The sequence below is a fragment of the Syzygium oleosum genome, unplaced genomic scaffold (genome assembly GCF_021117445.2).
Source record: "Syzygium oleosum isolate NSW1041296 unplaced genomic scaffold, Sole_v2.1 Sole_v2.01, whole genome shotgun sequence".
Lineage (NCBI taxonomy): Eukaryota > Viridiplantae > Streptophyta > Magnoliopsida > Myrtales > Myrtaceae > Syzygium > Syzygium oleosum.
In genome coordinates, this window is record NW_026607485.1 from 28,273,088 (window position 1) to 28,411,668 (window position 138,581).

Consider the following 138,581-nt stretch of genomic DNA (forward strand, 5'->3'; position numbering starts at 1 on the left):
CCTGCAAAGCTCCTTTTGTACTTCCTTCCAGCCTCATTAACCTCCTCTGCTCTTGTGCTTGCAGAGCACTTAGCAATTCTGCCAACTTGATCTGAGACAAATCCTTGGTATTCTCCAAAGAGGCAATGGTTGCCTCAAACCTTTCAGGCAATGAGACAAGAATCTTCTACACTAGCCTATTATCAGAGAGGTCAGTACCTAGAACTCTTGCCTGATTTGCAATGCTTATCAACTTATCAGAATACTCCTTAATTGTCTCAGACTCCTTCATCTGCAGTCTCTCGAATTCTGTGATCAGATTTAGCCCCTTCATGCTTCTGATCCTCTCATCTCCTTGATACTCAGCTTTGAGGAAGTTCCAGATAGCTTTGGCTGATTCACAAGCCATAATTCTGCTGAAAATGGCAAGTGAGACAGCAGCATATAAACAAGACTTTGCCTTTGCTTTCCTTGTTGTCCTCTCCGTGTGATACTTGATCTAATTAATGGTTGGATTGTCAGGAAGGGGAACAACTTCATAATCTTGTTCCACAACTTCCCAAAAATCACAACCCTCTAGATAGGCTCGCATTCTCACTGCCCAGGCTTGATAATTTTCTCCATCAAACACTGGTGGAGCCATTGCTGAAAAACCACTCGATTCTACCTCCATCTTGCCTTCGGCTTCTATTGATGCAGACACACCTCTCAATCAATCTCACAAGTCACTCACAGCCCCTTAAGATCAAGAAAGCTCTGATACCAATGTTGTTTTTCAAAGAATAGAAGGAGAATTGACAGCAAAAGCTGTATTTTTTGCAGCAAAATTGTATCATGCAACAAGACAGAATGTATTGGAAGGGAACTTCTCTTTTTATTCAGAAAACTAAAATTGCTTAAATACAAACTCAAGCTTATCCATAAACACACGTTGCCCACTAACTAACAGCTTGCTTGGTCCACAAAAACAGCAACAAACTAACAGAACAGTTAAAAAAAAACATGCAGCTAAACACTCCTACAAAATAGGACTGACCAAGTAAAACCACGACTAATTAACTCCTAGAAAACAGGACATCAGCAAACTGACTTAATAGAAAATAGATACTGCAGCCTTGATACAACAACAAAATTAGTCGTATTGGCAATGAAGTTGGGCCTTGTTTTGGCTCAGCACCAGAATCTTAGGGTGCGTTTATTGCGCAAAAATCATTTTTTATCCGATGCAAAAACCGAGATCAACCCAAGTCATCATAAACCCACATAGACGGATTAGTTTCCCAAGATCACCCGGAACTCGCACGGAACTAGCACGGAACTCACATAGAATCAGTTTTGGATTGTTTCGCCAAAACTTTCGCACGGAACTTGAGATGAACGCATCGACCATGTCCTATCATATCTCCACCATTACATAGCATAAGTCAACAAAAAGAGCCACCAGAGCTTATTAGGTAAGTCGATAACTTGCATTACCAGACGAAAAAAGAACTGCCTTTCTTCTAGTCGTGCATCAAGAAAAAGCACAAAATCTGGTTCGAGTTCGCAGTGAACAAGCACGCGCGCAACGCGAATGTGATTCGAGCTTCACCTGACAACTAGGAGGAAGAAGAAGAAAGAGAAACAAGTGAGGGAAATGGCGAGGGAAAGCGTCATTGCCGAGAGCGCTGACCGTTGGTTTCGAACTGAAACGCAGGAAAGAAAACAGAGAAGGCGTCAACTTTCGGCGTGTTCCTGAATTACGCATACAGTGACCAGTAGTAGCAGTTGATATGAAAATAGAATATTGACTTTCTAATGAAGAAGAAAATCCTCCCATTTTAGTAGGCTAATTAGAGATTGACGAAGGTCCTTGACGAAGTACGTGTGCCGAAAACCATAGATGATGGTTAATTGGAGGATTTTGTTGGGTCTATTTTGTTGAAGGATCATATTTCTTTTGCTGACTAAGATTTCCCAATTAACGATCCTACTCATATGAGAGCACCACACGTTTCCGTGAAGTGTCAGTGATACGATTTGACCTTGTCAAGGTCAAGCCTGTATCTACCCTTCTAGCCTCGAAGACCAAATTTTCTGCTAACTCTGGTGAGGTTCTCGCTTCTCCGATGTATCGACAGGTGATTGGTGCTCTATAGTATGTGTCCATGACCAAACCAGATATTAGTTTTGTCGTGAACTTGATTAGTCAATTCATGCATCAACCACGATTACGTCATCTCCAGGCTATCAAAAGTATATATGGATATTTAGCTAGCACATCCAACCATGGATTGCTCATTGAGCGCTGTTCTCCCACTTCATAGACTGCTTATGCGAATGCAGACTGGGTTGGATGCTTCGATACTCGACTGTCCACCTTCGATTTTTGTGTTTGTCTAGGCACCAAGCTTATTCATGAGAAGAATACGTTGGAACGAACAGGAAAAAAATGTGGGAAAATAAAGAGATGCCCTACTGCAAATTTAGAGGAGCAGGTTTTGTCCATCATGGATTCAAATAAGTCGTATTGACAATGAAGCTAGGCCTCGTTTTGGCTCAGCACCAGAATCGTTAAGCTGTGTTTATTTCGCAAAAACCATTCTAACAGAAAATATTTTCGTATTTTTCAACGTTTAAATTGTTTAAGAAAATAAGTTAATAAAAAAAATTTCATAATTAAGAAAAAATATATTCTTAAGTTCAAGAGAAGGATTTCCGCTTTTAAAAATTAGAATCATTTTTCAAAATACGACTAAACACCGACACTTACACCAAAGACCGGATCCCCAGCAGTTGGGCCAGGCTCCCAGAGGCTAAGCCCAAGACATCGGTGCCTGTGCCAGTATCCCTAGCGGCTATGCCCGAATACATGGCTCCCATGTCTAAGTCACTAGCGCTCGGGACCATTAAGGCTAGCCCAGTTTCTTGGCGGTTGAACCCAAGTCCACAAACGCTTGGCCAGTCCCTCAAAACTAGGCCCATGACCCCAATGCCCGTGGCTCAGTCTCCGGCGATCATAACCAAGGTACTCAACTTTTGCGCCCAAGTCAGAGGCGGGGATCAGACCCAGGTGCCCTTGCTCGGGTCCCCTGCAACCATGCTTGGGTTTGGAATCCAACTCTTGTGCCCAAGTCACCAACGTCCAAGCCTTGGGTCTACAAAAGCCGGGACCTGAACCTGAACCTCTAGATTAAACAAATTGAAAGTTTCGAGACTAAATTAAATATTTATGAATAGTTCAAGAATCATTGTCAAGGGGTCAATGATCTTTGGGGTAATGAAAATGACTTTGCAGTTCCCCAAAACTCTCCCAAACGCACCCGACAACCCTCCTCATGCCCAACAAATCTAGTGGGGTCATCCTCAGGAGTGGTTACCCTTGCATGTCCACTTACTCCCATGGGTTTTTTGACCCTTGCAATCTAGGCAAGAAGAGCACACCTTGGCTCGGATCGGTGATCATTACCTGACCTCTAACAAGATCCTCATCGGGGTGAAGTAGGGACGACCCGCTATCCCTCTTATCTCTTTCTTTTCTGGTTACACATGTCCAATCAGCATTTTTTGACGGTTTGCTTCACCTGTCACGCCAAGCAAGTATGCTTGATAGGATTGCTCCTGATAGATTGATTACCCAAGAATCCAAATTGCACAAGTCAAGCAAACTGCAGGAGGATGCGTTTACATTAGAAAGAATAATTAAGAATACTTAATCAGACATCTAACAAAAAATGAGTCTAACTTGATTGCTTGCCTTAGTGGCCACCTCTCTGCAGTCCAATAGTATCTGGCCAATCAATAGCCTCCCAACCTCCAACGTTTTGGCGACCAACCGTTCGTCTCTTTTCACGTGGAGAGACCACCTGGCTCTGTTCTGATATCAAGAGCTGACAAAGAGCTAAAAACAGCATAATGGCATCATTAAATATGTTAATCACGAGATGATAATATTTGCATTAACGGAAGAGCAAATAATTAAAAAAAGCAACGTCGGTATTTTCATCAGCCAAGTTAGACGGAATTAACGGAAGGACTTGATTATATCAATTTGATAAGTCTTAAGACCTAATAGTATTTTTTTGCAAATTTTAGGATTCAATTATATCTTCGTGATAAATTTTAAAACGTTCACTACATTTATCCCAGAAGTGGGAGGAGAAGCTCAAATACCCTATTTGGAAGTGCTATAGGAAAGACAGGTGAAGATTTGGAGGGTGAAAAAAAATCAATGATATGACCAGAGTGGCATCACTCTCGACTAGGATCAACAATTCATATTTGCTTGCTGTGTTAGTGTCGACCATTCGTATCATTTCAATGTGATTATAAGTAAAATCCTTAAATTGGATAGCTACAATCTTATCAATCAAAGATTGAAATAAAAATTCACATCAGAAAAATGGAGTGGCCAATATTTCATTGAAACATTAAGATTGTAAATATCAAAAAATAAGAAAGAACTAATTACTTAAAAGAAATAAATGGGTAATAAACAGGGGGGAGTGCAACCAACGCAACAAATTGTATTTCAAAAAAAAAATTTACAGTTTAAGCAAACTTCCATGATGCTAACTCACAATATTTCTCAATCTAATTAACAAAACCTCACTCAAGTTTCCCTATAACGCAAATCTTAAATCAACCTCCGAATACACCATCATATTTTAGGATACGTTTATTTCGTGAAAAACAAACGATTTGAATTATCATTTGCATCGTCTGAATATTATTAATCATTACAAAAAATTTCCATTATCGATAATAATTTATATATAAATATTTTCATGGACGATGAAATTATTTCTTTCTGACTCATTTTTGTAAGTGGTACAAGCAATCATTTTTTTAAAAACTTAGGTAGCCTTGAGTGAAACTTTCTGGCCTAATCATTAGAGAGTCAATGTTCTATTTTGCTATTGGTCCACACCCACCCACCCTCGTGAATGTGTGTGGATTAGAATAAGAAAGTTTCCACCTTCTCCTTCCTTCCTTCCTCCTTTGCTGCGTTCTTCCACCTCAAGACCGACCGACAGTTCATCACTCTCGGTGATGAAGCTCTCCCTCTCCACTTCCCTCCCTTCCTTCTCCTTCTTCCTCTTCTTGTTCCTGCTCGTTCTCAGGTGAAGCTCGAATCTCTTCCAATTGGGTTTTGACTTTTTCCTTCAATGCACGACTAGAAGGCAGGCAGTTCCGAACTTACGGGGACGAGGGTCGTTGTGTTTTTCGTTTTGTAACGCGAGTTAGGGACTTACCCAATAAGCTCCGGTAGCTCTTTTTGCTGATCTATAACTCTGTGATGGTGGAGATATGACGGGACGTGAGAATTGGAGGTCAACGCGTTTGTTGAGAGTCCCGTGCGAGAGTTTTGCAGAAACAGTCGCGGTGATTGTTGGAAACTGATTTGTTCGTGTGTCCGTTGGTTTATGAGGATTTGGGTTGGTCTCGGATTTTGCATTTTGAGTCTAGTGAGGGTAATTGTGAGACAGAGGATGGGCTAAATCAGATAACCGTCGGAGTCAACATACACCTTTCTTTTGTTTTTGGTAAATTTTTGGTTGTGAGTTGCTTTTTTTAGATTGCTCTGTGTCAATTTCTGTGCTTTTGATTCTGTTGTTACTATTTTGCTTGAATCACTGTGGCACTATCAAAAATGGTGTTTTGATGTATTTTGACAACATTGTAAAAGTTCATGTGTAAAACCTTTAACTTAAACTATAATGTGGGTTGGAATCTTTGTATGTATATGGGAATGTATTTCCTCAGATGTTCCGAAAAATTTTTGCGCGACATCTGAAGTATTCAGTAATTCTAATCAGGTGAAGCAATTGGTAAGACTAATTTCAATTTTTCAGTGTCTCATCTGAACCTTTGCGTCGAAAGGATGAAGAGCGTGCTAGCACCCCGCCAAGAGGTTGGAACTCTTATGATTCCTTTGGCTGGGCCGTCTCCGAGGAAGAGTTTCTGCAAAATGCGGAGATCCTTTCCCAGAAGCTACATGCTCAGGGATATGAGGTCATATCTGTACGACTGTCACATTATATTGATAGATTGTCAGTTTTTATCTAGAATAGCAAGCGATTCTTAGTGAAACTTAAAGCATTTTCTTCTCTCGTCCTCACTTTTGTCTCTTCCCTCAAAACTACGCAGTATGTAGTTGTCGACTACCTTTGGTACCGAAGAAAAGTGCCGGGCGCCTACGTTGATTCTCTGGGATTCGATGTGATTGATGAATGGGGAAGGATGATCCCTGACCCAATTCGATGGCCTTCGTCTAGAGGTGGGAAAGGGTTCACCGAAGTCGCAAATAAAGTCCATAGCATGGGTCTAAAGTTCGGGATACACATCATGAGAGGAATAAGCACGCAAGCTGTCAATGCCAAGACTCCTATCTTGGATACGACCACGGTTTGTTCATTTTACTCGTAGGCTTTCATCTGCTGATTTTCTCTGTGTTGCACAAAGCCTTCTTTTAGACAAGATTGATTATCATTGGTGTTAAAATTACTCATGAGAGTGAGTTCCTTTAAACTATTTATGTTTGCTGTTATCAAAATAGACTGGTCTGCTGCCATAGTCTTAGGAAAAGTATCAATCGTGACCCTTGATTTTCTCTGAAATAACTTCTTTACTTCTACTCTGTTTCCATACTAGGGAAGTGCATATCAAGAGTCCGGTCGGGTTTGGCATGCACAAGATATAGGGATGAAGGAAAAGGCTTGTGCTTGGATGCGACATGGATTCATGAGCGTAAATACTGACTTAGGAGCTGGAAAAGCCTTCTTGAGGTCGCTTTATCAGCAATATGCATCATGGGGCGTTGATTTCAGTGAGTTGATCAGGAGTTTTGTAAATTTTTGGGGCTGCCGATCACCTCTTAAATTCAACTGCTTCAATTAGTTTAAAACAATGATTTAACTAAATAATGACTGTTGATGAAATTAATTTATGAATGGTTTCAATCACTATCTTTAACACTAATTGTTTATCATTTTCATGCAGTAAAAAATGACTGTGTATTTGGCGATGATCTGAACATAAATGAGATCACGTACATCTCCGAGGTGCGATATGATGGCTCTTTATCTTTTATTCACCTATTCAACACTGTCCTTTCTATTACTGAGATCCTGCAAATGAAAACTGAGGCGGCTACACTGTCCGATGTGGCCTTGCACAGGTTCTAAAGGAGCTTGACCGTCCCATCCTGTATTCTCTGTCTCCTGGAACTAGTGTTACACCAGATATGGCAAAGCCTGTGAGTGGATTGAGCAACTCGTACAGAATTACTGCGGATGATTGGGATTCATGGGGAGATGTTGCATCACATTTTGATGTTGCGAGGTGATTTAACATGTGACAGTCGAGCTCAAAAGTCATGGACATACATCACCTATTTTTAATCTGATAATTTATTGTTCATCAGGGACTTCTCTGCTGCTAAAATGATTGGCACCAGTGGCTTGTTGGGGACATCATGGCCTGACCTTGATATGCTACCACTGGGATATCTTACTGATCCAGGTAATAACACTGGGCTTGTCTTATTCTGCGATTAGTTGAAGGTCTGTTGCTCCATACCCTTAAGGGATTGGCTGGACAAATAAGCGGGTATAGCGCTGTTTTAACGGCCTTAGCACTCCATCAAATTAATATTGCTTGCAAATGGGTCAGATTTCTGTTACATAAGGAGCCGAGAGATTACACCCAGTAGTGCAGGTCCTAGCAGATTGCTTTGGATTTTCAGAATAAAGTAATTAACATGCTAGTCATGTGATGTTGTAAAACCTAATGTGCATTGTGGAGCCAGAGAGAGGCTCTGACGTGATAGTAAGGCCCCAGCCTTGAAGGTTATGCCTCAAACGCTCCTTTGGGGTTTCAAGCATGCGGACTCTGTCTGGGTTGTTACACACATAGAGTGAATTCTCGCTGTAGCTTGTGCAAGCTAATGATAAAGCTTCACCTGCAATTTCAGAAGGTGGCAGATGGATAGTTTGAAACTTCACAATCGTGGTTATATGGCAGGCATCAGTAGACAGTGGATGTCAGAGCTCCTTCCTTATGTAATTTTTGCCGTTTGCAAATTATCTTGCATTCATGAACTCCTTGTCACTGTCTATGGAAAAGTAGATGAAGTGATGTATTGCTAAAGTGAAAACTCTCTCAACAATTAGGTTCAAATGAAGGCCCTCACAGGAGATGTAGGCTGAACCTAAAGGAGCAAAGAACACAGGTATGTGTTTAATAAGGATTTTTTGTGACTTTAATATTTTCACCAATCAGAAAATCATATTTCGAGCTAACAGATTATAGTTGTAGATGACTTTGTGGTCGATGGCCAAGTCTCCACTCATGTTTGGTGGAGATTTGAGGAACATTGATGATACAACTTTCAGTCTTATCACCAATCCCACTCTACTCGAGATAAATTCCTATAGCTCAAACAATGTGGAGGCATGTACTCTCTCTTAAGATTCAATAAAACAAACATTTCGAAGCATTTTAGGCTACTTATATGGATAAATTTACAGTTCCCATATATCCGTGGGTCATCAAGTCCAAGAGGTCGAAAACACGGAAGGTATGGAATGTACCCAACGCGTGTGGAAGAGTCAGAGGTAGAGGTTTTCGGTCTGACTAGTTGCAAAGATCCGAAAGCAAGCGGCTGGCTGGTCAAAGGGCTGGACCAAGATTTGGAACGGATTTGCTGGAAAGAGAACATGGAGGGTAGATATGGAGAACCTTTTTGCCTATACAAGAGAAATTCTTTAGTCGAATCGTAAAAATGCTCTCTCCTTTTTCTACTTTTTTCCATTTGCCGTTCTCTTTACTGTAATTTTTCATAGCACAAGTGTTGATATATGCTTGTGCTGGGTAACAGAGACGAAGAAATAATGTATGGGAGGCAATATCAGGGAGCACTTCACTTATTAGCTTCTGAAAATGCAAAGTACTGCTTAAATGCTTCTCCAAGACGCAAAATCACGTCTAGTGAGTTTACAAGAGGCTCATTTTCGCGCTGCACGTGGAATGCTAATCAGGTACGTGTTATTAATAGTTGAAGATCAGCACAGAAGACAAACTTGAGACCCAATTAGAAAAACTCCTATGCTTGTTACATTTTTGGCACCTGTTAATAATATCAAGTAAATGATGTTATTGCGACATTCCATACCACTCTATTTTTGTCTTCGAACTAGAATTCATCATTTGGGTTAGATTCATGCAGAAGATAACAAATGGAATGTTTAATTTTGACAGATGTGGGAGTTTCACGGTAATGGTACGCTGATAAGCAGCTATTCTGGACTGTGCGCTATAATGAAAAAAGTCAAAGGTTATAAGAAGAGATCCTGATCTCAAACACTACAAATCTAATTTTTTGTACGACTTATTCACAGCCAAATTGTTTGTGCAGCTAATGCTGGTGCTGCAGGAGCTCGCTCCTGGATCGCAACTGGAAGATCGGGTTGGATTTTTACCCCACTCCTCCTCTGGCATAATTTGGATGTAGACATTTTTTAATGCAGAACAAAATGCAACATAATCCAGTTTCAAATAAATGGTCAAAGGCCTAATCAGCATATCTTACTAGCTTTGCCAAACAATCTACTTGAGCAAGTATGAGCATTCTTAGACCTTTTTTTGGCTCAGCTAGTTTTGTTCTTATATTATGCAGGAGAAATATATCTGGCCTTTTTCAACCTGAATCCAGACAACATGGTGATAGCCGCAGAAGTCTCCGACCTGGCCAAGGCGCTTCCCGGTCAAAGCGTCACTTCTTGTGTAGGCAAAGAAATATGGAGCGGCACTGACCTTGGCCGCCCGACGAATGACACGATAGCAACAATGGTTGGATCACATGATTCCGCCCTATATGTCCTCAATTGTAATTGATTAGGACAAATAGGTGCGGATAGGTGTTGGTTTCATTTGCATCGTTGCGAAGAACAAATGTTGCTGAATCTGAGGATTACGAAGACCTGCCCTGCTGCAAATTTAGGGGAGCAGGTTTTGTCAATCATGGATTCAAATTATTCATATTGTCAATGAAGTCGGGCCTCCTTTGGCTCAGAATGAGAATCTTATCACTTGACTTTTTGTGCTCAGATAGAAACTTTTATCTTTGAATTTGATCTTAGTAAAATGCCTCGAGACAAGAAGAAGCAAGAAGACGGGATTTGTTATTCCGGTTTCAGCTGCTTCTTTCTTGCTGTTTGCTGTTGCTGTTGCTGTTGCTGTTGCCTCACCAGAATATGATCATATCAAAATATAAGCTTCTACGATGCAAGGAAAGGATCCAAGGGAAGGCCTTTTCTTGAATAATTTAAATGAGTACCGTTAGTTTTCCGCCGTGTGACCTTCATCTGACCGATCTAATGGTTGGCCGAGCGGCACAAGATTAGTTTGCAAACAGAATATCACAAGTTCGATTCCTCAATCTATTCTTTGGTCTTGGCAAAATCTTGATTACTCTATGCAAAAGACAGGTCAAAGCTTACATGTAATATTCTAACTCAGCGGGCAGTTGCTATGTCGTTGGAACCTTAAACTGAACATTTCGATAGTGGATAAGGTAGGTCTCAATTTCGTCCAAACTCCTTTTTTGTCCAAGCAAAGGGACTATCATCTATAGTAGCAGGTAATTTAGTACTACGGGTTTAGCCTACCATGGAGGTCACTTTGAAGAAACACGGGTAATATTACCTGAATCATAAGTTCTTTTACAAAAGTATTAATACCAACAAAAAAAAAATTAAGCTAGTACATTCATGCTACATTTATCCTAAACTAATTTACGTGTCATAGAAAATCTCAAACTGGTATTCGTATGCCACATTTACCCCAAACTAATTTTTCATGTCACAAAAAATCTCAAATTACCAAAATCTTAGATCGAGAAATTTTCTAAAATCTACTAATTTTCCGTAAATGCTCCCTCACGTTTCAAAAACCTGCCAAAATCCCTAATTTTGCCCGGGATAAATATGGCATGGATGTACTAGTTTGGAACCTTTTTCAAAGCGAAGAATAGTTTGAGGAAAAAGCGACGTGGGAGTACCCGTTTTCGAGATTTTTCGTGACATGAAAATTAGTTCGGAAAGATTGTAAAATGAGCGTATCAGTTTGCGATTTTTGGTTGCCCTAGTCTTTCAAAATGATGGGAAGACAAATACAGAGTCATTTTCATTCATTTTCAACAGTAGGAAAGAAAACTGAGAAAACACTTTGTTCAGAACCATACGCAAACAGTGGTTTTGCCTTCTCGTTTGAGTCAAATTGGACTCACACAAATTCGGACAAAAGTAGGCATCTCCATCCATGGATGACGGGGCAACCTTCTCTTTTGCTTTGTTGTTCCTTGATAAAATTTGACTTGTGGATGGGTTAATGATGATCTTTTTATACTATATTTTCACCAATAGTTGGTCGAGGCGGCGAAATTATTGGACATCTTAAATGGGGTTTATTATTATAATCTTTGTCCTCCAAAGATGTGGACACAATTCAAAGCGAAAAGAGAGGAGAGTAATTAACAAAAGAAAAGGAATTAAACAATTTTTGTTAATTTAATCATTCAAAATATGCACAATCTCGTAAAGATTACAGAATGTTGACATCACCATTCCTTTTTTTTTGTTATCCTTTTTTTAAAGAAAATCTGAGAGTTTAATTTTTAGAGTCATCAGCTCCGTTTGTTTCACAGAAAATGAATAGTTCAAAAAATATTTTCCTAAAAATAATCGCTTGTATCGCTTGAAATAATTAATTTACAAAAATTATTTCATTATCGAACACTTTCATAAACGATGAAAATATGTTCATTCATTTTTATAGATAATACAAGCGATCATTTTTAAAAAAATATTTTTTAAATCATTCATTTGTTCCTTTCACATATTTTCTCAGGTCTCGGACTCTAATGAACAAGAGCCCGAACAATCATGGTTATCTAGAAATATACTCATGGTGGAAATTAAAAAATTATAACTCCACATTCTTTTTTTTTGGCTTTTGGTGGTCTGTAGTGATGCAAAAAAGAAATGCAATAATAAAAACACCCCAAAAAAAAAAAAAACATCATCGTCATATCATGCCCACGCTAAAAAGCAAGGATTTGGATATTGTCTTAAGTCAAGACCTAAAATATGCTTTAGGGAGTGGTTGGACCACTTTGCAGTTGCACCCTCCCAATCATGCATCAATACAGTATATTCCATGTTGTGAGGGTAGCAAGTTCCATTATTTATTGGCTTTTCTTTTACGGATAATGACACAAATAATCCTCAAAATCTAACTTAAGATGTAATGGGATCCCTTTTAATTTGTTCGATGTGGTACATGAACTTTAACCCAATGTGCAATGTCGTTGTTAAACTTTTAATTTGTTTAATGTAGTTACTCGACTTTTGGTTCATATTTAAGTTAGTCTCTGGACTATATGAAAATGTTCAATATTAACCTTCCATTAAATCAAGTTCAGGGACAATATTAAACATTTTTATATAGTTCAGAAACTAGATTTAACATATATCAAAAGTTCAGAGACAACATCAAAGAAATTGAAAATTCAGGGATGACATTACACAGTAGGTTAAAGTTCAGGTACCACATTAAACAAAATAAAAACTTAAAGAACGAAGAAACAAAAGCTTGTTTTATTTTTACATTAAAAACTTAAATTATCGAAAAAAAATGGGCGATAATTTCACTCCTTAACACTCTCTCGCGTGTAAATCGATCCCTCACGCGTGCACGACTTGATTATGTATCGTGAAATGGGCACGGGTTTAATTTTGTATGAGTGACTTGTGTATCCAATAAATAGAAATTATTTGATAAGAAAGTGAAAGTAAAAGGATATTAAATTTTAAAATTTGAATGTTCGGTAGACTAAATAGGATTAATACCTCGAAAAACCCCAAACTGGTACACATGTTACAAATTTACCCCAAACTAATTTACTCACCACCAAAAACCCTAAACCGGTACACCTGTGATAAATTTACACTCCGTTAGTTTCCATTAAATTTTACCATCAAATTTCTAAGTTGGATGACACGTAACAGTTAATGGGTGTACCAGTTTAGGGTTTTACCCCTCAGTATGTACGGGTTTACCAAATTTTTTTATTTTTCATGGTATTAATCAAATTTTACAAAGGGTAAATTTGTCACAAGAGTATCAGTTTAGGGTCTTTGATTATCAAAAAATTAGTTTTGGATAAATTTGTCACAAAGGTATCAGTTTGGGGTTTTTGGTTGTCAAAAAATTAGTTCAAGGTAAATCTGTCATAGATATACCGGTTTGAGATTTTTCATGATATTAACCCGACTAAATAAAACCAAAAGAAAGGACAAAAACCCGGCCATCACATATATAAGTTTATCATAGATTGCATCCTACCTTTTGGTTTTGTGCAAGTTGTGGTTGTTCGAATCCATTTGATAATTGGTGGCGGCTGGGTTCCATGTTCCTCGGGCGCCCTTCATTTTGTCTTTTTTCAAGGTCAGATAACAACAATATTAGGTTCAAATAAATAATTTTTCTTACAAAAAAATAATTAATTAATTTTAAACAATAATTCTTGTCTTTTATCTTCAAAAGATTGGCGCATTTTTTGCATTGAATCACCCATTTTGACTACATATATAATTGCAAACATATGGGTTGAGATCCTATTCATTTAAAGGATAAATTAGATATGTCGATTTATTTATTTATTTACCTCGTTGAATGTCGATAATCGAAGATTGGAGGAAGCGGAGAGAGGTGGAGACAAAGAAGAGCGACAAATGTAGAATCTGATTTTGATACGATATCGGAATGTCCAACTTAAAAGGTTTAATTTATTAGGTGGATATAGACTATATATATATATATATATGGAGATCCATGAAAACCCTATGATTCAAAAACCAAAGGAAATGCTTTCCTATGAAAATTTTGAGTGACACTTTCAAGATCAACGTTTATGTTTGTTTAAAAATCTAAACGTTTTCAATCCGAAATATCAATATGATTTAAACTCCAAATGTTGAAGAAAAATCTAAAGAACAAAGAAACGAAATAATTTCGAACGCCTCGAGCAAATTGTGTTAGCATCTAATCATGCATAGATCATTAAGCTCATGGGATCGTGAAATTGTGTGAGCGCATATAATCACAGATCCTTATTAATATTAGATTCATTGTCGACATAAGTGTATTTTTACTAACATGTGTACTCGACAATAATTATATAATCGAACTTTTTCATGTGCCAATCATCTGACGGTGAATGCACATATATTCCTACACATCAGCAATAGACCGGATACAATCGTTTCAAAGATCTCAACACTAGGCTAAACTTCGATATCACCATAGGTTTAGTACTTAATTAAGCGGATTATTTATTCTAAGCATCGCAGCACGACCTTTTCTTTCCTCATTTCCACATAATAACTAAGTACAATGGTACCTAAGTTTTCTTCTATGTTTCAAATCCGTCGCCATTCCAATTATTAGGTTTTTCCCACTTTGCCCTCATCTTGGATTATATATACAGATGGACTGCTTTCGTCATTGCCGTCTTATATGGTGTAATCGCTTATGTCATTTTGCACCGTTGCGTCCGATGTTGGTAATTAAACTCCTTGTAACTTTATTATGTTATATATAGCGTGGTTGGCTGCGGTTCCCTCCGTATGTAACTTTTGCAGTTTCCAAATTATCTTCCATATGTGAACTCCTTGTCAATGTCTTTGGAAAAGTAGATGGAATGATGCATTGCTAAAGTGAAAACTCTCTCAACAACTAGGTTCAAGTGAAGGCCCTCATAGGACATGTAGGCTTACCATAAAGGAGCAAAGAACTCAGGTATGTGTTTAATGAGGATTTTTTTACTTCACTATTTGCACCAATCAGATAATCATTTGTCATGCTAACGGATTATAGTTGTAGGTGACTTTGTGGTCAATCGCCAAGTCTCCCCTCATGTTTGGTGGAGATTTGAGGAACATTGATGATACAACTTTCAGTCTTATCATGAATCCTACTCTGCTTGAGATAAATTCCTACAGCTCAAACAATGTGGAGGCATGTACCCTGTCTTAACATCTGATAAAAGCAAAACATTTCGAAGCACTTTTAGGGTACTTACGTGGATAAATTTACAGTTCCCATATATCAGTGGGGCAGGTCCAAGTGGTAGAAATTACGAGCGGTCTAGAATGTACCCGACAAGATTGGAAGAGTCAGTGGTAGAGGTTGTGGGTCTGACTAGTTGCAAAGATCCAAAAGCAAGCCGATGGCTGGTCGAAGGGCTGGACCAAGATTCGGAACGGATCTGCTGGAAAAAGAACATGGAGGGTAGACATGGGGAACCTTTTTGTCTATACAAGAGAAATTCTTCGGTCAAATCGTCAAAAAAGATCTCTCCTTCTTCTGCTCTTTTCCATTTGATGTTCTCTGTACTGTAATTGTTCATAGCAGAAAGTGTTGATATATGCTTGTGCTGTGTAACAGAGACAGAGAGATAACGTACGGGAGCCAATATCTGGGAACACTTCCCTCATTAGCTTCTGAAAATGCGGACTTCTGCTTAAATGCTTCTCCAAGACGTAAAATCACGTCTAGTGAGTTTACAAGAGTTTCATTTTTCGCGCTGCACAAGGAATGCTAATCAGGTATGTGTTTTTATTAGTTGAAGATCAGCACAGAAGACAAACTTGAGACCCAATTAGAAAAACTCCTCTGCTGCATTTTCGGAACCTGTTGATATTATCAAGTAAATGATGTTATTGCGATATTCCATACCACTATAATTTTTGTCTTCGAACTAGAATTCATCATTTGGCTTAGATTCATGCCGAAAATAACATAAGGAATGTTTAATTTTGACAGATGTGGGAGTTTCACAGTAATGGGACACTGATAAGCAGCTATTCTGGACAATGCGCGATAATGAAAAAAGTCGAAGGTTATAAAACGAGATCCCGATCTCATACACCAGAAATTAAATGTTTTGTACGACTTATTTACGACCGCCATGTTTATGCAGCTAATGATGCTGATGCAGGAATTCGCTCCTGGATCGCAACTGGAAGATCAGGTTTGATTTTTACCCCACTCCTCCACTTGCATAATTTGGATGTAGACACTTTTTAAGGCACAACGAAATGCAATGTAATCCAGTTTCAAACAAATGGTCCAAGGCCTAATCACAGCAGATCTTGATATCTTTGCCAAACAATCTACTTGAGCAAGTATGAGCATTTTTAGACCTTTTTTCTTGGCTCAGTTTTGTTCTTACGTCAATGCAGGAGAAATATATCTAGCCTTTTTCAACCTGGATCAAGTCGACATAGTGATAGCCGCGGATGTCTCCGACCTGGCCAGGGGTCTTCCCGGTTGGACCGTCACTTCTTGTACAGGCAAAGAAATATGGACGGACACCGAATACATCCAACCGATGAATGACCCAGTAGCAGCAATGGTGGAATCTCATGATTCCGCCCTATTTGTCCTCAACTGTAATTGATTAGGACGAACAGGTGCAAATAAGATTTTGGTTTCAAATTCCTTTTAACTTTATTCCTGTTTGCCTTCTTACCTTCATCGGCATCGTTGCAAAGAACACATTTTTCTGAATCTGAGAAGTATGCAGTGGAACGAGACGGGTAAAAATTGGGGAAAATAAAGAGTTGCCTTGCTGCAAATTTAGAGGATCAGGTTTTGTCAGATCATGGATTCAAATTAGTCGTATTGGCAATGAAGTTGGGCCTCGTTTTGGCTCGGCACCAGAATCTTAGGGTGCGTTTATTGCGCAAAAACCATTTTTTATCCAATGCAAAATCGAGACCAACCCAAGTCATCATAAACCAACAGAGACATGAACGGATCAGTTTCCCAAGATCACCCGGAACTCACACGGAACTCGCACAGAACTCACATGAATCAGTTTCGGATTGTTTCGCCAAAACTTTCGCACGGAACTTGCGATGAACGCGTCGACCACGTCCTATCATATCTCCACCATTACATAGCATAAGTCAACAAAAAGAGCCACCAGAGCTTATTAGGTAAGTTGGTAACTTGCATTACCAGACGAAAAAAGAACTGCCTTTCTTCTAGTCGTGCATCAAGAAAAAGCACAAAATCTGGTTCCAGTTCGCAGTGAACAAGCAGGCGCGGAACGCGAATGTGATTCGAGCTTCACCTGACAACTAGGAGGAAGAAGAAGAAAGAGAAACAAGTGAGGGAAATGGCGAGGGAGAGCTTCATTGCCGAGAGCGCTGACAGTTGGTTTCGAACTGAAACGCAGGAAAGAAAAGAGAGAAGGCGTCAACTTTCGGCTTGTTTCGGAATTACGCATACAGTGACCAGTCGTAGCAGTTGATATGAAAATAGAACATTGACTTTCTAATGAAGAAGAAAAACCTCCAATTATAGTAGGCTAATTAGAGAATGACAAGGTCCTTAACGAAGTACGTGTGCCGGAAACCATAGATGATGGTCAATGGGAGGAATTTGTTGGGTCCATTTTGTTGAAGGATCATATTTCTTTTGCTGACGAAGATTTCCCAATGAACGATCATACTCATATGAGAGCACTACACATTTTCGTCAAGTGTCAGTGATATGATTGACCTTGTTGAGGTCAAGCCTATATCTATCCTTCTAGGCTCGAAGACTCAATTTTCTGCTAACCATGGTGAGGTTCTCGCTTCTCCGATGTATCGACAGGTGATTGGTGCTCTATAGTATGTATCTATGACCAAACCAGATATTAGTTTTGTCGTGAACTTGATTAGTCAATTCATGCATCAATCAAGATTACGTCATCTTCAGGCTGTCAAACGTATATACCGATATTTAGCTGGCACATCCATCCATGGATTGCTCATCAAGCGGTGTTCTCCCACTTCATTGACTGCTTATGCGAATGCAGACTGGGTTGGATGCTTCAATACTCGACTATCCACCTCTGATTTTTCTGTTTTTCTAGGCACCAAGCTTATTCATGAGAAGTATGCGTTGGAACAAACAAGAAAAAATGTGGGAAAATAAAGAGATGCCCTGCTGCAAATTTAGAGCAGCAGGTTTTGTCCATCAAGGATTCAAATAAGTAGTATTGGCAATGAAGCTAGGCCTCGTTTTGGCTCAGCACCAGAATCTTTAAGCTGTGTTTGTTTCGTAAAAACCATTCTAACGGAAAATATTTTCCTATTTTTTAACGGTTAGATTGTTTAAGAAAATAAGTTAATAGAAAAAATTTTCATAATTAAGAAAAAATATATTCTTAAGTTCAAGAGAAGGATTTTCACTTTTAAAAATTAGAATCATTTTTCAAAATACAACTAAGCATCGACGTTTAGACCAGAGACCGGATCCCTAGCTGTTGGGCCAGGCTCCCAGAGGCTGGGCCCAAGACATCAGTGCCCGTGCCTGTATCCCTAGCGGCTGTGCCCGGATACATGGCTCCCATGTCTAAGTCACTAGCGCTTCGGCCTAGGACCATTAAGGCTAGCCCAATTTCTTGGCAGCCGAACCCAAGTCCACAAACGCTTGGCCAGTCCCTCGAAACTAGGCCCATGACCCCAATGCCCATGGCTAAGTCTCCGGCGATCATAACCAAGTTACTCAACTTTTGCACCCAAGTCAAAGGCGGGGATCAAACCCAAGTACCCTTGCTCGGGTCCCTTGCAACCATGCTTGGGTTCGGAATCCAACTCTTGCGCCCAAGTCACCAACGTCCAAGCCTTGTGTCTACAAAAGCCAGGAACTGAACCTGAACCTCTAGATTAAACAAATTAAAAGTTTCGAGACTAAATTAAATATTTAGGAATAGTTCAAGAATCATTATCGAGGGGTCAATGATCTTTGGGGTAATGAAAATAACTTTGCAGTTCCCCAAAACTCTCCCAAACGCACCCGACAACCCTCCTCACGCCCAACAAATCTACGTGGGGTCATCCTCGGCAGCGGTTACCCTTGCATGTCCACTTACTCCCAAGGGTTTATTGACCCTTGCAATCTAGGCAAGAGCACACCTTGGCTCGGATCGGTGATCATTACCCGACCTCTAACAAGATCCTCATCGGGGTGAAGTAGGGACGACCCGCTATCCCTATTATCTCTTTCTTTTCTGGTTACGCATGTCCAATCAACATTTTTTGACAGTTTGCTTCACCTGTAACGCCAAGCAAGTATACTTGATAGGATTGCTCCTGATAGATTGATTATCCAAGAATCCAATTGCACAAGTCAAGCAAACTGCAGGAGGATGCGTTTACATTAGAAAGAAGAACTAAGAATACTTAGACATCTAACAAAAAATGAGTCTAACTTGATTCCTTGCCTTAGCGGTCACCTCTCTGCAGTCCAATAGTATCTGGCCAATCAAGAGCCTCCCAACCTCCCACGTTTTAGCGACCACCCGTCTGTCTCTTTTCACGTGGAGAGACCACCTGGCTCTGTTATGATATCAAGAGCTGACAAAGAGCTAAAAACAGCATAATGGCATCATTAAATATGTTAATCACGAGATGGATTGGACCACCATAATATTTGCATTTACGGAAGAGCAAATAATTAAAAAAAAAAGCCACGTCGGTATTTTCACCAGCCAAGTTAAACGGAATTAACGAAAAGGCTTGATTATACCAATTTGATAAGTTTTAAGATCTGATTGTACTTTTTTACAAGTTTTAGGTTTCAACTATACCTTCGAAATAAATTTTAAAACTTTCACTACATTTATCCCAAAAGTGGGAGGAGAAGTTCAAATACCCTATTTGGAAGTGCTATAGGAAAGACAGGTGAAGATTTGGAGGGTGAAAAAAAATCAATGGTATGACCAGAGTGGCATCACTCTCAATGAGGATCAATAATTCATATTTGCTTGTTGTGTTGGTGTTGACCATTGGTATCATTTCAACGTAATTATAAGCAAAATCCATAAAATTGGATAGCTGTAATCTTATCGATCAAACATTGAAATAAAAATTCACGTCATAAAAATGGAGTGACCAATATTTCATTGAAACATTAAGATTGTAAATATCAAAAAATAAGAAAGAACTAATTACTTAAAAGGAATAAATGGGTAATAAACCGGAGGGAGTGCAACCAACTCAACAAATTGGATTTCAAAGAAAATTTTATAGTTTAAGCAAACTTCCATAATGCTAACTCCCAATATTTCTCAATCTAATTAACAAAACCCCACTCAAGTTTCCATATAAGTTAAATCTTAAATCAGCCTCCGAATACACCATCCTATTTTAAGATCCGTTTGTTTCGCGAAAAACAAACGATTTGAATTATCGTTTACTTCGCCTGAATATCATCAATTATCGCAAGAAATTATCATTATCGATAATAATTTATATATAAATATTTTTATGGACGGCGAAATTATTTCTCTCTGAGTTTTAAATATTTTGTAAGTGATATAAGCAATCATTTTTTAAAAAACATACTAAGCCTTAAGTAAAATTTTCTTGCCTAATCATAAGAGAGTCAATGTTCTATTTTGCTATTGGTCCCCTCCACCCCCGCCCGCCCGCCCACCCCTCCTCTCTCTCTCGTGAATGTGTGTGGATGAGGATAAGGAAGCATTTAATTATGCTTGGCTTTAACTTTAACCCAAGTATATAAATATGCACGTACTCCTGTCCCTCCGTATGAGTTATTCGAAACACGTAGAAAGTTACCGCCTTCTCCTCCTTCCTTCCTTCCTCCTTTGCTGCGCTCTTCCACCTCAAGACCGACCGACAGTTCATCACTCTCGGCGATGGAGCTCTCCCTCTCCACTTCCCTCCCTTCCTTCTCCTTCTTCCTCTTCTTCTTCCTGCTCGTTCTCAGGTGAAGCTCGAATCTCTTCCAATTGGGTTTTTGACATTTTCCTTCAATGCACGACTAGAAGGCAGGCAGTTCCGAACTTACGGGGAGGTGGGTCGTTATGTTTCTCGTTTTGTAACGCGAGTTAGGGACTTACCCAATAAGCTCCGGTAGCTCTTTTTGCTGATCTATAACTATGTAATGGTGGAGATATGACGGGACGTGAGAATGGGAGGTCTTGAGAGTCCCGTGCGAAAGTTTTGCAGAAACAGTCGCGGTGATTGTTGGAAACTGATTTGTTCGTGTGTCCATTGGTTTATGAGGAGTTGGGTTGGTCTCGGATTTTGCTTTTTGAGTCTAGTGAGGGTAATTGTGAGACAGAGGATGGGCTAAATCAGATAACTGTCGGAGTCAGCATACACATTTCTTTTGTTTTTGGTAAATTTTTGGTTGTGAGTTGCTTTTTTGAGATTGCTCTGTGTCAATTTCTGTGCTTTTGATTCTGTTGTTGCTATTTTGCTTGAATAACTGTGGCACTAGCAAAAATGGTGCTTTGATGTATTTTGACAACATTGTAAAAGTTCATGTGTAAAATCTTTAACTTAAACTATAATGTGGGTTGGAATCTTTGTATGGATATGGGAGTGGGAATGTATTTCCTCAGATGTTCCGAAAAATTTTTGCTCGACATCTGAAGTATTCAGTAATTCTAATCAGGTGAAGCAATTGGTAAGACTAATTTCAATTTTTCAGTGTCTCATCTGAAGCTTCGCGTCGAAAGGATGAAGAGCGTGCTAGCACCCCGCCAAGAGGTTGGAACTCTTATGATTCCTTTTGCTGGACCGTCTCCGAAGAAGAGTTTCTGCAAAATGCGGAGATCCTTTCCCAGAAGCTACATGCTCAGGGATATGAGGTCATATCTGTACTACTGTCACATTATATTGATAGATTGTCAGTTTTTATCTAGAATAGAAAGCGATTCTTAGTGAAACTTAAAGCATTTTCTTCTCTCATCCTCACTTTTGTCTCTTCCCTCCAAACTATGCAGTATGTAGTTGTCGACTACCTTTGGTACCGAAGAAAAGTGCCGGGCGCCTATGTTGATTCTCTGGGATTCGATGTGATTGATGAATGGGGAAGGATGATCCCTGACCCAGTTCGATGGCCCTCATCTAGAGGTGGGAAAGGGTTCACCGAAGTCGCAAATAAAGTCCATAGCATGGGTCTAAAGTTCGGGATACACACTATGAGAGGAATAAGCACGCAAGCTGTCAATGCCAAGACTCCTATCTTGGATACGACCACGGTTTGTTCATTTTACTCGTAGGCTTTCATCTGCTGATTTTCTCTTTGTTGCACAAAGCCTTCTTTTAGACAAGATTGATTATCATTGGTGTTAAAATTACTGATGAGAGTGAGTTCCTTTAAACTATTTATGTTTGCTGTTATCAAAATAGACTGATCTGCTGCCATAGTCTTAGGAAAAGTATCAATCGTGACCCTTGATTTTCTCTGAAATAACTTCTTTGCTTCTACTCTGTTTCCATACTAGGGAAGTGCGTATCAAGAGTCCGGTCGGGTTTGGCATGCACAAGATATAGGGATGAAGGAAAAGGTTTGTGCTTGGATGCAACATGGATTCATGAGTGTAAATACTGACTTAGGAGCTGGAAAAGCCTTCTTGAGGTCGCTTTATCAGCAATATGCATCATGGGGCGTTGATTTCAGTGAGTTGATCAGGAGTTTTGTAAATTTTTGGGCTGCCGATCACCTCTTAAATTCAACTGCTTCAATTAGTTTAAAACAATGATTTAACTAAATAATGACTGTTGATGAAATTAATTTATGAATCATTTCAATCACTATCTTTAACACTAATTGTTTATCATTTTCATGCAGTAAAAAATGACTGTGTATTTGGCGATGATCTGAATATAAATGAGATCACGTACATCTCCGAGGTGCAATATGATGGCTCTTTATCTTTTATTCACCTATTCAACAATGTCCTTTCTGTTACTGGGATCCTGCAAATGAAAACTGAGGCGGCTACAATGTCTGATGTGGCCTTGCACAGGTTCTAAAGGAGCTTGACCGTCCCATCCTGTATTCTCTGTCTCCTGGAACTAGTGTGACACCAGATATGGCAAAGGCTGTGAGTGGATTGAGCAACTTGTACAGAATTACTGCGGATGATTGGGATTCATGGGGAGATGTTGCATCACATTTTGATGTTGCGAGGTGATTAACATGCGACAGTCGAGCTCAAAAGTCATGGCCTTAGATCACCTATTTTTAATCTGATAATTTATTGTTCATCAGGGACTTCTCTGCTGCTAAAATGATTGGCGCCAGTGGCTTGTTGGGGAAATCATGGCCTGACCTTGATATGCTACCACTGGGATATCTTACTGATCCAGGTAATAACACTGGGCTTGTCTTATTCTGCGATTAGTTGAAGGTCTGTTGCTCCATCTTACCCTTAAGCGATTGGCTGGACTAATAAGTGGGTATAGAGCTGTTTTAACGGCCTTAGCACTCCGTCAAATTAATATTGCTTGCAAATGGGTTAGATTTCTGTTACATAAGGAGCCGAGAGATTACACCCAGTAGTGCAGGCCCTAGCAGATTGCTTTGGATTTTCAGAATAAAGTAATTAACATGCTAGTCATGTGATGTTGTAAAACCTAATGTGCATTGTGGAGCCAGAGAGAGGCTCTGAAGTGATAGTAAGGCCCCAGCCTTGAAGGTTATGCCTTAAATGCTCCTTTGCGGTTTCGAGCTTGCGGACTCTGTCCGGGTTGTTACACACATAGAGTGAATTCTCGCTGTAGCTTGTGCAAGCTAATTTCATGTGCCCTAGCATAAAATTACAGCTCGTGATAAAGCTTCACCTGCAATTTCAGAAGGTGGCAGATGGATAGTTTGAAACTTCACAATCGTGGTTATATGGCAGACATCAGTAGACAGTGGATGTCAGGGCTCCTTCCTTATGTAATTTTTGCCGTTTGCAAATTATCTTGCATTCATGAACTCCTTGTCACTGTCTATGGAAAAGTAGATGAAGTGATGTATTGCTAAAGTGAAAACTCTCTCAACAATTAGGTTCAAATGAAGGCCCTCATAGGAGAAGTAGGCTGAACCTAAAGGAGCAAAGAACACAGGTATGTGTTTAATAAGGATTTTTTGTGACTTTAATATTTTCACCAATCAGAAAATCATATTTCGAGCTAACGGATTATAGTTGTAGATGACTTTGTGGTCGATGGCCAAGTCTCCACTCATGTTTGGTGGAGATTTGAGGAGCATTGATGATACAACTTTCAGTCTTATCACCAATCCCACTCTACTCGAGATAAATTCCTATAGCTCAAACAATGTGGAGGCATGTACTCTCTCTTAAGATTCAATAAAACAAACATTTCGAAGCACTTTAGGCTACTTATACGAATAAATTTACAGTTCCCATATATCCGTGGGTCATCAAGTCCAAGAGGTAGAAAACACAGGCGGTCTGGAATGTACCCAACGCGTGTGGAAGAGTCAGAGGTAGAGGTTTTGGGTCTGACTAGTTGCAAAGATCCGAAAGCAAGCGGATGGCTGGTCAAAGAGCTGGACCAAGATTTGGAACAGATCTGCTGGAAAGAGAACATGGAGGGTAGATATGGAGAACCTTTTTGCCTATACAAGAGAAATACTTTAGTCGAATCGTAAAAATGCTCTCTCCTTTGTCTACTTTTTTCCATTTGTTGTTCTCTCTACTGTAATTTTTCATAGCACAAGTGTTGATATATGCTTGTGCTGGGTAACAGAGACGAAGAAATAATGTATGGGAGCCAATATCAGGGAGCACTTCACTTATTAGCTTCTGAAAATGCAAAGTACTGCTTAAATGCTTCTCCAAGACGCAAAATCACGTCTAGGGAGTTTACAAGAGGCTCATTTTCACACTGCACGTGGAATGCTAATCAGGTATGTGTTATTATTAGTTGAAGATCAGCACAGAAGACAAACTTGAGACCCAATTAGAAAAACTCCTATACTTGTTACATTTTTGGCACCTGTTAATATATCAAGTAAATGATGTTATTGCGACATTCCATACCACTCTATTTTTGTCTTCGAACTAGAATTCATCATTTGGGTTAGATTCATGCAGAAGATAACAAATGGAATGTTTAATTTTGACAGATGTGGGAGTTTCACGGTAATGGTACGCTGATAAGCAGCTATTCTGGACTGTGCGCTATAATGAAAAAAGTCAAAGGTTATAAGAAGAGATCCTGATCTCAAACACTACAAATCTAATTTTTTGTACGACTTATTCACGGCCAAATTGTTTGTGCAGCTAATGCTGGTGCTGCAGGAGCTCGCTCCTGGATCGCAACTGGAAGATCGGGTTGGATTTTTACCCCACTCCTCCTCTGGCATAATTTGGATGTAGACATTTTTTAATGCAGAACAAAATGCAACATAATCCAGTTTCAAATAAATGGTCAAAGGCCCAATCAGCATATCTTACTAGCTTTGCCAAACAATCTACTTGAGCAAGTATGAGCATTCTTAGACCTTTTTTGGCTCAGCTAGTTTTGTTCTTATATTATGCAGGAGAAATATATCTGGCCTTTTTCAACCTGAATCCAGACAACATGGTGATAGCCGCAGAAGTCTCCGACCTGGCCAAGGCGCTTCCCGGTCAAAGCGTCACTTCTTGTGTAGGCAAAGAAATATGGAGCGGCAGTGACCTTGGCCGCCCGACGAATGACACGATAGCAACAATGGTTGGATCACATGATTCCGCCTTATATGTCCTCAAATGTAATTGATTAGGACAAATAGGTGTGGATGTTGGTTTCATTTGCATTGTTGCGAAGAACAAATGTTGCTGAATCTGAGGATTACGAAGACCTGCCCTGCTGCAAATTTAGAGGAGCAGGTTTTCTCAATCATGGATTCAAATTATTCATATTGTCAATGAAGTCGGGCCTCGTTTGGCTCAGAATGAGAATCTCATCACTTGGCTTTTTATGCTCAGATAGAAACTTCTATCTTTGAATTTGATCTTAGTAAAATGCCTGGAGACGAGAAGCAGCGACAAGACGGGTTTTGTTAATCTGGTCTCAGCTGCTTCTTTCTTGCTGGTTGCTGTTGCGTCACTGGCATATGATCATCATCTACGATGCAAGGGAAGGCCTTTTCCTGATTACTTAAAATGAGTACCGGTAGTTTTCCGCCATGCGACTTTCATCTAACCAATCTAATGATTGCCGAGGGGTGCAAGATTAGTTCGCAAACCGAACATCACAAGTTCGATTCCTCGATCTATTCTTTGGTCTTGGCAAAATCTTGATTACTCTATGCAAAAGACAGGTCAAAGCTTACGTGTAATATTCTAACTAAGTGGGCTGTTGCAATGTCCTTGGAACCTTAAACTTAACATTTCGATAATGGATAAGGTAGTCTCAATCTCGTCCATACTCCTTTTTTGTCCAAGCAAAAAGACTGTCATCTATAGTAGCAGGTAATTTAGTACAAGTTTGGCCTACCATGGAGGTCACTTTGAAGGAACATGGGTAATATTACCTGAATCATAAGTTCTTTTACAAAAGGATTAATACCCAAAAAAAAATATTAAGCTAGTACATTCATGCTACATTTATCGTAAACTAATTTACGTGTCATAGAAAATCTCAAACTGGTACTCGTATGCCACATTTGTTCCAAACTAATTTTTCATGTCACAAAAAATCCCAAATTATCAAAATCTTAGATCGAGAAATTTGCTAAAATCTACTAATTTTCCCTAAATTCTCCCTCACGTTTCGAAAACCTAATTTTGCCCTGGATAAATATGGCATAGATGTACTAATTTGGAACGTTTTTCCAAGCGAAGAATAGTTTGGGAAAAATGCGGAGTGGGAGTACCGGTTTTTGAGATTTTTCGTGACATGAAAATTAGTTCGGAAAGATTGTAAAATGGGCGTATCAGTTTGCGATTTTTGGTTGCTCTAGTCTTTCAAAACGATGGGAAGACGAGTACGGAGTCGTTTTCGTTCATTTTCAACAGTAGGAAAGAAAACTGAGAAAACACTTTGTTCAAAGCCATACGCAAACAGTGGTTTTGCCTTCTCGTTTGAGTCAAATTGGACTCACACAAATTCGGACAAAAGTAGGCATCTCCATCCATGGATGACGGGGTAACCTTCTCTTTTGCTTTGTTGTTCCTTGATAAAAATTTGACTTGTGGATGGATTAATGATGATCTTTTTTACTATATTTTCACCAATAGTTGGTCGAGGCGGCGAAATTATTGGACATCTTAAATGGGGTTTATTATTATAATCTTTGTCCTCCAAAGATGTGGACACAATTCAAAGCGAAAAGAGAGGAGAGTAATTAACAAAAGAAAAGGAATTAAACAATTTTTGTTAATTTAATCATTCAAAATATGCACAATCTCGTAAAGATTACAGAACGTGGACATCACCGTTCCTTTTTTCATATTATCCTTTTTTTAAAGAAAATCTGAGAGTTTAATTTTTAGAGTCGTCGGCTCCGTTTGTTTCACAGAAAATAAATAATTTGAAAAATATTTACCTAAAAATGATCGCTTTTATCGCTTGAAATAATTTATCTACAAAAAATTATTTCATTATCGAACACTTTGATGGACGATGAAAATATGTTCATTCATTTTTATAGGCGATACAAGCGATCATTTTTTTAAAAAGTGTTTTCTAAATCAATCATTTGCTCCTTTCACATGTTTTCTTGGGTCTCGGACTCTAATGAACAAGAGCTCGAACAACCATGGTTACCTAGAAATATACTCATGGTGGAAATTAAAAAATTATAACTCCACATTCCTTTTTTTTTTGGCTTTTGGTGGTCTGTAGTGATGCAAAAAGGAAATGCAATAATAAAAACACCAAAAAAAAAAAATCATCACCATATCATGCCCACGCTAAAAAGCAAGGATTTGGATATTGTCTTAAGTCAAGACCTAAAATATGCTTTAGGGAGTGGTTGGACCCCTTTGCAGGTGCACCCTCCCAATCATGCATCAATATAGTATATTCCATGTTGTGCGAGGAAGCAAGGTCCATCATTTATTGGCTTTTCTTTTACGGATAATAACACAAATAGTCCTCAAACTCTGACTTAAGATGCAATGTGATCCCTGAACTTTTAATTTGTTCGATGTGTTACATAAACTTTAGCCAAATGTGTAATATCGTTTTTGAATTTTTAATTTGTTTAATGTGATCACTCGACTTTTGGTTCATGTTCAAGTTATTCTCTAGACTATATGAAAATATTCACTATTATCCTTCCATTAAATCAAGTTCAGGGACAACATTGAATATTTTCATATAGTTCAGGAACTAGATTGAACATGTATCAAAAGTTCAGAGACAACATCAAACAAATTGAAACTTCAGGGATGACATTGCACAGTGGGCTAAAGTTCAAGTACCGCATTAAACAAATTAAAAACTTAAAGATCGAAGAAACAAAAGCTTGTTTTTTTTTTTACATTAAGACTTAAATTATCGAAAAAAAACTGGGCGATAATTTCATTCCTTAACACTCTCTCGCGTGTAAATCGGTCCATCACGCATGCACGACTTGATTATGTATCATGAAATGGGCACAGGTTTAATTTTGTATGAAGGACTTGTGTATCCAATAAATAGAAATTATTTGATAGGAAAGTGAAAGTAAAAGGATATTAAATTTTAAAATTCGAATGTTCGGTAGACTAAATAGGATTAATACCATGAAAAACCCCAAACTGATACACATGTTACAAATTTATCCCAAACTAATTTATTCACCACCAAAAATCCCAAATCGGTACACATGTGATAAATTTACCCTCCGTTAGTTTCCGTTAAATTTTACCTTCAAATTGCTAAGTTTGATGACATGTAACAGTTGACGAGTTACCAATTTGGGGTTTTACCTCTTAGTTTGTCACGAGTTTACCAAATTTTTTTATTTTTCGTGGTATTAATTAAATTTTACAAATGGTAAATTTATCACAAAAATACTAGTTTAGGGTCTTTGGTGATCAAAAATTTAGTTTTGAGTAAATTTATCACAAGGGTATCAGTTTGGGGTTTTTTGTAGTCAAAAAATTAGTTCGGGGTAAATCTGTCACAGATGTATCGGTTTGGCATTTTTCATGATATTAACTAGACTAAATAAAACCAAAAGAAAGGACAAAAACTCGGCCATCACGGATATAAGTTTACCATAGATTGCATCTTACCTTTTGGTTTGTGCAAGTTGTGGTTGTTCCAATCCATTTGATAATTGGTGGCGGCTGGGTTCCATGTTCCTCGGCGCCCTTCATTTTGTCTTTTGAAAAGGTAAGATTAGTCCTGAGCATGACCTTAAAAGGCTCAAAGAGAAAACATGGGAAAGGGACTCTCCGGTATGGTGGAGGCTCGTTCCCATGTTCTTTCCGTATTCCCTCCTTCTAGGGAAGAAAAAGATTTGGAGGAAACATAAGGCCTCTTGAGTGGTGAAGGTAGACACTACGTTAACTTCGGTTGGCTATCTCTGGATAAACAGGTATAATAGCCTCCCGCACCTGGAATGACAAGATGGGAAGTCCCGGCTTCCTGCAGGTCTGTTTGTGCTTCGCATAAGTCTGTCAACCAACTGGCAGACCTGTACTCCGATTGTACCTGTTTGAGATTTTTCGTGATATTAATCCGACTAAATAAAACCAAAAGAAAGGACAAAAACTCGGCCATCACGGATACAACTTTACCATAGATTGCATCTACCTTTCGGTTTTGTGCAAGTTGTGGTTGTTCGAATCCATTTGATAATTGGTGGCGGGTGCCGGCTGGGTTCCATGTTCCTCGGGCGCCCTTCATTTTGTCTTTTGTAAAGGTGAGATAACAACAATATAAGGTTCAAACAAAACAATTTTTCTTACAAAAAAATTGTTTTAATTTTAAACTATGATTCTTGTCTTTTATCTTCAAACGATTGGCGCATTTTTTGCATTGAATCACCCATTTCAACTACATATATAATTGCAAACATATGGGTTGAGATCCTATTCATTTAAAGGATAAATTAGATATGTCGATTTATTTATTTATTTACCGCGTTGAATGTCGATAATTGGAGATTGGAGGAAGCGGAAAGAGGTGGAGACAAAGAAGAGCGACAAATGCAGAATCTGATTTTGATACGATACCGGAATGTCCAACTTAAAGGTTCGATTTATTAAGTGGATATAGACCCCACACACACACACACACACACACACACATACATACATATATATATATATATATATATATATATATGAAGATCCATGAAAACCCTATGATTCTAAAACCAAACGAAATGCGTTATTATCTTATAGAAACTCGTGGAAAATTTTGAGTGACACTTTCAAGATCAACGTTTATGTACTTTTAAAAATCTAAACGTTTTCAATCCGAAATATCAATATGATTTAAACTCCAATTGTTGAAGAAAAATCTAAAGAACAAAGAAAAGAAATAATTTCGAACGCCTTGAGCAAATTGCGTTAGCATCTAATCATGCATGGATCATTAAGCTCATGGGATCGTGAAAATTGTGTTAGCGCATATACTCACGGATCCTTATAATATTTGATTCATTGTCGACATAAGCATATTTTTACTGACATGTGTACTCGAAAATTTATATAATCGAACTTTTTCATGTGCTGATCATCTGACGGTGAATGCACAAATATTACTATACACCGGCAATAGACTAGATGCAATCGTTTCAAGGATCTCGACACCAAGCTAAACTTCGATATCGCCATAAGTTTAGTACTTAATTAAGCGAATTATGTATTCTAAGCATCGTAGCATGACCTTTTCTTTCCACGTATCCACATAATAACTTAGTACAATGGTACCTGAGTTTTCTTCTATATTTCAAATCCGTCGCCATTCCAATTATTAGGTTTTTCCCACTTTGCCCTCATCTTGGATTATATATACAGATCGACTGCTTCCATCATTGCCATCTTATATGGTGCAATCGCTTACGTCATTTTGCACCGTTGCATCCGATGTTATTAATTAAACAATGGATAACGTATCAGTAGTCCTAAAATGGCACTAAAATCTTAAAACTTTCAAAAAGTGTATTCAAATCCCAAAACTTGTCATGAAAGTGTAATTAAGTCCTGAAACTTTCGAAATGTGTAATCAAGTCCTAAAACTTATCAATTTGATGCAATTAAGTCTTTCCACTAACTCCGTCCAACTTAACGAACGGATAATGCTATTAAGTTCTGGGACTTGATATCACCAATTTGACAAGTTTTAGGACTTGATTGCACTTTTTTAAAGTTTTTAGGATTCGGTTGCACTTCCATAACAAGTTTTAGTACTTCTGCTATACTTGTTCCATTAAATAATTAAAGATACAAGAATCTTTCATCATACAACTAGTTAATAAAAAAAAATTAATTTCGATTTTGATTACGGGGTTGTTGGCGCGCTATTTCGTGGCAATCACTCATTTGCTTTTTCAAGCTCCTCTCTCAACCAAATTGAAGCGAAAACGATATGTGTTTTATGTAGATTAGTCTTAATAGACTAGCAAGGTTAAATTATAGTTTTAATTTGATTTACCAACTAACACACTTGTATGCGTTTATGTAGATCAATCCTAATAAACCTGACACGGTATTATAATAAAATTGATCGGTAAAATTTTGAATCATCAATACCATTGAAATCCCAAATTGGTACTCGCCAATATATTTACTCCAAATTAATTTTTTTTTCTCTTGAGAAATCTCAAACCGGTACCCATGACACATTTATCGATACCCTAACTCGAAAAATGTTTCAAATCGGTATACCCGAACCGAATCTACCAATCTTTAACAATTTGGCATATGACGCGGAGGGTGTGTTTGGGTTAGGGTACCGGTTTAGGGTTTCTCACGAGCAGAAATATTAGGTCCGAGTAAATTTGTCAAGAGATATTAAATCTGAGAATTTTTGTGAGACGGAAATTAATTTTTGGTAAATGTGTGACGAGGTTACCGATTTATGATTATTTTTTTTTATGGTAGTGAGCCATTTTTTTTTATGGTAGTTTTACTGGTAATAAGCAATTTATAAGAGCCCTTCTCTTCTCGTAATCACTACAGAAGGAGACGCTCGCGCTCTTTCGTCCCTTTTTGACCCGCTCGTAAGCTCCAACCAACCCTTTTCCCTCACTTCCTCGCCGGAATGCCACTTCGTTTTCTCTCCATCCAAACATGAACTCGACGTCTTCCGCTCCGGCCTCCGCCTCCTCCTCTCTCCGCTTTCCCTCGGCTCGGCCTCCCGGTCCCCGCCGGAGGTTCGCTGCCCCGCCGTCGAGTATAGAGAACATCAGATCCCGGGTCGCGGCGAGCTCTCTCGGCCTCGACGGCGACGCCCCCGGATCCCCTCGCCCCTCAAGGCCGCTCCCCGGCGCCGCCGCGGCTCCCGATCGGCTCCGGCGCCTGGCCTCGGAGTTCCGGTCCCTGGCGGAGCCGATCGACAGGGTGAAGCGGCTCCTGCACTACGCGGCGATCCTGCCTCCCTTCGACGAGTCCGCCCGGCTCGACGCGAACCGTGTCGCGGGCTGCGCGACCCGGGTGTGGCTCGACGTCGGGACGTACGGCGAGCCGCGCCACGGCGGCGGCAGGGGCGGGGGCGGGAGGATGAGGTTCAGGGCGGACAGCGACTCGGAGATCTCCAAGGGGTTCTGCTCGTGCCTGATCTGGGCGCTGGACGAGGCGGAGCCGGAGGAGGTGATCGCCGTGAGGGCGGAGGATCTGGCGGCGATCAACGTGGGCGTGGTGGCGCACTCGAGGGCGAACACGTGGCAGAACGTGCTGACGAGCATGCAGAAGAGGACCGAAGCTCTGATCAAGGAGAGATCGGCGGAGTCCGATTTGGAGCGGCCGGAGCCGGCGGAAGTCACAAGTCGGTTAGTCAGAAATCTCTCTCTCTCTCTCTCTGCTCTTAGCATGGCTATTTTTGGAACGAATGTAAGATGTACATATTTTTTTTTTCTTTTTTGTTGAATTAAAAAAAATGAATTGTTTATGGGAATCGGTGCATTATTTACACGATATTAAAATTTCGAATTTTTTTTAGATTTGAAAGGTCAAAATGCCTACAGCGCGCTCCCTCCCTAAAGTCATATCAAATGTTTTAATTTAGATTTTTATCCAACAAATTTTCTCTTTTTCTCTATCGGAGTTGACTTAGGATTATAAGGGATATATCGAAAGATCGATGAGTCATGGGCCACCTGTTGGTTTTAATTGTCACATGAATGAAGCGCAATTTGACATCCTAAAGAGAAGTTTTCACAATGAAAACAGATAGGACCGCCGTGTAGAAAGCCTTGCGTAGCTCATTCAACATCTCATGATGAAAGACTTATTCAAATTGACATATAAGGATCAATGACATGAGAGTGCCTCTTTTTTTCTACTTTGGACTGCTGGAAAGAGGCTTCTCAGTCCGTTCATGTCCATTTTTATCCTTTTTTTTCGTGTTGGCAGGTGCGATAGCCCCGATGGTACCAGGTGCCCATGCCAACAAGAAGCTTGAGCCTCACGAGGTGTAAATATAGTGGGTGTAATCGAATCGGGGTCGTTGTCCACAATACTTATCATCTGTGCCCGGCTTGACTCGACCGTTATACATAGCTCGAGGCTCGACCCGTGTTGGGTCCGGTCTTGGAAGGGAAGAACTTGTTCCTATATCTCAATTTTAATCCGAACATGGGTTTGACTGAACGAAACCACAGGAGCAACTAGATTGCATTCTTATATCCAATTTGAGTCAATTCGACTTAGATTCTATTTGTAAATGAATTTCAATCCGAATTGGGTCCTATCTCGAGCTCAAATTTGGAAATGCAAATGCTGAACTTATTATGATCAATTCACAAATACAATTGTCCCGGTGAACCATCACTACACGACTCGTTCCTTATTGGTTCTCACCAACCTGGCTGTTTCCTCCTCCTTGGTGTTGGTTAATTTAATTCGAGGATTGGCCACCTGTGAATTTCTAGGAAATTGCAAAGTCCACGTCACCCCAACTGAGGAGGAGGGGGAGGAGGGGTAGGGGATGTGGATGGTCAATTTGTTTGTTTATATTGACTGCGAGGTGGTAAAGTCCAACTTTACAAATTCCTCGAAATGCATGCCAATGAATAGGACGTGATAAGAAAATGTAAATGAACTAATCGATCGAATCCTCTCGACTTTTGGGGGTCCATTTGCCGAATGGGGCTTCGTCACCTTCTCCTCTTTTTCCATTCATATGTTATTTCTTTAAGAAAAAAAATTTCAAATAGTAGGGTTCTTTCCTAAAAAAATAACACATAATAAACCGTGTCTCAAATAAGAGAGTGAAGTGGCCAAGTTCGTTTTAAATGAAGGCCTAAGCTCGCATGTGTCTCTCACATGTCACTTTTCAAGCTATAACCGGGGGCATTTTCTTCCCGGCGCATTTTTTTCTTCTCTCTCTCTTCATCTTGGTTGATCTAGAGCTAAGAAAAATATGCACCTTGTGAGCTGGGGACAAAATGAGTCGGTGCCAAAAAAAGATGGTGGCCTCAACCCTCACGAAATGTGAGTCTCGGAATCCAAAGACAAAGTCCAAAACCTTTTGCCCAAATCTGGCAAATTTTCTATTGGTCTCCCCAGGAAAACAGAAGAAAAGACAAACGGAGACATATACCCCGCAACAGGAATCTACAGGATATGCTCCGAAAATGTTTCCTATGTACCATAATTCAAAGATTATTTTTCTTGACTTAAGATATTATGATTACTTCTAATAAAAATATAAGAACATCTGACACATTTTTGTCCTCGTCAATGATGCTTACTTCCTATAATCAATTGAAATCTTTTGCTATTTTTGTTTTTCCTGAGGAGGTATCACTTCCTGTAATGTGTACTTTTATTTTGAGGTTTGTAGACTTTTCAGGGCTTGATATTACTAATCTTTCCATGCCATGTCGATGGTTTTCCCACAGATGAGTTGCTTCCAACCTAAACCAAGAAGATAAACCCCTTACCATACTAACACCAACTTAATAAGCACAACAAAATCAGGCTTAACTATCTATTTTATAGAGAGAGAGATCAACTGTATTTCATTACTATAATGAGTGTCGGTAACCTCATGACTCCTGAACCGGTCGATTGATTCCCGAGTCCGAACAAAAGAATGAGCAGGGACCTGCCGTTGAGCTCGTCCTACACCATTGGCACGGTCAGCTCTGTTCCGTCAACAAGAAAAAACAAAAATTGCTCTCTTGCTTATCTCAAAGTTGCTTTACAGGAGATCACCTCACATGATCCGCTAGATATCTTCAAATGCTTGAGAAAGGCAATGCTAAAACTAGAAAACTATTCGATTGCGCTGACACCGGGTTTCTGCACTACGACATGGGCGAAGGCCGTATGTACGAGACCCTCTGCAATAATGTCGAAACCCGAGTCCTGCCGGTCAGTACTCAAAAAAATGAGCTCAAATCTAAGATCCAACCTTTTTCTGCCATGTCACAAACGTGTCGGGCTTACGGCACAAATTCTTCACATCTTGCACGGCGAATCAAGAGATTACTGCCCCATTTTCAGTGCACGCCTAAAAAGAACGCTTCGCCAGGCTAGTTCACAAGAAAATTCTGATTAGACATCCTCGTTTTAAGCTCTACACATGCAAGGAGTCAGAGGATTCTCCCATATATCGTAGTTAGGAAATGTCTCCTCAGGCAATCCAGTCCTTGTCTGGTGGATTACGACCACATCCTCAACAAATGTCGCCCATCCCATGTAGGGATCGCCGAAAGATTTAGACATGAGGCCCTTATCTGGTTTTATCGATTTAAGCCGGTGACCCATGTATCTCCGTGCCCCAATTATCAATTTAGCGAAATTGCCTCCATGGGTCATCACAAAAACATCGGACTTCAAGCATACCAGAAAATCGAGGGCTGCCAGGCTTGTCACGTGCTTTCTAAAACCATCAAGCTCCTCCTTCGTGGCCAGCTCCTCCTTTGTCACCTGTTATTTGGTGTGATATAAGTGAGGGTTTCAAAGTATCAGACTCGATGCTTACCCATGCTCATTTAGACTTTTGAAACTTCTTGGTGTGCATCTCACCATTGATAAGATAAAAAATATTACCAAGCAAAGAGCCCCAATGACAATCTTAACCGAATCTTCCATTAAACATCGCAGAGTTTCAAATGTTGCCTTTTTCTATCCGAAATAAAAAGACCATTCCAAATCTAAAACACTATATTCTCATCTGATTGTCCTTCCAACTTTCATACACTTCAGTATGCATAAAATTGTACTTGCGTGTTTTAGAAACAATGACATGCAAAAAGGTTCTGCTTAATAGTCCAAATAAGTGACGGAAGGAAGCAACCTCAAAGAAACTGCTTACGAAATCAATCTCCTTTGATTGTTAATCTTTGCCACTCGCAGCCTATGCACAGTTTCAAGCCTTGATATCATCCACTACTTAAGTATTCTTCAACATACTTCTTTTTTTTTTTTTTGGTCAGAATTCTTCGACATACTTCAAAAGGAAGCATTCCAGACCTCAGGCCTCTATCTACCTTGAATGTAATAATTTAATCTGGATGTGCCAAAACTAAAAAAGAATTATTTAGTAGCTAAACTGCAACTACATGAGAAAAATGGCAAAATTGTAGAATAATGGACAAGGAATATTATTCATGCTGGAAAGAAGATTAATGTGAGTTTCCCACTGCTCCTTGCAAGATTTAATAGAAACTAGCAAGTGGCCGCTCACCAACTTAATTAGAGATTTTAAATGGTACAGTACAAATAAATAAAGGTCTCACCAGATTGGGGAACATGTTCCTTAGCGGTGCCAATCGATTCTGACCACCATATACCTGCCCAGAGGCAACATAAATTTGAGTTTCCTTGGGATAACCCATTGCTCGCAGAATCACAGCAACTTCCCCTGGCTCAAGAGGACATCGTCCTTCCTTCCTCTTCTGCAGGGCCAGCTGCCAAAGATGAGAACCATTCTGCAGGCAAGAGCAACCAAACAAAGTGATGGAGTGCATGTTTCTTTTAATTCCCATTTAACATGAAGAGCCAAAACTTTTTCTCCCCAACTCACTTTATACCGCCGAGGCCATTCCTTTTGTCTGTATTCAGCCATTTTAGCTTTCTCCTCCCTTGTCCCCACAAAATCGCAAAAAGATAAGCCAACCATCCCTTTCTCAAACCTAAGATGAAGTGCCCTGTTTCAAAAAACAGTCAGGTCCATAAGGTATTAGAACCCAATAAATGATTTAGCAGATATTAGGTGATGCGTTGCATACATGTAGGGATTTTGACTGCCAGTGCGGTTTCTCATCCTTGATGCCAGTGAATTCGACATTTCTTCAATTTCAGGGAGAAACTTCAGAGCATGGTAATTCACCCTGCATCTAAGTCTGTTGATTTCTGGGGGAACATTATCATACCTAATCAAGAAAGGATCGATGATAAGAAAGGACATAAAAATACTTTGCGTTAGGACCTCAGAGTGACAGAATATCAATGTATATATGTAAAAAACTGACTTACCCTAGACGATCAACAAAAGGTTTAAGCGCCATTATCTTTTTCTCCTTGATGCGAGGTAGAACGTTGTCAATGTAAAATTGCGCAGGTGCATATTTTGGAATATTCTTCACTGTCCGTCTACGAGACAAATAAATATTCAAACCATTAATGCCAGATGCAACTCTAAATAAACCATCAACCATATCGTAATACTTGCAAATTGAACACAAGTTGAAAAACACAGCTTTTCATTGATATTGCCAGAAGCAGGTCACAGATGTGCTCCATTTAACTCGATGGTTCACAACTTAAACCAACAACTCCCATAAGACGGCCCTTCGTAGTTTTGGTTTATAAAGTAACCCGTTTTCCGAAGGTTAAATCAATCGGTGTAGAACATGCTTAATATTGTCATCAACATATTTTATTTCACTACCAATACGTTCTATCTAGTACTATTCAGTACATAAAATATATATGGTCTCAGAAACCATCAGCCAGAGGAAACCAAAATGATACTACCATCACATACTTCGTCCTCATAAAGTGCTTATCCAAATTAAGGACATGCTGATGAACCATCACTCTATTCACATCATAAGCCAAACTAATCATTTACTCAACAACTGTAAGACTAAATAAAAAGAGTCAGCACATGCATTTGTAGCAGTATAAAATACTACACAGCCACATTTTTATTAACTTGCTTAGCAAACTGAAAAAAAAAAAGGCATAGTTTTCAGAATTTATGATCTGTCATCTGCCAACTTTGCAACAAAAGTACCCTTTTTTACAATAAAACTTAGAAACAACCATAAAGCAGTCTCCATGTGTGCAATGTGTATGTCTGTGCGAGCATGTCCTATACACGCAGACAAAGGGAGACCAACATGCACCTTCACAAACAATTTATTTCCCCTGTATGCAATATGCTTTCTTCACCAATACAATATCAGGTAGGCAATTTGTTCTTTTGACCTCTAAAAGTCTACTTGATATTTAGCAAAGCCTATTTCTTGGCAATACTTCTTTGAATTAGCGAAAAACAAGTTGTAATTGGAAGAAATGATTCGGAAGCAGCAAAACATAGTCTCATCAGACCTAATGCTTGTAAACAGCTCTGACTTATCAGTAAACCACTTGGGGATATCGCGCACAATCCGAACATCGTCTTTCAGATAATCAATGAAATGATCCACATCGAAAATATCCTTAAATTTCCTGCATGGATACAAGAAGATCTATTGAGCACGCAATAAGTTACAAGATACCAGTTAAAGCAAATAAAAGTTCCTCCATAACTCCATCTTCTTTGTTGTCATCCGAATTTCTTCACAAGATGTCATCCTATCTAAGAACATGCAATTGACTAATGACATAACTGGCCAATGATGCATGACTAAGAAGATACATAGATAATTCTATATTGGGGGAGTTGAGCCATTTCCACTTATCAACTATCTGAAGTTTTATCTGAAAAAATTTTCCTAGTAGAGCCGAAGCCTGGAGCCAAGCTATTGAGATGTCTAACATACAGTAACTTAGATTAACTAGATGACTAAAGAAATGCTATTGTGTAAATACACTTTCAAAAGTTGGTAAGAGAAAATGCATAGAATAATTCAATGACTTCCCCTAAATGATGAACTCCACGTCATATCAGAAAAGCCTGAACCAAACCTTGTCGTGCAGCAAAGGTGTTGCAGTTTAGTTAATTAAGAAGAACAGGAAAAGGTGAAAGAAGAGAAGATATGAGTGCAGAGTCCAGACATCTTACGTTTGATCTTTCCAGATCTGATCCTGCTTCAATACTGGTAAAATAAGAGTAGCATTCAAAATTTTAGCAACAGCAACGGCATTGCATATCTGCATAGAGAAATATGAATAAGATAGATTCACATTAAGCCAGCTCTAGATCAAGAGATTAAATTAACATGCAGTATATTCCTGATGAGCGATGACAAACAGCACATCAAATAAATGTAATCTTTTTCCTAGCTAATACTTGTCTAAACAATGCAAACTGTCCATGCTGAATGCAATGCTAACAAGCATTGAATAGTAGGTCAAACTCATATGGGAACTGTGGCAATCAAGAAGCCCAAAACGTTTATTCAACTTTGCCACAAAGTACAGGGGCTGCATTTGTAGATTCTTTCTGCATAGATATCGTAATTGCATAATGAATAGCTCAAAGGACTAAAAATATTTCTTATTGAAATGCCTCACGCTTTACAATAGGTATCTGTGACAAAAGGATCCCCAGTAAAAAGAAAACAACTAAGCAAGATTATGAGTCTAGCAGTATTAACATGTAAAGCGAGAAATCTGAATTTGTTTGGGTCATAATTAACATAATCCCGCAAACATTTGAAAATCTATGAAAGAACCATCCATCAAAACCATCTATTAAAAGCATAAGGAAAAGTATGATGTAATTAAAGTATCCTAATAACAACTTGGCATTTCCTTCTACACAACCCATGAGGGTGAAATTATGCTGGCGTTGCTTGAATCTATTTTCAGTTTTCCTTAACAATCAAGAAAAGTAGAACGAGTGAGTAGTAACTACCCATCAATCCTCCAATTGTTTCCGCGTGAAAGTTCCACTCCCCTAAAATGATTCTATTTCTTCTTAGTTCAAAACGAGAGATGAAGGATAAAAAGCTGAGGTATCTTCTAAGCACATGCTAAGCATACTGAGCCTCAGAGACCACTAAATTTCACGTAGGAAGCAATTCCTTAAAATGAGAACTTCACAACAGTCACCAACTTTGAGGGGCAAAAACTTGGTTTGTGCACTCAACTAGCAAATATGCGAAAACCTAAAACCTTGTTTGGGCCCAAATAATGCAAAGTTCGTTGAACATAAGGATTTACTACAATCGCATATCAGCAAAAACATTCACATGCAAAGAGCCATGAATCTATTGTCCTGGAGTGAAAAGTATTGCCTGAAACCTACACTTGCTGTAGAGGCATGGATGATCAAGGACATCCACCCAAAAATGCCAACAAGCTGAGTTTTCTCATTCAGATTAAGAAATTGATAGAGCAGATACAATACCGCGATTCTTTGTTGATTCAAACCGCCCTCAGCATGGATGAATATGTAGCCATTTGTTTCATTCTCAGGAGGAACATCTGTACAGAGGATAAAAGAAAAGAATTATGCATCACTTTATGATGCTAAAAATTGCAGTTCAAATGGCACAATCATTCCATTCACACACAGAATTAAAAGCTTTCGAGACAATTATGACTTTGTAAGCGCAGCTTCTGTCCACAGTAATTGTATGAAACATTTCTCATCACCTACCCGCAAGATGCATCTAATGATCTAATGATGTCGCTATAACTGGATGTTCTTATCCATCATAGCTGGCCCTTGGGAATGAATTTACCATAAGTCAGTAAGAGATCTTAAAACCATGAAGGAAAGAAATATATTCCCACACAAACATGACAAAAGGGAAGAGAAAAATTTCCAGATGCAAACAAATGCACCTGAGCGGATCTTCACAGGTCAAGAACTATCTAAACAGCAACTAGGGGGAGGAGGACAGAAAGAATATTGTTTTTCCAGATATAGCTTATTAATAGACATCCATGGTACTAACAGAGGATTCAAGAATAGCATATCCCAAGTTCCCTTGCTAGACCAGTTTCTTTAATTCTTTTTAAACTAAAAATTTTCTCATTTTTCTTTGGGTATAGACATGAAAAGGACATATGAGTAATAATGACATAAATTTGCATATAAAGAGTTATAAAGTATTGATTTAAGCCTAGGCTAAGTAGGCCACATACTCGATATTCCACCATCAAGACGCTCTGCACAAGGCTTCCACGATGTGGTTGCGGAGTATGGATTTTCCCAAAGCGAAGTAGGCTCCTTGACCTAGCACAAGAATGCAGATTATTTAGCAACGGCCATTGTCACAGCACATACAGACAGCGGAAAAGGAGAAGCACAAACAAGATCCTCCAACAACTTACCCGGGGGCAATGAAGAACAATGCCATCTTTCCGGCAAAGGTATGGGGCATTCTGCGAGGTGTTCAAGGAGGAATTATTACAGTGCCGGTACAAGAATCATCTATCACTCCAGCTGACCACTACATGTGGCCTTCAATTCAGGAAGTACTTATCGACTAAGACATATGTTATCAATAAACTAACAGGGAGAACCACAATGTGATCTCATACGCTTGATGCCTTGCAAAGGCTTTTGGTTAGGACTTACATTGAATCTACAAAAGTGAACATGAACACGATACTTCAACTAAAAAGACCTATAGCAAAAAGGAAGCCCAAACGCCAAAGCCGCTCGACACCTAGGCGCAGAGCCACAGCTCTTCCATATTCTTCACAATGTAAAGACACAAGAGCAACATTCAGCAGCATTTCCCAGTTCTTCAGAAAGATCGGGTCATTTCATGGACTCCGATCGCGATCGGCCACCAAATTCAGTGTTCGTCCACACGAGCGCTAGAAATTCCAGCGGCCCAAGACGTAGCGAAGGGGACGAAATCCACTCACCAGGTGACGCACGATGGAGAAGATCGAGATCAGCCCGACGAGAGCGACGACGAGGAGCAGGAAGATCGCGATCCTGGAGCCGTGAGGGGCAACCCTGGGGTCGTCAGAGAAGTGAGGGGGCCAGAGGGAGTGGAGCTGCGACCAGAGCGGGCGGTCGCGATCCCGGGAGGAGGAATGGCGGCCGCCGCCGCCGTCGTCGTCGAAGGGGCGGGAATCGGGGACGAGCGGGGAGGAGTCGTCGTCGCGCTTCATCGGAGAGGAGGAGGCCCGGCTTCCGAGGGAGCTCGAGTGCCGGAGCTCTGCCATGGCTCGCCTCGGGCTGAAGGCCAGCTTCGCGACGGGTTCCCGGCCGATCGTCGGCGGCGGCGATGTGATCGGAGGGAGGGCGGTTTCGCGTTCGTGTTCGTGGGCAGTTTTATTACGAGACGGTACAGGTTGTTGGAGTCGGAGGAGAGAGAGAGAAAGAGAGAGAAGGGCTATGATGACCGTGCAGAGGTCCCACGTGACGAGTGACGAGACCGAGACCCGGCGCATTTTAGCAGATCCGGCATTAATTAAGCTTAAAGTGAGCAGGAATTTGCACCCCAAACAAGAGATAGTGTTGATAATACCACCACAAGAACTGTATGGACCGTGCAGAGTCCCATGTTGATAATCAATATTTTTATTTTATGTTTGATTACCATCTACATTGCTTAACTAAATGCCACGGAAATATGTCTAATGATCTGTATTTGAATAAATTATTCGTAATCATGATCTATATCAAATTAATTAATTAAATAAGTGCACCAACGTACGGTTAGCAAAGTTACAAATGACCAGGTTGATCAGATTTTCTTGTGTGGTGATATCTTTGTTTAGAGCAAGGCACCACAACTCATCGGCTCCATTTGAATCACCGGAAAATAAATGATTTTGAAAAATATTTTCTGAAAATCGATCGTTTGTATCGTCTGCAAAAATAAATAAATGAAAAACATATCATCGTCCACGAAACGATACTGAGAATATTATTCATTGACTAATCATTTCAAAAGATATAAATAATCATTTTTAGGAAAATATTTTCTTAATCATTTATTTTCTGCGAAACAAATGCACCCAATTCTTATATGCATCTCTCTTCCCCCAAAGAACTAGAGCGCTTCTATTGTCCTTATCAGTCTTTAAAGGGATAAGTATATTGGAAGTCCTAAAATTTAATTGAGTCCTAAAATTTTCAAAAAGTGTAATTAAGTTCTACAATTTGATGCGAAAGTGCAATTGAGTCCTAAAATTTTCAAAAAGTGCAATCAAGTTATAAAACTTATCATATTGGTATAATCAAGTTATTTCGTTGATTGCACTATTTGATAATTTTAAGACTCGATTGTACTTTCATGACAAGTTTTAGGACTTTTAATGCACTTATCCTGTCAAAAAAAAAATTTAATTGGGTCGCGCCACTGAACCGGTTGAGCCGGCCAGAACCGGAAAAGGAAGCCGGTCCCAAACCGCGAATCGGGCCGCTTCCGGATCGAACCGCTTGAACCGGCCGACCGCCCGGCTCTAACAGAGCGCTGCTGCCGTCGGAGCGACCGGTTCGGAACTTCAGAGAAGGCCCCACAAAAACCCCTCTAAGGTGATGGCGACGAGGGTTTAAGAAGCTCCGAAGATGGTCGCCGAGCGAGAAATCCTCCGTCGCCATTGATTCTTCCCCCCCTCCCCACACCTGCATGCGCGATGGACGGCGTCAGGGTCCGGCTGTCGTTCGAGGACCGCCGCCTCCTGAGCAAGCCGCACCGGAAAGAAGGGCTGAAGCGGAGCTGGGTCCTGCTGAAGCCGCACCACGAGACGATCTCGGACCTCGCCGCCCACGTCGTTCACGCATTCGGCCTCTGGGACTCCTGCCCCGACGGCGTCGTCCTGTCGGTGCGGGTTCTTGGGTTTTCTCTTTTTTTCTGATCTCCGAAACGCGCGCATTTCCTGCGGCGCGGTGGTTCTTGATTGACTGTGTTGCTAGTTGCACTGTGTGCTTGTCCGCAAGGTTCAAGGTTCTAGTGTTTTGTTATTGCCAACTGAAGGAGCGTGACTGGGTGTTTGAGAAGATTTTGGTTCCTCATTGCCCTGACTATGATGTTTCGTTGCTCGCTGACTACTGCCATTGTGCAGCATTGCTGTATGCCTAAATTTCCTTCCTTGGTTTCTTGTTCATTTTTAGATGGATGGTTATGTTCTACCGCCCTTTGAGTCGACTTCTATACTCAAGGACAAGGATATTGTCGGGTTAGTTAACGATACGCCTTGGCTCGGTACCAATTTTTCCGATCATTCTGAGGAAGGGGTGGTTAACTCCGTGTTCCTTTGCTACAGAGTGAAAAAGAAGCAGGGTACTTCAAGAGACACCGCTAAGCTGCGTGATGTGGAGAACGCCTTGGAAGAAATAGAGTTTGTGGAGAAGCAGCCCGTGCACACAGGTTTAAAGCTGATCGCAAATGAAGAGTTTGAGAAGGAGACTGGGGGTTATGAAAGTGAATCTGAAGAAGATGCATGTGGACAGTCACATGGCAGTTTGAACGAGGAAGATGCGTCCAATAGTAATGTTTCCAAGAAGAGAAAGGCATCAAAAAAGCTCGTGGGCTCAAAGTATGTTTTAAATCCCATATATGGAATTATTTTTAAAAATGTGTACTTTCTGTCATATAATCTTTTTCTGCATCCGGTAAAGGTACAGACTTTTGCTACTAGGTAATGAGTATTTTGTGGTGCATTTGTGCAATGAAGGGTAGGATATACTAAGAAGTGTCCATCATTATAGTAAGTGGCTATTGGAATAATGCAGGTTGAATGGTATCATCATCTTGTTACAATTTAACTTCCCTAGATAAAAAGAGAAGACTCGTGTCCCCCCTTAATCAGAAGCCATTACTTATATGGAACAGAAAAGTTCTGAAAGTTGAATTTTTTTTTTCCCCTTAAAATTTTGGTTGGAGGTGTTTGAGAATTGGCCTGTTAACTTGGTTGTAGGGACATAGTAACCTACATTCCAAGTTACAAAGCCCTTCTAAGCTTTATGTGTATAATTGCGCATGTCTGATCTTCTGCAAGTATTCTCTAAATGGAGCCTCATGCTTTAGGATACTGTTTTATTGTATGATGATGGGCTGATATTCACTAGAATCTGGCATGAGGTGGGAAGTTTGTTCAGCCTATTCAATGTCTGAAAACATTAATTAGTTCTTCCTTTTTCAGTAGGCATATTGTGAATGCATATCTTTCTTCCTTTCTGCTGCAAGCGCTGGCTAGTGTAAAGGTGAAAATCTCCACCAACTGCATACCCAGTGATGCATTCATGACAGCATGATTGGGGAGTACCTGCAAGGATAAATACACCTGCAATTATTCATCATTTTATCACTTCTTTTTTAGAGTATTTGTCATTCTTACTATGCTATTTCATGTCGATTTTAGCATATCTAGTGACACGTGGAACTTGACCTCTTCTTCATCCACCTCGCTCCTGTGGAATTCCCGTTCATGTAGTGCATTTAGGATCATAGGATCACTTCATTGGGTTTTCAACTTTTGTTTTATTGCATTTTACAGAAGGAAGAAAAGTAAATTGTCTGGTGTGGAGGAGTACCCAGAAGTCCCTGGATGTGTCATGGATGATACTCCTGTTGAGAAGGAAAGACTGCAAAAAGATGGAGCCACCATTGACGACAGCAAGTCCTCCTCTGGACAGGCTAAACCAGACAAATCGATAACCCCTGAAAATGATGTAACAATTACTCCAGCTGCTAAGAGGTGAGTATTGTTAGGTTAACGTTTTCTTTTATGCATGCTTGCGCGTACAGCACGAGGAGCTGTTTCCATTAAAAGGAGGCTGTAGCTTATGTAGAAGTTCTCTCACGCTCTTCTTCTTGCTAATGTCTGTGTTCTCTTTCCCTCTGTTGCAGTCAACAACAGGAAAATGATCAGGGAAGTGAAGGTGCAACTGACACACCTTCTCAACCAAAGGTAAGTGAATATTTATTGGATTCAAATTTTCTCGATTATATATTTAAACATATTGTGTCATTATGTAGTCCACTATTATCTGCATCAGTAACTCAACTATTGGATGCCATCACATTGTGCTTTTGGTTGAAGTGATCTTTATGTTCCTTTCGTAAGTTTCATGCTGTACTCATAGCTGAACCCTTGGTTACTTACCTAATAAAGCACTTCATAGATATGGATGTACTGAATGCCCAAAGTTCTGTATAGCTGATCTTAGGATGAACTTTTATGGTGGAGGTGGTCCTATTCTAGCCTGCATATTGGTAATTTGATGCAATTTCTGGGAGGAAGACTAATGCAAGATGGTAGGCAATGAAGGCATCACAAATTCCGAGTGCTTTGTCTTGGATGATAAGTGTGATGGAAGGATATTGAAATTCGACCATTACCTTCAGAGTTGAGATTATCAATAGATTATCTGTATTTGCTGATATGGTGCATGAGAACTGCGGTAAAGCAACTACATCTTTGATGTCAAGAATCTAGTTTTGTCCTGTCAAAACTTTCATTGGTTGCCAATGTAATTTTGCTGATCTTCCCAATAAGTCATTATGTTGTTATGGTTTTGCCTTTTGCAAGTTACCAAGTCGAAGTGCTCGCCGTAAAAAAGCAAAGCGAAGGTGGCTGAGGGAAATGCGCCAAATTGGAAAGAACGAGGTAATGCAATGTTCAAAGGCTTTGTAATTTGTATTTAGTTGTGTTCAACCCTTGGAAGTGATTAAACCGCCATGCCCCAAAGCTTGCTCATGCTCTAAACTGTGCAGGTTAGACTAGGTGCCTTGTGCTAATGTCTCTCTGTAGTTGCTTTTGGTTGCAAAATCCCTTCCCTGCCTTATCCCCTCCTTCCTCCTTGCCCTTTCTTTTGAAGATTGCATTCATTTTGCAGGTGGAAAAAGATGAATATCGGCAGCTGCCTGATAAAAAGCAATCACTTGGAAAAAAATATCGGCAGCTACCTGATAAAAAGCAATCACTTGGAAAAAAAAATCGGCAGCTACCTGATAAGAAGGATAGTGAGTTCTCTAAAGAACATGAGCAACAGTGTCAAAGTCAGACCTTCGCCCAAAACCACCAGCCACTGGATCATGTCAATGAAAATAATACAAATGAGGACATAGTTCCTATTGTAATTAGGCCTGGGCATATTCGCTTTGAGCCTCTGGAAAAAGGTATAGGTCAACAGCCAAAACCATATTCTTGTTTTATTTGTCAAGGAATATGTTCTATTTCCATGCTGATTCATAAACCTCTGCAGATGTAGATCAGGATGTCCAGAAAAGTCAAGTTTCGTTGGTAAGTATTGGCTTTTCATGCTTGCGTTACATTAATTTTTGTTTCTTAATTGATATAGCAGCATGCTTTGTTCAATTTTAGCAATCATTTGTTGAAAAATGTTAGTATATTGTTTTTAGAGCGAGGTGAATGTGTTAGGTATGTTTTTTATTTGAAGCGCAATGTTGCCCGCTTTCCCTTTTTAGAGCAGTTAGACAAGGTTCTTTGCGATTCATATCTTCATGTCTGAAGACCTATTGTTGTCAAAAGCTTCACTATTTACCGTTTGTGTTTTATGAATGAGCCCTATGGCTCAAGCTTTCTCAAGCAATGGATGGATAGCTCATTTACTTGTGTTGTTGCATCCTTTTCTTTCTCATTTGGGGCAACCAATGATTTTATGATGTACCAACTTATAATGCAAGTATCCATTATGTAACTAGTTGACTAAAAATTCTACGGAGCATGATACACAAATCCTAGTGGTGTCTGATTATTGTTACCGAACAACAGGTGTATAAACACATGCTTGATTCTTTGTCCAATGGAGCATTTCTTGAATCTAGTTTTGGGATTGTCTTGATAATTGAGCTTTGGGATATGCACATCTTTTGATTGCTGGCTGCATTGAGCTTGATCTACAGCTTTTGATGTTCATTTACACCTGTGTATTTTTATTTTTTTTTGGTTTTTTCTTTGCATCCCTCACCTTTTTCCTGCACTTATCGATGCAAGTATTATTCTTTCATGATAGTTGCAGACTTTTGAATGGAATGGGATCACAAGCAAGAAGAAAGGACAAAAATGGGGCAAAGAGAAAGCAGGATCCTGGCAGTGGACCGATAATGAAAATCTCAACCAAGAATCTTCTCTTGTGACAAATGTTGTAGCAGAGTTGCCTTTAACTGATCTTGGGGACTTCGATAAACTGCCACCTTATGGGTTGTCACCTCAGGTTTATATATTTGTTCAATTTTTGCTTTGTACGAATCTCAAGATCATGCAGTATGTGTGAAAGTTGTGCGGTGGTTTTAATAGTTTTTAGATACTGTAGAAGTGTTTTAAATATCTTTTCAAGCTTTAGATTACCTAGTTGAGATTTTCTTTTGTTCCCTACTGTCTTGGTGTCACTGTGGAAGTTCCTGCTGTTTCATCATAATGTTGTTTGGAAACGTGATATGTCATTCTATATTGCAGGAAGGTGATATCGTGGCATATCGTGTAATTGAGCTATCATCCTCCTGGTGCCCTGAACTCACTTCATTCAGGGTAAAACTTCTGATTTCTCTATTGCAGATGATTTTAACATGAAACATGGGGTCTTGAACATGGGTTGAGTTCATACATATTTCTTTTGTCTCATTGCTTCTGCAGGTCGGGAAAATATCATCGTACCATCAGCGATCTAATAAAATCTTGCTAGTCCCTGTGGCAGAATATGCACTTGACTTGGAGAATATAGACAAGTCCCTGTATAAAGAGGATGGCTCCCTAGAGGTACTGAAAGTGGCAGCTCCCTTATATCATGTATAAAGTTACCAAGCTGGTGAAATTGCTTCCAAATTGGCGGCCTCAATCATCTTTATAGCTTATAAAGCTATAAAGCTATAAGCTATAAAAAAAAATCATCTTTATAGCTTTTTGACCAAAAAAAAAAAAATCATCTTTATAGCTTGTTCGGCTAAGCAATTATCTTTATAGCTTGGGCTGAGTTCTGTTTGGCAAATAGTTAATTGTCCAAAGAATCTATTTACATTAGAGTTATAGAAAGACCAGTATTTTCAGCTTTGCAATATGAATCTCTCATGTTCAATGTCTCACCATTAAACAATGTTCCTGATGATGCCTTGGAGCTTTCAACTGACATATTTCTCAACTTTTCTATTATTGTACTTAATAAGGCATGATGAGAGAAGTCCTGTGCAGGTTGATTTTTCATCACTTATTGATGTCCGCATTGTCAAGTTTGGCAAATTGAATTCAGCAGAACAAGGCATTGGTGGTGGCAAAGTGGATGTTGATGCGGGAGATCAAAATGCCAAATCAAGTGGTTCAACTGACAATATTGGTGAAACGACGCCTGGTCCCACGAAAGGTATATATTCTCTCCATTCTGTTGATTTATATTCCATTAAATCTCAAACACATCTCCATTTTCTTATGTGTTTATTCCATCGGCTTTTTAGTAAATGGAAGGGTAGATGTGTGGGAAGAAATCAGCGAGGCTTTGAGTGCAAAGAAGGCACAGTTGTCTCAGCAAGATAATTGGACGATGAAACAAAGTTCAGGCAGAAGTTCCTGGTCGTACAAGGCCTTGAGAGGAAGTGCTTTAGGTCCGACGATGGCCCTTTTGAGAGCTCAAAATGGAGTGTAAACCATCAATTTTCACAAGTTAGTGAAATTGCCGTATGCGATGTTAAGCTTTAGTGTGCCATTGTGAGTCCAGTTTTGTGTGTGAGGGCTCGCTGATCTATATCGGGGTGATGTTATTATCAGTGCAAAAGATTGACTAGTGCCAAGAAAATTCTATCTATCTGCTTCGGAGCTGCGATTATGACCTTTTGTAATTTAGTGGTAGCGATGGACTTCTGTACATATGCATGATGCCGAAGCTGTGAACTGGCAAATGTCTTCTTGACCTACTTTAGTTCATGTTTGATGTGTACTGGTAATCATCATTTCCTAGTGTACTCTGGTTTTCTTTCTGTAGCACTTATTTTTAAAGGACAAATTTGACGCATGACTCCGTTGTTTTTTTATTTCAACATATGGGAACCCAAAAACATGTCATATTTCTCTCCCTCTGCCATTCCCTTTCAGCCTCATTCCCTCTCTTTATACCAAATGCCATTAGAGATAAGAATGATAAGCGTGTCATTTGATTGGAGCTCTACTGAGTTGTCTTCACAATTAAATGTCGAATTGTGTCGGTGTTTGTTTTGCTTATTTGAGGCTATTTGTGGTGATGTTGTTCGGTTTAGTCGCTATGTTTCAGCCCTTTCTTCTTACTTAGAAATGGGAATGAGCTGGTTCAGCCTACTTCTCTCTTTTATCTTCAGCGACATCAGACTTGCCAATCATCCGATATCATGTGCACGGACCCTTTGCCTCCCTCGCGTTCCTCCTCCGTCTTGCGGAAATGTCGCTTACCTGACTGTACTTACTCGCCGGCCATTTCCTTTGCCTCCCGAGATTGTTCTTCGGATGAAATTATGGACACTGGAGCAAGCTATGTTACCCGAAACTTGAATTAGAATCGATCTGAACTGATCAGGCTTGGGCTGGTTCCATTGGACATAACCTTGACAATACTAACTGATTGACATTGAATTTGCAGTAGCTTAAGAAAAAAGGAAAGGATTCAATAGTGTCCCCTTGCTCAAACCCATCCTTCAAGTCACCTTAGATTAGCTTCACTTTGGCTAACCTTCCTAGTGAAAACTCGGGTACACGCTTGGATATCATCTGTCATGGCCCGACACTCAGAGATCATCACGGTGCAATGCTTAGGACTCCACTCGACTCGCTCGGATTATAAAAAGAATCGGTCTTTGCATCTGGAATGGAGGAAAATATCTTTTAAAAAAAAGGCCTAATTCCGAAAAAAAAAACATCAACTTTAGGTTGAGGACAATTCTGGCCCAAACTTTTGTTTGTCCCATAAAAAAACATCAACTTTAAGTCGAGGGACAATTCTGGCCCGAACATTTTTTTTGTCCCATAAAAAAGCACCAACTTTACGTCGATGGAAAATTCTGGCCTAAACTTTTTTTTGTCCTATAAAAATGCACCAACTTTAGGTCGAGTGATAATTCTGGCCCCAAATTTTTTTTGTCTCATAAAAAATCACCAACTTTCACCATAATCTCAAATCTGGCCTCCCGTTGACTTTCTGTCTGAAGTTACCATTGTTTGAGAAAAAAGGTTATGATGGTGAGCTTGGCGAATCTCGTCCATGACGTCTGTTGACAGGCGATGGTCAGCTTCAGATTACGTCTGGCCAGAGAGATTCAATCTGGAGATATTTTTGACTTACCGGTGAAGTGAAGGAGACGAACAGTTTCACCGTTATTCTTCAAATTGTGGCTCAGAGAATAAGACAATGAATATTGCTTTAAATCCAATCAGCAAGCCACGTGGATTTATTACTAAGGTGGAATAGTCAATTTAGATAATCAACGGTTCTAAGTCAATGGGAGCCAGATTTGGGATTTACGTGAAATTTAATGCTTTTTAACGAGACAAAAAAAAAGTTGGGGCCAGAATTGTCACTTGACCTAAAGTTGGTGCTTTTTTACGAGACAAAAAAAAGTTCGGGCCAAAATTATCCCTCGACCTAAAATTAGTGCTTTTTTACGAGACAAAAAAAAAAAGTTCAGGCTAGAATTATCCCTCGACCTAAAATTAGTGCCTTTTTTTTGGAATTAACCCTTTAAAAAAATAAAAACAAAAAATTGGTGGGCCCTTCATAAGTTGGATCGAAAAGCCCATCCCACAAAGTCTACAATTCTCTTCTCATTTTGGGCCAGCCCGGAACCGTCCGCCACCTTCGCTTTCAGACACGCTCTTCCCTCCTCCTCCTCAACGTGCACCGTCTCCCTCTCTCTCTCTTCCTCTCCGAGTCTATAGCGGGGCACGAGCGCGCGTCGGCTCGCGCTATAGCAACCGGCCACCGTCACGCGCCGCCGCCGATAATGCGTTCGCCCTGACATGTGCCGTCGGCTGGGGGCGACCCGCCTGATATACCGCGCTCGCATTTCGAGCTACGTCAAGGCCGGCCTCGTCGACCGCGCCGTCCAGGTGTTCGACCAAATGTCCCGCTCCGACTGCCGCGTCTTCGCCGTCGACTACAACCGCTTCATCGGCGTCCTGGTCCGCCATACCCGGTTCGAGCTGGCCGAGAGCTACTACTACCAGATGACCCTCCGGGGCTTCTCGCTCACCTCGTTCACCTACTCTCGTTTCGTCTCCGGCCTCTGCCGGGCCAAGAACTTGGCTCTCGTCGATAAGCTCCTCCCCGACATGGGTAAGGTCGGATGCGTGCTGGATATCTGGGCTAGCAACATTTATTTGAATCTTCTGTGTGACGAAAATCGCGTGGAGCTGGCCGTGGAGGTGTTGGATAGGATGGTCGAGCTAGGTAGAGAGCCTGATGTTGTGACTTACACTATTCTCGTCGAAGGGTTGTGTAAAGCGGGGAGATTCGATGCTGCGGTCGAAATGTGGCATCGTATGATCGGTCGGGGACTCATCCCGGATAAGATCGCGTGCACGGCGCTTGTCGTCGGGCTCTGTGTTGGTGGAAAGGTTGAGTTGGCATATGACCTTATAATTGATGTGATGAAGGGTGGTCAAGCTGAGATCACTTGTTTAATTTATAACGCGTTAATTAGTGGGTTTTGTAAAGCCGGTAAGATTGACAAGGCGCTGGCGATTAAATCCTTTATGGGGAGGAATGGATGCAATCCCGATTTGGTTACGTATAATATCTTGTTGAATTATTGTTGCGACAAGGTTATGTTGGAGGAGGGAGAGAAATTGATGAAGAGGATGGAGAGGGATGGATTGCAACCTGACATTTATAGTCATAATCAATTTTTAAAGGGCCTTTGTAAAGCAAAGCAGCCTGATCGTGCTTACAGGCTGATGGTGAACGAGATGCGAGTAAAAGGGTTATGTGATGTTGTGTCATATAATACACTAATGGCAGCATTCTCCGAGGATCGTCGGACACGTAGGGCTTACAAGCTATTTGAAGAAATGTGTCGGAAGGGAATTGCACCAGATGTTGTTACATTCACGATTCTTATCAATGCTTATCTTAGAGATGGCAGTTCTGATATTGCAAAAGAACTTCTCGATCAGATGTCAGGGATGAATATATATCCTGATCGAATTTTGTATACTACTATTATTGATCATTTCTGTAAGTCCGGTAAAGTTACAATAGCTCAGAACATATTCAATGACATGGTGGAGAAAGGAATTTGGCCAGATGTGGTTTTGTACAACGCTATCATCAATGGACTTTGCAAGTCTTCTAAAGTAAAAGAAGCAATGCGTGTGTATGAGCAAATGCAAGCTAGGGGATGCTATGCTGATGAAATAACTTATAAGTTGATTATTAGTGGACTCATTCGTGAAAAGAAGCTGTCCATTGCTTGTAAAGTATGGGATGAAATGATGGAGAAAGGATTTACACTTGACAGCTCTATTTCTGAGACGCTCATCAGTGCAATCCATTTGGTAGGTTCTGCAGGATAAAAGGTTCGTGATAGTATGCATCCTTCTCTTCTCTAGTTTCAAAATCTCCTATGCTGTTGCATCTTTATGCATTCTTGATTTTGCTAGAGATCGTTTCAATTGATAGACTGTTATTACTGGTATAATAATTTTATTTCCATTAATTGTAGAGTTGCTGCATGCAAAGCCCTGGAATACCTCCAATGTTCATTAGCTATGTCTTTGTGGCTGGTCATTTGACTTTTTCATCCAGATTTTGTTAGATGACATGAAATATAAGGCCTACCAAGGTCATTCTGGGGCAAAATTATCTTTCTCAAATACTAATATTGCCATTGTGTACGTCGAACAGACAATCTTCTCTTTTTAGGATAACGGCTAATCGCTATAATATTGGTTTGCTGGACATGCCATTTTTATCGTTCTTTTTTTTGCGTCTTGTAATGCTTGGGAAATGGGACCTGGTCTTCAAGCATCTAGACCACTAAGCCTGAGTACAGGCCTAGCTTTGATTTATGGAGCATCTTCTATGCACTGCATGGTGCTGCAGAATCTTATTTTTAATTGTCATTCTAATTAGAGTTGATTATTCTATGATCCCCTTCATTCCAATGTAAGATGGCTAGGGACATATGTAGTCACATGCTACTAGATGGCGTTTGGCTACTCTTTACTGTAAGCATGGCTTGATATGATTTTTTATCTTTTCAGGTTTAAAACCTGCTGCATTTCCTTCTCTTTCCCTGGACAAAGACGTAATTTTGGCTTCCAGCCTTTTTCGTGACAATTATGTTGTTACAAGATGAGATAGCCCCCAGGTTTGAGGCTTTAAGCTGTTAGTTTTCTTTAGATATGATTTTATGAAATTAGAGCCATTCATTATGATATATTTCGCGATTGCAGTACTTATATGATTGGACTTGCTTGATTTGTCATGTCATTTTGCATAACATTGTCCCCAAAGCTTAACTAATTCCTGACCTAATCATGCAGTAGATGGAACTTCTGCTACATATATGGTGAACGGCTTCACTCTTGAGTTGTCTGCTCAGATTTAAGTGGCTTTTGTTCAGAATAAAGTGGATTCAAGGTGGTAAGTGAATTATTAGATCTTTGCTATTTACTCTACCAGATATCTCGATGACATTTAATAGTTGATACACAAGTGTAAGAGTGCGTCATCTCTTATAATCAAACATCTTGTCAGGTGCAAAGAGAGCAGATGATGCCACTCTTAAGTGGGAAAATCCACCCCAAGAAGGTCTGAGGCTCAATATTGATTTTTCAGATGATATTCCTGAAGCATTTCTTTTGCTTGCTTCCAGAGTTATATGCTTTACGGCAGTGGCTTGAAAAATTGGATGCTGGCGTGTTTCAGGAAGAACTTCTATGTTGTCCTTGCTTTCAGAGACAACCTTGAGGTATGGAGAGGGTTTGAACCAGACTTTTCAGCTGTTAATTATGATAGAGAAGGATTCTAAACGAACAATTGTGGAATTACCGTGCTAGCTCTCTGAAGCAGATTAGATGTTGAGTCCTTTCCGTTATCCTATTGGCATAATGTGCCTGAAGGAGTCTAATAATTCCATGAGGCTGCTGTAGCTACTTTAGAGCATCTAGACTGGTTATCGTTCGTAGAATATGGACCTGGAGCTTCCAGATGAAATAATTGGAATGACAACTCGAAGCTGATGAAAAGAAGTGGATGACCGACATGAAGCTAGCAGATCATTGAAGTTTCTGAGGACTTTCCCTTTACATGTTTAGGAAATGAGGAAAGAGGGAAGAAGGAGAAGACTTATGTGCTTCTGGACATATATCGACAAAAGAAAAAATTTGATTGACGCGCAAAGGTCTTATGAGATAGATTACTTGCATCATTTCTAAACCTTTCCCAGTTCATCAGAACCCCGAAGGAAGCCAGGGCACTTTTGATGGGTGGGCCAAGTGGAGCTCACAACTGATGTTGCAAGGAAAGTCACATAAATTTTGAATATGCTGCTGGCTGCTGTTTTCATAGGAATTGAAGGGGTCAAGCTGAAGTTGCTTGAAGCTGACGACAAGTAGAGTTGGAGAAAGAGACTCAGAATGCCCTCCTCAAGCAAACCAAGAGATCCTTGGCTTCCTTAGGGTATCTGATGGACAGGTAACGGTTTGGAAATCATGCACTCTCTCTTGCATTAGCCCAAAAAAAAGAATAAAGAAGAAAGAATCAAATCCTTTGTAACGAACCTGAAGGAGTTGATTCTTTTTTCTCAGCATCTGTTATCAGTCCACAAGAAGTGGTAATAATGTCGGGATTCGGAAAAGTTATTCCGAGGTAAGGAGATCAATATCTGGTGATCTTGCTATTTTTATTGCTGCCAAGGTCGCATGGGACACTTTGAAGGTTTCTATCACTGTTCTGCACTTAGATCATGCAGTATACTGCCGGGTCTTCATAATACTTTTTTGTTCTTCCTAAACCTTCTCCTTTCTGCTGGCTGCTATCAAAATTAAGTCCTACAGGAAAAATTGGGTAAACGATATGTACCAGCCATGTCTTCCTGCTAAGCATACATGTAAAGGAACGCTGATGTTTATGAGATGCTAAAAATCCTTTGATGATTTGAAATTTCTCTTTGTGCATTTCAATCATGTTTCTCAATAGTACCAATGACTGCGACAGTCAGTTTCTTTACTAATTCAATCCGCATGCCACAATTATCAGGGACCTCAGTTATGTGATATTCGTCTAGGTTATTCGATTCCATTCTCTCTTCTCTCGCTCGCTCTCATGTGGAGAAGGAAAATGGTGACCATGAAAAAGGCAACGTAGTTTTGCTTCTAGGCATAAGGGGGCAAAAAGTATTGTGCAAGCTCTTTAGTGGAAAGAGTACAGAAGATTACTTGCCTCCCCTTCTCACTCAGCTTATGCTTTGATTCTTTGCCTTTCCATGAATCCTCCTCCTCCTTTGAACTTATTATCAAATCATCCCTCCTTCCCCATGTCTCCAGCAACCAATCCTCATACCTTTCCTCCCTGTTCACACCAGCCATGTCCAACTCCCACCGCTCCGAAACCAACCCTTATTTTCGGCGGCAGCTCGGATCGCCTCCTCCCGGCCAACCTCACTGGCCACCATCCCCGGTAGCTCAAGTTTCACCACCACCAGGACAACTGCCGGCACGGCCACAAGTGCAACCCCTACCCCAGCTCCGCCAACCCCGTGTTCCTCAGCGAGTTTCGTCTTACCACCCTCACTACCCACTCCAACCACCTCAGCGAGTTTCGTCTTACCACCCTCACTACCCACTCCAACCAAGCGAGCAAACCGGATTTTCTCAGCCACCGAGTTCTCCGGTGCAGCCACCACTGCCCCAGCCAGGGAAAACTCGCCGACCCAAAGTTCAGGTAATTGAAACACCACAACAGGTACTTACTGCTCAAAGCTCACCGCCGTCACACGACGAACAAACTCAACCATTACATACCCGCACACAACTATCTCCTCCACCTGTTCAAGCACCTCCACCACATCCACCACAAGGTCATCGCCACGGACAGCCAAGCCTACAGCCAAGCCTCCTTGTCATTCCGACACGCAAAACCAGTTTCGTGCATTGGTTTCTCGCCGTCTTTTGCGCAATCTTCTGGGTCGTCATTATCGTTGGTGGCCTCATAGTCCTCATTGTATACCTCGTCTTCCGCCCTCATCTCCCAAAGTTTGACATCTCTAGCGCCACCCTCAATGCAGCATACCTGGACATGGACTACCTCTTAAATGCTGACCTGACCTTGCTCACAAACTTCACAAATCCGAACAGGAAGGTCAGAAACGACTTCAGCTATGTGATTCTTGATCTTTACTACGGGAGCAATGCGATTGCAACACAATACATCGAACCGTTCTCCACTGAGAGATTGGAGTCCCGGCTCGCAAATGTTCATATGATCAGTAGCCAGGTGAGGCTTCCGTCAAAAGACAGTGAGAAGCTCAAGAAGCAGCTTGAGAGTGATGGCTTGGTGGTGTTTGAAGTCAAGGGGTTCGTCCGTGTAAGATCGAAACTTGGGAGCTTTCTGAGATACTCCTACTGGCTTTACAGCTATTGCTCCATCGCTCTCACTGGACCTCCTTCTGGGGTTCTCAGAGCAAGCAAATGCAGGACAAAGCGTTGAGCGATCAGACATTTTGAAGTATTCATCATCAGATGTTTTTTTTTTCACAGATGGTCGACATTTTGTTGCTTGTTTCATTTACCTCGGCACTGGGAAATGCTCTTGTTTTCTTTTCTTTTGCCAAGTCTCTAAGTTTCTGTTGACATTGAACATATGATTATACGTATGATTTTCGCGTTAATTTCCATTCGTCCATGGGGCTTCCAGTGCCCTCTCTTGTCAAAGAAAAGGACATTGCTTAAGGTTTTTCAGGTACTACACCCGCAAGCTCAAAGTTTCTTTTTTGAATACCACATGCGTCACCTTGAGCTTCCAATAAAACGTTACTCAAACCTGCAGAATTAAACACAGAAGCCATACCGGTAACAAGAGCTTAACAATCAGGAAACAAACATTTATTTTACTCCAAATTTACAACATCTCCAGCTGAACTGCATTCCGATCTCATTTCCAAATTGTCATCTAGTAATGCAGCTCTGCTTTCATTTACGTTCGATGAATTGATGATCCTAAGTTTCTTATGAGCAGTGCGTGGAGGCAAAGCTCATCATCGAAAGCTGTAAGGGACAGAAAAAAAATCGATACAACATATTGTAAAGATACAAAACTTGCAATCTTGGTCAAGGATAAAGCTTCACTTGATAATGGGGTTATCTACAATAGCTCAATCAAGAAGCTCTGGGTGATGGTGGAATATTCTTCCTACTTTTTTTTCTCTTTCTTTTTTCTTTTTAAATTTTTTTCCTTCTTCATCCTTCACTTCCAACAGCAAATCAAGAACCAAATCGATCACTCTAATCTGTGGAGCAAATAGAATGACATAATGCTCCAGCAATACATCAGAGTGCCAGCAGAGCAAACCATATTTTCCTAAAACCTCCGGTAATGATCCCTGGAAAAGAAGGGATGTCTGAGGGCTTCATGGGCGGTCAGCCTTTCAGACGGTTCGTACCTAAGAAGACCCTGCACGAGGTCAATTAAGTCCCCAGCAGAGTGATCCACGTGCTGCATTATTAGGTTCTGCCAAGTAAAAAGATTGAAAAGAAAACAAGTAAATACAGAGTCGAAATTGAGAATAATGTTCCCACGATAGAAAGGTCAACTACTAGCTGTTTTGAATAGGACCTGGTTCAAATCTCACCATCTCAGCACAGAAAACATAGGCCAAACCAGATTGTATTAAATGCCACATGGCAGAGTTCAAATGGCAAATGCACCTGAATACACGAGTAGGGGACTACCTATTCTTTAGCTGATACAGTGATACCCACCTGAAGACGAGGTAACTTTAGAACAGCTCTAATGCTGTCCCGAGATGTCGCCCCTTCCGGCCAGTCCAGTCTTCCCCTTTTAACATACTTCTCAGCATGTCGACTAACCAAATAATACCATCAAAAGAGAAATTGGTGAGAAAGAACACTGATGATTCTCTTTTACAGTCACTAAAAGGAATATGGAAAAGCACGCACTCTGCTCTTTTCAATATATGCTGAGGCAATGGTCCCAAGACCCTCTCCATCATGGCCAAGTGCTCTAGATTTTCATGAGTCTGAAACAATGCTTCCCCCTGTCAACAATTGCCTCCGACATCAGAATTTATTTCCCTCTCGCAAACTGAAATTCCCAAGAATAGAGTTTAAAACAAACACGTACCGAGCACAGTTCCACCAGGATACAGCCAACACTCCATATATCACATGGATAACTCCATCCAAGCCCTGCAAAAATGTTATAAGCTTACATAACTGTCTTATATCAACGGGAATTGCCCTCTCAGACAAAATTAACAAGGCGATGACACCCAAGAACCGCCATTACCAAGAATAACTTCTGGTGCTCGGTAGTGCCTGGTTGATACAATATAGTTGTGACTTCTATGCCCATAAGCAGTGCTTCCAAAATCGATGACCTTAATAGCACTTGACTTTGGCAACCTCTTATAGTAATTTCCTTCTTTCGGTGATCGAGATGTAGCCTGCATAACAGATGAGATGCAATTTGAGCACAAATGATACCAGGAACGAAAGACCAAAAGGGAAGATCGTATACAATCCAGTATAAGGAACTAAGATGGCCCAAAGCTAATAAAGGAAGACATACCTTGTAGTCAGGTACTTTCACATACTCTGCCGATACAAATAGTATGTTCTCAGGCTTTAAATCTGTGTGAATGAGGCGCATATCATGCATAACTGCAACATTTACAAAACAACCAGAATAAGCAACTTTGGCAAATGTTTCCCTTGAAACGGAATTCTATTCCAACCAAATCCAAACAAGCCTCCGTAAATATGGCATCAACATATTATGATAAAGCTAAAAGCCTGTATTTTCTTAAAAAAAATTTGAGAATAACAAAGACAGAGATTCAAAGACCCATAACGAAAGAGATTTTGTGCAGCTAAATCTGGGAACTGTGGTGGAAGCTCCAACAATGACAATAGAGACTAAATAAGTAACAACCACAGACATGCTACACACTCCAAAAGCTGTCTGCCAAGTTCCCGGACAAGATCAACTGGAAATGGGCGATAACTGTTTTTCCGAAGAAAATCAAACAAGCTTGGTCCAAGCATTTCAAACACCTGTCAAGACCATTCAATCAGTTGTAAAGTTTTCACCCCATAGCACATAGATAATTCCAATCATCCAAGTCAAATACACAACTTACAATGCAGATATGATTACGATAGTCAAACCAGTCCCGTATTTGAACACAACTGCAAAGAATGAACAGCCACACTAGTTTCATGTCAACCAAAAACAGCATAAACAACAAATCAAGATAGCATATAAGGCACAATGGATTCACCGGCTGCCCGTTCTGTCATATCTCCCAAGCAACTGGAGCACATCTATTTCTATCATTGCTGCTTCGCGATACTTTTTAATGCTTCGCACAACTTTTATGGCAACCATTTCCTTAGCTTCTCTATCCCAGCACTCCAGAACCTGTCCGAAAGTGCCTGCATCCGAACAAGGTCCGTTAGAACATAAATCACTAATGCAAAAGCACCTAATATAAATGCAACAACTAACCTTCCCCAACTTTCCTGTTGATTTTATCTGCAGTTGCAGGGACAAGAGAGCATTCAGTATTGCAAGAACAATATGTATTGTATAGAAACCGTAATCTATAAACAACTTGAGAAAGAAAATAAAAATGAGAAAAGGATGAACAAGATTAAAGAATGAAACTTTTTAGCTGCACAACTGACATTGACAAGAGAGAAAGGGGGTTCAGGTGAGGGTGAGAGTGTAGAATGAAGATGTTTTGTCTTTGCTACTTCGAAGGACATGTTTCCAGTTGAACTTCCTTTTTAAGCATGAAGGTGTGACAGATAAAAAGGATCAAAATGGCAAAAATGTCCGTTAATCTCTGAAAATTGGGATTTCCAAGAACAATGGTTTTTCCCCCATGAAAAACTTCGACAAATTTAGTTCCAAATGTGATGTATAGAACTGACTGTTAGAAAATGAGAAGGAACGATCAATTGACTATCAAGCTGATATATATTCGATATGAAAAGGAGGAAACCCCAGTTTGAGTGTAATTACAGCGAGAAGTTAAATTATCTCCAACTGCAAACATGTAATGCCCATCCTTGTCATCATCTCGCCATGGGGGAGAGCCCTTTTGATCCAATCCCCTTACAAAAAGACTAGCATGGTCCTGGAGTACTCTGGGAGGTCCATAGCTTGTCACATTCCCAAGCTCTTGCCCACAAAAAACTCCTGACTGAGCCTACACACAGCCATCCATTCACACTCACACTAAACAAACATGGCACCGTAAACCCACCCTTCCCGAAAACATGACCCGTCAAGATATTGCACCATCAAAATATCATCAACAGGAAACATATACAATCAGTGAGACATACAAAAACATAAGTCATCTCTCCAACAGCCACATATTCCTATTTCCATTTTTCCAATCAAATCTATTCCGAAAAAACCAGAAATTGAACAACCCCAAGACCAGGCCTTCGATAATCCCACTGTAAATCTGAATTTGGTAATTTAGACAAACATGCACACCTACACATACACGCATTCAGAAATTCTTAACAAAGATAATTAATTTGACTCCTCTACACAATGAACTACCCTTTTTTCAAGGTAAAAATTCGAATTGAACTCCAAATCCTTCGGCAATATTTCGCCGAGCTCGTGAACCTCGCTTCACCACGACAAGATTCAGACTTCAAGGCACGAAATTCATTAGAATTCCAACCCATAATTCCCCCACGAACCTCCTATACACAAACTGCCATCAACCTCACACAAGCCCAAAACATCCACGCGCATCAAGATTCAGGTCTACCCACAGAAAATCCACACTCAAATATCCCACAAAAAGGAACACCCCACGAATCCGAATTCATTTTCATCGCCGCATCAAAGCTCCACCCAATTCATTTCTCAATACCCATCATGGGAAAAACCACCAAAAGAACGGCACCCACAAGCCAGAATCAAACGAGCAGCTCAAAATTCTCAACAAAAAAAAGAAAACATTCTATACCTTGGGAAGAGGTTCCCAAGCTAACCTCGGCCTCTTCCTGGGACGCCGATCCGTGTGGATGTGCGGGAATTCGGACACATAGTCCATTTCCATCTAAAGATCTTGCCCTCCCCAATCGTCTCGAACTCGACCGATCATGAGGGAGAACGGGAGACCCCCTACGCAGATCGGATCCCGCGGAAGCGGAGCGATTTTGAGCCCCCCACCCTGTTCTTTGCGCGTGCTCGAGCGCCGTCCGATCGGTTCCCCGGGGCGGCCGATCTCGTCCGTCGGCTCGGTGGATCTCACTTAACCATGGTTAAGGAACCGGGGTTAAGGGTGTGGTTGGGGGTTTGGTTAGCTAATTAGCATCATCCCGGACGGTCCTTTGCTTTTGGGAATATGCCCGTGCGAGAAGGGGCTGGTTCGTGAAATCGAGATGCTGCTGAGGGCAATCTTGTCATCTCGGGTGATCATGACGTCATCGCGCGCGGGGAATGAGGTCGTAAAGAAATGAGGATACGTTAAAAAAGCCTACGCTTGCCAAAGTTAAATGGATTTAAAAAAAAACGTAGCATGTTAAAAAAAATGTTAACTTCTTCACAAACTTATGGTTGTAAATTAGGAAAAAATTATCTTTAATTGAAATAAAAGAAAAAAAATTTATCAAATAATTGATGACATATCTGATTTACAATATTTAAATTAAACGAGATCCTTTTTTTTTGTCCGGTTTAATTGCTTAGTGTAATAAGTTATATTTTAGCTTATACTTACTTATTCTTTAGGTAACAAGAAATATTTCCAGTTTGCTCAATCCATCTATGTACAGCTAAGCTGCTTTTTTTTTTGTAATAATCCATTTTATCGTATTATCTGGATTCAATGAAATCTATGCTCTCTAATTAATATACCTCGATATTTGTCATTTGAGAGGGGCACGGGTAGTTTTGTCTTTTAGTAAAATTGAAACAAAGCAAAAAGAAGAGAAAAAAAGAGTAAAAAAATAATTTTCAATTAAGAATGGGACTCATAAGGGATAATGTAGTCAATTTAAGGTAGCAGAAAGTGTCGGAAGTCAAAAATGGAGTGGAAAAAGCACGAGTATTTTTTCTATGATATGCTCGTTTTAGCTGATTTTTAATAGTATATACTTGAGCCTACTTTTTCCCTCTTTTCTTCGGTGACTTTTCCCTTCAATGCCCAACAAATACCAAATAAAGCCCATCCTGCAACAAGTGCATCTATTACAAGCAAGATTTTATATTACTCTTGCAAATAAATTAAATTCACTATGTAAATATTTCAGTTCGAATAATCAGGAGAATAATCACGTGTAGAAATGTATACCGACATATGCTCTAGACATGAACTTGTACGTTGGGCGGAAATAAATGATAAAAACAGCTATTTTCCCTAAAACAGATAATTATCAATAAGAAAACGAGCATCGTAAAAAATTTGCACAGTCATTTGCTCCTCAATATAATGGCACATCGCGTGAGAAAATTTATATAGATAAATCTAATTAATTATAGTTAAAAGACAGGTCATTAAGGTGAATAGATCGTAATAATGCTTCACAGTGAGTTGTAAATATTCATCTCAAATCAGGATACAATAAATCCACATCATCAAATAACGATAACACTTTAACTCCCTAATTTTTTTTTTCCTTTTTTCTAAAGTAGATGGATAGAAAGATGAACATGTTGACTCGTCGTTTTTAAAAATATTCAACTCGGCATATGATAATCAACGTCATCAGATAACGTCGATCTATCGTTTGAGCGAAACGAAAAAGACCACATCGAACGTCTGCTAATAGTTCAAGGACCGTATTGAACAAATCAAAATGATAGGGGACGACATTGCACGTTGAATTAAAGTTCAAGACTATACGTGCCATTTCCACCACAAAAAATATATAGGCCCAATACAGAACTGAAAGCCCATCAAGGCCCAACTATAACACGTTGGGCCCAAAAGCCCACCGAGAAGAATCTCCGAAACCTGACCAGATAAGAATCAGCCACGCTTAGGTCAAACCGAAGAACGCAGAAGCCGAAAGGGTGGAGAGGCGATCGGGGGCGGAACCAGTAGATCGGCGACTTCGAGATCGACGAGCCACCGGAGTCGAGAGCAGCCGCCGCCGCCGACCGGCCGGCGAGACGGTGCTCCTTACCGGCGCCTTCAACGCTCGTCCGCGTCATCGATAGCCATCCGAGGGCAAGGTTTTCCAAAGGAAAGGTAAAAAGCCTTCGGTTCTTTGAGGAAAGCGGGTCTGATTCGTCGATTTGCACGCTTTGCAGGTGTCGAGAGACGCGGTTAATTTCGGATTCTCCTTCTCGTTTGTCGGTGTGCATGCCATGTGCGTGCGTGCTTTTTTTTGTGTGGTTTTTTCCGTCTATTGCGACGAGGGAGTAGCGGCGGCGACGCTCGCCGCGGAGTTGGTCACCGCCGTGAGATCTCGCCGCAACAGCATCCGATGGCGGCCGTGACTGCTGCGGCTGCTATTTTAGCACCTTGCGAGAGGCCAGCGAGTGAGGCGGGGCTGCGAGCAGTTAGGATTTGATCTGATGGATAGTTGAGCAGGCTAGGGTGTCTTTTGTTTTAAGCTTGATTTCCACATATGCCATCCTTGAAAATCTATGTGAAATCTGATCCCGAATAGGCTAGCTCTGTGTCGATTTTGAGTATATGATATTGTATCGCGTGAGGAATTGCCAGCCCTAGATGAAAGTTCCATGCTTTGATATGGGGCCTCTAATTGTCTTTTGACATGTGATTGAAGATGGAATTGCGATTCGCCTATACTGTTTTTTTTTCTTTTTTGTTCTCTGAGCTCTTTTCTATGTGATGATTTCCCTTAGGTAGGAATTTCGAGTGAGACATGTACAACGGAATAGGGTTACAGACCCCGAGAGGGTCTGGGACGAATGGGTACATCCAGACCAACAAGTTCTTTGTGAAGCCGAAGACTGGGAGGGTCGCTGAAAACACCAGGGGGTTCGAGGGAGATCAGGGCACAGCTGGTGTCTCCAAGAAGCCCAACAAGGAGATCCTCGAGCATGATCGCAAACGCCAGATAGAGCTTAAGCTTGTTGTGCTTGAGGACAAGCTCACTGATCAAGGATACACTGAAGCTGAGATTGCAGAGAAGCTGCAAGAGGCCAGGAGAACTCTGGAAGCTTCCTTTGCTTCTGAAGCTAGTGGAGGGCCTACTGCCATTGTGACTACTGAAAAGAAGTAGATGTTCTCTCTCTCTCTCTCTCTCTCTCTCTCTCTCTCTCTCTCTCTCTCTGTGGTTGTGGGCGGGGCGCGATGTGTGTGTGGACATGAAACGACTTTCTGAAAGTTTAATTCGCAAACAGCTGATACTAATGTGGAGGATGATCATTCTTTTGGGATGAGTCGGTGTTGGTTGGTGTGAAAAAACTTCCTGATGTTGAATTACAAAAACTAGCGAGAGGTTTCCCTCTCTTTGCTCCTTCTTAGGGCGGAGTTACATGACCGAAGATTGTTTAATGTACGCCGTATTGATCCATCTTTAACTCTGAATAATCTGGAACAATGCTGCATATGCTTGATTTAACATGTCCTTGTACAGTCGAACAGTCATTTGTTGTATGAGTGTCTCGTCTTATCTGTATTCGTTTGCACAGGACAGGCTGGTTTAGATTCAATCCGTATATTTCATATTTTTCAAAAGGTCTTGTCTCATCTGTATTCGTTTGCACAGGACAGGCTGGTTTGGATTCAATCCGTATATTTCATATTTTTCAAAAGGTCTTACTCAAGGAACCCTCAAGGAAGCGAGCTTGCCCATACTGTAGCTAAATGGATGTGCTAATAACTCATTTCTGGGCCTAGCTTCTCACCTTGCTTGAGTAACTAGTTGTGCTGGTTGCTCAACTCTACTGTCTAGAGAAGGGGGAAAAAAATATTTGCTTGAATTGAACTCTCCCGTGGCGTGGGATATTGTTTTAATTCCTAAGATATGTCTTGGACTACAATTGGCTTTTTCTTATCAAGGGACTTCTGAATTGATCACTACAATTTTTTCCAAATTATATTACTCTAGTTCATAGAATTGCTGATGCTTCTGTCGTCCAATTAACAAGCAAATTTCGTAATTTACCTTTTATCACAATGCAACAACTAACCTCTGGTATAATCGTGGCTTGATCAGGTTTTCTGATACACAAACACACCAAATTGCTGCTAGAAAAGAGAAGCAGATGGAAACATTCAGAGCTGCTTTGGGTATAGGGTTGACTAAGCAAAATTCTGAGGAAATTGATGATGAACCTAAAGTGGGGCAGAAGATTTTGGAGCAAGAGAGACCTGAACATGCTTTCCTGGATAGAGATTACAGTTCGAAAAAACAGGCAGAAGAAAAGTCGAAAGTTAAAATAGATGATAAGAGAAATAGTGCTAGGGATGTGAAGCATAAGAAAGACAATGGTGATGATTCTTCTGATTCAGATGATATTAGGAAACAGACAAGAGCAACTGAGAAGAAGCATCGCAAACATAGCCGGAGAAGTGACTCAGAAAATGATTCTGAGGTAGAAAATGTTGATAGGAAGCACAAGAAACAAAAGAGCAAGAGACGCAGGAAGTATAAGTCTGATGAATCTGACTATTCTTCTGACAGTGATGATGACAGTGATGATGTTGGCAAGATGCGGTCCGAACTGGAATCTCGGAAAAATAAGAAATCTCAGAAGTATGAGTCAAGCGAGGATGATACTTCTGATGAGGGCTTTTCAAAGCGTCAATCGGAGAAGGGAGAGCGTCATATCAGAACTGGCAAAGATGAGGACTCTGAGCACGAGTCTGATATTGATCGTAAGGTGAAAACAAGGACAGGTGAACCCGGAAAATTGAATGAGCGAAGTGGAGGTCGTAGAAGAAGTGGTTCTGATTCTGAGAATGCTAGAAAATTGGGTCATGACAGAAGAAGGAAAGGCGGCAGGAGGCATGATGAAGACAGTGATAGTGAATCTGATGTAGTCAATGTGGGAAAGCATAAAAAGTTTGGTGAAGTGAGGAAGCAGAGGAGGAATGATACTGATGATGATTCAGATTCTGGGAGAGAGAAGAAATTAGATAAAGCTCGGAGTCGGAGACACGACTCTGATGAGGGGGACTCTGATGGCAGTTTTGGTGGGAGAAGAAAACAAATGGCAAGGGCACCAGTTTCTTCAGCAGATGACAGTGTCAGTGATGATTCTAGTGAGAGTGGCAGTGATACTGCCTCTGGCAGTAGCACTGATGGTCACAAACGTGCAAAAGCTAGTGATGATACTGGCAAGAGTATACATCATGCTGATGTCAAGAACATGGCTGGCAATGTGCCTAATCGAGAAGGAAAAGGGTTGAGATCTGGAGATAAAAGTGATGACAGATCAAGGAAGGACATTTTTAATGGATCTTGGGATAAGACTGACAAAAGAAAGAGGGGCAACAGTTTGGATGGTAACACCAGGGATGACTTGCAAGAATCAAAATCTCGGGACATTTTGAGAGAGGGAGATCATGGCTTGGAACATAGGAAGGATAAAAAATCCGAGGCTGAAGTGAAGGCAAGAACAAATAAAGAGGAGAGAGATCAGTTTGTTGATTACTCTCGATCTCGTAGATCTGGAGGAAGGCATGAAGATTGGAATGACATGGGAGGTCGAAGTTATGAAAAAGAGGATCAGTTACAGACGAGTAGGAGGAAAGGCAATGATGACTATGAGGAAAAAGAAGGAAGATGGCGTGACAGAGATGAAAGGGAGGAAAGAGAAGGAAGGCGGCATGACAGATATGAGCGTGAAGGAAGAGGGCGTGACAGAGATGAAAGGGATCGTGAAGGAAGATGGCGTGACAGAGATGAAAGGGATCGTGAAGAAAAACGGCATGGCAGAGATGAGAGGGAACTTGAAGAAAGATGGCGTGGCGGAGATGAGAGGGCACGTGAAGAGAGATGGCATGACAGAGATGAAAGAGAACGTGCTGGAAGAAAGCACATGAGAGATGAAGAGGATAATTATTCTGCAAGGCATGATAGAGATGAGCAGCCTTTTAAAAGTAGGAGATATGATGTAAGGGAGGAGGAAGGACGAGAAAATGTAGCTTCTGGAGAAAATAATGAGAGGCAGGGAAAACATTCCGGGGAACAGAAGAACGCTTGGAGAGAGGATGAGCGACCTTCTAAAAGTAGGAGATATGATGCAAGGGAGGAGGAAGGGCGAGAAAATGTATCTTCTGGAAAAAATAGTGAAACGCAGGGAAAATATTCCGGGGAACAGAAGAACACCTGGAGAGAGGACGAGCGACTTTCTAAAAGTAGGAGAAATGACGCAAGGGAGGAGGAAGGGCGAGAAAATGTAGCTTCTGGAGAAAATAATGAAAGGCAGGGAAAACATTCTGGGGAACAAAAGAACACTCGGAGAGAGGATGAGCGACTTTCTAAAAGTAGGAGATACGATGCAAGGGAGGAGGAAGGGCGAGAAAATGTAGCTTCTGGAAAAAATAATGAAAGGCAGGGAAAACAGTCCGGGGAACAGAAGAACCCTCGGAGAGAGGATGAGCGACCTTCTAAAAAAGTAGGAGATATGATGCAAGGGAGGAGGAAGGGCGAGAAAATGTAGCTTCTGGAGAAAATAATGAAAGGCAGGGAAAACATTCCGGGGAACAGAAGAACCCTCGGAGAGAGGATGAGCGACCTTCTAAAAGTAGGAGATATGATGCAAGGGAGGAAGGGCGAGAAAATGTAGCTTCTGGAGAAAATTATGAAAGGTGGGGAAAACATTCTGGGGAACAGAAGAATACTCGGAGAGAGGATGAGCAGCAAGGATATAGAGATTACCATACAGACAGTAAAGTGGATGCCTCCAAGAGAGGTGGCCGATATGATGGTTCCAGGTCCAGTGGGAGGAGGTCGGAGAATGATAGGGGGAACACCGGAGCAGGCATTAGAACTTAAGATGTTTGCACCCGTGGTGAGTTGAATACGAGCCTTCCACCTCTCTCTCTCTCATGTTGTTTTTTGAATCCACCTCTCTCTCTATCTCTCATGTTGTTTTTGAATTATGCTGTTCTAGCAGAATCGAGAATTCACCATTTGAGAGCTGATTCGGACCTGGAATTGGAGAAAGGATCTGCTCACTGCCTATAATTGGAATTCCATCGCGTGGCAATGTTTTCTGTGTGATATCACTGTTAGTGTTTGTGTAGATGCTTTTATCGAATATGATCTTGCTTGGTAAAGCACTTTGGTAGGGGATCGAGCTTTGCGTCCTCGTACTCTTGCTGTTGTTGAGCTACAAGTATCTGAGTATTTGTATTGATAACATCGAATATTTCATATCCTAAGATGTAAGAATATGGTTATGTTTACTTCTTTTTTTCTACTACTGCCATTGTGTATGAAGATTTCGGCAAAGTCTTTGCCGTGAATGTTTCTATCATTATTATGCTTCTTTTCTCCATATAATGTAAGTAAGTAAGACGAGTCTAATTAACCGGGGAAGTTCCCTTTAGGGCTTGGTTGATGTTAGCCCTAGAGTTTCGTCGGTACTGGGGCTTGTGTGGCCTATCTGTAACTGGGCAGGCTCAACTCATGTGGTCTTTATTTTAATGTGTTGATGCTCGTACGCCCTAGTCCCCTCTGTTGAGTTAGAATCTCTTTCTTGCCCCGACCTTGGCAATATCCAAACTTATTTTTACATCTTGTGGTCCAGATGCGCTCTTTTAAGGACATACAGGGTTCGTATTCATGACGAATATAATAATGGAAGTTCTTCAATGGTTGATTTGAGCACATTTGGATGAAGGGACCAAAATCGTGAATTAAGTGCATGCCGTCTTATCCTCTTAACCTGCAACGTCTGTTCTCAAAAGAGCTAAAATGTACAGCCCCAAATTCTGGAGTTCACGCAGTCACTTTTTTCCGTAGACAATGGAAACTGTTCACTAGAGGATCAGCAAGCTAGATAGGTTGTCCATGTCCTACAGCAAAATTGTGCAGATCCTTTCGGATGTAGTTTTCGAGAAATTAGAGAAGAATACAGTCCACGGCATCCTTTCCAAAAAGAATCTGCCGAAAAAGAATCGAAGGAATGTCATGGGATTATTTCTAAGCAAATGAGGTTACCTCGGATGCAATCTACCGGGCTCTAGAATGATACAGGCACAATCAACGAGACTAAATGGATTTCTTGGGAGATCCTCGGGATTTTGGAGAGGCGTGTGAGAAATTTTATCTAAATAACACGTGTCAAAGTGACTCCAGTCATGACCCTAATTTGGATGTGCACCATGTACTCATCAATAAGTGAAGGAATCTTGATAGATTGTCAATTTGTGTGGGTTATGCTCTGTAATAATATGAAGGAATTTCCCACTTTATTGTATTAGTGTTACTTTATAATTGTCTACTTTATATAAGAGAATTTATTTCCATGATGTATCATTGAGAAATGGCCATGTGTACGGGCCACCTAAGGTCTTCTATAATTCCTAATGCCCTTGCCTTCGGTTATAAAAGGCGAGGAAGAATTTGAATAATATCGGCGTGAATTTTCCCAAGAAAATCTTCACATTCTCTCTGTCATTCGAAGGATAGGAATAAATCTTGGATAAGGTGATGCGTTTGCACTTGATGAAATAAGTACGCTCTCACACTTGCCACTTCAAATGGATCTTATGAATCAGGAAACTAAACTAATACTGAGACTTTTAAGTATCGAGACACTCATCTTGATAAGATTTGAAAACTATAAGATGATCCGAAGATAGGGCTTATGTGTATTCATTCAATCTTTCACTTTTGAATTTTGCTGGCTCATCAACATTTATGTTCCAATGTCTACTTGAACCATACGAGGAGTTGTCAAGGTCCAACTAGAGCTTTATGTAAATGAGTGTTCTGAGGTTACCCTGGTCTTCCCCTGTAGCGTCTTATGCAATTAAGCTTCGAAGGAAAGGTAAACTCATCCGGTCGAAATGAAAAGCATCTTCCGGTCCCGTTGCCTGCGCAAACCATCACCGATTATAGTAAATCCAATTTTCCATGTCCCAAGTCCAGATGAGGGAAAACAAACGGTCCTCTAATCTGTATTAGAATTTACAAGTAAGCAAAAGATGGAAAATGTCGTTACATTTGACAGCAAACCACAGCGGCCACGGGTTTCATTTCGTCGTCTGTCTTAGCTGATTTCGATTGGAAGAACTGATCCTTACGGGGAGCGCTGAGCTGGCGTCAGTGTCGCTAAAAAATTTGTCACTTGAAACCACTGCTTCGTGAACGTTTCGTTACTTTAAATCACCATAACTGTAGTTTTCAGAGTACTATAAAAAGGGTTCCGAAAGCTCCATCTCATTAGAGTTTTGCTCCAGTGTCTCAAATCTTTGAACACCCACTAAGTCGAACCCAAGCCACTGCCAAGGCCAACATACATATCTTGGTCCCCTGCGGTTCCTCCTTGCTTCTCCCTGCAGGTCGGACTCTTCAAGCTGACGGGTTAATTCCTCTACTCTATCTCTTAGTCTTGACGCCCTCAGATCCGCCAACCTCAGTGATTTCTCAGCTGCATCTCTCGCTGCCATGGCCGCCGCCGCCGTCTCTTCTTTGAATTTTAGCTTTTTCTCCAATTCCAACATGGCCTGCTTTGCCTCTTCAAGTTCTTGCTTGAGAGCAAACAACTGCAGGCATATAAACTCAGCCTGTTAAAACAGCGAACAAGAAATTTAACTAGAAAATAACAGGAAGTAACAGAAACCTAGTTGCATCTTCATCAAACATTTTGGAGGCTAAATTTTTCCCACAGTTCCCGAATCAGTTAGAGCTACTATATTCAGCGGACTTAGAAAGTCCCCTCAGGATCTTGAACTTGAAATGATAGAGAGCAAAAAGACGTAAATTCACTTAGTTGGCCTGTCTTCAAGACGTATAAGTGATTTGTTGGAGTTCAGCCAAAAAGGATAGCAAACAATTTGCGATTGGCCCTTGCTATATCCAGCCCATCACCTTCAATGCAGGTTTTCTGGTAATCACAGAGTAGAAAGTTCTACCAACATTTCTAAGGTTCAGGAGTATTTGATAGAATTAACTTCAATTGGCATAAGTAAGCAGAGATCTCTGACTACCATTCCCCTGCCCTACCTGTATTGACTTGAGTGTCTCATCCACGAATTTATCTTTTTTCCATCAATCACAATCACACCCCTCATCTATCCGGTCTTTCCCTTAAAAGTTAACTTTCACAAATAACCATCATCTCTCACAACACTGCCATAAGCCAAGAAGCACTAATGCTTCTTTTGTTTACAGAAGATCCTGGGACCTAAACTACATGAAAAAAATGCAAGAAACATCCACCGTGCTCAATACTCTGAAATAGAGCTCCGTCCATGGTTGATTAACTCATACAGTAGCAGCCCATGTGAAGGAGTTGTTACTTGCCCTAAGAAATTCCGAGGAAATTCGGTGCTCTTGATTTAAGTTTAGCATGTTAGCAAGCTAAGTATACTATACAACTTTCCCGATGATCCACGGTACTTCCTCTACACCTTAACCCTTGGACTTTAAGTCATACTTCGAAAGTTTCAAAACCACAACACTCAACTGCAGAACACATTCAAACGATGCGATTGTGACAAAAATTCTCGCTACAAAGATGTACTGCTTGTGCTCACGACTTAATAGTGAGAAACACATGCTGAGTATAACGCGGCCATCTTGAGAACAACGGAGAATGATGGAGACTTATCAAATATGGAAATTTGGAATGCTTAAATATAATTTAGGAGCGAGAAAATGTTGACTAAATTTTCTCAATGAAAGCCTTCATGCTGCAAACTTACGGTACTTAGTCATAATACCCATGGGCAAGATATAATACTTTAACTGTAGAACCTAACGTCAAATACGAAAGACCCACATCAGTGGCACAATTTGGCAGATTTATGCACTACTGTCCATCTATACCAGTGGGTGGCTTTGCTATAACATAAGGAGTTCCTGGCGTCAAGAAATTCAGCATCCACCTCTCTGAAATTTAATCCATGAAAATACTAATCTCAGGCCATCAATCTTGATTACATGCAAGACCATTATTTAGTTTCATCAACCCATAGACCTTGATTTTAAGACCCTAGCACCACTAATTATAGCTAGGATACTATATTGACTTGGCTACTGTGCTGTACGTATACTCCAGTCTTCCCGCTGGAAACATTTAACCATGTTCATATGAAAAAGCACATAATATACCTATTATAAACACTGACCACTCGAATTCACAAGAAAAGGGTGATCAACGTAGAAAGCAAACCTCTACAGTAAGCTCCTTCTCAACAGATTTTCCAGCATCAGCTTCTTGCTCTGCTGCAACTTTCCATCTAGCAATTTCTTCTTCAGCGGTAGCAATATCCATCATAAGCCCTTCAATCTATGGAAAAAAAAAATACAGTTATCAATCAAGAAAGTACCATTTTACTTATAACATTGCGTAAGATAAGAATGAGAAGTTCAGTAATAATATATGATCCCAAAGGACAGAATACATAAGTAGTGCCTCGAAGTAAAAATAAATAACTCACACTTTCATTTGCCAATCTCTCCTTCTCTTCAAGTTCCTCAATCTGATGCTTTCTAAGATTGAGCTCCTTTGCCTGTGCCTCAACATGCTCTTTAAGTAAACTCGACTCTGCCCTTCATCCAGCGAAGCAATACACAGAACAGAATAGTACCTGATTAGTACCTTGTGTCAAAAAAGTACCTCTCCTGCAATTCTATCACCCCCTCCCTTGTGTATCTGACCTACCTAGAAAGCTAAACGAATAGGAAGAACAACAATAGCATAGAGACCCCAAACTCAAGGACTGAACTAACATGCACGAGAACCAGTAAAACTCATAATCAAATTAAGTACTCTAGGTAAGAATGCACTGCCTGCACCACAATGAGGTACGGTAAATGAATGTACCTTAGTTCCTCCACAGAATGTCGAAGTTCCACTATCTCTAGCTGGGACTCCTTAACAATATTTTCCAAAGCACCAGCCTGTATAGTCCATCGCGAAAAACTTTCAGTCAAATCAAAAGGAAATACAATACCATCATAAAAAATAATTTGTGTATAAGATGAATAGATTCTAACCAAATTGTATATTTCATCCTCCTCTGTCTCCATCTCATCCACCTCATGACCACCAAGGCCTACAACTTTTTTATCCTCCGCGTGTTTGCTAAATTTGAAATCTATCCCTGCCTTTCTCAAACCATTTTCTGCAGCCTGAAACAAGTCGCTGGTTCTAGAAGATGAGTCTAATGACATCCTCTTTGACAAAGCGCTTCTGAGCAGTGACCCAATCTGCTCTTTCTCCTTCACCAATCTATCAACCGTTTCATTCAGACCCTTCACTTTGCGATTGTTCTCCTCTACCAAATCCTTCGTCTTCGAAATAACAATCCCCATTAAGTCATGAACGGATTTCATTCCCGCCAGCGAGGCATGTACGCTTTCTTCCACATCGGTATCTTGTGGTAAAAATAAAGACTCTGCCAAGTCGGATTGTTCAGAATTACCGGCATCTACAATCCTGATCGCATTACAAGTTCTCTGATGAATCTTCGAAACCTGATCCAATTGTTCGATCAGCAAAGGCCTCTGCGCCTCAATCCTCGATTCCAAGCTCTTCAACTTATCATCGAATTCAACTACTAAATCTCTTAACTCTGAATTCTCCTTTTCCAGCGAACTTACTTTCTCTGACATCTCCCTTTCGGAGCCCGCAACCTTCTCATCCTTCTCGTTCAATGCTCTCTGCAAACTATCCACGGCATTACTTTTCTTGGCAACCTCTTCCCTCAAGCTACTAATTGCCGCTTCAAGCTGCGAAACCTCAATGGCAATCTCATAGTTCCTCTGCTCCATCTGTTCTCTCGCTTCATTTCTGGATTTCGTAGTGGTATCAATCTGTCTGAGGAGCTCTTCAACTATCTCATTAGTCCTCTTAATCACTCCATACGCCACCGCAGGCAATCCCGAGTACTTGTGCGACCTCGGCAATCCTCCGGCGGCGAAATTGTTGAAGTTGCTGACTTTCCCCGATATCTTCTCGATGCCCGTCACGAGCATATGCGCAGAACTCTCGATCTCCGACCGCAGACCATCCTTCACTTTGAGCGCTTCATCCAATTGCTTCGTCACGTCGTCCTTCTGACTCAAAACCTCATCCTTCACCCGATTGGCCTCGGCCAGCTCCGCATCGGCCGCCTCCTTGGATCTCGAGACCTCTTCCTTCTCGCGCAGGGCGTCGTCCCTCTGCCTCCCCCACTCGTCTCGCTTCTTAATCGCCTCGTGCGCGAGCGCCTTCAGCCGATTGAACTGGCCCTGCAGCTCGGACTTCGACTTCTCCGCCTCCCCCCGCGCGTGCCTCTCGCGATCAAGCTCGGCCAGCACCCCGCGGAGCCGCTCCACCGACACGTCGTCCGGCGACGGCTCCTCGACGGCGGCGACCGACACCGGATCGTCCTCCTCCACGTCGCTGAGGACGGCGGCATCGGAGGCGGCGTCCTCGTCGTCGGCGCTCGCCATCGCAGGACCAGGGGGCCGGCGAATCCGACAAACAGGAAGAAGGAAAGAAAGCCTACTCGATCGGGTCAATTACCATGAGTAGCGACGATCGACGTTCGTAAAACGCGACCGGCGAGGCTACCTCCGGCGGCCTGGGGTTTCGGATTGACGAGATAAATTAGCGATTCGACCGGAAACTTCGCCGTGTGCTCGCGGCGGCGATCGGAAGTTCCTTCGCGAGATTGACGATGAATCGCGTCGTGCCGTGAAGAAGGAAAGAGGAAGCAAGAGGCTGCACCAACCGGTCATTGAAGTCTAAAATAATTGAAAACAATAGCGATCGTGTGGTGGCTGGTGCACTCTAAGTTTTATGTGGGCGGACCGTCTGATTTCCGCCACGTCATAGGTTGGGATTCAGGAGCCTGATCCAACGGATAGGTGAGAGGAGGCCCTCGGGGTCGGGGACATACATTAGGATTCGGGTTTTGGCTTTCGGATCCATGTCGATTGATGCTTTGGGGAATCGAGTTTGATCCGCCTAATGCCCGTCGGAGGCCCGGGCGAGCTCGAGCCGATCCGCCCAGCTCAACCAGGTTCGGACTTTGGTAACACGTTAGTCGTACTCTATATAGTCATTTTTTTTTTTTTACGATAAGTGCATTTTAAGACCTAAAACTTATCACGAAAGTACGATTGAGTTTTAAAACTTTCAAAAAGTGCAATTAAGCCCTAAAAATTGTCACAAAGTGTAATGAGTTTTAAAATTTTTAAAAGTGCAAACAAGTTCTAAAGTTTATCAAATTGGTCCAATCAAGTCCTTCTATTGATTGCATTTCTTGAAAGTTTTAGGACTTGGTTACATTTTCGTAACAACTTTTTAGGACTTGATTGCATTTTTTGGAAGTTCTAGGATTCGATTGAGTTTTCGCGTAAGTTTTAGGACTTCTAGTGTACTTATTCCAATTTTTTTTTAATCAAACGACTCAATCTATGTAGTTCAAAGGATATAGTTGCATAGTCTTTTTAGCTAATTTTGTCCAATTCAATTTCTTTTCGTCTGACCTAATCTAGAGGTGATCATTTGCTACTAACTAGAGGGGGTTTTTCAAAAAAAAAATAAAAACACCATTCACTTGATGGACGAATCTAGTTCTAACTTTCGAGTGTCACCAAATGGACCAACTTTCACCTTGTGGAGAAATATGACTCAAACTTTAGGGAGCACATAAAAAAGTACTAACTTTTACCCGAGAGATAATTTTAGCCACTGCTTAGACTTGGCAAATGACGAGTGCCATGTCATCACATGTTGCTACTATAACCAATCGAAACGACATCTTTCATGAGTCGAATGTTACGGCTTAAAATCAGATTGAGTAAGAGAAGGGGATACGCGAATTGGGGTTTGGGATTTTTCACAAAGTTAACGCACATCACCAAATGTATCCCCAGTTTCCCACTTTCAACCTTATTTTGTGAAGAACACTAACCCTAAATCTTAATTCGCATAGCGCGCGCTCCCACCCTCCCACATGAAACTCCTTTCATTGGCTCAAAGCCGCATTGTTTTCCTTTGTTTAGTGGGAATAATATCATTCATACGACTTTGGGTTATCCTCAATGATGTTGTTTCTATCATATGCGAAAGACGACGTCCTTTTGATTGTTTATGTAAGCCACTCAATTGACATGGCACTCCCCTTGTCATATAAATATCCATTTGTCACCTCATATGGCACGTCCACACATATCGATGGAAATTCCAATGATGGTCAAAATTGTCCCTCAAATCAAAGTTTTTGCCTTTTCAATAAGCCCTTGAAAGATTGAGTCGAAATTGTATCTCCGATGAAAGTTCGGGTCAAAATTATCTCCCTAGCAAAAGCCGATCCCTTTTCACGCGTCGCATACAAACTGGGGTAACTAATAACTATAGACCCCCGATATGAAAGTTAGTGCCTCTTTTTGTGAAGAACCCGTAGCAAGGAAGTTAAAGGCCGAACCTCATCCGGCATCAATGGGGGCTTGATCCCGGGCTTAATTCGTTTCCCTAACCCGCCCCAAGTCAATGCACATGGGATTTGCAAGTACTTATTGAAATGGACTGTTCATGATACTTGTCGTCTAAAATCTCAACTCATATTAGCACCTAATACTTATTGAATCTCAACGGGATGTGATATCAGGTTAGATGCGGTCAAATTTTCAAAAATCTTCGGTCAGACTACAAAACTACCTAAAAAGTCAATTGGAATGGACAAAAATATGATCGAATTCCTAATTTAGACGAAAGTAACTCCAAAAAAACTCGATGACAAGAGATAAGCTTCAGAATTGAAAAAGATATTGACAATATTATTCGCATAATCAAATAAATTTCAAATTTCACTTGACACGTGCGAAATTGCTCGTGTAAACGAAACATTGTATAGATTGCATACAAGATAAGAACCCTCAAATTGTATCCTAAAATTGAATCTAAACGAAATTGGGTATCGGGTTTGATACGGTTAAATTTTTAAAAATCTCAAGTCAGACTACAAAATTACGTAAAGGTCAATTCGAATGGACAAAAATATGATCAAATTCCTAATCTAGACGAAAGTAACTCTAAAGAAACTTGATGGCAAGAGATAAGCTTTGGAATTGAAAAAGATATTGGCAATATTATTCGTATAATAAGATAAATTTCGAATTACACTTGACACATGCAAAATTGCCCATGTAAACAAAACATTGTATAAATTGCATACAAGATAAGAACCCTCAAATTGTATCGTCAAATTGAATCTCAACGAGATTTGGTATCAAGTCATATACGGTCAAATTTTTAAATATCTTAAGTCATACTACAAAACTACCTAAATGGTCAATTCAAATGGACAAAAATATGATCAAAATCCTAATCCAGACGAAAGTAACTCTAAAGAAACTCAATGGCAAGAGATAAGCTCTAGAATTAAAAAAGATATTGACAATATTATTCGCATAATCAGATAAATTTCAAATTACACTCGACACATGCGAAATTGGCCGTGTAAACAAAACGTTGTATAGATTGCATACAAGACAAGAACCATCAGATTGTATCCTCAAATTGAATCTCAACGAGATTTGGTATCGGATCAGATATAGTCAAATTTGTAAAAATCTTAAGTTAGACTACAAAACTACCTAAAAGGTCAATTCGAATGGACAAAAATATGATCAAATTCCTAATATAGATGAAAGTAAGTCTAAAGAAACTCGATGGCAAGAGAAAAGCTCAAGAATTGAAAAAGATATTGACAATATTATTCGCATAATCAGATAGATTTCAAATTACACTTTACACATGCAAAATTGCCTGTGTAAATGAAACAATGTATAGATTGCATACAAGATAAGAACCTTCATATTGTATCCTCAAATTGAATCTCAACGAGATTTGGTATCAGGTCAGATACGGTAAAATTTTTAAAAATCTTAAATCAGACTACACAACTACGTAAAAGGTCAATTCGAATGGACAAAAATATGATCAAATTGCAAATCTAGACGAAAGTAACTTTAAAGAAACTCGATGGCAAGAGATAAGCTTTGAAATTGAAAAGGATATTGACAATATTATTCGCATAATCAGATACATTTCAAACTATACTCGAAACATGCGAAATTGGCCATGTAAACGAAACATTGTATAGATTGCATACAAGATAAGAACCCTCAAATTGTATCCTCAAATTGAATCTCAACGAGATTTGGTATCGGGACAGATACAGTCAAATTTTCATAAGGTCAATTGGCATGGACAAAAATATGATCAAATTCCTAATTTAGACGAAAGAAACTCTAAAGAAACTCGATGGCAAGAGATAAGCTCCAGAATTGAAAAAGATATTGACAATATCATTTGCATAATCAAATAAATTTCAAATTACACTCTACACATGCGAATTTGCCTGTGTAAACGAAACATTATACAGATTGCATACAAGATAAGAACCCTCATATTGTATCCTCAAATTGAATCTCAACGAGATTTGATATCAGGTCAGCTACGGTCAAATTTTGAAAAATCTTAAGTCCGTTTACAAAACTACCTATAGAAGGTCAATTCGAATGGACAAAAATATGATCAAATTCCTAATTTAGACGAAAGTAACTCTAAAAGAAACTCGATGGCAAGAGAGAAGCTCTAGCGTCGAAAAAGATATTGACAATATTATTTGCATAATCAGATAAATTTCAAATTACACTCGACACATGCGAAAAATCTTCAGTTAGACTACAAAACTACCTAAAAGGTCAATTCGAATGGACAAAAATATGATCAAATTCCTAATTTAGATGAAAATAACTCTAAAGAAACTCGATGGCAAGAGATAAGCTCCAGAATTGAAAAAGATATCGACAATGTTATTCGCATAATCAGATAAATTTCAAATTACTCCCGACTCATACAAAATTGCCCGTGTAAACGAAACATTATACGGTTTGCATACAAGATAAGAATCCTTGTTTTAAGTGGTATTTTAGGTGGCATGTTGTACCACGCTAACTGCTTTCTCTCGTGGATGCAATAATCTAATTGAAGCCTGTAATGCCGCTTGAGATTGAGGTGACTAAGCAGGCAAACGATAGGAAAATTTCTATTAGAGATAACGTCAATCGTGATGCCTTCACTCTTTTTTTTCCCCCTTCTCTCGAAAATGAAAACCGTCTCTACTGTTTCGAAAGTTCTCCATTCACGCTACAGATCTCAACACGTTTCAAGAGGCAACGGAGCCGTGAGAAAAGGGTTTGAACGCACACACATTTACGCGTTTCAAAAAGGCAAGAGGAGTCTGATAAAGCTGTCGAGAGGGTCAAAGACTCGATTGGATCCTCCTTTTTCTGTGTTGTAAAGCCAAACTGCTCTTCTGCTCTCCTCGTGTTCTACCAAGATCACACTGTTCACCTCTTGCAAATGCACTTCACCCTGCCTCGTAAGCTAACATCTTCAACCGGGTGTTGGCGATCAACAATGCAGTTTATTGCAGAAGTGAGTTAAAATCGCTAAGCAAGAACAGTACAGTCACTTCAACAATTCCACCAATTGGAACCGAACTTACATGGTATTTATGCAAAGGTAATAAATATAGACTCTTAACATTCGTCTCGCGCCTTGGGCAAGAAGGTTAGAAAGTAGCAGTGATGGGTTTTCTAGCGGACGAACTTATGGACACCGTGTCTATATTTATGCAAAGGTAATAAATACAGACTCTAACATTTGTATCGGGCCTTTGGCAAGAAGGTTAAAAAGTAGTAGTGATGGGTTTTCTAGCGGACGAACTTACGGACTCCGTGCATGTGCACTCGCAAAATCTAGACCTTTGGATCTCACGGCTCCATATGAGTCCCGCTTGACTCAAGGATCGAGATTTGGGTGTGAACATGCATCGCGTGCAATCCCGACTGATCATTCTTTAGTAAGTTAACACACATTTTAGGGAATTCCAGTTGATGGCCAAAAGAGAGAAAAATTGATTTCTCACGCTATTCGACTGCGGAGCGTACATTTTCAAATATAACAATTTTATTCAGGGTTAATATCACAAAAAACTTTAAACTGGTACATCTGTTAGGGGTGTGCATGGTCCGGATGGGCGGTTCCCACCCGGAACCATGGACCGCCGCTACGAGACCGGTTCCAAAATTGGAACCGAGAACCGCCGTCGGTTCCATGGACCGCTCGAGAACCGGACCCGGCCTGGTTCGGTTCTTGGGCGGGTCCATGGATCCGCTCTCAACAAGTTTTCCTAGATAAATAAATAAAAAATATATGGACAAACATCGGATCAATAGAACAAAAGGAAAAGAACATAACTTTTCATACAATTCCTACACTATGATCGATTATATTAATCACATCATCCATAAATCAAGTGGGTACCCATTAATTATTGGGAAAAATGACCAAGGTATCCCAACTACACAAGAGCTTGGACATGATAACAAATTTTCTTTCTTTTTTTTTTAATTTTTTTTTGTCGATTTTTTAATTAAAAATAAAAAAAATTATTATATTATATGTCCGGTCCGTCAGGCGGGCGGGTGGGCGGTTCCACACCGGGAACCGCCCAAAGCATGCGGTTCCAAAAATTGGAACCGGGAACCGGACAGTTCCCTTGGGAACCACCGGTTCCGGCCCGGTTCGCGGTTCCAGCGATCCCAGCGGGTCCGGTTCTTTTGCACACCCCTAACATACGTGACAAATTTATCCTAAACTAAATTTTTTATCACAAAAAAGCCAAACTGGTACATTTGTAATAATTTTACCCTCCGTTAGTTTTCGTTAAATTTTTTTATTTGGATGACACTATTTACCATCCGTTTGTTATATCAGTTTTATGATTTTTGGTGATATTAATTCAATTTAACATAGCGTAAATTTGTCACAAATATACCAGTTTAGGGTTTTTCGTGATAAAAAAATTAGTTTGGAATAAATTTGTTATCAATTTAGGGTTTTTCGTGGTATTATCCCTTTTATTTATTTCCTTATCTTTTTATCTTAGAAATTATGTTAGGATATTAGGTTATATGTTTCGATTTTGAGGTCTTACCCATTTAGATATTATAGATTTACTAGGTTAGATTTCCTTATTAGTTTATATAATTCCCATTTTAAAACTAGAATTTCTCTAGGTTCGCTTGAGTTTAGCTATTTCTACCGGTCGCAATTGCCGGAAATTCATTTCCGAGCATTGCAGATGGAGAAGAGAATGACGCGAGAGTCTGACAGGATCAGCCGGTTACCGGGCACATAGTAGGCGAAATCCCGTCGCGCTTGCATTTTGTCGAGAAAGTGGAGGCACAAGTGGTCCTCTATTCCACGACTCGTGTTTGATAACCAATGTACCGGCAGCAATGTTTATGGAGAACCTTCGCAAAACCTGGTGAAGATAATTGACAGGGTGCTAATGCTTCATAGTGGCCCAATAGAGACGTTCGTGCTCTCTAACGTGGGATTTTACACTCTCCGTGACATTGATCACTGGATTCTTCATCTATCCAAAGTCTCCATCAAACAGATCACACTCTCTATCCATACCTGGCAGAAATACCACATTCCCACATTCTTCTTCAATTGCCAGGACTTGATTCTTTTGAAGCTCTACGGTTGTTCGGCAAATACCCCATCTTCGTTTGAAGGATTCGAGAACTTGAGCACTCTGTATCTTCAGCGTGTTGAGCTGTCTCTCAATGGACTTGAGGCTCTAATATTTCGCTGCCCCCGACTAAAACATTTGACTTTGAAGGATCTAGAGGGGATTACACGAGTTGACATTGAAGCAGCTCGCAACCTTGAATCGCTTGACATTGGAGGAGCTTTTCTAAAGGTCACTTTTGGTGTTATGAACCCTTTGAAGTCGGTCACGGTACGGTTCAATGATAATAGTGAAAATAGACATGGACCTGGCAATTCCAACTCGAACTCGAGCCATTTGCATAAATTCTTCCGAGATGTTCACAATATTCAGATTCTCAAGATCGAAAATTACTCTTTGAAGGTACATATTAAGCGCATATATTCTGAACTTTGTTAGGATTTTATTGACTATTACTTTTGCAATGAATAACACCTGATTTTGGCTTAGTTGTGCAGTATTGGGCTCTAGGAGATGTTCCACAGACACCGCCTCATGCACTCGTTCATTTGAAGTTCCTCTCCATATGCATAGATTTCAATAGTAAAGAGCAGATTTTGACTGTTATGTGCCTAATTAGAAGCTCTCCTCAATTGAAAAATGAGAATGATCACCGAAGTGTTTAGCGAACTAATTTAGAATTTTGTTTTTGAAACTATCATCACAAATCTTATTTATTTAATGGGGTGATTTTCCCTCACATTTTTTTACTTGGCAACAAACATAATGAACCAAACGATCTATCACTTTAGACTAAGTAGATTTTACTTAGTAAGTTGTATTATATTTAGCGAAATTTTTTATCATTTAAAGAAAGATAAATAGGTATCAGTAAAGTGAAACTTTATCAAGTCCTAGAATATATTGCAAATTTAATTTTATTCGATTTGATTTTCGGTGATTACCATGTTACTTTTTTGCTACTTTATTCATTTTCGGAATGACTAACGGCATAGTATTTGGTATAGTATTCTGTTTCAGCCAAAAAAAAATATTGTATGTGCAATTTTTTATCAAATGACCAAATTAAGCTCTCTCCACGCATCTCTATATTAAAGTTGCCCTTTGATGGTTAAAGACACAGGATCATCCCAAGAATCAACAAATGACAATGGCCAAATTTTGGAAAGACCATCACCACTCGTATTGCCTGGAACAAGTACAACTCGTATCGATGAGAAATATATATGGCACTGAGCCAGAGCAGGAATTCATGAAGTTTCTGCTTACTAGTTTGCAGAACCTACAAACGATCATCATCCGGCTTCGCGTCGGGATTGTGGAAGGCAAGTTGCTCAGGGAGTTGCTGCGGTTCCGGCGAGCCTCGGTGCAAGCAGAGGTGATCTTTCTCTCACCCATTTCCGATGACACATGGGATTTATAGTCACTCACTGCAACCATCAGACAGTTTGATTTACAAGGATTTTCTCATTCCATATATGTTTTAACAGTTTGCAACTTTCATTATCACTTGGAAGCAAAAGGTTTGCTTTTCTTCTGGCTTTGATTGGCCCTCCGAACATTTGCACGGACCTTCATGGTATGAGTCTCCGCACTGAGCAATTGTCATGCATAGGTGGATTGGGTCACAACATATCCATCAACTACATCTTTCACGTTCTCAAATTTATAAAATGAAATTGGAAAGAAAGATGAGCCATGAAAACCAGTTTTCTTTTGGTCATCTGCCACTGGCACAACCTAAGCACAAACAATGAACCATTTTAAAAAGCACACGTCACAGGATGGGATTTAGGAGTTTGATTTAACGGATAGGTGGGAGGAAGCCCTAGGGACTTTTGGAACTATGGCAAATGATGTTTTGGGGAATTGAATCTGATCCGTCCAAAGCCCGTCCGGAGGCCCGGTTGGGCTTGAGCCAATCCCCCAACTCGATTAGGTTCTGACTTCGATAACACGTTAGGCCCGACCTATATGGTTCAAATGAATATACTTGCACGGTCCTTTTTAGCTAATTTTTTCAATTCAGTTCGATTTCATCCCAACTAAATGTAGAGGTGATCATTGGCTACTAACTAGAAGGGTTTTTCAACGGAAATAGGCACCGGCTTTCACTTGATGGACGAATTTAGTTCTAACTTTCAAGTGTCAAAGAATGCACTAACTTTCATCTCGGGGATAAATGTGGCTCAAACTTTCAAGAGCACATAAATGTACTAACTTTTACCCGAGAGACTATTTTAGCCACTGCTTAAATGGAAAACGAACATTGACTTAGCAAATGACGAGTGCCATGTCATCAAATATTGCTTCCATAACTAATTGAAACGACGTATTTTCTAAGCCAAATGTTAGGGCTTAAAATCAGATTGAGTGAGAAAGAGAGGGGGATACGCGAATTGGGTTTTGGGATTTCTCACAAAGTTAGTGCAAATTCACCAAATGTACCCTAGTTTCCCACCTCCAGTCTTACTTTGTGAAGGACACTAAACCTAAACCCTAATTTGCATAGCGAGTGCTCCCTTCCCTCCCTCTCATTTGAAACTCCAATAATTGGCTCAAAACGACATCGTTTTACTTTGTTTAGTGAGAATAATATCATTTCATATCACTCTAGGTTATCCTCAATTCAATTGGAAATGATATTGTTTTTTTATTATATGTGAAAGATGACGTCCTTTTAATTGTTTATGAAAGCCACTCAACTGACATGGCACTCACCTCACACATTTAAATGGAAATTCCAATGGTGGCCAAAATCGTCCCTCAAATAAAAGTTGGTGCCTTTTCACGAGGCCCTGAAAGTTTGAGTTGAAATGGTATCCCTCATCAAATTGGGTCAAAATGGTTTCCCCAGTAAAAATTGGTCTCTTTTCATCGATCGCATACAGATTAGGGTAACTATTGACCCCCCAGACGGAAGTTGGTGCTTCTTTTTGTGAAGAACCCGTAGCCAGGGAGTTAAAGGCTGAACCTCAACCGGCATCAACGAGAGCCTTAACCCCGGGCTTTTTTCGTTTCCTTAACCCGTCCATCATCCAATATTTCAGATCGAATCGGGCTCCATTAACTAAGGGAGTCTTTTCTCATATTTGCCAAAAAGTGCTCTTTGAACCCATCTGACTAGAGCGGGTGCAAATGACACATTTAATCACATACTCTTAAGCAATTTTGCCACATTCTTGCGTTTCTCTTCGCACGTTTGACAAGCTATGCGTATGATGCCCGTGTAGGATCCTTTCTCGTTGCACTGGGTTGTAAGCCCAAATACCACTCAAGGCCCAAGTTCTTGTCCCTAGCCACCATTAACAGAAGAAATGACAAATGGCTAGATCTAATCAAGTGTCGAAAATTGAAAGTTCAGCAATTATGAGATTGAGCTTGTTTGAAAATATTAATTCGCATCGACTTGATATACTCTATTAAGTTAAAAATTCACTTAGGGTTTGTTTGATTAAACTCAAAAACAAGTGTCGAAAGCTTAAGCACCGAAATTTAACTGCCGATAATTTTAAGAGTGGAAAGAAGAAACAAAAGGTTGCTTGATGATAATTGAAATTTAAGAATTATAAATGTTATCAATTAATTTCTACCAAAGATAAAAAAAAATATGACCATGCATTATCATCACGAAAATGTTGGAGATATTTTGACAGTAATGAAAAGAAAAGGTGTAAAAATGAATAGGGTTATGAGCTTCACTTAAATGTGAAACTGTAAAATAGACCACAACGTCTTGCTCATCAATTTTTCTAAAAGCAAGATAAGATTCAGAGTAACTCATACGTCTGCATATTGATAAATGGATTAGGCACAAACAACTGGGGATGAATTGGTAGCCCAAACGAAAGTTGAACCTTTTTAGCATAAAGTGTTGGGTAGCGTGTGGAACATGTACTGATTTTGCGAAACAATCATGTATATGCAATGTCAGTTATCAACATAATATAAAGGATCTTCAGGAATAGAAGAAATGTAAAACGTATTACCGGGGATAGGCTGGATTCATTTGGCCCATTCCACTCTCCTAGCTCAAATCAAGGCTAGAATTCGTTATGTAATTTTTGAGATGTTACAACGTCTGAAGATATTTCTTTCTACTTCCAACTTTGCTATACAAATACAATCTATCCTCACTACACTTAACACTCTCTTTTCTAATTACAATCTGATTTACACAACTTTTACACATAAGAACAATAAAAAGATGACACTCAGAGTATAGACTAGTTTTCTTCGTTTCTCCTCAACTCTACTACTTTGCTTGGGTTGAATTTGCCATGAGGTCTCAAATACCGCTCAAAATTCAAATCCCAACAGGTAGCATTGGGCTTGCCATCTAGAGCCACAAAATGTCGCTCTATAGCTATGTAAAGATAGTTTTCCAAAATAGTTAGTTCTATTTCTACAACAGTCTGTCGACATCCTCTGTTGCTTATCTGATATGATAAAATTGTAAACTGTTATAATCTTCTCTGGTTTGCTTATTGTGGATTCCAATGCTAAAGACCACCTCTAAAACACCAGTTTGAATGCAAATCAAATTAATAAAGTGTATGGGTCTTCCCTCCAAAATCGTAGAGGCTTGTAGTAACGAGAACACCATATGTAATTAGGTCCATTTAAGCTTGTACAAACGTGAGCTTGTTCTCCTTCTACATTTAGGTATATCTAACCATGTTGATGTCCTTGTATCGTGTTGATTGTTTAGTCCATCCAAACTCTTTGACGATTACACGTTCTCTAGTTTGTTCATCATCCACAAGGTCCATCCAAGCTTATTGGCGTCTTCATTTTCTCTAGTCCATTCACCTTCTATTAGTCAATCCAAATCCTATTAACAATCCCATATCTTCTAGTTTACTGTCCACAAGGTCCTTCCAGACATCGACATATTCCTCATTCTATAACTTGTTCATCATTTGCAAGGTCCATACAATCATCACTAAAACTCATGTTCAATAGCTTGTTCACCTTCTGTAGAGCAGAGGTTGTTCAACACTGCAGGCGTTCTCTTGCCAACAACAATCGCACGAGTCTTTGTATGCAGAGAGGCGATATCTTCTGCATGCTTAATAACATATGTTAGCATACTTAGAATGTTTTGTCACCTCAAGACACCATATGGGTTTTCTCTAACACATATATGAAATTATGTAACGCACCGAATCTCTCCAACTCAAACACACAGCAAACAAACCCCTCACTCCTTTGCTCAGCTTACACATCATCAAGAGTTTATAAAAAAAAATCCGGAAGGAGATAATATCTTTGTCTTGCTCACATATATAAAACAGTGGATTGGAGAAAGAAGCACTCGTTCATATCCCTCAATAAATCATGAAGATTGACAGTTCTTAAATCTTAGCAGAGTAGGATTAACTCTTGCCTAATGACCCTCCATCTTTTGCCCTCTCTCTCTCTCTCTCTCCATAGTTCATTCTTACAAGAAAACGAAAGCAACAATTCAACACTCAAGGAAGCCTAGAACCATCCGTGCGATGAGAGTCCAATTCATTCAATAAACAAAAGGTCCGACGACTTTGGTGTTTTCCCTGTCCGTCCCCAGAGGAAAAGCTGCCTCCTCGATAAACATTAGTTTATGCCAGTTTGGTGTTTGTTTCTGGGTAAAGACAAGAAGAGTGGTCAGCACATGCAATTGCAAGTGTGAACGTGGACTTGTTCCATACGTTTCTTTGGAGTCCATCGAGAGCTTGTGGAAAGTTCGGCAAACCAACCTGTATCCAGCATAAACAATTTAGTTTCAAATGGCGTTTAGGTTTTTTTTTTTTTTTGTAATTTACCTTACGTGTAGCATCTTAAAATTTGATTTTTCTTTTCTAGGTAAATTTCCGGTCAATTGATAAGATGCGCAGTTCGTACTATTTCGAATCTATTCCAAGCTTCATTTGTTTCGCGAAAAATGAATGATTAAAAATGATCACTTGAATAACTTTAAATAATTAATCGATGAAAAATGTTATTATTACTGATAATAATTTATATCTAAATATTTTTGTGAACGATGAAAATATATTTCGTTTATTTATTTTTATAAAAATAAAATCATTATCCGATACCCTTTAGAATGTGTCAACACGTAGGGATGATGGTGACGGAAGATGTGCCAAAGTCAAAAGTGGAGGGCGCATGAACATACATTAGATGTTTCAACATATATGTAACAAATGATAGAATATCGGACCCTCCTCAGGAACCTCGTACATCATCTAATATAAAATGAATTTTCATGCAGAATGAGCTTTTTGGGTGTTCTTTTTTTCTTTTGTGATTAGAAAAATCATTAATACCACGAAAAATTTCAAATTAATATACTTTTTATCCCGAATTATTTTTTTAACTACCAAAAACTTCAAACTGGTATAATTGTAACAATTTTACATGTGATAATTTTACCCTGAACTAATTTTTTTACCACAAAAAACTCCAAACCGGTACGCCTGTGACAATTTTACTCCAAAATAATTTTTGGACCACTAAAAACCCCAAATTGGTATATTTGTGACAAATTTGCCCTCCGTTAGTGTCTGTTAAATTGGATTAATATCACGAAAAATTACAAATTGGTAAACTTGTGACAAACATAGGGGTAAAACCTCAAACCGGTACATCTGTCAATTACCATGTGTTATTAAACTTAGCAATTTGAAAGTAAAATTTGATGAAAAATGATAGAAGGTAAATTTATCACAGGTGTATCAGTTTGGAGTTTTTGGTGGTCAAAAAATTAGTTCGAGGTAAAATTAACACAGGTGTATCAGTGTGGAGTTTCTGGTGGTCAAAAAAATAGTTCGGGGTAAAATTATCACATGTGTATTAGTTTGAGGTTTTTTGTGGTCAAAAAAATAGTTTGGAGTAAATTTGTCACAGGTATACCAGTTTAAGGTTTTTCGTGGTATTAAACTTTGAAAAAAAGAGATTTTCAGTACTTTATAGCAGATTCAATATCTTTCCTTGAGGCTTGAGCTGGCACGGGTGTATTTGGAAATCGGAGCCAGCCTATTTTGAAAACAGGTAATTTTAATGTTGGGAGTGTACTATTGTAATTATAACATATTAGATTTGGATATTTATAAGAGAAATAAATAGTAGCTTAATAGATTTTAGAAAGCATAATGTATGATTTTATTAGTGAGGAGGAGTCAAGTTCACATATGATATTCGATTAGATTAGATTTGGATACTTGTATAAAACTAAATAATAGTTTAATAGACTTTAGAATTCACAATTAATCAACCTAAATTATAATTAGTTGTTTTTATTTAGATGTAAATTTCAAAACATTTTCTTTTGAGTTGAAGTTATCTTTTCCTATAAGTATTATGTAAGCAAATCAAAACTATCTTAAATTACAAAACTCTTGAAATTTTTATTCGGCAAAGAAGGCTCCTCTCATGAAAATTAAATGCATTAAATGGAAAAAGTCTGTTGTTAAATTTTTATTCGAATAAGAAGGCTCTTCTCATGAAATCTAAGTGCATTAAATGTGCAAAAGCCTATTTTACTATAGGATCGAGTTAACATGCACTACTTGGACACTAACAAAGTAATCTAATCATAAACTAGCTAGGCTCATGTAATATTTGATGCGCACTTATATCACGAGTCTCACATGATCTAACGATTTATGTAAAGTGGGCTAATATACGTTGGGAGTACCTAATTTTCCCTAGATAAGCCACCTAAGAATTCTAGACCAAACATACCACACAAATTGAGGAAATTGCATCCTAAACTTGTTATATGGATTTAAATTCAATCATAAACATTATAACTAAATCAATGTAATCCTAAATCTCTAATTTGCAATCGAGTCCTCCTAGCAAACCTTCCTTGCCTGAAGTTTTTGACATGGTGGCTTATTTATTGCCGACCATTCTGCGTGTCACGGTGACGGTGTTACTTCATTACCATTTACGATTTTCTAATTTTTTTTTTTCATTTTCATTCTTTTCTTTCCTTCAACTCACACAAAATAGCTAGGTCTTTTGCAAAAATTGCATTTTCACTCAAAGATTTAGGACTACTTTGGTCCACCTAAAAGGTTTTGAAATGAACTTAACTCTGCACAATAGATTTGCAATCTGAGTTTGCGACATTCCATGCACAAAACAAAACTCAATTTCATGCCTAAAAGACCAATTTTTTTCGTTGGCCGTGCTTGGAGGGCAAGTTCGAGGACCAAGTCAAATTGTCACGCGGTATCAAATCTCTAATTATTTTTATCATTAACCATTGTCCGGTCATCTGACTATAATGCAAATCAGTCATGCATGACGTGACAAGGATGATGATGGAGATGGGAATCTCTTCCAAAACCTAACAACAACCCCCAAAATCTCATGTTTAATACACGTTACATCCTTGAACTGTCCCAAAAGGACGACGAGAAAAGCTATGTTCACACCTGCAAATTCCACGTGCCAACCACTCCCTTGTCGTACCCAGAAACAAAGCAGGCGACAGGCATGAAATGAATCAACGAAATGTTATCAAAACGGACGTAACTTTACACCTGATTCTGACCTTTTGTCGTCGTTCAGTGACTAAAGAGAAAACGATTAATATCACCAAAAATTTTAAATTAATATATTTATGATAATTTTATTTTAAATTAATTCTTTTATCATAAAAAATTTCAAATCACTACACTTATGATAAATGTTGCGGGATTGGATCTCTTATTCTAGGAAAAGAGATATTGTCAATATTGTATTTTTTATCTTACTACCTATTTAGGAGTGTTATCCTATTTCGGGTTGCTTGTTATCTTTGTTGTAGCAACTTAATTCTGTATAAAAAGAAAGAATAATGGCAAAGCAAAACTCACGACAAAAAGGAGAGAAACACCGTGAGAGATTTGTCCGAGGACGTAAACTTATTGCTGAACCTCGTTAATTCTTGTGTGTTATTTCTTTTGTGATTGTCTAAAATTCAACATGGTATCAGAGCGAGTTACATCCTACTGATTTTCTGGTGGCTTGCTCGTGCTATTGCTGCACACTGCTTCAACACGGATTGTTGCAATTTCCCGTTGGTTGTTGTTTTTTTTTAATTTGGTCATGGGTGATAAAGAGCAAGCTATTGCGGAGTCATCAAAGACCGTTGTGCAGGAGGCACACAGTCAGCGACTCACGTCCTTGTTGCTGAATGGGAGGAACTTTCTGCCGTGGTCCCGAGCCGTCATGATTGCCCTTGGTGGGTGATCTCGATTGGGTCACATCACTGGTCGAACAAAAATTCCTCAAGAGTCTGATCCCTCTTTTGAGGAATGGCAAGCCAATGATCACAAAGTCATGACATGGCTTTTCAATTCTATGGAATCTCAAATATATGAGATCTTTGCCTATTCTGATACTGCTCAAGCTCTGTGGGAATCTCTCGATGAGATGTATGGCCAAGCTAATAATTCTTCTCGAATTTTTGAATTGCAGCAAGGTTTGGCTTATTCCAAGCAAGGTGCGAATCAATCCTTTACTGAACATCTGGGTCACATGAAAAAACAATGGGATGAACTCCGCCAATATCGACCTGCCACCCAAACAATTGCTGATTATATCAAAAGAGAAGAGCAAGACAAAATTTTTCAGTTATTGGCAAGTCTTAAGCCTGAGTTTGAAGATACCAGGAAACAAATTTTATCAAGTCCCGTGCTTCCCTCCTTCAATTCGGTGTGCTCTACTGTACAAAATGAGGAGACCCGCAAGCGGGTCATGAATTTGGCTCCACCTCCACTCACGGCCATGGGGGAAAACTTGGCCCACAATGCTACAATCACCACTAGTGCCGCACCAAAAAATCAGCAAGGTGAGTCTAGTGCTTTGGTGTCCAGTGTGCGTTTTGCCAAGGGAAAATCCAAGAAATCAGTTCGCTTTCATTGCGATCACTATAATCGTGATGGGCACTCTAAAGACCGTTGTTGGGTTCTTTATCCACACCTTCGTCCCGCCAAAGACAGAGGTCCGAATGCTCAGATTGCAGTGCATAGTAATGGGGTAGAATTTCAGACCCAGTTGGAATCTCTTGCACTTCAAGTCCAGCAATTACTTCAGACCCATGGTCAGGGAGAAGCTTCTTTTACCACCTCGAACACTGCAAATCTTGCTAAGGCTTCGGGTAATGTGTATGCTAATTCTGCTCTTTCTCACACTCAGTTTATAGTTGATTCTGGGGCCACAGACCACATGTGTCATTCTCCCTATGTATTATCTAATATTACTTCAAGTAGCTTACATCCTGCTATTACTATTGCTAATGGTGGGCAAGTTCCTACTACGGGGAGTGGACAGCTCCAATTTTTTTCAAAACAGTCTGAGGCTTTATTGGTCCCTACATTATCATCTAATTTGATGTCAGTCAGTAAGTGTGCTAAACAGTGGAATTGCAATGTTATTTTTACTCCGCAAAAGGTGCTCTTCCAGGATCGCACTACCAAGAGGATGATTGGTGAAGGCACACTGAAGAATGGGTTGTACATGTTGGAGTCTCACCCTGCAGTTTCGATGGCAAGTAAGGCTGTTGCCGACACGTCTCGCTTATGGCATTGGCGCATGGGTCATCCCTCTGATCGCGTACTCCGTATTCTTGACTTGTCCCTCAGTCATGATTCTAGCACTTGTGATCCCTGTCACTTTGCTAAGCAGCATAGACTGCCTTTTTCTCTTAGCACAAATAAATGTACTGAATTATTTGGTTTAGTACATTCTGATGTTTGGAGTTCTCCTATTATTTCTAAGGAAGGTTTTCACTATTTTGTCACATTTATTGATGATAAATCTCGAGCTACTTGGCTTTATATTCTTAAGTCAAAGACTGAAGTTCTTCGTGTCTTTCAAGAATTTTGCAGCATGGTAAAAAATCAATTTAATACTGTTGTGAAAGTTCTCCGTACAGACAATGGCACTGAATATACTAATCAACAGTTTCAAAATTTTTTACACAACTTGGGCATCCTTCATCAGACCTCCTGTGTTGGTACTCCTCAACAGAATGGCATTGCTGAACGAAAAAATCGCCATATTCTTGAAGTAACTCGGGCTTTATTGTTCTCTAGTCACTTGCCAAAAACCTATTGGGCCGATGCTGTTCTCCCGGCTTGTTACTTAATTAACCGACTCCCTAGTCGGGTTTTGGGCTACATGACCCCTATGGCAGTGTTACATGGTCGGAAATTTGACCTTTCTCATTTGAGGATATTTGGGTGCATCTGCTATGTTCATTCTCAAACCGGTGGTAAACTTGATCCTTGTGCTAGGAAATGTGTGTTTGTTGGGTATTCCTCCGTCAAGAAAGGCTACCGGTGTTACGACCCGAGTACCCACCGAGTATATATCTCTCGTGATGTGTTTTTTGATGAAGCTCACATGTTCTTCTCTGACAGGAACCAAACTCAGGGGGAGTACACTGATGACTATAGAGAATTCTCTCTTGATTTTGTTCCTGTCCCAATACCTCCCGAGGAGACGCCATATGTCAGGAGTCCTATAGGTTCTGCAAGCTCATGCCCAGAAGTGATTCATGACCACTCACGTGATTCTGATATCACCGCTAATAGTGATGCCTGCCCAGCTGCTAATCCAGAAGTTGTTCCTGAGGGTATAATGAATGAAAATGCAGCAGAAGAGGTGCCAATAGCTATTTCACTTCGAAGGTCATCACGTGTTACTCGACCTTCAACACGCCTTTGGGATTTCTCCACTTATTACACTGTTCATCAACCTATCCAGAAATTTATTGGGTATGACAAAATTTCTCATAACCACTTCAGTTTTTTATCTGCTATTGAGGAGCAACAGGAACCTACTAGCTACTTGGAAGCAAAGGATAAAGGTATATGGATTGACGCCATGAAAGATGAACTTTAAGCCTTGGATCGTAATCACACTTGGGAGTTGGTACAATTGCCAAAGGAGAAAAACACTATTGGATGTCGATGGATTTACAGAATCAAGTATAATAGTGATGGTTCCATTGAGAGATATAAAGCTCGCCTTGTTGCCAAAGGATACACTCAGACATATGGGATAAACTACAAAGAGACCTTCGCACCAGTGGTAAAAATGAACACGATAAGAGTGTTGTTGTCTGTAGCTGTTAATTGTGGATGGTCTTTGTTTCAGATGGATGTAAAAAATGCCTTCCTTCATGGAGATTTAGAAGAAGAAGTGTATATGGATCTTCCTCCAGGACATCCCCTGCAAAATAAGGATGGAGTTGTGTGTAGATTAAAGAAAGCATTATATGGACTTAAACAGTTGCCTAGAGCCTGGTACGGTAAGCTTAGTTCGGCACTCATCAAGTTCGGCTTCAAAAGAAGTGCTGCAGACTCGTCGATGTTTACTAAAGCCGACAATCAAGGTATTGTTGTCATTCTGGTTTATGTCGATGACATTGTTATTACTGGTAGTAACTCATCTGGAATTGAAACACTCAAACTTCATTTGAGCAAGGAATTTGATATTAAAGATCTTGGCAAATTGAAGTATTTCTTGGGTATTGAAGTGGCAAGTTCTCACAAAGGAATATTCTTATCGCAAAGAAAATATGTTCTTGACTTGCTAAAGGAAACTGGCAAGCTTGGAGTCAAACCGGCCAATATACCAATGGATTATAGTAGTAAGTTTGTTTCTAATAATACGCCATTACAGGATATTGGGCAATTTCAGCGACTAGTAGGACGGCTAATTTACTTAACCATTACTAGGCCTGATATTGCTTATTCTGTCAGTTATGTGAGTCAGTTTATGCAGAATCCAACACAGGGGCATATGGAATTGATAAACCACCTGCTTCGGTACTTAAAAGCTTCACCAGGAAGAGGAATATTGATGAAGAATAATGGTCACACAGAGATTGTTGGGTATACTGATGCAGACTGGGCTGGAAATCCTGTGGATAGGAAATCTACTATAGGTTTTAGCACATTTGTGGGTGGAAATATTTTTACTTGGAAAAGCAAAAAGCAAAATGTTGTTGCTCTTTCTAGTGCAGAGGTCGAGTACAGGGCCATGGCTACCACAACATCTGAAATTGTATGGCTGCGATTATTGCTTCAGGAATTGGGATGTGAGACTACGACTAAAGCTACAAAGTTGTTTTGTGACAACCAAGCAGCAACACACATTGCCTCTAATCCTGTTTTTCGTGAGAGGACTAAACACATAGAGGTGGATTGTCACTTCGTGAGGGAGAAGGTTCAAGATAAGACAATTGAGACTCCTTACATTCGTAGTGAAGATCGGCTTGCGGATATTTTCACCAAAGCTCTTCCCAAAGGAGCATTCCAAGATATGGTGAACAAGTTGACCTTTGACAATGTCACCCCTCTAACTTGAGGGGGAGTGTTGCGGGATTGGATCTCTTATTCTAGGAAAAGAGATATTGTCAATATTGTATTTTTTATCTTACTACCTATTTAGGAGTGTTTTCCTATTTCAGGTTGCTTGTTACCTTTGTTGTAGCAACCTAATTCTGTATAAAAAGAAAGAATAATGGCAAAGCAAAACTCACGACAAAAAGGAGAGAAACACCATGAGAGATTTGTCCAAGGACGTAAGCTTATTGCTGAATCTCGTTAATTCTTGTGTGTTATTTCTTTTGTGATTGTCTAAAATTCAACAATAAATTTACCCTTAGTTTATTTCCGTTAAATTTTACTGTCAAATTGCTTTGTTAAATGACACGCAGCAGTTGATTGACGTACTAGTTTTATGTTTTACCCTTCGTTTGTGACAGTCATACTAGTTTGTAATTTTTTGTAATATTAATCCAATTTAGCGAAAATTAACGGAGGGTAAATTTGTCACAAATGTACCAATTTGGGATTTTTAGTAGTCAAAATATTAGTTTGGGGTAAATTTATCACAAATGTATCAATTTGGGGTTTTTGATTGTCAAAAAATTAGTTTTAGGTAAAATTGTCATAGGTGCATAAATTTGGGGTTTTTCATGATATTAACCCAAGAGAAAAAGCTTTTTAGTTTAACACCCTAAAAGAACTCTCACTTTATGTCCGATTTCAATTTTGCCCCAAACTTTCTTTTGTTTAAACAGACGAAAATCCCAACTTTTATTCTAATCCTAAATATGTCCAAGCATCCTAAAATTGTCATTAGCTTCTACAAAATGACCAAAATCGGGCCAGATTGAATTTCATTATCAAAACCCGCGTCTTCATCAACACCTGACTCGTGAGCAGACTTGGAATTAGAATGAAAGTATAAGACTTTTTATAGACAAAAAAATAATGGACAAAATTAAGATTGGATTTAAAGTTGAAGGTTTTTCTAGGGAATTAGTCTAAAATCATAGGGGTTAACATTTGAAAATAGGGATTTAACTAGGGTACATAGGCTGTGCATATTATCTATTACTATTATCAAGGGAGAGATCACTTTGGAATCTCACCCACTTAGATTATTATTCCTTTCTATCTAATTTGGGATTGAGAAGACTTTCACCAACTTATTTTCTTGGTAAGCACCGCCCAATCCATCTCCTATACATTAAGGGAAAACCTCTCTTTGACCCAGTTTTTCCTATCCTCGAATGTTACCTCTAAATCTCCAAACTTCTGTATCATTGAGGGGAAAACTTGAAGTAAAAGTCATACTTGAGCGGGGAACAATCGTGGAAAACGTTCGAAAGTCTCTGTTCTCTTAAGTGGATGACTGCCTGGTACGTCACTCTTCTCTTGCATGGAGATTATCTTCCTCGACAACATAGCAGCTGCTTCTTCTTCTTCCTTTGATTCTTGTTTTTGTGCATTATATCTAACTTGGGGTTCGTTTGTCTCACGAAAAATAAATTATTTGAAATATATCTTTTTATAAACGATCGCTTGTATTGATTACACAAAAATGAGCAAACGAAAAATATTTTCGTTATTCACAAAAATGTCTTCACATAAATTGTTGTCCATAATGAAAATATGTTTCATCAAATAATTATTTCAAGCGATTATCATATATTTTCCAAATGGATAATGATACAAATGATCTTTGAATTTTGACCCAATGTGTAATGTGTTCCCTGAACTTTTAATTTGTTCAATGTGACCCCTAAACTTTTGGTTAATATTCAATTTAGTCCATGAACTATATGAAAATGTTTAATATTGTTCCTGAACTTTAATTAATGGAAGGACAATATTGAATATTTTTATATAGTTTAAGGACTAAATTGAACAAAAGACTGTATTGAACAAATTTAAAGTTCATGGACGATATTGCATATTGAGTTAAGAATAGGGATCACATTACACATTAGATCGAAATTCAGATATCATTTGTGTTGTTTTTCTTTCTTCAAATCATTCTTTTTTTTCGCGAAATAAAATTCCTGCTTTTCTCTTTGGTCAAAATCTGCTTTCAGATCCCGGTTGAATCTTCTTCAACCGGAACCGTCCCTTTGAAAGGATGAGTCAGCAAGACTTGTCATTGCAAGAGTACTAGACGTGTCTTGTCCTTCTCCTTCTCTGTCATTTCGTTAATTGATGAGAACTTTACTTTGGTGCCAATCAAGATAACAACAGAACATGGAGATAGTTATGGCCACGGTTCGGAACCGGCGGTTCCGATTCATGGCCATGTCCGAACCGGAACCGGCCGGTTCGTAATTTAAAAATTTTAAAAATAAATTATGAAATAAAAAAATAATGAATTATAAAAATATGAAATAATGAATTATTCAATATAAATTATAATCAAAATGAAAAACTCTTGGCATTTGCATGAAGACAAGCCAAGAGTCTCACATTGAATGTGTTTAAGGCAAGCCGAGAGTCCCACATCGATTGAGAATGAAGAGACCATCAAAGGGGTTGTTTATAAAACCAAAGCCAAGCTTTGTAATTAGAGTTCAATACACTCAAGCCAAGCATTGTAATTGGAGATCAATGCACTTACAATACATGGCAATTAGAGTTCAATTTGTTTTATAAAAAAAAATTAAATAATAATTTTTTTTTAAATATTCATTATTATTTTTTTAAAAAAATAATTTGGAACCGGAACCGGGCCCGTAAGCCATGGGCCGGTTTCGGTTCCGAACCGCGGGCCCGGTCAATGGGCCGGGCCCGGGTTTGATCGGGCCGGTTCCGAGTCAAAACTGGCCTGTGGCCATGACTACATGGAGAGACCTCTGATCAAAGGAATGTAATTCAGCTCCAAAGCGAATGTCGTTTGTCCAACGGCAGTTGCACAATCTAATTGGTCGAAGTACTTGGAATTATGTGTAACTTAATAAAAAAGTAATAACACAATCGCATAGCGCGTGAACGAAAACTAGTTTACTTTTCTAAATCCGTGTCCATATGGAAGCTATTAGTTTTTGGAGGTTACATAGGGAAAAGAAATATGCTTTTACTAAAGCATACACTCAATCGGGCTAAATCTAAAATTCCTGCATGCTCGTGGTATTTGTTGTATAAGCTGCTTTTGCCACTGTTTAATTTAGATAGATTTTAATTGTAGGCCATGCAAATGGCACGCCCAAGATCACCATAATTAGAAATCGAAACACGATAATGGAGAAATTATCGATTCGCGTACCTGGTTTAGAATCCATCGAACTTGACGCGGAATTTGCGACAGTTTTCGAACACGAACTCGAGTGCTTCTCCCCTATCCCCTTCGTTAGAACACTAGCCAACCCATATATCTTACCTTTATTAGACCAAACTAATTCAACTAATTTCAATTAATGAAGCCCACATTAGGAAATTCTTACATTAATTTCTAAAGATAACTATCTATGTCAACGAAAATCTTGTATCGAATAAGAGACAACTTGTTGAATCAGTCAATACCCCCAATCGAATGATCGTCCTCTCGTGTGGTTATTCGGAGTACCCATATGAGGATTTGGTCTACATGCAAATAACAGGTCGTGATTGATAATCAATCATTAGGTGATGCAGGCCAACATTAGTCCGGACCTCAAATTAATCTTTATAAGTATACATCCATCCTTAAATGGTCGATAGAGTCTGTATGTCTAAGATTGACTCTCAAGATATAGACTAAGAGATGCGTGGCGCGGGCACACGCTTGTAAACCATTCGATAAAATTCAATAAAAGAAATCGAAAAAAAAAACTGCTCAAGCTATCTAGAAGATGAATTGAAATCTAATTTCAATTTGAAATACATGAGATATCTATGAATTGACTCGTCGATCCTTTTTAGATCGAGGGTCTTGTGGGATAGCAAAATTTTCAAAACGTGGACATGCTTTTAGGGAAGTTGTCTTGGAATTTCATTCGAAGTCCTATAATAAAAAATAAATTAATTAGGATAAGATTAATTAGCGAGGAAGATAATGATTAATGGCGCCTGGTTTTGAGGACCATCGCTGGAGGGCAGGGGGAAAAACCCAATAAACAAAGCTGCATGAAATCCGCAGAGAGCTCTGGATATCGCCATGATGATGATAATCATCGTCATCTAATCTTCTGCTTCACAATTCAAAACGTGATTTGCTTGATAAGGAAGAACCATCTTGTAAATTTCGAGTTGGATTAGGGGAGACGACGACTCGGACGAGTAGGAGTTGACTTTGAGATACCCTGTTCATCGAACCGCTTCCTTTGCGCTTTAGCCTTAACAGGTTACGTGCGTGGCTCTCTCTGCTCCTCCTTTTCTTGAATCTGCTGAGTCTGAACTTTCCCACTAGCGTGTTCCTCTCTCTCTCTCTCTCTCTCTCTCGCTCTCTCTCTGTCCGTCTGACATTCACCAAGTCTCTGTTTCTCCGGTTCTTGAACAGAGGGGGCGTGTTTTCTGTTTACTCTTCTTCGTCGTCCACGATCTCGCAGCAGTCGGTGCCTGTCGTGTTCATCGTTGATTTTGAACCAGTCTCGGTCTCGCCGAACCCGCTGGTTTTTCTCTCGCACCTTTCCCGTGTCATCGTTGCTTTCATATTGATAGCTCCAAATTTGATACCCATTTTTTTCCTGGAAATTTTCGTCGTCCCCTGTTTTCTCCCTTAAGCTTTCTGGGTAACGAAGCCTTTTGAATCTTCGTATTCTGCTGTCAAAATTGAAAAATTTCTTGCACGCCAGATTCCTCAGGACAGTTTCTTGGGCGTTTCTCGTTCAGTTGGAATTAGCAGTAATATATAGAGCTCTCTGTCTCTGTCTCTGTGCTCGAATTCTGTGCAAGGACAAAGTAGAGATGGGAAGCAAAGGATCGAAGATGAGCAGGCAATACAGTGGCAGCAGCGAGTCGGCGAGCTCGGGGTGGGGTCAATACGGGCATTCCCAAGCGCCGCCGTCGTACGCCCAGCCGAGCTCGTATTACACGCCTCAGCATCGTTTCGCGCCGTCCCCGGCGCCTTCGTACGGTCATGGTTATGGTTCCCAGGCTCCGCAGCCGCCGATGAAGAAGAGGCTGGACCGCAAGTATTCGAGGATCGCCGATAATTATCGCTCCTTGGACGAGGTTAGAGTCTAAATCAGACCGCTGTTGCTCTCTCTATCTTTTGAACTGGGTTTTGTGCGTGTCTTTTGGAGCTCTGTTTTTGTGGACGTTTGTGCACAAGTTTTGTGAGCTCGTTGTATTGTCGAGTGAATTGTCAAAGTTTCTTTTTTGTGAATGATTGTTTGGTGCCCCTACGCTGGCCATTGCAAATCAGTTTATTTTCGTCGTAATTAAATGCGAAGTATCTTAAATAATCAGAACATGCATACAACTCACGATGAAATTCGTGTTGGGAACTATGGCGTTCGCAATTTAGGAAACTATGAACTTTGATTAGCGACGAAAAAGGCCCGATAGACCGAGAGCATAGTCGCCCCGGGTACCATAGACGAACCATAGCAGATAAATCTTCGAAAAAAGGTCATATTTTCCGAGATCTTTATGCTAGCGAGGGGCTTAGGTTACAGGATTGCTAGTGGACTGCTTCCATACTTTGCTCAGGAACTTGAGATTGCAAACTCGGGACAGGATGAGAGGTTTCTTGCCAACTATACGTAATTATCTCCAGCCATCATAGTTTTTCTTATATCTTGTGTGGAGAGGAATTGGGAGTTCATATTCGCGGGTAATCCATGTGGCAGCATTCGGACCCAATATTCGGACTGCTGGTTAATCTTTATTACTCCGTGTGCAAGCTATGCCTTGCTTTACAAATCGCTGAAGTCCTGATGTTAATTTGATCATGGTTTGATCACAGGTTACTGCTGCCCTCGCCCAAGCTGGCCTCGAGTCCTCTAATCTCATTGTCGGTATTGATTTCACGAAGAGCAATGAGTGGACAGGTCTTTTTTCCCGCTCAATTCTTTCGAAGTTTTAAATCTGTTTCGAATCTGATAGGCTAAAACCCTTCTTTCGAACATCAGGTGCCAGGTCGTTCCACCGACGGAGCTTGCACCATATTGGGGATGGTAGAAACCCCTATGAACAGGCGATTATGATCATTGGACAGACACTATCTGCTTTTGATGAGGACAACTTGATACCCTGCTATGGATTCGGAGATGGTATTTTTTTCTGGGCTTGTGCTTAGTGTCTCCTGTGTGTACTTGAATATGTTTCGGAGAGACTTAGTTTTCCATGCTCGCAGCATCGACGCATGATCAAGACGTCTTCAGTTTCTATCCAGATGATAGATATTGCAGTGGATTCGAAGATCTTCTGACACGATACAGAGAAATTGTTCCCCAGCTTAAGCTCGCAGGTGCTCTTTGGTTTACCATGACAGAACCTATATGCGCTTATATATTGGTCAATTGCTCTCCAGTTTGCTCATGGCTTTCCTATTTCTGTTCTTGCTATAGGACCCACATCTTTCGCGCCCATTATCGAGATGGCCATGACAACTGTTGAGCAAAGCGGCGGACAGTATCACGTCTTGCTGATAATCGCCGATGGGCAGGTAAGGGTCAATAGAAATGTCTGCTTTTCGCGGTTCGATCAAATTAAGCCACATTACATTAGACGGAAGGAAGTATTGGCTTGGTTATATTATATGGCTATTGATCTGCTTTTTGTCTGTTTATTGAGGAATATATCATGTGAATTATAGTGACAGTATACTGCTTAGACTTTTCAATCAAGCTATCGCTTAAGATTCCTAAAGATTTCTTGCTTGCATTCGGTCTAACCTTTATGCATGGTTGCCTAGGTGACGAGAAGTGTTGACACGCAGAATGGGCGTCTGAGTCCGCAAGAGCAAATGACTGTTGATGCAATAGTTAGAGCAAGGTAAACAGAAAAAAACTCTTTGCTCTTAAGCTTGTCTTCGATTACATATACGTCGATCCTCTCTACTTATCAACTCTCTTCTGGGACGTGATATGCGTGCGCTTGCTCATCCTTTGCAGCGAGTTCCCTTTATCTATAATTCTAGTCGGGGTTGGAGATGGCCCGTGGGATATGATGAGGGAATTTGACGACAACATTCCTGCACGTGCTTTTGATAACTTCCAGGTAGAGAGCCATTAATCGCGAATTAGCTTTTTATATCTGCCCTGTTCAAGCTATTGCCACACATTCAACTCATTCTTATCACGGGAAAAAAACTTCTTAATTTATTGCTAGTTTGTCAACTTCACTGAGATCATGTCGAAGAACGTGGATTCACGGAGAAAGCAGACGGAGTTTGCCCTAGCGGCCTTGATGGAGATACCTTCTCAGTACAAGGCGACTCTCGAGCTGGGCTTACTAGGGTACCGGTTTTATTTTTTTGTCCATGTGTTTCACTTCTAGTTATATCTTTGTCTGTGATGTTTTTATTTTTTTGTCCATGTGTTTCACTTCTAGTTATATCTTTGTCCGTGATGTTGTTCTTTTTGCCGTGCAAGCTAATATAATTTTCCCTTTCCTTTTGGGCTTTGGCACGACAGGTGCCAAAGAATGGACGCTCCGGAGAGAATACCTCTTCGTCCACCTGCTTATGTTACACCTCCGGTGAGCAGGTCGAAGATGTACCACCACTCAAGCAGTTTTCAGCCAGACACTACTTACGGCGGCTATGCCCAGACCCCTAGCGTGCCTACTTCCAGCTATCGGAATGAAAATCAGGTAGGCAACCTTTTTTCCTTATTTGAATTCGCTGATATCAAAGATAAACCTGGAATGCTTCTGGTAAATCAGAACATATAGTCGTCATTAGTATATAACCGGCAATGGCACGTAACTTGATAATGTTTTGCCTTGCTTTCACTTGTCGTCTCTAAATGGAATGGAGGTGGTTGCTTTTCTCTTCGTCTTTCACAGGTTTGTCCAATTTGTTTTACTAATCCAAAGGACATGGCTTTCGGCTGCGGTCACCAGGTAGTTTAGTGAAACCCTTTTCAATTCCATCTTGGCCCTATCGGGCATCGGTTGGACATGGTTAGTAGTTTACATGATCACTGTCATTTCTTTGATTCTGCAGACTTGTTGTGAGTGCGGTGATGGCCTTGAACTGTGCCCCATTTGCCGGAGTTCTATTCACACCAGGATAAAGCTCTATTGATGCGCTTAGCTTCACCGCGTCGCCGAGACTTTCTATTCCAAGTATGTGCCGCTAAGGGAAGGTAGCGGCCTGACATATTTTTCCCAAAAAGTGGCTTTAGACCATGATTCTAATCGCCTAATATGAAGATGCTAGATCGCCCAAGGGACATCTTCATTGGGAAAGGACTGCTGAGAATTTCCCAGTATGAGGAAGAAATTTTGAACCGTCAATACATTACTTAGGTTCATCGAAGGTCCTCTAGGTTTGATTATTTTCAAGTTCGTGCTTGGTGATTGAGAATGTCGATGTCGGGATTAGTCAAGTGAGGCAGATGTAAATATGAAGATGCTGGTTCATCATTCTTTCATTGTTTTTTCCCTGTCAAACTGCTTCTCAGGTCCATTTCCAAATTCCAAACTCTATTTCTCTTGACTCTATTCTGTTGAGAGAGGTTTAAAGTTTTGCCGCATTTACTTTTGTTCTCCGAATAAAGTTCAATTTAACGCACTTGCTACTTATTCAATTTGGGTGGGAAGGAGGGGACCAGATGCATATATGTGCCAAAGTGGCGAGTCTCCCAGTTCGGTTTGAATTGGCTTCCAACAGTCTTCGACTCCTCCCATGTTTGGCCACCAAACAACTTACCCACAATTTGTTAGGATGCTGGTAAGCCCCCATGCGATTTTCATTAGCAATGCCTTGAATAATATGTCCTTCCTGAAAGCCCAATCAACCGTCAGTGTTGGCTTGACAGACGGTTTTGTCCAGTGGGGACTGCATGCAGTTTCTTTTTCTCCTCTGTATCGCCCCATAGAAAACCTCTGCCTAGCTTCTCCACCTCATTACAAGCTTCAAGCGGTACCGTAGGAGATTTCTAGGCAAAAACCGGAAGCAAGAGCAAAGAGTTCTCTGCTAAAGTTGCTAGTCTTGCTAGGGACACTTCTTTTGACCCAGATAGCGTACTCTGAGCCTTGTCGACAGTGGGTTGATACTTAACTTTTGTCATTCGACCATGAATCAAAGGCATGCCCAGATATCTTCCAAGTGACCTCAAGGTCGTGTTTCTTTCTTGAGACTCACTGTCTTCGACTCGTTTCCTCATTGTCTGCCTCTGAATCGTTCTGTCAAGTCTCGCCATCTCCGCCTTTGATCATTGCTAATCCATTAAGCAAGATGTCACTGATAGATGGTAGAGTGTATGCAAGGGTGCTCTGAATGGCTGTCACAAGCATAATACTGTTCTATGTCGTCATTTTACGCGGCAAAAAAGTGAGGAAGGAAGGACGGAAAATTGGGTATTCTAAACAATTTACAGATTGATTGTTTTTCCTCCAAAAAACTGAAGATATGAGCGAGATGTTCAGCTCTCTTCTGGATGATGGAAGGAGACAACATTGAACTTATTGTATGTTTGTCCTCAGTGCTTCATAGGCACGAGTCTTCACTCGGACAAACAACAGTTGCCCATCAGATAGCGTGACCATACTTATGTGCCAACCACTTTATCCTGTTTAGGGATACATTAATGCTAATAAGTGAACTTAAGTCGAATAAGCGATGTGAACAAAATAAGTTATCTAAAATTAACCTCGTTCGTAAGTTCGATTAAGTTTACAAATAGAGACCCCGCTGGATCTTTAAGGTATGCTTCAAGGGCATCTGTTATTGAAATTTTAAGAAGATGGTATGTAAATGATATACCTCGTCTCCGCGATTGCTTTTGTTCTTTAGCGACTCAAACATGGGAAAACTCACTCGAATTCGGGTCCAGTTCCTTTGTTGCACACTCTCTATACATGCTACGTACCCGAACGCCTCGGAAATTTTGCATTGATAATGATACTCTTATCCAGAAAATGTCTTATTGTGATGTTAAAAGCCCTTTTCCATAAACTTAATATAGCGGTCCTTATGCGACGGTTATTTATGATTTCAAATACCATCTCAAGTGACCTTGAGATAGTCTTTTTTGTTGTTGTTGTTGTTGTTGAGGTTGATAAGAAAAGTAAATGAATAAGATTATGAATGTTTATAAACCTATCAATACCCATACCCATACTCACATCATCCCAACTACATATACCCAATATCGGGAAAATGACACCACATTTGTCATACGATAATCACTTGAGTGCCATAACTTTTCAATCAATCACTTGAGTACTCAAGAATTTTCGTACGAAATTTCTTGAGTACCATTACTTTTCAATCCATCACTTATGTCCCATAGCTTTAAAAAAAGCGTTCACCACAAGTCCCATAATTTCTTGAGTGCCATAACTTTTCAATCGATCGCTTGTGGTGAATGTTTTTTAAAAGTTATGACACTTAAGAGACCAATTGAAAAATTACGGAACTCAAGTGAATGTTTTTTAAAGTCATAGGATTTGAGTGATCGATTGAAATATTATTGCACTCAAATGAGCGCCGTGGGAAAGTTATCAATAAGGTGCAATTCCATTAGGTTAGTTGATAGGTCCATGAATTTTTCTTCTTTTTGCTCTTCTTCTTCCGCGCTTTATTCAAAAGAGCACACTTTTCTTTATTTCTTTTAATTCTATTTTTCGTGTTTTTCCTCGCTATTCGTGGCTTCAAGCTTTTGATGTAGTTAAACAGGGCAGAACACTCCGCATGTGTAAGGTTATCAGATCTTTGAGCTGGAGGTAATATTTTACTCGTATTACTTTAGAGTTGTAAAAGGTTCTTTTTTGCTTGCTTAAGCACTTACATTATTTTTAAAATGTTTTCCTTACTTTGCTTTCTCAAATAAGGGCCGAGACGTTATTTTTCTTGTAAAACACAGTGTGAGAAGTACTTTGAATGGACCTTCAATACTTTTTGTTCGGGAAAATAACACTAGAAATGCCATAATTTTGTATGACGCTCACTTAGATGCTACAAATTTTAGCCGAATCACTTAAGGGCCAAATTGGAAAAAGATCACTTAAGTGCCTCCGGCGATAAATTTTGACAAAAAGTCTTATGTATAAATATTTATTCGTAAATGGTTTTTTTTTTATAAAAAAGGGGGATAAGTGCATTAGAAGTCCTAAAACTTGTCATACAAGTGCAATTGAGTCCTAAAACTTTCAAAATGAGCAATTAAGTTTTAAAACTTATCAAATTAGTGTAATCAAGTCTTTCCATTAACTCCGTCTAATTTGGCTAACGGAAAATGTCGACGTGGCCTTTCTTGTTATTTTCTCTCTCCTATATGACGTTGACGTGGCTAAAATGACATTGTTTTGGTTAAAATCTGATTGCTGGCTAGAGGGCTCCTTGCTCTCTGGGCCACTTTCTATCTCTCGACTCTCTCTCCGTTCCTTTTGTTCTCGGTTCCCCCCCTCTCTCTCTCTCGGCTCACTCTCTCTCTCTCTATTAAACACCCAGGTAGGCGCGCATGGCCTCTTGTTCGCTGCCGACCTGGTCCTGACCACCAACTCTACCACCTCTATTTTGCCCCTCTCTCTGTAGCTCGTCCTTCATCTTGCAGAGAGCGTGAGGGAACGAGAGAGAGAGAGAGAGAGAGAGAGAGAGAGAGAGAGAGAGAGAGAGAGAAGGAAGTGAGGGCCGGAGAAAGAAAGAATGGTCGGGCCTGGGGACAAAAGAAAGAAAGAAAAGAAGAAGTAAAAGGGGCCGAGCCTAAGCAAAAGGAAAAAGGGGAAGAAAGGAAGGGACCAAATCGGACCACGTCGAATCGGCTCGAATATTTTAATATATTTTTTAATATTTTTTAAATTGTTTTTTAGAAAAGCCCCATTACTATTTCCTATTCTGTGTTTTTTGTATTTCATAAGGAAAAGACAACCTATTAAACCAGCAAAATTAGATGTCAACAAAATTTTATCATGCTAAACTTATTTATTAAATATAATTAATACATATAAATTAAAAAATTGATTTATGATTCATTTTGACAAATCCTTTTTGTTTTACTGTGACAACCAATCATGGGAATGCTTCCATAGCTGCATTTCCTTATCCCAATTCTGACACCAACACCCTCTATATAAGTACACCGTGACATTGAACTGACATCAATCTCGTTACTCACTCTTTTCTTTTCCCTTGTAAGGAAGGTTAAAGGAGAGCAAAGACCAATCATGGGAACACTTCCGAAGCTGCATTTCCTTATCCCAATTTTGACAACGCTCTTCTTTTCCATGGCCAAGCTTGTGGTCACTCAACAACTTTACACCGATTCCCATTGGATTGTCGACGGCACCGGCAGACGGGTGAAGCTCGCATGCGTGAACTGGCCAGCGCACCTTCAGCCGCCGTTGGCCGAGGGGCTGAGCAGCCAACCGGCCGACACGATTGCCAAGAAGATTAGAGAAATGGGTTTCAATTGCGTGAGGCTCACATGGCCTCTCGAATTGTCTTTGAATGAGGCATTCGCTTGGCACCCAATCATTCCAGAACCTCGGATTGTCAAAATTTCTTGTTGGCATTAAGTCTAACAACCCTTCCCTTATTAATCTTCCTATAATGGAAGCCTACAAGGTAACATTAGTTTTTGTCTCTTCTAATTGTAAGGACAAACACATTAATCAATTTGCGTCCTATGGATATGAAATTTTTACTATGATACGAGATGAGCAAAAATCGCTAGAACTTTTTAAGTCTAATCATAAGTAATATAATCGCACTAGGATTCGGGGAAGGGATTGTCGATTTTTTACTAGTAATTACATTCATTACTATCAAGGCCATTATGTATTAATGTATGTCCTTTTCGGAAATCTCTTGTTTCAGTCCGTGATAACGAGCCTTAGAAACAACAATGTGATGGTGATACTCAACAATCATATAACCACGTCCGGTTGGTGCTGCAGTTCAAACGATGGCAACGGCTTTTTCGGTGATACGTACTACGACCCACAAGTTTGGATATAAGGTTTGGAGAAGATGGCCACGTTGGCTACCGGTTTTAGCAATGTGATTGGCATGAGCTCGAGGAACGAGCTTCGCGGTCGTAAACAAAATGTGGATGATTGGTACAAGTATGTTGCATCACTCGTAATTTATATGTTCAAATTGGAAGTGATTTTTCAGAAACCTATTGGATTGGCATTGGTTGGTAAGAAGTCAATGTGCTCATAAATCTTATGACGTACAATAACAACTGCTAATACTGCATCGGTTTTGACTCGATGGGGGTCCTATGTTCCAGGTTTATGCAACAAGGTGCGGAAACCGTGCACGCGGCAAACCCTAACGTCCTCGTCATCCTCTCCGCCCTCAATTACGAGATAGACCTTTTGTTTCTCCGGAGCAGACCGGTCAGCGTCTCTTTCGCGAAGAAACTGGTTTTCGAGATGCACTGGCACAGTTTCTCCAACGGCAAAGCATGGCAATCAGGAAACCCGAATGATGTGTGTGGAGCAGTGTTAAAGGACCGAATGAGTCGGTCCGTATTCTTGCTGGAACAAGGATATCCATTGTTCGTGAGCGAGTTCGGGATCGATGAAAGAGGAACCAATGTAAATGATAACAGGTACTTCAATTGCTTCATGGCCGTGGCCGCTGATCTCGAGTGGGACTTTGCATTGTGGAGCCTGCAAGGGAGTTACTACTTGAGGGAAGGAGTGGTAGTGCCTGGTAGGGACGGAGGAGTTCTACGGATTGTTGGACTATAATTGGTCCGGCATTCGAAACCCGAGCTACCTACGTAGATTATCGGCCATTCAATCACCTTTCCAAGGTATGAAGTACTTCAACTACCAAGTGCTTGCATCCACTTACAGTCAAGTCCGACAAATTGAGCCATTATTCTAGTTTCTGAAAGTCTTCTTCGGTTGCAGGACCAGGAGGGCAACAACCAGTTTCACACAGGGCCATATTCCACCCCTTGTCCGGCCTCTGCATATTGAGGCATTCACCGTCGTCGCCGCTCGTTTTGGGTCCATGCACGAACTCTGAAATGTGGATCTACACGCCCCAGAGCGGGCTGTGGCTCGTGGGGTCGCATCTGTACCTGCAAGCTGCCGAGGTGGGGAAGCCGGTGAGCCTGTGCGAGTGCAAAGGCAGGTGCCCAACGGACCCCGGCATGATATGGGAGATGCTATCGGCCACCATGATGCACCTCTCGACCAAGGCCAAAGATGGAAGCACCGTTTGCTTGGACGTGGGTGCCGACAACACCGTGGTGGTCCAGGCCTGCAAGTGCTTGAGCGGTGACAGCTCTTGCAATCCGGCAAGCCAGTGGTTCAAGCAGGTCAGCAGCACTCGGCTCCGCGAAAACAATCTCCACTAAGAAGAGAGCCTACGTTTAAGACAATAAAAGATACACTTTTAGTTACGAGCAACTAGATGCGTTGCAATTTTACTTTTAACTCACACATTTTCCAATAAAGTCTTTGAACTTTTTAATTACGTAAATTCACTAATCATGTTCTTCCGGCACCAATTGATCTAATTTATCCAAGCTGGTGTGCCCGTTGGGCAATCGTGTAGTTTCCGTGGTAGCTTGTCAATGCAAGGAGGCAAAATTTTTCACAATGGCTTGTCCATGAGGTGAAAATTTATTCTCCGTGTCATACTTCGACATAATCCAACAGCCATGTCAACTGGAACCGACAAGAATTGGTGTCGTGGGGGCGTTTGATTACAAAATTTACGCAAGGTTGAGGATTGAATTAGACAAGTTAATTGTTCAAGGGCTTGATTAGAAAAAGTGCATAAGTCAGCGGCTGCGCTGGCTTCGGGCTCCCCTCCCCCCACGAAGGGTAGGAGTTCAAAATCTTCCCATATATCAACTGTTTCATTTCACGTGAGTTCTTTGATGTAGGACTTTTTTGTCTGACACACTAATAGGCCGAAATTAAATCTTCATGGACTTGATTGGAAAAAGTGCATAAGTTCAGGGACAAAAAGTAGAAATTTTCCATATATCATTTTTTTGTCTAACACCCTAACACGTGTACTTCAACACGTCAAAAGGCACAAGGTCTCACACGCTAAGTTCTTAATTTGACTCGATTTCTTGAGAATATGCGACCATAATTGACTAACTAATTGCAATATCCGATATGCATGGCTTGCCTTTGATCGCATTGGTGGACTTAGTCTGTTGCTTGCTTGATAACAGGCTCATGCTATTAGGCTTGGTTTATTTCGTAGAAAATGTAAGATTTGAAAAATATTTTCCTAAAAATGATTTTTTGTATCGCTTAAAATAATTAATGAATGAAAAATATTTTATTATTGACAATAATTTATGTCTAAATATTTTTGGGGACAATAAAAAAAATTCCGTTTATTCATTTTTATAAATGATATAAACGTTCATTTTTAGAAAAATATTATCCGAATTATTCATTTTTGCAAAACAAATGGGGCCTAGTATTGCCTGGCCATAACGCTTAAAAAGAAAAACAAGACTCTCCTATAAAACATATCTTTTTTCCCTTTTTGGCTAGGAACACTTTCCTGTAGATTGAAAACATGAAAGAGGAAAGTCTAGGCAAGTCGAGCCAAATCATACCGAGCACTTTCCAAGTTTCTATAATTGGCTTGAGACTCATAAGTTCCATTTTTGCTTATAATAACTGAGGTCCTAGAAATCCCAAAATTCCTATAAAAGGCAGGCAAATATGTATTTTTCTGATCTGAAAGTGATCCAGAAAGTACTCGGCCTGTGTTGACTGATATTGACTGGCGCTTGGAGGCCTTCTGTTTAATATGATTTGCATAACTTTACAGAGTCCCACGTTCAAATTAATGATCCTTAATCATACTTCCATATGTAGACAATACACTTTAATCATCCTTGAAATCATAAGATGCCGTCAGTCAATTAAGATGCATTAAAAATAGTGAAATCAATTTGACTTCAAATCACACTAATTACTACATAGGGGCGAAAGGGTTGCTTGTGTTTTCCATTTTTCCAGTACATTTATTGTGTGCAGTTAAGCAATTGGCCCCGCAATTGACGGAGCTATTAATTGCATTTGACAAACAGGAAGCGTTCATTGAAGTATTTTGACCAAATTTTGTTTTTGGTCGTATGTTTTGACCAATTGAAAAAGGTATAAAATCACACAACTGGTCTTTAATCTTCAGAGTGAAATCACACTATGTGTACCAGAGTCTTAAAAAATGCAAAATACCTAAAAATAGATATTTTATTTAACTACTCAAAATCATGGTCTTTATACCGAGTGCAATATCTTCACTTTTGTTGAAACTGAAGTCACATTTTTGTACGAAATATTTGAGTTTGGTTTGAGGGTTCACATGTTTCATTCTTGCAAGTTACTTATTAGGAAATGCTAATGGTATGATTTTGATGTGGAGCATCCCCGTTCATACTTCTGGCGTGGACGTGACTTGTTTAGATGAAGATGGTACTAAGATCACCCAACCTAATATATCTAACATTTATATTCTAGCATTGCACTACAATGGGCTGCGGCAACGAGCTCATACTTCTGGAAAATGTTTATGCCTCAAACGGAGCACATGTAACGAACGTGAGACTCCTATATCTCAAATTGTCAATATTTATCGTTCATTTGTCCGCTCTTTGCTTTAAAAAAAAAAATTCTATCAACGAGTGTCTTAGGGACACTTTGTAGTTTTCGATGCATCAATTGTGCTCTTGTTATGCACACTTAATGTTTTAAAAATTAAGTTATTCTAAATAATATACCTAACAAGTTCTTCAAGGGCACTATTAATGAGACTCGGAAGAAAAAAAACATTTAATATTTTAAATCGAAACTGTGAAAATCTGGATATAAACAGTTAACCAAACCAACTATCAAACTCCATCCCACCCTATGATTTCTCTCCTTCAAAAATATTTCGAAGTTTTCCTAACTTCCTTCCCTCCATGTTTGATAGTTGTTACTCGTTATTATACCAAATGAATAGCGCATCTTCTTTCAAGATATGGTACGACCCTCGAGTTTTCGATTCTCGAAAACTTTTTGTCTCGACTCTATTCCATACGGTTTATACTGCATTCATGACTACTGGCCAAGTGGATGAATGACACCCTCTATATAAGCACAACTTGACATTGAACAGACTTCATGCACATGATGCACACTCTTTTCTTTTTTCTTTGTAAGGAAGGTTCAAAGAGAGCAAAGACACCCATCATGGAAACGCTTCCAAAGCTGCAGTTCCTTCTCCTAGTTTTGACAATTCTCTTCTTTTCCATGGCCCAACTCAAGCCTGCGGTTGCTCAACAACTCTACGCCGATTCCCGGTGGATCGTCGACGGTGCCGGGAGACGGGCAAAGCTCGCGTGCGTTAACTGGCCGGCGCACCTCCAGCCGCTGCTGGCCGAGGGGCTGAGCAAGCAACCGGCCGACACGATTGCCAAGAAGATTAGAGAAATGGGGTTCAATTGCGTGAGGCTCACATGGCCACTCGAATTGCCTATGAATGAGACACTTGCTTCTCTTACCGTGACCCAATCGTTCCAGAATCTCGGATTGTCGGAATCTCTTGCCGGCATTAAGTCCAACAACCCTTCCCTTATTAATCTTCCTGTAATGGAAGCCTACAAGGTAACATTAGTTTTTGTCTCTTCTAATTGTAAGGACAAACACATTGCTCAATTTGCCTCCTATAGATATGAAATTTTTACTGTGGTACACGATGAGTAATAATCGCTAGAACTAAGTCTTATCATAAGTAATACAACAGCACTAGGATCCGGGGAAGGGATTGTCGAATTTTTATTATGGTACTAGGAATTACATTCATTACTATCAAGGGCATTATGTATTAATGTATGTCCTTTTCTGAAATCTCTTGTTTCAGTCTGTGATGACAAGCCTTAGAAACAACAAAGTGATGGTGATACTCGACAATCATATAACCACGCCGGGTTGGTGTTGCAGTGCAAACGACGGCAATGGCTTTTTCGGTGATAAGTACTTCGACCCACAAGTTTGGATGCAAGGTTTGCATAAGATGGCGACATTGGCTACTGGTTTTAGCAATGTGATTGGCATGAGCTTAAGGAACGAGCTTCGTGGTCCTAGACAAAATGTGGATGATTGGTACAAGTATGTTGCATCACTCGTAATTTATATGTTCAAATTGGAAGTGATTTTTCAGAAACCTATTTGATTGGCATTGGTTGGTAAGAAGTCAATGTGCTCATAAATCTTACGACGTACAATAACAACTGCTAATACTGCATCAGTTTTGATTCGATGGGGTGCTATGTGTAGGTATATGCAACAAGGTGCGGAAACCGTGCACGCGGCAAACCCTAATGTCCTCGTCATCCTCTCCGGCCTCAATTACGACATAGACCTTTCGTTTATCCGGAACAGACCGGTCAACATCTCTTTCACGAAGAAACTGGTTTTCGAGATGCACTGGTACGGGTTCACCAACGGCAACGCATGGCAATCCGGAAACCCGAATGATGTGTGTGGAGCAGTGTCAAACAACGTAATGAGTCGGTCCGTATTCTTGCTGGAGCAAGGATATCCTTTGTTTGTGAGCGAGTTCGGTGCCGATGAAAGAGGAACCAATGTAAATGATAATAGGTACTTCAATTGCTTCATGGCCATGGCCGCTGAATTCGACTGGGACTTTGCATTGTGGACCCTTCAAGGGAGTTACTACTTGAGGCAAGGAGTGGTAGGGATGGAGGAGTTCTACGGATTGTTCAACTATGAATGGTCCGGCATTCGAAACTCGAGCTACCTACATAGAATGTCGGTCCTGCAATTACCCTTCCAAGGTATAAATCTTTCAACTACCAAGTACTTATATACATGAGTCGAGTCCGACAAATTGAGCCACCACATAATCAAGAAATCCTTTGGGATTCATATGGGAGTTCAGTCGAATTCGATGACGGTGATTGCTTCAATGTATGCCAGAATTCCCTACGGGCCATCAAATACTGGCTTGGTAAATCTCATGTTGGCTTTCTTCATTAACGATTCTATATTGAAAAGGGTTTCACATTTTCACTAGTGCCGGACTGAAAAACTGACCATATTAGCGACAAAATTTATGGGCTAACAATAATAGTACCGTTCCTAGCTATGTGAGCGACATCGTGTTTCCACCGACGATGGACTGAATAAATTTTTTCCAATCGTGCTAACACCATATTCATTTTTTTTTCTCGGGCTTCTAATTTCTCAAAATCTTCTTCTGTTGCAGGACCAGGAGGGCAACAAACAGGTGCTCACAAGGTCATATTCCACCCCTTGACTGGCCTATGCATATTGAGGCGATCACCGTCGTTGCCACTCGTGGTGGGTCCATGCATATACTCGGAGCCGTGGAGTTACACGCCACAGGACGCGCTGTGGCTCGTGGGGGCACATCTGTACTTGCAAGCCGTCGAGCTGGGGAGGCCGGCGATCCTGGGCACGATGAGCCCAACAGACACCAGCACGAAATGGGAGATGATATCGGCCTCCAAGATGCACCTGTCGTCCAAGGCCAAAGATGGAAGCACCGTTTGCTTGGACGTGGACCCTCGCAACACCGTGGTGGTCACGGCCTGCAAGTGCTTGAGCAGCGAAAGCTCCTGCGATCCGGCGAGCCAGTGGTTCAAGCTGGTTGACAGAACCCGGCTCTGAAAGAAACAATTTCCAAACTTGGTTAAAAGAAGTATAGAATTTGGTTGGTTTTCTTTTCTTTTTGTTCTATTTGTGTAGTGTATGTGGTGGTTCCCGCTTTATGTGGACCTTGAAAATTTTTTAGAGAAACTGCTGGTTGGTGGGAGTTGGATAGTGACTTGAGGTTGTCCCATTCAGAATTAAACATATAGAGTTTTTCCTATGCTAGTCATGGACTTAGTTTGTCCTCTCTAGACACTGATCTAGGGAGATTCCTAGATATATAGTAGTTTAGACCAGTAGTTGCACTGAGACCACGTTGAGACTCCTCTAGAATGAATCCAAGGAGTTGCCTGAGTAGTAAGAATATGATGAGGAACTTACGCACCCAAGTTGGGAAAGCGCAGCAAAAGTACCATACCTCCGTTGCTAAAATAAAATTCAACGTTTCGTTTCCGAACTTCGCATTTTTTTTTAATCAAGTCCTCGAAGATTTAATTTACTTAAACAAATACTTGAACTTAAGTAAATTTTCTAATCATGTTTTTCCGTCACCAATTAATCCAAGTTATCCGAACTGGTGTGGCAATTGGACAATGTTAGAGGATGACATAGAAAAAAAAAATTCCGTGATGGCTTGTCGATGCAACGAGGCAAAGTTTTGCACGATCGCTTGTCCACGGAGGGAAGTATCGCATTGCCTGTCATTTTCCATGGTAGCTTGTCCTTGAAGGCAAATTTTTTCTCCACATCATACTCCCGCGCGATTCAACAGCCATGTCAACTCGAACCAACAGGAATTGGTGCCGGAGGAATTTGATTTAGAAAATTTACACAAGTTTAAGGACTGAATTGCACGAATTAAATTTTCAGGGTCTAGTTTCGAAAAAAAATAAAAAAGTACACAAGTTCAGGGCAAAGGTGCATCAACCAACTCTTCTGGAGTCGAGAGGGTCTAAATCTATGGTCGAAAGCCCACTGATTAGCATGGTTTTCGCAAAACACAGAGCAAGAAAAGGCCAAAAGGACAAAGTTAATTGAACATGCTCCATGTAATCGAGACCCGTGCTTACATGTTTTGAGGAATGTAAGTCGATCCATTAGAATCTGAGCAACAAGTGGAAGAGAAAAGTCTAAAGCAACTGGTAGGGGAGAATCTGAATATTAGTGAAGAGATACTTCCATGAACAGTGGAAAAGGCCATGGCATAATTTAAGTAGCGACGGCAGATTATATGAGCACTCCAAGCTATTGGGCAAGGTCGTGAATAGTCTTGTTCTCTCAATTTGGTCCTTGATCTTCAATTTTTTTTAATTCGATTTGATCCTTCTCACGCTTTGGGATCGAATCGATTTAGCTCTTTAAGTTAATTTGGATTGGGCCTTTGTGGATGCTTGCTGGGGGCGTGTGGTAATTCTTACCCGTGCATCACACGGGCTTATAATTTATGATTCAAAGCTTTATTTTGAGAGAGATTCAATTTGAAGAGGATACGGCATCGTTAAGGTATAGAAAAGCCACGTCATTGTCCACGTTGGACTTCTTCTTCTTCTTTTTTGTAACTAAAATATGTCGAATTGAAAGATGATTTTGAAGAAATCACCTCCAAGTCTCTATACACGGAGTGGAGCATATGGAGGAGAGAACAGAAACTATTTTATTATCAAGAAAATTCTACACAAGAAACATGCTCGTTTTCTCCACGCCAAGTCCAGGGCAAAAAGTTAAAGATTTCAACAATGCTTTAATGTTTCTCATTGATTCATATTATTTTACGTTTTTGAAGTATTGTGTATGCTTATATTTTAAAATAGATATTGCCATTTTATGCCTCATGTGCTTAACCAGGGGTAAAACCTACGTGATGAGGTTTGTCACTTTAAATGAAATTCTATGTAAATTCTAACAAAGAATTTAATTGATGTGAATACTTATTTTGTTATAATTTTTAATGTATTACTATATTTTTCTTGGAAAAATTTGCCTTGACATTTTAAATAATATAATAAATATAATCTTAGACTCGAGCAAGGGCAAATTAACAATTTAGTTTCAGACATATTGTACATATGTTAATTCAGTCCTAAATTTAGTCTTAAATCTTTACACGAGATTCTAACGTAGTCATTCCAGTCAATTGCTGCTGAAAATCGCCGAAGTGAAGATCTAGTTAGACGTCGTTTTTTAATAAAGTTATCCAAGTCAGAGTGCCATGTAGGACGGCAGCGATGCCGAACGCCACGTCCGCAATTTCTGGCGACAAATGGCTAAAAGAACTACATTGGAATTTTCGCTGAAAGGTTAATGATTCATTATCGAAATTGAATAGTTTATAACTGACCATACAATAGATTTAGGAATGATTTGGTAATTTTTTCCTCCACAGTGGGAGTTTTGTCTCGCTACTTTTCTTCTCTCTTTTTTTTTCGGAGTAAATACGCGGTGGTTTTGAGGCGCAAAACGTGCTTTGTGCGACCTTGACCTCTATGTTTAGAGAATGTCAAATTCATGGCTGTCAGCGACCTTTGATTTTGTCGTTCTTATGTATGAAACTTAACATTGACTTTGTTACCGCAAAGGTCGTTTGAGACTTGGTTTCTCTTCTTCCGTTTCAACCTTTGATCCGATTTTTCCAGCCCTTGACGCAGTCCCTTGTAGGTGTTATGGCAATCGAGCAGTGCAAATTTTACCGAATAATGCGTTAGACTGCAAGTGAGCTTTTAAATATATGTATCATGTTTACAAATCAATACCGGTAAGCGGATATCTGAACAATTTCAAAGCACGTTTTCAAGAAAATTCACTTGGTTTCATGCACTGCTTTAGCTCCGTCACCTATTCTTGGTTCTCTCTCTCTCTCTTTCGCATCATGACTTTGCTTGTTTCTGCTGTATAAGTACGTCAGTTGAATTCTCACTAGTTAGAAAGCAATCATCCGATAGAGAAATCTTGCTACCACCATGAGACGTCCCTCCTACTTGTGTTTCGTCGCTCTCTGGGCTCTGATGGCCTCCCGACATGCCGAGCCCGCAAAGTCTTTGTGGCGTCTTCACACCGATTCGAGGTGGATCGTCGATAAACATGGGCATAGGGTGAAGCTGGCGTGCGTCAACTGGGCGGCGCACCTCGAGCCCATGGTCGCGGAAGGGCTCGACAAGAAACCCATCGACTGGATTTCGAAGCAGATCGCCTCGATGGGATTCAACTGCGTTAGGCTCACGTGGCCGCTCTTCATGGTCACCAACGACTCGCTGGGTTCGATGTCAGTGGCGCAGTCGTTCCGGAATCTTGGGTTGGTTGATTATATTGGAGGCATTCGGCAGAACAATCCGTCTCTTCTGGATGTTTCTCTTCTTTCTGCTTTCAGGGTAAAATTTGCACTTCACATTTTCGCAATTTGTCATAATTGCTCAACACCGGTCAGTGAATTAAATTCGTCTACTTGTTACAGGCGGTTGTTTCGAGCCTGGGAGACAATAATGTGATGGTTATACTAGACAATCACATTAGCAAGCCCGGTTGGTGTTGTGGCAACCTTGACGGTAACGGATTCTTCGGTGACCACTACTTCGACCCGAACCTTTGGATTAAGGGCCTCGCTCGGATGGCCACAATGTTCCACCGCGTCGGTAACGTGGTCGGTATGAGCTTGAGGAATGAGCTCCGTGGTCCTAAAGAAAATTTGCAAGACTGGTTCAGGTACTCGATGTAAATTTTTAGGAAATTTTGTGGATTTAGCTTTAGTACGAAAAATGTTTTCTTCTGAACTGACTCTGTTGCTATTACAGTAGGTTATTATTCAGTTGAAGAACACATGTTGAGCGATGCAAAATGTGGCAAAATATGAGAAATCTAAGGGATAAGTTGATAAACTACCTCGACTAATCATGTTAGGGTTTTGGATCACCGAGAGGTATTCAACCTAATATGATCGTCCCATTTGACGTTAGATTTCGGTCCTAAAATGAACTCCAGGTACATGGAGAGAGGAGCTGAGGTGGTGCATTCGGCAAACCCGCACGTGCTTGTCATAGTCTCCGGCCTCTATTATGACACTAACCTGTGGTTCCTTGGCCACATACCAATGAAGGTGAGCTTCACCAGAAAGCTAGTCTTCGAGCTGCATTGGTATGCATCCTCAAGCGGGACAATATGGAAGGACGGCAATGCCAACGAGCTGTGCAAGGATGCGACGAACAAGGTGATGAGCAAGGCGGGGTTCATACTAAACCAGGGAATGCCGCTCTTCGTGAGCGAATTTGGAGGAGAACTGAGCGGTCAAAATGTGAACGACGATCGGTACTTCAATTGCTTCTTCGGAGTCGCGGCCAAGCTCGATTTCGATTGGGCCTTGTGGACGATCGTGGGCAGCTATTACTTGAGAAAAGGGATCGTAGGGATGGACGAGACGTTTGGGGTGCTGAACAAGGACTTCTCTGGGCCTAGAAATGCTAGCTTCTTGCAAAGGATCTCTGCCCTTCAAGCCCCTTTTCAAGGTATAGTAACACTACACATTCCTAATTTTGTTCAGCTACTTTAGATGGTTCCATCATTTTGTTACATCAATGAATTATCAGCAATCACAGTTCAGGCACGAGATAATCCATCCTCCCCTACAAAAACCCGAGATTTTCTCAGTGATGATATCTATTGAAATCCGAGAGATCAAATCAAACACAATCCCTCTTCAAATGGAACTCGACTAATTGACACTTCGATCATGTCGTAAATCACGTTGTTTCTACATATCCATCTTTCTTATATCCATAACGTCGCAGGTGCATATTCATCAAAGCCTACACACAGAATTCTTTTTCATCCGCTCACGGGTCTCTGCATCCAAAGGAAACAAGAACAGGGACAACTGCAACTGGGCGCGTGCGATGAGTCCGAACCTTGGACCCACACGCGTGGCCACACGGTCCGGATGAGAGGAACGGATATGTGTATGCAAGCGGATCAGCTGGAGAAGCCTGTGAAACTCGGCACGAACTGCGCTGACCACGGGTCTAAATGGAAGACCGTTTCGGAGTCCAAAATGCATTTTTCCTCCAACATTGCCGGTAGTAATGTCACCGTTTGCTTGGACATAGACTTCAGCACTAAGACCATCATCACAAGTCCTTGCAAATGCTTGAGAGAAGATGCTACCTGTGACCCGGCAAGCCAGTGGTTCAAGTTGGTAAACACAACGCGTTCAACGCCGACAAGGCGGTGACCCTTTCCTCTTTCTTTTTCTAGGAGCTCTTAGTTTGCCAGGATTCATTGTTTTCTACTTAATATAGCAGAAAAGGAAGCTTTGAACCTCACAGAATTCTGGCAGTTTTAGGTGCAAATGAATGAGCGATCTGACGAGTAGAGTGCCAAATCTTTCAGGACTTTATTCTGCACATTGACAGTGTGAAGAACTAATTCCGATCACAAGCCGAGTTTATCCAGTGACGCATAGAAGGTTTTGTATCCAAGAATAGATTTAGTTCATATGCAAATTGAAGGAAAACTGTTTCAGGAAAATTATTTTGTAACTTTACGGTGTTTAGATGACAAAATCTAATAGATGTATGGAAAACTTTTTCCATGAACTGAAAATAAAAAGGTTAGATTTGGGAAAAACAATTTCCCATTTTGGCAATGGAGGAAATTAAAAAACTAACCATTTTCCTTTAAAATGATTTTCACGAAAAATATTATCATTCATCGTGAAGCTTTCAATAAAACAAATGCACCCTAAGTCTGAATGGGCATGGGCATCTCAAATGCCATGCCACTTACCAAAGGCATGATGGGGACATTTTCAAGTTTTTCTGTTTTCTTTCTTTCGTTCTTTTTTCATTCTTTTTCTTTCCTATTCATCTTCTTCTTGTGGCATCTTTCTTTTCCTTCCTTTTCTCTTTTTTTTTTTTTAAACTATGCCGGCATGGGTCGCCGGAGCTCACCGGAGTTCACCGGACATTGGGCGAGTGCTTTGCGGCCCTAGCCTAGCCTCGTGGCCATTGTGGTCGCGGGCGAGGCTGGCGTTGCCCAGGACATCGCGGCTCCTCACCCTCGGCCGGCGAGACTTGCCTCGCCTAGATCCGGCTGGCCTCCGATGACTACCACCGGATATCGAGAATCCTCCGGTGCCGTCGGAGTTGCGCTTCCACAATAACATGAATGCGAAGGCGGCGATCCACACCACGGAGAGGAGCATCTTGTGCGAGGACACGAATGTCTGCATCCAGCGTCTGAAATGAAGCCTGTGGTGGTTTAATCTGGCAAGGCCTAGGGTTTCCACCATAGCTAGACGAGCGGGAGTCAATTTTGCCCCCAAAACTCAATGTAACTGCAAAAGGTGAGCTCGATTTAAAGAGAGAGAGCGTCTGCGAATTTAGAGGAGTAGCTGAGTGAGCTCTAACATGGGAGATTGGTTGCGGAAATGGAGATGACCGAGGGCGAGAAGTCGCAATGGTCTGGGCAAGGCCAACCTCACTAGCCACGAACGAGGCCAGGCGATGGCTGCAACCCTCGCCAACGGTCGGGGAACTCCGGTGACCCTCGCCGGCCATGGTAAAAAAAAAAAAAATGAGCAGAGAAGAACAATGAACGAAAAAGAAGACAAAAGAGAAAAAACGAAGAGAAAAAAGAAAACAGAAAAACCCGAAAAATGCCCCATCATGCCTTTGGAAAGTGACATGTGAGATGCATATCCTCGCTCGTGCCCTTATTTGAGACTAATTGACCATTTCAAACATTTGTTTGAGACTAAGCGACCATTTCAAGTTTTAATTTGAGGCAAGGTTCACTTGGAACCCTTTTGAAAAAACAAACCCACTTCGGGTCCTTATTTAAATTTTTTTTTTAATAAATTTACTTGAATGACGACATACATACTTGCCATTGTTTTCCTCTTTTTTCCATTATATGAATTCTTTTCTAAAAAGCAAATACGAAATGGACATCTTACACTATTTTGAATAATTTCAGAGAACATTTGTTCAAAAATTTGAAAGAAGAAAATGAGAGAAGATGAAGTTGGCTGTTTGCAACGATGTTTGGTGATATGTGATAAAAAAAAAATGTACTTAATTTGTCCGTCATCTCAACTGCTCTCCTACACTAATCTAAAAGTGATGATATTCTTAATTAATTGAGTCGTCTTTATGGTTCAGTTTAGGTAGGTCTAATTAACTCGTGTATCAAACTTAACAAACCCAAAGTAACCTAGGTAACATTAATTATAGGCACAAATCTACCTCCTTTATATTCTTCAAAACGACCCAAAATTTGTTATAGAACACATTATTTTCCTATACTAATGTCTCAATTGATTCTCAACTTTGATGCAGGTAAATGAGCAGTTGCGAGATATATCGACACACCAATAGGGTAACCATGTGGGTTAAAGGACTCTCAACTATCGATATTAAGTACCTCTATAATGAATTTCGACAGGGCTAAAATTCATTGACGTAGATCCTTTGCTTCACATGGAACTCCCATGGGTGGCTCATCCTTTCTCAACCACCGATATAAATTTTGGTGCAATTATGGTTGAGAATTGATTAAGATATCAAGAAAATTATTGTGCGGGGTAAAGGATCTTCCTTCAAAATATATAATACATCACATAATATCCTCGTGTTCTACTTCATTTTGAGATAGCCAAGGATGTGATTTGGACTTTTATTATGTCTATCGTCAGCGGAATAATGTATTTATATAAGAATTGTTAGAGTAGTCATACGTATAAGTTGTGATCTTTATGTTAGATGCACATGCACAGATTTGTTTCCCATAAATTATCGATAGAACAAACAATCATGTAATATATATATCATGACACACCATACATACACAAAACACAACCACTTCTTGAAAGATTAGTTTGCCAACTCCTTTTACTATTTTTACGACATGAGCAGATAGTAATCAGCGAACCATGAGTTGAGGAGTGTTTCTTCATGCATGTCTTTGAGCTGCTATATACCGAATACAGCCCTCATCACCAACTCTGGCCTCTACTAGATTTACCCTTCAACGCCACGAGCACACACCGGAATCGTTACTCAGAACTTCCTGGCCACCCTCGGCCGGAGAGTCACCGGCAGCCCGTGCTTCATGTAGAGGGTGGTGGTGACCTTGGGCACCGCCTTGTGGCCCTCTGCCACCACCACTGAATACCTCCACAGCACTGATGCCGCGACCATCTTCATCTGCATGTACGCAAACTTCTTCCCCACGCACAGCCTCGGGCCGGCATTGAACACCGCGTACTTGAACTGGCTCTCGCTCACCATCCGCTGCCCGTCCTCCCTCAACCACCTCTCCGGCCTGAACTCCTCGCAATCCCTCCCCCACAGCGACTCCATACGGGCCATCGAGAATAGGCAGTACATGACTCGGTCACCCCGCTTCAGCTCGGTGCCGTTGGGAAGCACGTCATCGTCTAGGACCTCCTTCAACTCCATTGGGACTGCCGGGTACAGCCTCAGGGACTCTGATAGTGCGGCCTGCAAATACACCATGTCCATCAACTCCTCCGGTGTGAATACCACGTCCTGATGCGCTTCCGGACCCACCGGAGGGCGTCTCCGTACAATAATCTGATGGATCTCGCTGAGGACTTTAGCTTCTACTTCCGGGTGCTTGTCTATCAACCAGAAGAACCACACCAACGCAACGGAGCTCGTGTCGCGGCCGGCTAAGATGAAGCTCACACAGAAATCCCTGAGGAACTTGTCGGAGAAGTTGTGGTTCTTGTCCTTCATGAGCAGGGACAGGAGGTCGGACCGGTCACTCAAGCTCCCAAGCTTGCTCAGCTCCATCCAGCGGTCCGACACCGTCTTGTCGGCAAACTCGTGTACGATTTTTAGAGCTTCCTTGAGCCTCCTCTCGCTCCCAAGCGAGAGATACCTCATGGGCTTCCACACGAAAGGGGGTACCAAGAACCTAAACAGAGAATACTTTTTGTGTCAGTTACTTTATGGAGAAATAAAGCGATAGCCGCTTTTTGAAATGACAATGTTTTACGTTAAACATATTATGTATTTTTCAAGTGACAGGTCTAAATCAATCACAAAGTGATTCAACTGCAATATAAGATACGTCCTCAACCTGAACAGCGTTAGCTCGGTGGCCTCCTCGAACGCCTTAGCAAACGGCACCTCGGGCAGATCAACGGTCAGGCAGCCCGGGTCAACACCGAAGGCGGCGGTGCAGATGTTGTCGAACGTGAAACGGAGGAGTACGTCCTGGAGTTCAAGCGGCGGCTTATCATTTCCTGGGGCGGCGGCCCTTGCCTCTAGAAGCTTGAGGAGCTTGTGGTGGACGAGCTCCCGCATGGTGTCGTACGAGTGCCGCACGAAGTGCGGGGAGTGCATCTCTGAAGTAGCAAGCCGCCGCTGCTCCTTCCATTCAGCATCGTCCGCGTTGAAGATCCCGCCGCCGAGCAATTCGCGGAACCTCTCCCGGAAATACTTGCCCTTTGGGTAATTACTGAACCGGGTCCGGAGCATGTGCTCGAGGTTGGCGGGGTCGACCGTGATGATCCCCCGGAGGCCACCCAAGGCCACGCCGCGGTACCAGAACGTGCCCCCGGCTTTCACCAGGGCCCTGGTCAGCCAGTTGTAGAGCTCGTCCTGGGAGAACGGAAGAGACGGGACGATCCCGAGGACCGGCCACAGCATCGGGCCGTTCTTGTTCCTCAGCCTCTCGGCGATGCACGAGAATACGAAGTAGCCCAAGAAAGCGATGGCCACGTCCCAAAGAGATACGTGATGTGCATGGGATCGGAGCCACTCCATTGCGGAGTAAATGAGTGTTCTTGCGGTCATCGTCTGATGTTATGCGATGCAACCTCTTGCCTATGTACTCAGCTGGATCGCTTATTTATACAACTGAACTGCAAATCAGAGAAATTAATGGAGAGGTTGGAGCTGGGCCCCAAAAACTATATTTGGGAGGAGAAAATGGAAGAATCAAGAAGGTGAATAGAGGAATTAATTAGGGATAAGCATCGGTAGGTGCATCAAGATTAAAGCCGCTTAATTCATGGCGGAACATTGGTTTTTATGCACGGTTGGAGAACCGAGGTGGCAAGAAATGCTCTCTTTCCCCTAAGTTTCCTGGATTTTGTTTCTTGTTGGGTGGAAAATTGTCTTTCTTATGAATATTTGAGTGATCTAGATGTTACAAAAATGATAAAATTATAAAATGCACAACCACTTTATAAAACGGTTTTATCCGCCTTTAATTTGATGGTTAATGAGAGAGCGTAAACAACATGATCGACGATGAGTATATAATATATTCATGGATATACTTATATGTCATATGTGACTAGATCATCTGGAATTATTGCGGGTTGTTTGGCACGAAGTGAGGGGCGAATTGGGTAGGAGACGTCTAGATAAGGATGAGATCATTATGACTTTGTGGTATTTCTGACACAGGAAGATTAAAGAAGAATTCCTCGGAATGTTCATATAAGTGAATAACAAGGAGAGCAACTATTTGTGGAGTTCCATGTCATAATTGCGAAGGGACAGCACTGAAGTGAGTCAACTGCCAAGTTCGGTCAGTGTGACCCACGTTATCTATGCTTGATTTGTAAATTTTGGGGATATGTTCACTAGATATTCTAAGATTTATCACCAAAATATAATTGAGTCCTAAAACTTATAAAAAGTACAATTAAATTCTAAAACTTATCAAATTAATTCAATCGAGTCCTAAAGTTAATACCGTCCAATTTGACTAATGAAAAATACTGATGTGACTTTTATTATTATTTTTTATATCCTACGTGGCAATGACGTAGCTTTTCTTTTCATTATTTTAATATTAATTTTATTTAAATTAAATTTTAAAAAAAGCTTTAAAAAAAAAAACACACGAGGAGGAGGACAATCGGGGAGGGAGGGCTTGCCCTCCCCGCCGCCGCCGCCGAGCCCTGGCGACCCTCGCCAAAGGCAGGCGAGGGCCTGCAGGCCCTCCCCCAGATCAGGCGAGGGTCGCTGGCCCTTGCCCAGACCTGGCCGAGGGTCGCCAATGGCGGCCGACCCCCGCCAGATCTGGGGGAGCGCCGCCACTGGCCGGGGTCAGCTACCACTGGCGACCCTTACCCAATCTAGGAGAGGGCCGCGACCCCTCGCCTGGCATCCCCCCACCCTTGCCGGCCCCTCCGGGCGATGGTGGGGCAGCGACGGCAGCGAGGAGGGCAAGCCCTCCCTCCCTACCTGTCCCCTTCCTTTTTAAAAAGAAAAAATCTTTTTTAAAAATTTTAATTTAAATAAAAATAATATTAAAAAATCAAATTTTGGCCAAAACGACGTCGTTTTAGCCACGTCACCGCCACGTGGGAGAGAGAAAATATTAAAATAATCCACGTCAGTGTTTTCCGTTAGTAAGTTTGACGATGTTAAATTTAGGACTCATTTGAATCAATTTAACAAGTTTTAAGATTTGATTACACTTTTTGCAAGTTTTAGGATTCAATTGCACTTTGATGACAAGTTTTAGGACTTCTAGTGAACATATCCCAATTCTGGGTTTTTCTAATGATGATTATACATGATTTTTTTTTCTAATGATGATTATACATGATTTATACATGATTATTAGCAATGTTAGCATGATGAATATTGTGAGCTATTCGGAAGACAACATGAAAACCTGCCGATGGTTGATCTGGTGTCGACATACCAATTGAACCGACTTTGCCCTAGATAGGCTCAGCCTAAGGTGAGTCAAATCGACCCCGCCGTGGCCCAAAGATGAGTCGGAACACCCTGTCCTTGTCCGGTCCATGGTGAGCCAACCAACTCGAGGTTTGGCTTCCAATTTTTGCGGTCGGTCGCCGTTGTTTAAGTATAAATTTTACGATAGTTTTAATTGTCACTGTGTTAAAATTTCTTTTGAAAATCGAAATCATTCTTTGCTTTGCCGAAATAATGATAGAAAATTTTCAAATAATTTAGTTGCCAGTTTGCTAGAGTAATTCTATGATTTCCGCATAGGACAATTAGATAAAATCTAACCTAAATTATATATCGAAGGAATTGTACAAAAGCTAAATCGAACTTAAAGTCGGATTGGCTTTACAGTCCAAATGTGCAACACAAGACCCTATGCCTTGCGCATACTCTTACTTTAAAGCATCGTTTGTTTCGTAGAAAATGAATGATTTAGAAAATATTTTTCGAAAAAAATGATCGCTTGTATGCTTGAAATATTTAATCAATAAAAAATATTTTCATTATTGATAATAATTTGTGTCTAAACATTTTTGTGGATGATGAAAATATTTTTCGTTCATTCGTTTTTATGAGCAATATAAGCAATAGTTTTTTGGGAAATATTTTTCAAATTATTAATTTTTCGTGAAATAAACGAATCGTAAATGAAGAATTACTATGAGAATCATAAATGTTTCATAAAAATTATATTCGATTTTCCAAACCCAATATTATAGGTACAGGTAAAAAAGATTGTTTGCATCCTTCGTGATGATTTACAAGCCCAAATAAGCCATTTAACGAGGCTCACTTCGTCATTGCAAAACATACATCCGTACATCATTTAATAAGAATCTATCGCTTTTCCTTGGCAAGGTTGGTGTCGGTTGTCGCGAACTCGCGATCTTCATTGTAAACATCATATGGACAAAGATGTACAACAACGCAAAAGAGACGATGAGCCTTAAGAGAAATGATAATGACACAAATGATTTATAAACTTTAACTCAATATGTAATGTGGCCCTTAAACTTAACCCCAATATGCAATGTGGTCCATGAACTTTAAATTTATTCAATTCGGTTATTGAATTTTCTGTACATATTCAATTTAATCCTTGAACTATATTAAAATATTTAATGTTGTCCATGAAGTTGAATTAATGAAATAACAATATTAAAAGTTAATGAATCACATTAAACAAATTAAAAATTTAAAAACAACGCGTAAGAGGAGGTGTTGAAATATTATCCCATATTACTTGATAACGGGTATTATTTTCTATTTATATTCATATGTACCATCCACTTAATAACTTAAACTTTTTCGTTAAACTTTCTAGCATAGATCATTATTTTTATGTAAATTTCGCAACAAATGGAGGTAATTGTGTCATTTAGGAGATAAATTCTGTAATTGTATAGGATCCTAACCCATGTTGTAATGGCGTCTCAAACTCGTTCTATGATCCAATGTTATCTATATCAATTTGGACAGGACCCATTCGGTATCCGTCCCGATAGACAAGTTGTGCCTATAGTTTGAGAGGGTGGATGAGAGGGAGTTAAAGCCATCATAATCCAATTCATTGTACTCTTATCGTCCAACCACTTCGACGGTTTTGAAACTTTAACTGTTCTAAGCTTTTCATCTTACCAATTCTCACTACACTAGCGGGACATTAAACCTATTGTCAAATCAAATTTAAGAAGTTTCAGAGAGAAGAAGATGATCAATGAGAGAGAGTGTGGTGAAGCTTTTAAATACATTTGGTCCCTTCTGGGTGGTCGACGGCGACGTATTCTTGCCGGTCTCAATTTTCAAGCGTATTGAATGCTACTTTTGCTGAATTTTTCTATTGAGACAAATACGATTTAATCATTTGCTCGAACCTTAGAGTTTAGGAAATTTACTATTTATCGGTTTAATGCGTGATGAGAAACGTAACTTTGATTGACTATGGCAGGACCTGTCAAAATTGGTCCAGAATTTGTTTATGAACCCATGTTTGTATAAATGGGTCACTTATTATTTTGCAGAAGAGTCGTAATGGGTTTTAAGGCCAACATATATACGTCTTAAATGAGTATAGTCAAGGCCCATTCACAACCCATTTAACTCAAAGCCCGGTTCCTTCTTCTCTCTTCTTCTCTCTCTAAAACCTTTGTTTGATGCTGCGAGCGAGCTCCGCTACGATCCTCACCACCCCTTGGTGGGATGAAACCCTAACCCAAACACTCACCTGCCCACCGATGATCTAGGATTGGTTCAGGGCCTTGCTGAAGCAACGGGATGACGAATTCAGGATCTCGACCGACGATGGAGCATCGCTACCAACGCTGCCTAGCACGGGGCGAGGGCGAGGGCGGGGCGGGTAAGATGAGATGGGCGTCCTTGGAGGCAACTGGTGGAGCTGGTGCCGTAAGAAGTGGAGGTCCTACTGCGGCAGAAGCCCTGGTTCGACTTTGCCGCCTCCGGCCAGCATTGCCATTTCTCCGTCGAGTCCTGGATCTATGATTCGAGCTTCAAATCGGCAAGGTACGGCTGCTCTTGCAAGGAGATATTTGAGGGATGGAACTGCATTTCCAGTGTCGAGCCCAAAGCTCGTGATCTGATCGAGTGGCAGTGGCAGCCTGAGATATGCGATATGTCTAGTTTCGATCCTGTTAGGGGCTGCCGTCGGAAAAGGGGGTCGCTCGAACAATAGGGTTTTCATTTTATTTTGCAAATTTTTTTTGTTTATTTAATTTTGAAGAATTGTTAGGCCTTTTTATTTGTTTTTTTCATGGGTTATATGGGTGGATTTGGGTTAAATCCGGTTGAATTGGGTTTGAGTTGTTTAAATTACTTAGTAAATAAATGGGTCAATGTGGGGTAAATGAGTGGATTTGAGTCGAACCCATTTGTGATCCACCCAAACCCAACTCAATCCACCAGTTTGCCACCTCTAACTATGGTACACAAGAGATTCGATGATTTTCGTGAATTTACATTATTTGATATAGATGTTTTAGTCTCCACATTAGTTAGTCTTTTTTTTTTCAATCATTTTTCTTTTCGTAACGAGACAAATTATATCAATACCAGCTATATATCAAGGGTATAATTATCAAAAAGTCCTAAATCTACTATACAAATGCCAATTAAATTCTAAACTGTTCAATTTGACCAATTTAGTCTTGAACTTTTTGACGATTTATCAATGTAGTCCTTCTTGTCAATTTTGGCTAAAAATTACTCACGTAGAGGCTAACCGTCCTATATGGCATAACCGTTGATGATGTAGATAATTTTTAATTGTTTTTTTCAAAATTATTCTGACTTTTTCTTTTTGCCATTTCTTTCTTTTTCTTTTAAAAAAAGAAAATTTTTTGGGTCGAGTTAAAAAATGATATTTAAAAAAATGAAAAAATTATCCACATTAGTACCGGTAATGCCACGTAGGACGGTTGACATATTAAATAAACAACCTAAGATAGAAAAACGTATTGAATAAGGAGAGATGTTCTACGTCGGATGAAGGATTTATTTATAATTTTTGGGCACGTTTCACTTGTTTGAACATACAATGTAATCTTGCTATGTTGGTTAGTAGACAATACCTATGAGAAGTTTTAGGCAACTGGGGTATTAAAGTGATTGAAGAATTAAAATGTTATCTAACAACAAAGTGTTCGGAAAGTTTATTCATTTCCTTGTGGTCTCGGATTCAAGTCTTATCAAGAGCACTCTACGCCAATTCGATATAGACGGTGCCTTTGCATCTTAAGGGCACGAATGATAACCATTCTGTTTCTGTCCAGAACTAGTTTTCTGTTCCCGAAAATAGATTTGGAACAGAAACCCGTTTGGTAAAGTAATTCCATTTTTCTATTTTTGGAACAACTTTTTGTTCCAGAACTGATTCTAGACCAAAAATTAGAACAAAAAAAAAAGTAGGTTTTCTATTTCTAGATGAGAAATGAAAACCATTTCTAAAAGAACCTGTTTTCTCTCTTCAAAACACATCTCTTCCTAAATTTGGCCCCGATCTGACCTGGTTAGACGGATTCGAACCGGTTCATTTTCGGCGGGAAAATAAAAAAAATTCTAAAAAAAATTAGAAAAATCATAAAAAAAAAGTTAGAAAAATAAAAAAAAAATCAAAAAATTCATAAAATTCATAAAAAATTTTAGAAAATTCGAAAAATTTCTAAAAATCTCAAAAAAAATTTCAGAAAATCCATAAAAATTGAAAAAATCCAGAAAAATTCATAAAAATTTCCAGAAAATAAAAAAGGTCAGATTTCGGGAAAATAGGAAATTTGGTGAATTTTTTCAAAAAAAAATCAAAAATTTCAAAACTTCACATGATGGCTTAGAATACCTGTGGCCACCCACTTTGAGTGAAATTTAAATTTTTTGAGGTGTCCAAATGGCATTTTTGAAGACTCCTTAGTTTAGGGATTTAAAAGTGGTTTTAACCCGTAAAAAACCCTAAAAGGGGTTTAACCCCAAACAAGGGTTCTAAGAAAATGGATTTCTATTCCGGGAAATAGAAATTTGTGTTGTTATCAAACGGGTTTCTGTTCTAGGAAATAGAAATTTTATGCTCTTATCAAACGGGTTTCTGTTCCAGAAATATAAATTTTTTGTCGTTATCAAACGGGTTTCTTTTCTTAGAAACTCGTCTTGGGAACAGAAATAGAAAAATCTATTTCTGTTCTAGGAATTGTTTCTGAAACAGAATGGTTATTATTCACGCCCTAAGATTTTCTTGTGGTCTTGGATTCTAGTCTTATCAAGAGCACCCGGCGCCAAGTCGATATAGATGGTGCCGCTGCACCTTAAGATTTCTCTAGAAGGTGGATCAATCAAGATGGAACCATTAATCTGAACACCACATAACCGCTAAAAAAACCATATATAATCGTGTCTTTCAATTTAGACTTACATCTGGCGTGGTATCCCTAACCGTGCTTATTATTGAATAAAATTCCTATCTATTCATCCAAAAACAAAGAGAAAGAAGAGCTAGTTTCACTTCAAGCCCACATAATTATTCACTTTGAATTTCTATTCTTCTCATCTTGGTCTCCGTTCTTCAACTTCACATGACTTATTTGCGAGTTCATCATGGACTCACTATTTTGTGCTCTCCCTTTGCTTAAAAGCTCGAGATTTTGTATAATTACGTAGAATCATAGGCAATGTCGGTATGTGATAATCAAGGACATGACCAACTACCAATAGTCAATATCATTACTTTAATCTGCATTGCTACAAACTAGATCTGTCAAAATGGATTATGAATCTATTTCTTAACCCATATATGATAACTTAAGTTATATATGGATTAGTTATATTCAGTAAATGGATCATAAATTGGTTTAAACATAATATGGATGTCAAATGGGTCATAAATGGTTTACAACTTATTTAAACCCAACTCACATCTATAACTCTCTCTTCATTCTCTCTCACCCTCATTCGATCTTGCACTACTCTCACCTCATTCGATCTATGAGTTTTTCTAAATTTGGTTAAATATGAAAATGTTCTAGCAATATGGGTCGGGTATGGTCGCGTATGGGTCAATAGATTTATATTGCATGGAAATGAGTCAAAACGGGTTAAATGGGTCTGATTGGATCGGACCATTTTCGACCTGACCTGACCCATCCATTTGACGGGTCAACCAACCAACACTAAGACCTGAGCTAAACTTTTAGCATCGCCATATTATGAACCACGTTCAGTACGTAATAGATCTAATCATATTCTTGCATTGTACACCCCATTAGAATTCTATTTCAGCAGCTAATTTAATCACGGGTTGAAGGAGCAATTAATTACACTAAATTTCCATTCAATGCAGCTAATTTTCATATATTCTTTGATACTACTTGTTGGTAAATTCTTAACTAAAAAAGCAAATATTACCTTATCAAGTAATGAGGTTACTTCCGTTAGAGCCCACTTAAATGAGTTTAATAAATTTGTGATGAATTTAAAGAACGTTGAAGAGGGCCTAACTTATGAAAAACACGGCACGATGTGATCGGTGTTTCTACTAAAGATATGGGAACACTTTACTGATTCACTGTCGCAGGAGCGTACAATGATTACCTTGGAAGAAGTAAAATCCACCTCGTTCTCTATGAAGTGACAGAGGAAAAGAACCATTTGATATGCTCGTACAAATTCCGAAGAAGAAATAACAAGAAAAACGCAGGACAATCATTTACCCCTAAATTAAGACTAATTTCGAAGCTTTGATCCTTGGCTAATCCCTAACTACACATTAGGGACAAGTAAACGAGGTGTGATGAGAGATTCTACATGCTCCAATGCCATGTGAAAAATCGTGGGATCACTGCAGACTTATCCAAGAACTAAAAATTCTTGTTCAGACTATTCGACCTAATATCAACTCTGTATTCACTCCTGGTTTAAATTCCCCTCTCACATACGTGTATGAGTTTCTAGTCTTTGTCTCTTGGGCAATTTGAGCATGTGTAATAAATTGTCATCCAATCATAAAGGTTGACTTTGGACCCAGAGTAAATTCACTTGGCCGGCAATTGGAGGCAAAGAAGGACCCCGCTTTGATTCGTGAAAAGTCAGAAATTGAACAACCAACTTGTTGGGAGTGGGTGAGACTGGATTGATGAATTTGGTTATATATCGGAGTCGAAAGTGGTGGGTCTTGGTTTGGTGTTCATCTTCTTGAAAAACATGGGCAAAAGGCAAAACCCTAGCTCATGTCTCAAAGCCATGGCAAGCAAAAAGCCCACATCCGTCGTTAATGCTGATGCAAATTTCAGCTGCCACAGGAGATTGGAAGTTTTCAGCGACGACGGTCCACAGAATTGTATTGAGAACCGCAAATAGTCACCCTCATCTGTCACTTATGATTGATACATGTGGCGGTTTTGACGATTTAGTTTAAGGGTTGGATAGATGACCACGTGTAAAACACCATATGTGGTTATAATGTGAAGCAATCGCTTCGCTTTCGAATCATAATGTGAGTAGTGGCCCGTCTACACGATGCATCTAATGACCCACGTCAAAACCACAAAATCAATGGACGCGATGGCCTGTGGTTTCATAAGATCTAGTGCATATTTCTCCTCTCTCTTTCTGCAGCATTCTGAATACGCAGGATTAGAAGTCTGAAATAGAAACTTTTCTCTGTTTTTCACTTCTTATTTTGGAGCATCATGTATGTTTCATTGGACTTGACCAGTTTAGTTTCACTCGTAGAGGATCCATAGCCCGTGTACGTAGGGTTACATGTCCCGCCCGCTCAACATCTCTTGATCAAGAAAGTATACTCATCGTGAAATGGCCGAAACTGACGATAATGCGAGAAAGCGTAACTTCACATTTTAACCTTGAAACCGCTCTTGGGAGAAAGAAATAATTAGATCGGCACATGCTAGCAGGGGAATAGGTCGGGGCCATCCCGGCCGCTCGGTGCTGATTCAGAAAGAAACAATTAGATCAGCACAAGCTAGCAAGGGAACAGGTTGCCCTACCGCTGGGTGCAGATACCTTCTTCCATTTCACCTCCCTATACTCGTAATTTGTAAGATCTCTCTCTCAACTTCCTCAGAGCAGGTCCGTTTCTATTTCAACTTATACCTATCCAGCCAAAACTTGCGAAGCTAGTTCAGTGCCCAAGTCCTTCCAATAGATATTACGAGGATGGGCCAAGCTTACACGCCACGGCCCGCATAAATATATTTTTTTCATTTTCAGCTCAACCTAAATTAAGAATTTAAAAATGATAAAAGTATCTAGATAAAATGAAATAAATAATTGCAGATTTTGCAAAGGTGAAGAAATTTGATTTTTCTAAAGCACAATTTTCTTCTTCTTTTTTATGTAAATATTAGTGTTAAGACAAGTGCTACACTTGTGCAAGGATATGAATCGTAAACAAATCGGTAATTATCTCTAAAGTGGAGGTTGTAGGTAGTTTTAAGGATGTTGGGTTATAAAAGTTTTCAAGAGCCAAAAACGGAAAATCCAGATCAACGCTTATATGATTTCCAGCTCAAATTCTCTCTACAGTCTATATCTGAAAATACTATAACTCGACTCTTATTTTTTGACTTCCTATAACTTAATATAGAGATTATCAGGGTAAAAGATAGTGAGGCAAACCTCCACTTTCGCTTAATAATATAAAATATAAATATACCACAAGATGATTTACCTATTTGTAAAGGGATCGCCTATCTTCCACAAGTTCACGAGTTCGATTCATGAGCAAGCGTCTGAGTCACTCGTGTTACGTTGCCTAGTTGCAACATATATCATATAGAGAGATTTTCTAACTGCTAACATCTAAGTGGGGCTACAATGACAGGCTCGTCAACTTTAAATGTTTTATTCATAGGTGGTACAGAGTAGCTATGATTCAATCCGAATTTTTCTGCAGTGAATGTGTGATCCTATATTAATACTCAAAGGGGTTGCTAGCAGTAGTTGCCCCTCTTCGCCCTTTTCGTCAATGAATTACCTGATGGTAATCAACATCCTGATCTTGACAAAGCTTCACAAAAGTACTTCACAAGTATGTTGTAGGTACTACGAGGCTAATCATGACAAACGAACTCATTCTAGATGGATCTTGATAGTGAAAATGCTCTACCCAATGGTACAACATTCGATACCTCAATCATCCCAATCGTTGATTCTATAAAAGAGACTCTAAAATTTACCACTCGATACATCTAAGGTTGATATACCAAAGAAGGCACCATGTGCTCAATACTTTCTTGATGCTCTATCTTAGGCATACATAAATACAAATAAGCATTTGTTTGTTGCTTATTGCAGTTGCCAACTTTGAGTCCAAAGCATCCAAAATGCATATGAACGGATTGTGCCTTTTTTATAAATAGAACGAATCATATATCTTAATGCCGAATCAGCCATGCAAGCTGCCTAGCGATTAAAATATGAAAGACAGCAACGGACGGTTTGTCTATTATTCATCGTCTTCTTCTGTCCCCATCATCGGTCATGAAGCACGAAACAATTTAACAGGAAGGAGAGAGAGAGAGAGAGAGAGAGAGAGAGAGAGAGAGAGAGAGAGAGAGAGAGAGAGATGGTTAAATGACACCATGTTCAGTGCAGCATCGGTCTTTGATGTATGTCATGTGCACAGGAAATGGTTATATAACACCATGTTCGTGCATGTCTACTGTCGATTGGCGTTCGTGCAAACAATACGAAACCTCGACGTGCAAGGGAAAACAGAAATTTCAGCTTCAAAGTGTCATGCGCTGTCTTGTGTCATCCTAATTTGACCGGCTCCATGTTATGCGATCACAAATCAGCACATTGCAAGGTCTGTTCACAAAAATATTTGTTTAGAACAAGAGGAAAGCAAAAAACTGTCCCGGAGAGAAGGAGATAAATGATATTGTGACCACGTTACTGTACCCATTCTTCGTCATCATCCCTTTCACCGTTAAATTTGTGCCATGCAGCGGCGATCCAATACATGAAAAAATCTCAATTGTTCATTTAAAACAAAACTTTGCCCTTCTCTCTCGCTCTCCTCCCTCCCTCTCTATTCTTTGCCATGCCCTAGCTGCCGTCTTCTCTCGCCACCGACATCGCCAGCAGCCCACCTCTAAGCTCCGAGAAGCCGCAAAGCATCTTAAGAATGGTACTCACTTCAAATGGAAGATTTATATTCTGAAAACACATTCAATAAGGCTGGCACTCGTTGATATATAATAAAAGCAAATAATTATGCTGATTGAGCAACAATGCATCTTCTCCTTACTGTCGCCCTTAAATTAACTTCCTTGGATCTTGAAATTCAGTAACTAAAATTTTGATTTGAATCATCCAATGAACGAGGTATCCATCTTCTTGGGATTGATGCATTTTGATCGGAATGCATTTAGCTTTTTCGGCTAAACAAAATGGAGGGCCATGTAGCAACACAATGTGACATATGGATGATCAGTTGGATGACGTCGCATCAGATAGGATTGTCAATTGAATTTTGGTTAAAACGCATCAATTGCGAAGAAATGAAAGTTTAGTATATTTCGCAATTTAAAAATCAAAATGCAATGACTTAATCAAAAAACCACTCGAAGTTCGATGGTCATGCGTGGAGCCTATGCAAGAATGAATCATATCTATGGATATTATCATATCATATCATATCTGTAGGCTGACGATAGTCTCAATTAATTATGGAGTATTTTTTTGCAGTTATATGAATGTGTGGTGATGTAGATGGAGAAAAGAAAACCACACAAAATCTTTCTTTTTTATGCCGAAGGGGACCAAAAATATCTACCGATTGAAGATTTTCTCAAATGAGAAATTACAAAATAATCGAGTCCATCCAAATACCAGCGCATATTTTATTTTTACGTTATGTCAATTGGAGTTTACGTTGACTCTGCATGCTTTGATCTCATTTATTGGTGTGCTCAACTTGCCAACTTGAGCCTCATCGACCCAACCATGACAAAAGAGACCCCTAAATAATTTGTAGAGGTCCATTAATTTTAGGTCAATTTGGAAGTGATACGACGTTTACTTTGATTTTGATATATATCCGCCTACACTAATAATTCAACAACTTGTATCCCACAACGCATATAACCCAAATTGATCACAAAAAGTTCGGGCAAAAATTGGGAGTCAACCTGAAGTTTTTTTTTTTGGTTAAAGTAAGTAGTATATAATTTTTCAACGCGCATTTTACAGCAAGTGAAGCCGAACACAAAAACCTCGTACCTGAAGAGACAAAGGTGTCCCGACAGGTAGAAAGGTGTTGCGGCAAACAAAGGAAGCACAAGAAGCGCTATACAGAGAAGGCTACCCGGCAGCCAACATAAAACACCAACAAAGACTACAAAAGAGGGTCAGCTGAATATAGAAAGGAGTCAACCTGAAGTTGATGTTTTTTTTATGAAAAAAAAAAAAAGCACGGGTCAGAATTTGG

General features: G+C 40.2%; 17 protein-coding genes and 1 long non-coding RNA gene across 29 annotated transcripts in view; 12 read left to right on the forward strand and 6 right to left on the reverse strand.

Annotated features, from left to right (window-relative positions):
• LOC115692343 (uncharacterized) overlaps positions 1-2,943 on the reverse strand; it is a 3,584-nt gene extending 641 nt beyond the window's left edge. Inside the window, exons 1-3 of the mRNA XM_056308533.1 lie at positions 2,732-2,943; positions 212-395; positions 1-166 (exon numbers count right to left, since the gene is read on the reverse strand). The exon at positions 1-166 is cut by the window's left edge and continues 641 nt beyond it. Coding sequence (XP_056164508.1) covers positions 1-166; positions 212-395; positions 2,732-2,943 — 562 coding nt within the window. The remainder of the gene's footprint in view (positions 167-211; positions 396-2,731) is intronic.
• Positions 2,944-4,902: 1,959 nt separating this feature from the next.
• LOC115667635 (uncharacterized) lies at positions 4,903-10,035 on the forward strand. Its single transcript, XM_056312383.1, has 14 exons — positions 4,903-5,081; positions 5,814-5,973; positions 6,109-6,366; positions 6,613-6,787; positions 6,961-7,022; positions 7,139-7,302; positions 7,385-7,482; positions 8,133-8,191; positions 8,278-8,412; positions 8,490-8,737; positions 8,840-8,999; positions 9,220-9,295; positions 9,377-9,427; positions 9,638-10,035. The coding sequence occupies exons 1-14, from the start codon at positions 5,011-5,013 to the stop codon at positions 9,853-9,855; spliced, it is 1,935 nt and encodes a 644-aa protein (XP_056168358.1). The 5' UTR covers positions 4,903-5,010; the 3' UTR covers positions 9,856-10,035.
• A 10,601-nt stretch (positions 10,036-20,636) lies between these two features.
• On the forward strand, positions 20,637-25,789 carry LOC115692344 (uncharacterized). Of its 2 annotated transcripts, XM_056312375.1 has the most exons (14): positions 20,637-20,811; positions 21,541-21,700; positions 21,836-22,093; positions 22,340-22,514; positions 22,687-22,748; positions 22,865-23,028; positions 23,110-23,207; positions 23,893-23,951; positions 24,038-24,172; positions 24,250-24,497; positions 24,600-24,759; positions 24,979-25,054; positions 25,136-25,186; positions 25,396-25,789. In XM_056312375.1, the coding sequence occupies exons 1-14, from the start codon at positions 20,741-20,743 to the stop codon at positions 25,611-25,613; spliced, it is 1,935 nt and encodes a 644-aa protein (XP_056168350.1). In that variant the 5' UTR covers positions 20,637-20,740; the 3' UTR covers positions 25,614-25,789. The 2 variants fall into 2 exon arrangements, with proteins under 2 accessions (XP_056168350.1, XP_056168352.1); XM_056312377.1 differs by lacking the exon at positions 24,038-24,172.
• Positions 25,790-31,952: 6,163 nt separating this feature from the next.
• Positions 31,953-33,769, forward strand: LOC115692319 (sufE-like protein 2, chloroplastic). 2 transcript variants are annotated; one of them, XR_008816306.1, is made up of 3 exons: positions 31,953-32,769; positions 33,170-33,243; positions 33,353-33,769. XR_008816306.1 is itself a non-coding variant. In XM_056310349.1 (2 exons), the coding sequence occupies exons 1-2, from the start codon at positions 32,072-32,074 to the stop codon at positions 33,399-33,401; spliced, it is 747 nt and encodes a 248-aa protein (XP_056166324.1). In that variant the 5' UTR covers positions 31,953-32,071; the 3' UTR covers positions 33,402-33,769. The 2 variants fall into 2 exon arrangements, 1 of the variants encoding a protein (XP_056166324.1); XM_056310349.1 differs by lacking the exon at positions 33,170-33,243.
• Positions 33,770-34,945: 1,176 nt separating this feature from the next.
• Positions 34,946-42,397, reverse strand: LOC115692339 (protein PECTIC ARABINOGALACTAN SYNTHESIS-RELATED). Of its 4 annotated transcripts, none has more exons than XR_008817285.1 (12): positions 41,948-42,397; positions 41,405-41,455; positions 41,216-41,306; positions 40,371-40,549; positions 39,183-39,271; positions 38,507-38,626; positions 37,427-37,543; positions 37,180-37,323; positions 36,975-37,098; positions 36,688-36,879; positions 35,393-35,875; positions 34,946-35,311 (listed from the first exon to the last, which is right to left on the reverse strand). XR_008817285.1 is itself a non-coding variant. In XM_056315094.1 (11 exons), the coding sequence occupies exons 1-11, from the start codon at positions 42,251-42,253 to the stop codon at positions 35,516-35,518; spliced, it is 1,773 nt and encodes a 590-aa protein (XP_056171069.1). In that variant the 5' UTR covers positions 42,254-42,397; the 3' UTR covers positions 34,946-35,515. The 4 variants fall into 4 exon arrangements, 2 of the variants coding, with proteins under 2 accessions (XP_056171069.1, XP_030475019.2); XR_008817284.1 differs by having other exon boundaries at positions 34,946-35,065; positions 35,159-35,875; XM_056315094.1 differs by having other exon boundaries at positions 34,946-35,875.
• A 1,191-nt stretch (positions 42,398-43,588) lies between these two features.
• Positions 43,589-50,003, forward strand: LOC115692340 (coilin). 2 transcript variants are annotated; one of them, XM_030619160.2, is made up of 13 exons: positions 43,589-43,861; positions 44,151-44,215; positions 44,303-44,575; positions 45,536-45,736; positions 45,889-45,949; positions 46,571-46,648; positions 46,878-47,160; positions 47,247-47,284; positions 48,018-48,218; positions 48,461-48,532; positions 48,638-48,760; positions 49,190-49,358; positions 49,450-50,003. In XM_030619160.2, exons 1-13 carry the CDS (start codon positions 43,673-43,675, stop codon positions 49,635-49,637), a joined length of 1,941 nt encoding a protein of 646 aa, XP_030475020.2. In that variant the 5' UTR covers positions 43,589-43,672; the 3' UTR covers positions 49,638-50,003. The 2 variants fall into 2 exon arrangements, with proteins under 2 accessions (XP_030475020.2, XP_030475021.2); XM_030619161.2 differs by having other exon boundaries at positions 43,590-43,861; positions 48,024-48,218.
• Positions 50,004-51,851: 1,848 nt separating this feature from the next.
• On the forward strand, positions 51,852-56,120 carry LOC115692358 (pentatricopeptide repeat-containing protein At1g13040, mitochondrial). Of its 4 annotated transcripts, XM_056312635.1 has the most exons (5): positions 51,852-53,530; positions 54,218-54,324; positions 54,500-54,596; positions 54,714-54,767; positions 54,885-56,120. In XM_056312635.1, the coding sequence occupies exon 1, from the start codon at positions 51,974-51,976 to the stop codon at positions 53,525-53,527; it is 1,554 nt and encodes a 517-aa protein (XP_056168610.1). In that variant the 5' UTR covers positions 51,852-51,973; the 3' UTR covers positions 53,528-53,530; positions 54,218-54,324; positions 54,500-54,596; positions 54,714-54,767; positions 54,885-56,120. The 4 variants fall into 4 exon arrangements, with proteins under 4 accessions (XP_056168610.1, XP_030475043.1, XP_030475047.1 ...); XM_030619183.2 differs by having other exon boundaries at positions 54,500-54,599; positions 54,714-56,120; XM_030619187.2 differs by having other exon boundaries at positions 54,714-56,120.
• Positions 56,121-56,543: 423 nt separating this feature from the next.
• LOC115692328 (NDR1/HIN1-like protein 13) lies at positions 56,544-57,780 on the forward strand. The gene has a single exon (XM_056308541.1). The coding sequence runs from the start codon at positions 56,544-56,546 to the stop codon at positions 57,663-57,665; it is 1,122 nt and encodes a 373-aa protein (XP_056164516.1). The 3' UTR covers positions 57,666-57,780.
• Positions 57,781-58,038: 258 nt separating this feature from the next.
• LOC115692327 (serine/threonine-protein kinase AFC1-like) lies at positions 58,039-62,438 on the reverse strand. Of its 2 annotated transcripts, XM_030619142.2 has the most exons (12): positions 62,194-62,417; positions 61,224-61,410; positions 60,705-60,731; positions 60,478-60,631; positions 60,337-60,385; positions 60,136-60,250; positions 59,766-59,857; positions 59,484-59,640; positions 59,319-59,383; positions 59,135-59,232; positions 58,937-59,039; positions 58,039-58,685 (listed from the first exon to the last, which is right to left on the reverse strand). In XM_030619142.2, the coding sequence occupies exons 1-12, from the start codon at positions 62,284-62,286 to the stop codon at positions 58,536-58,538; spliced, it is 1,290 nt and encodes a 429-aa protein (XP_030475002.1). In that variant the 5' UTR covers positions 62,287-62,417; the 3' UTR covers positions 58,039-58,535. The 2 variants fall into 2 exon arrangements, with proteins under 2 accessions (XP_030475002.1, XP_030475004.1); XM_030619144.2 differs by lacking the exon at positions 61,224-61,410 and having other exon boundaries at positions 62,194-62,438.
• A 1,773-nt stretch (positions 62,439-64,211) lies between these two features.
• LOC115692322 (uncharacterized) lies at positions 64,212-69,144 on the forward strand. The gene is given in 5 exon segments (XM_056312075.1): positions 64,212-64,422; positions 65,046-65,421; positions 66,365-68,320; positions 68,965-69,116; positions 69,119-69,144. Coding segments are annotated over 4 exon segments (2,490 nt in total). The 5' UTR covers positions 64,212-64,422; positions 65,046-65,065.
• On the reverse strand, positions 68,768-69,587 carry LOC130138331 (uncharacterized). The gene is made up of 2 exons (XR_008816734.1): positions 69,225-69,587; positions 68,768-69,191 (listed from the first exon to the last, which is right to left on the reverse strand). It is a non-coding gene; the product is annotated as an uncharacterized LOC130138331 (long non-coding RNA).
• A 1,364-nt stretch (positions 69,588-70,951) lies between these two features.
• Positions 70,952-76,042, reverse strand: LOC115692325 (uncharacterized protein At3g49055). 2 transcript variants are annotated; one of them, XR_008817033.1, is made up of 6 exons: positions 74,330-76,042; positions 74,157-74,233; positions 73,771-73,882; positions 73,503-73,619; positions 71,328-71,871; positions 70,952-71,199 (listed from the first exon to the last, which is right to left on the reverse strand). XR_008817033.1 is itself a non-coding variant. In XM_030619138.2 (5 exons), exons 1-5 carry the CDS (start codon positions 75,767-75,769, stop codon positions 71,518-71,520), a joined length of 2,100 nt encoding a protein of 699 aa, XP_030474998.2. In that variant the 5' UTR covers positions 75,770-76,042; the 3' UTR covers positions 71,201-71,517. The 2 variants fall into 2 exon arrangements, 1 of the variants encoding a protein (XP_030474998.2); XM_030619138.2 differs by lacking the exon at positions 70,952-71,199 and having other exon boundaries at positions 71,201-71,871.
• Positions 76,043-80,753: 4,711 nt separating this feature from the next.
• Positions 80,754-84,304, forward strand: LOC115692345 (F-box/FBD/LRR-repeat protein At1g13570-like). Its single transcript, XM_056308545.1, has 4 exons — positions 80,754-80,771; positions 82,543-83,283; positions 83,379-83,540; positions 84,005-84,304. The coding sequence occupies exons 1-4, from the start codon at positions 80,754-80,756 to the stop codon at positions 84,302-84,304; spliced, it is 1,221 nt and encodes a 406-aa protein (XP_056164520.1).
• Positions 84,305-100,232: 15,928 nt separating this feature from the next.
• Positions 100,233-104,850, forward strand: LOC115692337 (E3 ubiquitin-protein ligase RGLG5-like). Its single transcript, XM_030619157.2, has 11 exons — positions 100,233-101,339; positions 102,076-102,160; positions 102,242-102,382; positions 102,466-102,579; positions 102,680-102,777; positions 103,027-103,106; positions 103,226-103,331; positions 103,443-103,570; positions 103,748-103,925; positions 104,121-104,177; positions 104,281-104,850. Exons 1-11 carry the CDS (start codon positions 101,073-101,075, stop codon positions 104,359-104,361), a joined length of 1,335 nt encoding a protein of 444 aa, XP_030475017.2. The 5' UTR covers positions 100,233-101,072; the 3' UTR covers positions 104,362-104,850.
• A 4,401-nt stretch (positions 104,851-109,251) lies between these two features.
• LOC115692334 (glycosyl hydrolase 5 family protein-like) lies at positions 109,252-110,599 on the forward strand. Its single transcript, XM_056308554.1, has 3 exons — positions 109,252-109,346; positions 109,517-109,944; positions 110,148-110,599. The coding sequence occupies exons 1-3, from the start codon at positions 109,252-109,254 to the stop codon at positions 110,597-110,599; spliced, it is 975 nt and encodes a 324-aa protein (XP_056164529.1).
• A 2,807-nt stretch (positions 110,600-113,406) lies between these two features.
• Positions 113,407-116,017, forward strand: LOC115692335 (glycosyl hydrolase 5 family protein-like). The gene is made up of 4 exons (XM_030619153.2): positions 113,407-113,867; positions 114,124-114,371; positions 114,540-115,060; positions 115,492-116,017. Exons 1-4 carry the CDS (start codon positions 113,454-113,456, stop codon positions 115,914-115,916), a joined length of 1,608 nt encoding a protein of 535 aa, XP_030475013.2. The 5' UTR covers positions 113,407-113,453; the 3' UTR covers positions 115,917-116,017.
• Positions 116,018-118,661: 2,644 nt separating this feature from the next.
• On the forward strand, positions 118,662-121,333 carry LOC115692346 (glycosyl hydrolase 5 family protein-like). Its single transcript, XM_030619168.2, has 4 exons — positions 118,662-119,263; positions 119,347-119,594; positions 119,871-120,391; positions 120,674-121,333. The coding sequence occupies exons 1-4, from the start codon at positions 118,856-118,858 to the stop codon at positions 121,111-121,113; spliced, it is 1,617 nt and encodes a 538-aa protein (XP_030475028.2). The 5' UTR covers positions 118,662-118,855; the 3' UTR covers positions 121,114-121,333.
• Positions 121,334-123,725: 2,392 nt separating this feature from the next.
• On the reverse strand, positions 123,726-125,750 carry LOC115692336 (cytochrome P450 86B1). Its single transcript, XM_030619154.2, has 2 exons — positions 124,989-125,750; positions 123,726-124,823 (listed from the first exon to the last, which is right to left on the reverse strand). The coding sequence occupies exons 1-2, from the start codon at positions 125,705-125,707 to the stop codon at positions 123,941-123,943; spliced, it is 1,602 nt and encodes a 533-aa protein (XP_030475014.2). The 5' UTR covers positions 125,708-125,750; the 3' UTR covers positions 123,726-123,940.
• Between the last annotated feature and the right edge of the window lie 12,831 nt (positions 125,751-138,581).

Coding starts and splice junctions, on each gene's coding strand:
- LOC115692334 (XM_056308554.1), top strand. CDS start 109,252: ATGGCCACGTTGGCTACCGGTTTTAGCAATGTGATTGGCATGAGCTCG. Junction 109,347..109,516: donor AATGTGGATGATTGGTACAA/GTATGTTGCATC, acceptor CCTATGTTCCAG/GTTTATGCAACAAGGTGCGG. Junction 109,945..110,147: donor GGAAGGAGTGGTAGTGCCTG/GTAGGGACGGAG, acceptor CTTCGGTTGCAG/GACCAGGAGGGCAACAACCA.
- LOC115692345 (XM_056308545.1), top strand. Junction 83,284..83,378: donor TCGAAAATTACTCTTTGAAG/GTACATATTAAG, acceptor TTAGTTGTGCAG/TATTGGGCTCTAGGAGATGT. Junction 83,541..84,004: donor ATGAGAATGATCACCGAAGT/GTTTAGCGAACT, acceptor TTAAAGACACAG/GATCATCCCAAGAATCAACA.
- LOC115692346 (XM_030619168.2), top strand. CDS start 118,856: ATGAGACGTCCCTCCTACTTGTGTTTCGTCGCTCTCTGGGCTCTGATG. Junction 119,595..119,870: donor AATTTGCAAGACTGGTTCAG/GTACTCGATGTA, acceptor AATGAACTCCAG/GTACATGGAGAGAGGAGCTG. Junction 120,392..120,673: donor CCTTCAAGCCCCTTTTCAAG/GTATAGTAACAC, acceptor ATAACGTCGCAG/GTGCATATTCATCAAAGCCT.
- LOC115692337 (XM_030619157.2), top strand. CDS start 101,073: ATGGGAAGCAAAGGATCGAAGATGAGCAGGCAATACAGTGGCAGCAGC. Junction 103,107..103,225: donor GATGCAATAGTTAGAGCAAG/GTAAACAGAAAA, acceptor CATCCTTTGCAG/CGAGTTCCCTTTATCTATAA. Junction 103,571..103,747: donor CTCGAGCTGGGCTTACTAGG/GTACCGGTTTTA, acceptor TTGGCACGACAG/GTGCCAAAGAATGGACGCTC.
- LOC115692319 (XM_056310349.1), top strand. CDS start 32,072: ATGAACTCGACGTCTTCCGCTCCGGCCTCCGCCTCCTCCTCTCTCCGC. Junction 32,770..33,352: donor CCGGCGGAAGTCACAAGTCG/GTTAGTCAGAAA, acceptor TCGTGTTGGCAG/GTGCGATAGCCCCGATGGTA.
- LOC115667635 (XM_056312383.1), top strand. CDS start 5,011: ATGAAGCTCTCCCTCTCCACTTCCCTCCCTTCCTTCTCCTTCTTCCTC. Junction 6,788..6,960: donor ATCATGGGGCGTTGATTTCA/GTGAGTTGATCA, acceptor ATTTTCATGCAG/TAAAAAATGACTGTGTATTT. Junction 8,192..8,277: donor TAAAGGAGCAAAGAACACAG/GTATGTGTTTAA, acceptor TTATAGTTGTAG/ATGACTTTGTGGTCGATGGC.
- LOC115692325 (XM_030619138.2), bottom strand. CDS start 75,769: ATGGCGAGCGCCGACGACGAGGACGCCGCCTCCGATGCCGCCGTCCTC. Junction 73,883..74,156: donor CATTCTGTGGAGGAACTAAG/GTACATTCATTT, acceptor CGCTGGATGAAG/GGCAGAGTCGAGTTTACTTA. Junction 73,620..73,770: donor AGAGATTGGCAAATGAAAGT/GTGAGTTATTTA, acceptor TTTTTTCCATAG/ATTGAAGGGCTTATGATGGA.
- LOC115692344 (XM_056312375.1), top strand. CDS start 20,741: ATGGAGCTCTCCCTCTCCACTTCCCTCCCTTCCTTCTCCTTCTTCCTC. Junction 23,952..24,037: donor TAAAGGAGCAAAGAACACAG/GTATGTGTTTAA, acceptor TTATAGTTGTAG/ATGACTTTGTGGTCGATGGC. Junction 24,173..24,249: donor ATAGCTCAAACAATGTGGAG/GCATGTACTCTC, acceptor ATAAATTTACAG/TTCCCATATATCCGTGGGTC.
- LOC115692358 (XM_056312632.1), top strand. CDS start 51,974: ATGTGCCGTCGGCTGGGGGCGACCCGCCTGATATACCGCGCTCGCATT.
- LOC115692340 (XM_030619160.2), top strand. CDS start 43,673: ATGGACGGCGTCAGGGTCCGGCTGTCGTTCGAGGACCGCCGCCTCCTG. Junction 47,285..48,017: donor AGAAAAGTCAAGTTTCGTTG/GTAAGTATTGGC, acceptor CTTTCATGATAG/TTGCAGACTTTTGAATGGAA. Junction 49,359..49,449: donor GACGCCTGGTCCCACGAAAG/GTATATATTCTC, acceptor TCGGCTTTTTAG/TAAATGGAAGGGTAGATGTG.
- LOC115692327 (XM_030619142.2), bottom strand. CDS start 62,286: ATGGAAATGGACTATGTGTCCGAATTCCCGCACATCCACACGGATCGG. Junction 59,641..59,765: donor TGAAAGTACCTGACTACAAG/GTATGTCTTCCT, acceptor TCTGTTATGCAG/GCTACATCTCGATCACCGAA. Junction 59,384..59,483: donor AGCACCAGAAGTTATTCTTG/GTAATGGCGGTT, acceptor ACATTTTTGCAG/GGCTTGGATGGAGTTATCCA.
- LOC115692335 (XM_030619153.2), top strand. CDS start 113,454: ATGGAAACGCTTCCAAAGCTGCAGTTCCTTCTCCTAGTTTTGACAATT. Junction 113,868..114,123: donor CTGTAATGGAAGCCTACAAG/GTAACATTAGTT, acceptor CTCTTGTTTCAG/TCTGTGATGACAAGCCTTAG. Junction 114,372..114,539: donor AATGTGGATGATTGGTACAA/GTATGTTGCATC, acceptor TGCTATGTGTAG/GTATATGCAACAAGGTGCGG.
- LOC115692339 (XM_056315094.1), bottom strand. CDS start 42,253: ATGGCAGAGCTCCGGCACTCGAGCTCCCTCGGAAGCCGGGCCTCCTCC. Junction 39,272..40,370: donor TCCATGCCTCTACAGCAAGT/GTAGGTTTCAGG, acceptor TTCTCTATGCAG/ATATGCAATGCCGTTGCTGT. Junction 37,544..38,506: donor GAGCTGTTTACAAGCATTAG/GTCTGATGAGAC, acceptor TTTGTCTCGTAG/ACGGACAGTGAAGAATATTC.
- LOC115692336 (XM_030619154.2), bottom strand. CDS start 125,707: ATGACCGCAAGAACACTCATTTACTCCGCAATGGAGTGGCTCCGATCC. Junction 124,824..124,988: donor ACCGAGCTAACGCTGTTCAG/GTTGAGGACGTA, acceptor TTCTCTGTTTAG/GTTCTTGGTACCCCCTTTCG.
- LOC115692328 (XM_056308541.1), top strand. CDS start 56,544: ATGTCCAACTCCCACCGCTCCGAAACCAACCCTTATTTTCGGCGGCAG.